The 136,353-nt window shown below is 45.9% G+C and overlaps 2 protein-coding genes and 1 long non-coding RNA gene across 5 annotated transcripts; 2 read left to right on the forward strand and 1 right to left on the reverse strand.

The window, feature by feature from the left end:
• Window positions 1-12,981: 12,981 nt before the first annotated feature.
• Window positions 12,982-64,286, reverse strand: LOC146209292 (WD repeat and coiled-coil-containing protein-like). 3 transcript variants are annotated; one of them, XM_084599097.1, is made up of 13 exons: window positions 64,121-64,286; window positions 63,149-63,284; window positions 52,473-52,654; window positions 51,203-51,326; window positions 49,811-49,883; window positions 41,756-41,820; window positions 39,005-39,161; window positions 38,083-38,205; window positions 36,114-36,209; window positions 32,125-32,384; window positions 28,263-28,304; window positions 21,488-21,707; window positions 12,982-15,270 (listed from the first exon to the last, which is right to left on the reverse strand). In XM_084599097.1, exons 1-13 carry the CDS (start codon window positions 64,173-64,175, stop codon window positions 14,734-14,736), a joined length of 2,070 nt encoding a protein of 689 aa, XP_084455223.1. In that variant the 5' UTR covers window positions 64,176-64,286; the 3' UTR covers window positions 12,982-14,733. The 3 variants fall into 3 exon arrangements, with proteins under 3 accessions (XP_084455223.1, XP_084455215.1, XP_084455234.1); XM_084599089.1 differs by having other exon boundaries at window positions 21,476-21,707; XM_084599108.1 differs by lacking the exon at window positions 28,263-28,304 and having other exon boundaries at window positions 21,476-21,707.
• Window positions 42,272-45,593, forward strand: LOC146209293 (uncharacterized). Its single transcript, XR_014706188.1, has 2 exons — window positions 42,272-42,665; window positions 42,749-45,593. It is a non-coding gene; the product is annotated as an uncharacterized LOC146209293 (long non-coding RNA).
• A 224-nt stretch (window positions 64,287-64,510) lies between the features above and the next one.
• On the forward strand, window positions 64,511-96,399 carry LOC146209294 (glutathione S-transferase 3, mitochondrial-like). The gene is made up of 6 exons (XM_084599145.1): window positions 64,511-64,667; window positions 91,054-91,203; window positions 91,497-91,561; window positions 92,272-92,329; window positions 94,781-94,853; window positions 95,986-96,399. The coding sequence occupies exons 2-6, from the start codon at window positions 91,075-91,077 to the stop codon at window positions 96,084-96,086; spliced, it is 426 nt and encodes a 141-aa protein (XP_084455271.1). The 5' UTR covers window positions 64,511-64,667; window positions 91,054-91,074; the 3' UTR covers window positions 96,087-96,399.
• Window positions 96,400-136,353: the final 39,954 nt, after the last annotated feature.

Raw genomic sequence — 136,353 nt, forward strand, 5'->3', positions numbered from 1 at the left:
AGGCAGCGACCAACTTCTTCGTCCTCGAGCGCGCCAGCACGCGATGCATGGCAGTGGCTATGAAGACAAAGATTACCACACTACATGTTCCCCCCGTGTAGAAAGGAGCCACCCTGGCGACTTATGGAGCCGACAGAGCAGACGGATCGTAGTATGACTTGATTCGGTTAGCCGACAGAGCAGACGGATCGTAGTATGACTTGATTCGGTTCACATGAACTGTTTCGCGTCCACGGCGACGCAAGTCCGCAGAGGGCGTAACAGGCTCAATTACGTAGTTGACAGGAGATGTTTGTTGGAGGACTCGGTATGGACCATGATATCGAGCAAGAAGCTTCGTTGAAAGGCCGGTGGTTGTGGCAGGGACCCAGAGCCATACCAGGCAGTTAGGTGCATATGTAGAAGGCTCGCCGATGTCACGGTGGTGCTTTTGTTGCCACTGGTTTTCCGTTGTAAGCGAACGGGCGAGCTGACGGCATTCTTCTGCATACTGGGCGGCGCCCGAGAGTGGCGTCGATTCAGAGACATCAGGACGGCAGGGAAAGAGCGCGTCCATTGTACAGGTTGGCTTCGGAAACTCTGCAAACTGCACGAAGTTTGGTGGGGTCGGGAAGAATGCCGTCCTTAGAAACTACGTGGCCTGAAATTGTGAGTTTTCAAGCGGCAAAGTGGCACTTCTTCAAATTCAACTGAAGTTACTGAAATTCAAGTTACTGTCATTGTAGTAGAAATCAAGAAGAAGAAATGGGCATGGGCAGGACATGTAGTGCGAAGAGAGGATAACCGATGGTCGCTTAGGGTAACAAATTAGATTCCAAGGGAAAGAAAGCGCAGCAGGGGGTGGCAGAAAGTTAGGTGGGTGGATGAGGTTAAGAAGTTTGCAGGGGTCAAATGGATGCAGCTATCACAGGACCGGGTTAATTGGAATATAATGGGAGAGACTTTCGCCTTGCGGTGGGCCTGGTCCGGCTCATGATGAACATAATCTTTATTGGTATTCTTTGATACGATGCAAACTTTTGTTAGAGCCGCTACATATTGGCAGTTCAGAAAGCATGTCACCGAAACAACAAGCCCGGTACAAGTGGAATATGTTCCCGATATCACTCCGTGTGTCACTCTGTCAATGGCAGAGAGTCAAGCCGCTACATAATATCCTGAAACGGTCAAGAACCATAACCACGACCATGAAAATGAAGAGTTGCACATTGGGCAACTCCTCGTACCCTCTGCGGTGAATTAAAAAAGAATGTGGGAGCCTGGATGTTTTATCTTAATAGCAACCACAGGGTAATAATAGTTTATAAGAATGCTGGGAGTGTGTAGATCGTGTTCTAACACTCAGACACATTCAAAATTCTCTTTAGTGCACCTTTATAAGATTTTATGTTCAAAAATTGCATGTTAGTGTGCTTATGGACGATTCTATATTCAAGAAACAATAAATGTGCACTGAGAACACATTCATTGTATTCTCTCTGTACTTTTGACAAGGTTCAATGGGACAAATTTTCAACTGCAAAAAAATTACTCGATCTTTTGGTATTAGTATATATGGATTCACTTTTATATTGTAGCATAAGTATTTAGGCCATGCAAACTGCCAATATCTCCACTGTACATGATATTCATATATATCTAGTTCATGTTTAACTGAAACACCTACTGCAATAGGGACTGGGTCTCAATCTGGATATATTGTGCACATGGGTTAATCCATGGTAGAAAAGGTTAATATTGATATATATGCTGTGTCACATGTTCAGTGTGTATGTTTCATGGATGTTCACGCAAAATGTTTGATGGTCTTCGGTTATAACATTGAGTACAAAACAGAGAACAACTGCCCGTGATAAATTTTCTAGGGGTGTGCGAATAGTACTTGAATAACCAAATATGAATCGAATAAGAAGTTCTCAAATTATTCGAATCACTACTCTAATAATACCTACATAGCTCGTATTTGTACGACTGAATATTCAGTATATATTTTGAGACAGCTAGGCTTGGGGGGAGGGGGTTGCTGATGCAGGGAAGGCGAGATACAGTAAAATCTAATTAATTCAACCCGCGTTAATTCAGAATTTTGGTTAATTCAAAGGACAGATGCTCATGTAAGTCTGTGGCATTGGACACTTGTTTATTCAGACCACAAAGCCACCAGTCGTCCAAATAGACCTCCCTGAACACGAGTTGCTTGGAACAGTGGTGCCTGCGCAACTTATAGAAGTATGGGCACTCTGTAGCAAGTGCAACAATGATCAGAAATCACCAATAGCCGAAAAAATGCTGGGGGTCAAGCATGTGGCTTAAATCTATATGAGCGAAAGCTCTGTTTAGCATAGTTTAGGAGAGCTTGACATGCATGGTTTGATTATAAAACTTTATTTTGCTTTTTGAAGACTCGTCTATCTGTAGCCCTTCGGCGGTGTTGCCATTTTCACGGTACCAGAAACCGGGAGTTGAGTGGATGCATGTGCAAATTTGGGAGAGGTGCCAGAGACTGTGTTGTAAAGCGTCTTGGGTGTCAGACATAGGAACGACGGCTACCTGCATTTAACCTTGTCGAGCCCTTCAAGGTCACTTTGTTCGAGCAAGGCAAAATCCCAAGTTGCAGCCTGGATTGTAGAGCTTTGCATAGTTTGTTTCGCTTCTCTCAAATCCGTGGAGGCCATCCTCCTTGCTGCAGGCACACACATCAGCCAGCCATGCTATTTTGGACACTGCTTGTGGGTCACAGGTTTTTTAGATTTATTATTGGATGGCGCCACGCCTCTACCCATTGTCCCCTCTTGTATCTATAAGTGCTTCTTCCTCCGCACTTCAAGTATGCTGACCCGTCGCGTTTTGAGGATGCTTCACCGCACGTTCGTCACTGCACAGTCCATGCGGTCAGCATGTTCAAGACTCCACAGAGCCATTTTTGAAACGGCACCAGTGCGGCACCACTGCTACTACGTTGTACCAGGAAAAAGGTCATGAAAACACTGACGAATCTTGTCAATATTCCAAATTTTGTGTACGATAATACATTTTGAGTCCTATTCTGCATTCCCACACTTAGTTTTTTTCTTAATAGCTGTGACAATGAAGGTAGTGAAAAAAAAAAATACATCTGGAGATACCATTATATGTGTAAACAAACATTATTCCTATTCTGCGACTTCATGTATGAACAACTAGAGATTTCTTTTGCTTGAACACCCCCACTTCTTTTTATTTTTTGCCTTAGCAGTGTTGAAATCAAAGTGGGACCAACTGGTGAGCCATCATACCAAAAATAAAAAAATAGAGTGAACACGGAATAAATCGAACAAACAAGTTTTGCTGATAGTGCCGCACTTTGCCAGCGCAAAGACAGTTGACAGCAGAGAATGCATCCTGCTCGTTTTATGAATTTTATTTTCACTATTTGGTTCTCAACGTAAGAGCAACTGTGTCCCACAGCTCTGCTCTGTTACAAACGTACTGAAGGACAGAAGCAGAGCACAAGTGCCGACTCTTTGTCTCGATGAGGCACAAGCCCGAAATCAAACAGCAGATGATACTGCTGACGAATAAAGATCTCCCTGCTAGCACTGAGCGGTGTGGCAGAAAATTTCTGAACAGCCAACGTCGTTCCACATTCTGTATGCTCACAGTCCTCAGAAGCATTCTTGGCACAAAGATAAGAGGGTGACCAAAAGTGCGCGGCAAGGCTAGGCTAGCAAACTTTCTGGAATGTCTGTAAAAGCAATCGGCTTGGCAGGCTCCTACCGCTACAGGCCAAACAGAGGGCCGCGAGAACAGTGTCCCGGTGCACATTCGTCTGATCACAGAGCACATGACCTTTTACACGTGGTTGAAGGCTCCCGCGAGCCGGAATGCAAGCCACGATCTGCAGACACAGAAATGTAATCTGCAGTGTTTAATCGAACAGGTATAATCATCAAGGAACTGAAGCAATCAAGTGCGCATGAAAAAAGAGGAGCTGTAACAGTAAATAAGCTCTTGCTCTCACAGAACAACACGTAAATAAATAAGGTAACCCGTCTGGTGACACACAACATTCTGTAGCAGACGACACAATGCATCCAGTTATTTCTCTTCTCTTCACATAAACGCACCAAATGCAGACGATGAAATTTGCAGCACCACAAACAAAAAAACAAAAACAAGAGAAACAGGCAGACTAAACAGCACTGCATCAATTGGATGCTGCAAAGCACATGGTGAAAACAGAAGCGCTTATTGGCAACATAATCTCCAGGGGCCTCTGCACAGCCTATACAAGCAAAAATAAGGAGCTACTATTTGAAGCTCTTCTTTTCATCATTTTCACAGCATTGAGATTGCGTTAGCTGCTACCTTTACCTAAGTAGAGAAACTTAAAGAAGCCAGCAAGCATGCCTTTTGCAGTATTTGTTCATTCGTGACATTTAAGAATCTTCTCGAGTACGCATTGAACTAACCCCTCAAATGTGTCTCAGCAGGTACTGCTTATTTATTTATTAGCTGCCCTAAGTGCTAGAAGGTCCTGTCAAGTGGATATAAACCTGTATGTCTGTCTGCATTGCCTGTGCTTACCCCCCTCCCTTTATGGTTTACTCTTCTTTTCTTTTTTTTTGACAAGATTAACAATGCAATGGTTAATGAGTCAGTTGAACGCAATGTGACTGCCTTCTGAAACAATGCATTTACACAGTGCATGCCCGTCTCTTTTGTGAAATCCACATGGACCACACATTTCGGTGAAAGCCCTTCACTAAGACAAGTAGTATCAATGACAAAAGTCTATCACCAGCCCTCGGCCGGTACTACTGACTGCACAACAGCACTCTCAACCATCAGAGACTGCATTACCGTTCCGATGCTACAGACACTACACATACAGCACAGAAACTAGACGAGTTAAGTAACAGAGTCATTAGGGTGAACTCGCACAGTAACTGATTGTATGGGGTGCCGCTTCTAGCTCGCGTTAGCAACAATGTATAGATGGTATCGCCAACAGCTCACTCTCAGCAATTGTTGTCAACAGTGTGTTGAAGAGAACAGCGCACCTAAATCATACTGATGAAAGCTCATTTCCGCATTTGTTTTGTCTAGTGCTGTGCTTAATGAGTAGCACTCGTCAAGTGTCGATGCCAGGCAAGCCTTCCTACATAAGCTCGCACAACTTGTCACTCTTGAAGTAGGGGCCGACACAGTCCCTTACAACCTTGAAAGAAGAAAATGTCATGACACGCAAAAAAATTTGGCAGAACACCGTTATGCTGAGTATGTGCAGGAGTAGTAACAGCCTACTAAATAGAACACCTTGTTCAAGAGCATAGATGCACATGTCTCAATCGTTTTCTCATGTCCCGGCCATCTAATCGTGGACAGCATAGCTAACCATTCAGTGGTGGCCTCTTGGCAGCTTACAACAAAAGAAAGCATTGTCTCAGCCGCATAGTGTCATGTTAGAAATGAAAGCTTGTTTCATTGCCTGCAATAAGACTCCTCACTGCCGCTGACACCGTTACCACTGGGTACACCCGCTGTTGCTGCACCATCTTATCTCAGTCAGTTAATTCTTGACTAACGGTTACAAATCAAACGAGTTTGCTGTTCATTTCCACAAGCACCGACTTTAATCACAAGAAAATGGTTGTTATAGTGCGCATCCGGTCACTGGAAAACCAACGTGATGTAGTACAATAGTTGGAAGCCTAAACTTTAGGTGCTCTATGCAGCACAGAACACATGTTGCAAAAGTAACAGAGTGGTGACCTACTTTGAGAAAAACACAGCTGACACGAATGCATACCACCCCACCCAAACAGTGTGCACGATTGGCACGTTTTTCGTTTTGATTTATTCTGTAGCATTGCACAGACACAAAACTTGCAACGCAAGAGGAAGAGCGTGTGTAATGGAAGCATTGTTTTTCTACAAGGAAAGTTTTGACCAAGCCACAGTCGGGAAGCAAAACACTGTCCCATCCTTCACCAGACAACTGGACCCGCATTCCTTTGAGCACCTGTGTGCGGCACCCATTTGAGCCGCGCAGGAGGCCGCGGTGCATGCGGCACATCCCACTTTTACGACGAATGCTGCCGCAAATTCACTTTTAGAGAAATATGACTGGCCGAGGCAAGGCACAGAGCATCGCTGCCTGCTCCTCCAGAGGAAACTAGTAGTTCCCCACGATCATGTAAACAAGCAAATGGAATCATTTTGAAGAAAACGAATTAAAAATAAAATTTATGCTCCACATGGACACACAGACTTGCTTGCTGGCTCAAAGGGCCTTTAACAACTTGCCAAGATCAATACTTGTAGCAATTCGTAAGCATTACGACATAAATAACCCTTTCTAGCTGTGTGTTTCGTGTGGTTAAATCTTTTGCTTGCAAAATCACTCAGCTGCAGTGGAAACTTCAACTCATTATAAGATGTGGTGCAGAAAAAAAATTTAAAAAAAAAAGAAAAACACCATGGAATGTAAGAAGCAACGCATATCCTCTTAGTGTACATAAAACGCAGAGGCCGGGTGCCTCTCGCTGTTTCGCACATTAGCCTCTTGGTTTCTCACCTCCTTTTGATATTTAATGAAGCTATTTTTTTTTTTCAAACTAATTTTTAGTCTGACGGCATAAGCTGCACATGGAATAGGCAACCATTCAGAATCCTAACAGTTTCAGTCAGTTTCCAATACGATATAACTGTGTTGTAGCCTGTTCCAAATGGCATCTTTTCAGATGAGAGACAGAAAAATTGAAAGCAAAGTAGGACCAAAAAAAAAAATGGCAACAATTATGTTGAGTTCGATAATCTTGTGCAACCATGACTGCAAGCATGCAAACATAAAAATGGCCAGTTTTGCATGAAGAAAATCAATCTAGCACCTTGCCTTCATTGGATATCATAAAAGATCTTAGGTGGATAGGCATAATAAAAAAATTGCTGTTACAAATGCGGTAACATCAGTGACTACTGAGTCCATCCATACTGGCATGAGGCCAACTTGTTGGCGTACAGGCTCACATCATCTTTTCTGTATGACAGTGGAGGTGACCTTCACAAATAGAGCCTCATATGAGCAAACAAAAAGTTGGTAAGCAGCTATTGCTAGTCGCTTACTACTCCTTGTTTTTCTTAACTGGTTGTTATCACTTTGGTACAGGTGTTATAAAAAGTCTGTACACGTCTATGCTTCTTTGGTTACTACTGTCTAGCTACATGTTGCAAAGATAATAAGACTGCGCAACTGTAAATGGTGCAAGTTAGCAGCACCCCAAGCATGAAAAAAAAGGGTCGCAAGAGCCACAAACTGCACAGCTGCAGAAGACCAAACGGTGGTATAGACTTGCACACGGTTAATGGACGCATGAAGAAAGAAAAGAACGGCACTGCAATGATCAAACAAAAACAATTACCACTGTGTATACCGGTAACTTTCATCTTCTTTTCTTTCTCTCCTAACAACTTATTTTTCTTTCGTGTGTATGGTGTTCTGTGCAAACGCAGAACAGAATGCACAGCGTGCCTGTATGCATGAACTGTGGCATAATAAAGGGACACTGAAGTCAACAATGCACTGACTTTTTGCTGCCGGTAATATCTGATAGCTGGGCCTTTCATAATTCTATTGATGCCTGTTTGAGAGAGAAAAAAATGCCTTCACTGGGAAAGAAGCTGGAGTTTAAAGTTTTAATAATTCTTGAAGTGGAAGATGACTGGTGTGCTTTATTGAGTTTTCTACTTCTGCCTTATAAAAGAAATAAAAGCAAACTAGTGATAGCCATTACTCCAATGTCTCAGTGTGTTTGCTTTCAGATAATACAAAAAAGAAATCTGAAAGTCGTCACTGCGTATTTTGAAAACTGCTACTAGTGTTGGCATCCTTCTTTTACTTTTTGCCCTTTCTAGCTTATAAGTCCACTGTTTTCTGTAAAAGTAGCCTCTTTATTTTGTCATTAGCAAGTGGCTATCACTTACAGCCAAGTTGAATCTGTCATCAGTGCCCTTAAAAAATGAGTGACTACCTTCTACACTCATGAGAAAGCTCTTCAGTAGCTGGAGCTTCTTCATCTACAGCCATGCAATGAACACTCATCACCAGTACCAGAAGCAGCAATGGTATTGAATTCGACTACCGAAAGTATGAATGTGTTTGGACTAACTCTTAAAGTACAGTCCTGTTCCGTTTGGCTGCAAGCCACCCTGTGGTCTGCCTGAGAAGATGCAGCTCTGTCTCACACATCAGGGGCAGTGTATATATTGTCACCCACTTTCAACTCTGATGCAGCGAGAGTCCCCGACTGCAGCTCACTTTGGATTCATCAAGAAAGGGCAGCGAACACAACTGTTGTGGCAACAACAAGGTAAACAGTGTTAGACTATAAGATTGCACCACCAACCAGCACACCGAAAGGACTAGCGTTGATAATCACAAACTTTCATCAAGCTCTGCTTAATAATCTGTGTTGTAAGAAAAGTGGGGCTTTTTTTTTTATTGTTCTCCCGCACAGTATGTACAAAGGTCACCATTAATTATTAGCAATGATAACAATAAAGTTCTTGCCTCGACTCTTCGCAGAAACCTGTTCATAAAAGGGAAGGCAAAATTATAGACAAAATTTCCTCTTTTCTTTGGTAAGCAGATAGTCCTTATATGTTCATATGATTTGTGTTCTGAAGGAGGTGGAATAGCTTTTAAAATGCAGCCTGTTCGTATGTCGACATGAAAAGTAAGCTCACACCAAAAAAGCATAGGCAAGAAAGCTTACACAAGAGAATAACAGTCAGAAGGTAGGGAACCTGCCTTGTCTCTGAAAAGGTTTGTTTGGCTGGCTTTAGATAAACTCGGTTTAAAACAACAGGCGACCATGGTAAGTGAGAATGAAGCATGAGGCTTTAAGCTTGAGCTTCCAGCTTCCCGAGCCCGTTTTCATTTATTGTCGACAGACCGGACGAACCTATGAATTCAGAATAGCCTTTCTCTCCAAAGACTTGCTCACTCCTACACAAATCAATGGTATAATAATAAGTAAACTATTAATATCTGGTGTTTCCTTTCATCATCAAACTGTCTCCACGTTTTTCTCCCTTCTCTTAGGTAGTACCAATACCAATGCTATAGCTTAAGAAGACCCTGCTTCGCAGAACTAGAATTTCTATTTACTTACTTATACTGCAGGCCATGAACTGGCCTGCAGGAAATCCCTTAATCGATCAAGAAAGCCCACAAGGAACTGACAGCCAAGCCAAGCTTCAGATACAATGCAAGAGTGAACGTGAATAATGACCACAGTGTGCTAGCAGGCCCAGAGTGTGTGTCTCAGCTTTACCCTGCCTTTCCTGTAAAACAGCTTCGCATTTTAAGAGGGAACGAAGCAGAGCTTTACCGAGCTGTGGAGCCTTCATGACTTCAGAAACGGTACAAGGAACAAAAGCGGCAATACTGAGAAACACTGCAGCATCACAGCTTGCAAGCAATACTGCAGCACAGCCAAGTGCACTGCGAAATACAGAAATGAACAATGCAAGCATGGCTGATCAGCTCTGGCCTTCTCAAAAAGAAATGCAAAGACTAGAACACCGCAAGAGACTTCGGAGACTGACCCCTGCAGTGCTTATGTCTCTTCTGCTTCAGTGTTGCAAAAGCTTGCAGCTGCAGCTATGAGTGCACTTCAAATTGTCAAGCCAATGCTTGGTAACCACTGATGTATCCAATGGTGAATGAAACTCGTTTGGATGTTTCGCGGACTTTTAGGATGTCAGCAGGATGTCTGAGAAAGTTTCAGTGACCATTAGGAGGGCTTTCCTGTATTGCTCTAGATCAAGGATGCATGCGTCCCAGAATAAATTTAGCACAGAATGAGCAGCATACCTCTTTGTGGCCGTACCATCTCAGTGCATTTCAGGACAATAGAAAAAAAAAAAAATAAAACTACAGATTAAAATGTCACTCTGCTTCTGTACGGCAATTAGCACAAGTCAGCACACTTACTCATAATTAGCGAGGATCGAGTGAGTGGAATTTGCTGCAAGGCTTCTTCCCAGAAAAGTGGCAAACACGTTTCCTTTCACAAGTGCTCTCTCGTAAATTTTCCCACAAATTCAAAACAGTGTATTTGCGCCCAACGAAGTGTGAATAGCCCCAAGATAACACAGTGCATGTGGGCTTGATGTCACCTGCTTCAAACTGGGGTGCAAGATTACGTGAACAGGACAGCTGTCTCATATAAAGTGAGTCGCCAACTTATCTAGAGCAGCAATGGTGTTAGAGATGGCATGCATCTTCAGCATCTTACAGGCTGCAGGCATTTGCAACACTTGGCAACGTCGATTTGTTTGTGCCTGCAGCACGCCAAGGCTAAGCCTGGAAAGCCAACAATGGCAGCCTAAAAATAAAGAAAGGCATTGCTCGTAGTCTCGAGTGATAGTGCCACGAAGTCGAGCTTATTCATGGGCATCTCCGTGGCGCCAACCCAGAGGGCAGCACCGGCTATGCACAGATACCGGTACCCATGCTTGTGCCATTGGGACAAACTGGGGCAGGAATGACCAGCATTCATCAGACGGGAGGGAGCAGAAGATGCGAGTGGCGCATTGCTTGCAGACAAGTTCATTAACCTCAATGCTATAATAAATCAGGGCCGCAGCTTCAGCATCCACAGGTAATTTGTTGCTGCTCTTGTTGTAGGGCTGACTACACAAACACGACCTCACAAAGCTACACAGAAAGATTCAACCGCGCGATCACTATGCTACACAACCAATGTATAAAAAGTGTTGAGCAATCATGGCTATTTTTTTTTTCCACTTTCTCCCCCACAGCAACACATCAATCGCAATGCAGTGGCGCACGTCCTTAACTGCGCTATATGTGTATATATATAAGTGTGTGTATATTTATATATATTTATATATATGTATAAAGCTGCCGCATCCTGCTTATTGTGGAACATGCCCCCAAAACCCTCGCAGCTTGCTCTAAGCCCAGGTAGTGCAAAACGGAGCACCAAGAATAAACAAAATCGTGACAGAAAAAAAAAAAAAAAGTGCTCACGGGTGAGATTTCCTCAACTTACTAGATATAAGCAAGAGATGAGAATGCATCGCAGAGACTTTACCAGCTGGCTAGAGCCGGGTACTAGTACGTTTTCACTGCAGCGGCGACAACGCAGAGCAACCAGCGGCTTAGGTCCAGAACTTAACGGCACGTGAAACTTGCACGCGAGATACAACGCGCAAGCGAAGGACAGGCAACTACTGACTCAATTACAAAGAGAACTCAAGCACTACGCTATGCCTGGCATGCCAAGAAGACGAGTAATCTTTTCAGAGTGGCTCAACTGGACATACACAAGACTAGTAGCTGCCGCTCACAATTCAGAATTTTCTGCATGCTGCTATCTCGAGACCTAGCAGTACCTCCATGCCAGCTTCCCACACTGAATGCTGAGAATCCGAGATAAACTGTCAGTATGTGTTGAAGATGAGCAATTTTACAGATAAATGCAGAAACAGCTGAGAAAGCAAAAAAATAAATAAAAAGCAGCAGGCAGCAGTGCTGATCTTTCTTTTCTTAATTCTGTTTTCGTGCTGCTTCTGAACTCCAGTACGTGTAAGATAACTTGCCTGACTACACACCTGTATCCTAGTAAGACGATCAGGACAAACAACCAGAGGTCGACAGTAATAAAATGAAGAGGCTTCAAACAAATGCGCAGATCTGTTGGCCAATATGCTGAAATGAAACAGCACAACATGGAAAGCACACAGACAAAGAAATCATGCAAGATAATACAAGCGCTAGACTGAATTTGTTGCCTGTGTCATCTGGTATACCACATCCTTGCCCAAGTCCGTCCTGTGCTTTTTCATTAACCGAGCTTTCCAGACTCTAATTAAGTTACTAGAGCACTAAATTTAACACAAAACTTCGTTGTGAATTTGTGTGTTGTTGCAAATTTAAAACAAAGCAAAACAGAACTGTTGTCTAGCAGAGCGATACGAAGCAGAGATATAGGGGCTTCTGGCTCACAAATAGCTATTCATGTTTCTTGCTCACGAATATCTTGCATGTTTCTTGCCTTTGTGCATTTGTACTTAGTTATGTGCGTAAATAGACTGAGCAGCAAAACGAATAAACAGCTTAAAGTTTGCACTTGTTACCTGTATTGTGTCCCTGTCCTTTGGTGTCAGTTTTGTGTTAGAAGTCAGCGCTCTAGTAAATTAATATGGAAAACAAACTAGCCACCTTTGCAGCATTACTTCCCAGACATAGCACAATGTTTGCCTGCAGGAAAATTAGAGGAAAAGATTATGCCAGCATCAAATCCTGCGAGCATGCCCAAGAGTCGGTAAGTGGACACGGCATCTTCTGTCAGTTGCGGATAATTTCTTCACTGCTCCCAAAGAATGGAAGTGTGACAAGGCAGCACTTGCAATTGGCAAGCTTATGCTGAATCACTGGCACAGCCCTCCTCACTGGTCTAATAATTATAGTAATAAATAAAGAAAAAAACAGGTAAAAAAGCTTTTGATCCTCCTGTCAGCACAAAGTCTGCACTCCTGGTTGCCTGCCACTGGAACAGAGGTCTGTGTGCTTGCGCAGGGACAAACAAGGAAGGAGTTGCAGCAAACAACAAATGCCTGCCTGTCACAAGCATCCAGCGGCAACACCAACTGGAGCTGCCTCCGCGCCGCACGTAATACTGTCCACATATGCGTGCTGAGAAGTCTGCACTGAGGCCTGCTCAGATGTCACTGGGCAACCCTCAATCAGAGGTGCAAACAACTGGCAGAGCTAGCGTGCAGATTAACAGCTGCCAACTTGTGCTCGAATGATCCTAGAAAGCAGAGAAGCCACTTCTCTTCGCTGGCTCACGGTCTTCCTATAATGTAAACATACACGCGCATTTACGAATGCATTTATAAATCCTATAAAAAAGCCGAAAGGAAATGAGTCCCCTCTTTCCCCCCCCCCCCCCCCCCCCCCCCTCGTGTTGTAACAACAGCAAGTCCGGCAGTTATCATCTGTGTCTGGCAGGAACTGCTGAGCAGTTTGCATGCCGAGACTTGCTGTCAGTGTCTGTGTGGCGAGCGTGTCTAACCACCCTGCTCCCCATTTTTGGTATTTTTTTAAAGCCATTTTTCACATCTTTTCTCCTTCTATGTATATTATGTACAAAGATCGTGCGTCACATAGTAGATAAAGCGACATCACATGCACTCTTACAGCATACAAGTTGGTGGCGACCATGCTTCTGTGAGCGGCCTTCAGCAGAAGTGCCTCGACTGCAAGTGCCCAGGGGTGATCGCGAGCAATGACTGCTTGGATCACCTTGCACTTCTGCCCTGTGTGTTTCCCTGCCCACCCCTGCCCCAGGTTCTGTGCTTTGAAGTCAATCTGACGCGACTCGGTTTAGGAGAGGAGAAGGCAAGGCAACCCTGGGGCCCCATACTCCGAGGTATACAGCCCAAACATTAAAGGGCTGCGACACAGACCCGTTCCGTTGGAGGTTTCTCTGTCCCTCTGAGCACACTCTGCAAGCACGCACACACACACATACACACAGGCACGTGAGAGAACGTCCTTTGCAAGCAGAGAAGTGGATGTGCTTTCAGGCTATGACTTTCCCCCAGCGCCATTCTCCAAAGTCATGCAGTCTGTTCACAGAAGGACGCTTTTGTGTAAGCGAGACTGCCTAAATGTAAATCTGTGTATGCATGTCTGTATATGTACCTATCCCAACACTGAATGGTAGATAAAAGCATGCAACATTTCCCCTTCTGCTTGCATTTACCCACATCCGCAAAAGCGATGGCATCTCCTTTCAGAGGGTTCGTTGCATTGCTGTGGTCTCAGGTTCTGCAGCAAAGCTTTGAAAGCCCATCTGCACAGACGCGCCATGCCCTAATACCGACTTTTCATGGATGTCACCAATGCTGTGAGAACTTGTGACAAATAAGCACGAATGAAAAACAAAAAAAGAGGCAGCTGTAAAAGCCACTGTTCCGTGCCACACCACACCCGAGTGAAAGAAGTGATGAGCAAAAAATGTGTTGATACATCGCTGCACTGGAATTCTTGGTGACCTAGCTGGTGACCTCGGGACAGCACGGTTGCGGTCTGTGCACCAAGAGGATGCACATTCCGATCTTCCTCCTGATTTTGTGCCCCACATACACTTTCCCCTTCCATTCGTGAAAATATTACACCCCCGTCCACAATAGTATTGCGTAGGCCTGTACAAAATAACAGCATCACGCTACTGCAAGCTGTATACAGCAGGTACACACGCTGCCCATGAAGCACATCACAATATTATCCACGTCAATTCAGGTGCAAAGTCACACAAGCGCATTATAAAAAACTATCCATGGCACAGGCTGGGAAGAAGAGCACGCAGCTGCCCCACAAAACTGACGGTGACATGCTCCGTGGCTGTGCGTAGTGAACGGACCAGACCAAACATTCCTCATTCAGGTCTGAGCATAGAGGATGCACAGTCCGCATTCAGCCTGCAACCACAAAATGATGGGCTGGCCGTGCGGGTTGTTGGCTGCTGGATGGCGTACCACACATGGTGAGCACCCACTTTAGACCCAGCAGCGCTCTTCTGTGTATCCATGCCTGGCTACGAAATGCGGACAGAGATGAACCTTCGCGTGTGTCGCGGTCATCGCTCTTTCTCTCTCCGCTCGAGTCTTTCCCTTCGTGGCTGGTGGCGGCCTAACTATGGCGGCACCAGCTCACGTGTACTTGGCGACAGCGTCGCTCCTCGCTTCCTCTGGCAGCACATGGAAGAGGACCGAGATGAGCAGGCGGCGAATGGCCGACAGCTCGCCTTTGATCTCTTGCAGCTCGCGGCTCTGACTGCGGCCCAGCGCAGCCAGGCAGCCTTCGAGGCCGGCCAGCCGCGAGGCCACTGAGCCCAGCGTGCTGGTCGCGGCTGCCGGTGCCGCATGCTCTGCAGCGCGCGGCAGCGTGTGTGAGCCTCCCGGTGCCGTCATGGGAGTGCGAGGAGTGCCACCGCTGCCAACGTCTTGACGCCCGTCTCCCGAGGACTTCTTGAAGAACTCCTCGTGGAAACCCCCACCGAGGCGGCCCAGGTCCCCGTCTAGCTCCTCGAAGTTACGGCCCACGAGCAGCTCAGACGAGGAGAGCCCGCCGCCCGACAGGAGGCTTGACAAGTCCAGGAGGTCGTTGGCCGGCGGCGGGTCTTGGCTGCGGCCAGCCTCATGGAAGTGCAGCAGGCTGGTCAGGTCCTCAACGAGGGGAGTTGGGTCCTGCATACAGGGCAGCTGGTTAAGAGTGCTGGGATGAGCAGGAACAGGAGCGCTTTAGAGCAGGCCGAAGCGAGAATACCAGAGAATTAACCATTTCAGGATGAAACAACACTGCTCTAATTATGCACAGCCTAATATAAGCATTAAGCAGTTCACCATATGAAGTAAACTGGCATGGTTGAGATAACAAGCAGGCATAAAATAATTTTACAAAATGGAAAAAATGTTTGCACTGCAAGACATGTATTCAAGTTATAAATACTAAGTGTAAGTGAAGAGACTAGTATTGCCAATAGGCTTTAAAGTGAGTAAAGGAGAGAATAGAATGACAAAACCAGTTTATGAACTATTAAAACCAACCTAGGCCAGACACGAAACTGAAGATTCTGAAGACAGAGAGCTAAGAGATGAGACAACAGACAACATGTCTGCACACTGTGATCGAGTGTGTATAAGTGTATGTGCTCTAAATGTACTCCCTTAATGCCCAGATTATAAAGAAATCAAACAAGGCCTGAACTATCGCTAAAATTTTAGCTATCGGTGTATTGTGATTTCAGAAGAATGGGTATTTGGTCTATCCTGTGCATGTAGCCAGAGATATGACAAAGTTTCCCCCGAAGGCCTTAACCAACCCAAAGGCCCAGGGACAGAAGGCAATTTTTTGTTCAACAAACATTGACCTTGCAACAAATGCCTTTCTGCTCTTTCCACACAAAGCTGTCATCAAACGTTCTAGAAGCAAATAGTTGTTGAATGCTGGCTTATAGTAGCTAGATAAATAGGTGTGCTAACCGGTGCTGCACAAAGTGTGGTTCCGTGTGCCTCCACTTCATGATGACAAAAATGGCATTGCTGCTCTCCGCCTCATACACTGGTGCGGGTCGTCTGCTATTCATTGCGCCTGTGTCAGCGTTTCCACTCACCTTAAATTTAGCTTATAACATTACTTATTGTGTTGACTATCATAGATAAAACTCTTAAAGAAGATATTTACTATTTGGCAATGAAACGCTAAACATACACTGCAACAGCTACTTTATTTTTGTGACTCCCTATTAGCTACAGAACAGCATAGTTTGCTATAGACTGAGTGTTCTGTAGTAAAAATGAAGGAAACCCTCTCTATAATTGGCACAAAATTGGCGAGTAAGAGTAAGAGGCGGATGTGCAAACCCAACATAAGACGGTTGTGATTACTGATCTCGAGCCGGGCATCCTGAAGAGTGAAGTTGAATAGGCCTTAGCCAGCCTTTCTAAGAACAAAGCTAGCGGAATTGATGGCATTCCAGCTGAGTTTCTTCAAAACCTCAACCATGACGACGCTGTTAGCGTTCTGTATACATTATGCCAGCAAATTTGGACAACCCTGCAGTGGCCACAGGATTGAAGGAGGTCAGTTTACATTCCCATTTCAAAGAAAGGCAGCGCCAAAGATTGTTCCAACTACCGCACGGTCGCGCTTATTTCGCATGCTAGCAAGGTGATGTTGAAAATCCTCCAAGGTAGGCTGCAGCAGTATGTGGATCGGGAGCTTCCGGACGTGCAAGCTCGGTTTCGCAAGGGCAGAGGAACTAGAGACCAAATTGCCGACCTTCGCTGGATCATGGAAAAAGCAAGATAGTTCCAGAAACCCATCTACTTCTGTTTTATTGATTATGCGAAAGCGTTTGACTGGGTAGATCACAGCAGATTGTGGCAAGCTCTCCAAGAGATGGGAGTTCCAATTCACCTCATCTGTCTCCTTAGGAACCTGTATGAAGGGAAAGAGGCCACAGTCAGAACTGGGCATGGTCTTACTGATTGGTTTCCGATTGAGAAAGGAGTGAGGCAAGGCTGCATACTGTCGCCCTGCCTATTTAACCTATATGCAGAGTGCATCATGAGGAAGGTCGGCTTGGACCAGTCTTCAGCTGGAGTGAAGATTGCTGGAAAATGTATCAACAACCTTAGATATGTGGGTGATACCACTTTAATGGCAGATAGTGAAGTGGAACTCAAGAGACTTCTGATGCGCGTACAAGAAGAGAGTGAGAAGTTTGGGCTTAAACTGAACATTAAAAAGACAAAGATCATGGCGTCTTGCCTTATCAAGTCCTGAAGCATCAAGGGACAAGAAGTGGAAGCTACAACAGATTTTATCTTCTTGGGCTCCAAGATTACCCCGGAAAGAGACTGCAGCCATGAAATTAGGAGACGCCTGCTTCTGGGAAAGAGAGCCATGGTTAGCCTTGACCACCTAGTAAAGCGCAGAGACATTAGTCTGCCAACCAAGATCCGTATAACCCGTGCTATGGTCTTTCCAGTTGTGATGTATGAATGCGAGAGTTGGACTTCACTGTGAAGAAGGCTGATCACCGAAGAATTGATGCATTTGAATTGTGGTGCTGGCGGAGACTCTTGAGAGTTCTTTGAACTGCCAGAAGATCAAATCAGTCAATATTGTAGACCATAAACCCTGACTGCTCATTGGAGGGTCAAATTCTAAAGTTAAAGCTCAGCTACTTTGGTCATCTGATGAAAAGAGAGGAGTCGCTGGAGAAAAATTTGATGTTGGGAAAGGTTGAGGGTCACTGAAAAAGGGGTAGGCAGCGAACGCAATGGTTAGATGGCATCCTCGAGGTGCTGCAGATGAAGTTATGTGATGTTAGGAAGATAATGAGAGACCGGAAAGCGTGGCGTGACATGGTCCATAGGGTCACGAAGAGTCAGACATGACTGAATGACTGAACTGAACTGAAGAGGCCTAATTACTTGCGGTGCGCAAATTTTGAATCGAATGAACCGAATATGTTTGCTATTCGATTAGTATTCCAAAACTGATATTCAGAATTTTCCGAATAAGCCTAGCCCGGTTATAGCGAAACCACTTACTGCGAAATAGCAGTTATAACGAAGGAAGTTCAATTTTCCATTCCCATTTTTGCATTTTCGAATACAATTTGAGTCCAGTTCTAATGAAGTAAATAAGCGCACGTCAGCGGATATAACGGAGTGATTTTGTACCAAATGAAAAATAATGTATCAATCAGGAGATTTTTACGCCTTCAGGCAATTTTTTGTGTGGAAGTAAGAACAAAATTTGGCTGACGGTTGCATTCGGAGTGTCGTCTGCACTCCTGCGAAGCGAAGGGTTGCTTCACTGCACCGCTTGGCTTGTCATCATCGTGATGCGGCGTCCTGTCTTGCTGTTGAGCCAGTTGAGCGGGCGGGGGACGGTGACGTCATGGAGCGAATCGTGGTTCTTGAATTTCTGTACACTCGGTCCTGGGTCCGGGAGAGAGAGAGTCTGGGAAAAATTGTCGCAGGAGTGAGAGAGGGCAACAGAAACCAATGTTTCCTCCGCTTTCGTGGATCTTTTTATCTGCCTTGTTCCGCTTCTTACCTCTGATATCTCATGACCCCTGACTTCGTGTGGACAATTTCTAGACAATGGACCTACTCAACTATCCCCTTTCTCAGATCCGACCCTTCTATTTCTGGGCAGTGTTGAGTCTCGCGAGCCCCAGCACCTCAACGGGCAAGAGAAAAGTGTTGTCATTGAAGAAAAAGTGCACCATTCTAGACGAAGTATGTCGAAACGTGAAGAAGAGTGATATCACACAGAAGTGTGAAATCGCACAGTCCAAGAACAGCAGCAAGATAGACGCCATTCTCGACGATGACGTTGGCAGCGGAGACCGAAAGAGGATCCATTGTGCCATATACTCCGACTATTTTACAGGTGGTTCTTGGATGCCCAATCAAAGAATCTCCAGGTCTGTTCCACCTGAACTTCATTTCAGCTCACGATGAGCTTGTTGCCATAGAGAGTTGCCGGGAACGCCATGGAAGGGACGAATAGCGCCTCGAGAATGACTGCAACGATGCTGGTTGTGCCCCTAAGCCAGAGATCTTTGCAGCGGCCATCGCAGCTGTTGACACACTACAGATGTACAGCTAGAAGCAATATGAAAGGAAACATGGGAGCGCGTGGCCTTCGCATTTCACAAAGCGCTGTCACCAGTAGAAGACAAGAATGGGCAGCACTAGGAGCATGCTCGGAAAGCGCACTCGACTAAGCTTACTTTGCATGCGTATTTACTGCTTATTCTTCTCACTTGTTGGTGACAGCGTTTTGCAAAGCGTGGAGGCCATGCGCTTCCGTGTTCCCTTTCATATTTCTTCTAGCTGTACCTTGGGAGTTCCGAGCAGAACTTTGGTTCGCAGTTGGATGGTATGGAGGCCACAATCCTGAAGACCGTACTTGAAAAACATGTTCAGGGAACGCTGGACCAATTCGTCCAGCGACGATAAAACAATCTACTAAAGCTTGTCTCTTTTTTTTCATAGTCCAGATGCAACAAAATAGCGAATATAGCGAAGCGGTTTCCAATTCCTGCCGACTTTGTTATAACCGGGCTAGACATTGAAAATTACCTAATTCACTGCATTCTTCACCGCAATGCTCGGCCGTGTGAACTGTGCAGTGAAACACCTTCAAAACATGACAGGGCAGTTTTGTGAAGAGGGACCTTTTTGTGAGTAGGCCCATCCCAGTAGTGAGTGCAAAGCTAAGAACTTGGTGAAACCAGGATAAAATGTCATTAGTATATTACTTCAGTTTCATCTCATACGCAGACAACCATCGTGCAAGTGTTCATCACAAAAACTCACTGTGGTGCAAACGGTTGTCTGCTGTTTGTTTCAGGCCCATTGGATAATTAGAGATTTTTGTTAATTAGGAAATTTTTTCTGGTCATTGAAGGCCAAATTAACAAGGGTTTACAGTGGTCAGCAGCAATATAACAGCTCCAACTGGTTTCATGAGGGTCCTTAGTGCAAAGAAAAACAGTGCACGGAATTCAGTTTAAAATTTATACTGGATTTTTCAGCACTGTATACACTCCTGCGAAACTACAGTTTAATTTCATTTGCAAAAACCATGTGAATTCTGAAATGAACAAGATGTGTTTGTAATATTTTAGTTTTCCACTTTATTTCACTTATCACATATTTAAAAGGTCCACGAAAAGCTATTTACTAAAATTATAAAGCGTGCACGAGCAATAGGTATCCCATCAATCCTCTCTGCAGTGCAAAAGTTTTTAAGCTAGCTTTATTAGCCCCGAACATAAGGGTGATGTGCCCGTGTTTCCCTATGAGTGCTGGAACCCACATTCCTATGTATGTGATTTACTTTGCTTTCTTCATCTGCTTATTTTCTTCTCTTAGAGTATCCTGCTTTGAATATAAGTTCATAATCTATCAATCGACCTTTTCCGATAACAAGATCTCTCTTCATTGTGTAGATGCTTTATCATGAATTGAATTAAATTAAATGGCATACTCTTAAGTGATGGTGGAGACATTTCCTGAAGAAGACTAGAACCAACTGCAATTGACGTAGTACTCAAGGTAGAGACACTTTATTTGGGCAAAGGATACTGCAGTTATCATGGCTGAGCTAAAGGAGACAAATACTATTCCAAACTCAGCACCCTGCCGCCACAGTACATATATATGTCTTGCTCTTATTTTTTTCTTGCCGTGTCTGTCATTTACACTCGCAATGATATCATCATCATCAGCCTGATTATACCCACTGCAAGGCGAAGGCCTCTCCCATATTTCTCCACTTAACCCGGTTCTGTGCTAGCTGCATCCACTTGACCCCTGCGAACTTCTTAATCTCATCCGCCCACCTAACTTTCTGCCGCCTCCTGCTATGCTTTCCTTCCCTTGGAATCCAGTTTGTTACCCTCAGCGACCATCGGACCAGCGACCATGGCAATGATGTCAAGAGAACTTTAAAATAATTCACATGCAGGCACTGCCAAGGCCAGACGAAGCAAGCGCAAATCGGAATTTAACTAGCGGCATTTGCATCCCCATTATCAACACACACCTTACTCACAGTCATGTTGAACATTATGGTTGGAAAGTGCCGGCTAGTGAGAACAATTTTACGTCAAATTTTGCACACAAGTTCTATGCAGTGATGGGTACATGGTGGGCAAGCCATATGTGGCATTGAACAACACTGGGCATTAAAGTGCTATAAAGCGCTGTCTCATGAAGCCCACCTATAAGGCCCTATGATCAAGAAAAGCTAGTTGGAGAAGGTTCACACTACAATGGCAGAAACTGCGCAAACAGGACTTGGCATGAAGGAGAGAGACAGACCCCCGGTGCCACTAGCACACGAGCCATGGGGAGCGCGCACCGAGCGTCTTGCCTGTGCCCGGTGGGCCAGGTGGCTCTCGCTGGTTGCCGATGAGGACGGTCGTGGTGGGGGCGCGGCTGAGGATGCCTGCAGGTGGCTCTTGAGGTCGCCCAGCAGGCCCCGGGGCCAGGTCATGGTGGCTGCCGGGTCGCACCGGTTCAGCTCACCGGCCCCGGCCAGCAGGTGGCTCGAGCTGGCCGTCGACGCTGGACCCTGCGGGGTCTTGCTGTACCTGCATCCAGCAACAAGGGCGCTCTCTTCTTGCCAAGTCCGCACCCTCAGTACACCAAGGAGTAACAGGGAAAGCTCACTGCAGCCCATCTGACCAAGAACATTTGAGAAGTACAAGAAAAATTCTGCTCGCAATAAAACTGCTTCTAAACTGCATTTTCTTCACTAAAGATCCCAATACCATCTGCTAGTATGAGCAAGCCCATACAAAAACACATTGTCAATCTTTCTTCCTTAGACTATCCCGCAACATGTGAACTGGCCACTGTAGTCAACCGTGACAACTTCAGAGGCATCACTGAAGGCCAACTGCAATTTCGTTATGAGCTGATTGCTAACCCTGGCCCCCCCTTAATGCTCCTCGCAGACCTCTAAGCACATATAAACAAATAGAACAAATGAAACAAATGCATGAACATGATTGTATTCTGAGCTTGGATTGGTCCGTTTAGAAAAATAGCTCACGCAAGCAGCAGTTGGCTCAATGAAAACTGACCATTAAAAAACACAATAGGCAGGGCCTCCCATTGGTGAAATGTGTCAAAACCATAATGCTGTACCTCAGGCCAGCTGTACGCAGCCACATTTCTTTTCCCAATTATCTACTGAGGACATGAGCAATTGTTTTCAGCAACAAACACAAAGCCGTATTTGCAGACAAAATGGTGGCAAAGCAGAAATTGTAACATAATATTTTTTGTGAATATCAAGACCCTATCAAAAAGATTTTCGCACGACAAAACTTTCTGAAAGAGGAAGTGCAACAATGACAGACATTGGTAGCAGTTCTGCTTGAACCCAGGCTGATCTCAAGTGTCCGCAGGGCATTTCACAAACTTTGACCTTCAAATCAGACATTGACCTTCCAGGCCATCCACAGCGGCGTGAGGCAACCTTGCCGTGTCATTTGTCGCGTGTTGCGCCTATGCAAAAACCGCTATCATCTGTTATCAGTTTGTTGTCCATATGGTTGATATGTCTGTGTGTAGCCCCTGCGACAGTGACAGGATCACAGAGTACATAATTTATGCATGCCCCTTGATTCTCAATGAAAACACATGGCCACCTATGTAAATGCCTAATGACAAATGACTGGCTCCTTGGTTAGGGATGGGTTCCAATACTCCTCATGTTTAAACCGTTATGCTCAACCTTATTCTCTTCTCTCTTTCCGTTTAAATTCCTCTGTTATTTTTTCTCAGAGCAGTTAGCCAACAAGGATCCTCCTTTTCTCTGGCTCTTTCCTTTCTCTTGTTCTCTCTGTCTCTGCTCCTATCATATTGGCTGAATTTTGTTACCGAAACAAAGCAAAAAATGATGAACGTCTCACTGCATGGACTCCTTACCTCTGTTCTTGAAAAGCGGAACCAAACCAAAATCTGAAGTTGATGCCATAGAGGCCAAAAAGTTAATAAGTGGAATGACACATCTGCAACTGCCCTACCCTCATAGCTTCTTCCTTCACTGCCCAGGAAAGTTGTCACCAAGTATAGCATACTTGTTCGTGTTTTCAGGTACCTAGCGATTTAATTCTGCGACACACTACGCTACCATGATGTATCTGACAGATCATGGGCTCTAGTATTTTGGCAAAAATGTGCTGTCTGAACTGTTGTAACTCGCATTTGACTTGACCATGGTGCGATACGTGGTCAAGCCTGTACACAGGCACTTGTGTAGTGGTTGTGCAGCAATATTGACCTCATTGCAAAATGTCATTTAGTAGCACCAGGGGCCGTATTACGCACCGCTCTCAAACGGATCGCTCTCAAAATCGCTCTCAAAGGCCTATGTCCTATTGGTCAGTTCTGACCGGTCAGTTCTGCGTCACCGGTGGACGTCATCAGACGTCATGAACACGAAAGAAATGATGACGTTGAGCACCTAAATATGGCCGCCAATTGAGAGCGTTTTTTTGAGAGCGACAGAAGCAGTCTCAAACGTTTTGAGAGTGAAAATGGCGGCCGCGTAAATTGCGATGCGCCGCTTTGAGGCATTATCGGCGATGCACAACGAAGAATGAAGCACGAGGACGCGTCTGACTTGCCGGACAAGTTGCTCCGGCTCTGTTCAACTCGGGAACAAGCAGAAAGTGTAGTGACTGCGCGACGATTGCCGACGAACATCGATGAACGGCGGCTTGCGGGCGAGTGCGTCGTCACCGCGGCGGCAAGCGCACCGCATTTTTTTGCTACCGGAGGCTTCCAACCACGATTATACCGTGCTTCCAACGTACGTAGGGAATGTAAGATCGTTTGCATCACGCAGTGCGTCGGTAGCGGAAGCCATCGGGCGGAACGATGATTGCCGTCAAGGATACGGAAACAAGTCGCTAGGCAAGGGGTTCTACGCACGTTGTGGACATCACAATAGTGAGTAGATTTTGTTATTGACTGCGTGTGTTTGCCGAAGAGTTCTGAAGATCATAGTAAACTTGTATTGTGCCTGCTTTATCTCAGATCTGCGAAGCGAACACGCGCATTTCGTGACCCTGGCTGCCCCGCCGGACCAACGCCTCCTCCACGGCGCGTTCGTCTAGTGTTTGTGAATGCGCCGTAAAAACGCCTGCTTCTTTTCATTTCATCCTTCTGTCAATTATATATGCGCGGATCAAAAGCGTCCAAAATAAAGTTGTAAGTTCAGTGCAGTTGTGTGTGTCCTTGTCTGCCAGCGCTGCTGCACCATAATGTTTGATAGCGGTACTCCTGTGCACCGAAAGGTGATCGAAGGTCTGCTGAACACCCGCGTCTTTTTCCTGATTAAGCTCTAAAAACCCGTATTGGTCATCGAACGATCTTGATTATATGCATTGATGTGTGCAATACCACTTGTTGTAAGTCGGCTTCTCTGCAAGGCTTTTTTTCCAACCAAAAGGTCTCGTTCCTACTCGTGCATTGTTTTTTAACAGTTGTCTTCAAAATGACCTAGCGAGAGCTGTCAAAAGGGTTCTGTATACCTGCCCTTTATATGTAAAGCACAGGATGAAGGGACTATTGATTGTCCAGCGCGCCTTGCTCCTCGATGACTGGTTGCGGGCCATTTGTCACGCTCCCTGCCTGCGACACATTCGCGGCTTGAAAGTGAATGCGCCGTAAAAACGCCTGCTTCTTTTCATTTCTGCAAAGACCGGGAGTCTTTTCTGAGGACAAGACTTTTTTTCTTTTTTGAAAACAAGCCTTGCAGGGAGAGACTGACTTAGATTTCGGCTTTGGCAAGAGATACATTTCCTGAATATGCTGAGACGGGCTATATGCCAAAGAATGCATGTTGCAGTGAAATTTTGTTCATGGCAAAAGCAATAGGAGACAAATATCTTCTGTTATGCAGGTAATCATCACTACCAAGTTACAAGGCTGCCCTTACAATGATGCTCGCCTAAACAGCATTGGCACACGTTGTAAGCATTCCTGCGAATGTTTACGATTCTGGCTGTGGGCTACTTAGTATGGATCTTCAATTGAGTGCTAAAGCATGGTCAAAAGCTGTTGAGATTAGCAAAAGATGGGCCTAAGTGGATGTCATATTTTGGTTACCCATGAGACGGCAACTATCCACTGAAGTCATGGCTGATTACACCAGCGCCAAGCCATCCCAGTCCCAGCTCGCTGTCTCTTCCCTGCTACCGTCTTGCAGCCTGGTACAGTTGGCTGTGGTCACTGTGGTGTAAACATGCTTAAACTGAAAAGTGCAGTATTACAGCAAGGCAGTAAATGTTCATGATGCTGATTGTAATCAGAAAATACTACCAACAAAGAGCTTTTTTTCTTTTACTGCCACTTATATTCACTAGAAACACTTATTTCTTGGCAGCAGCATTTCACTCGAATGTTTTTACTGCAAAAGAGGCAGCATATAGAGAAGCACATGCACCTTGATATACATTGACCATACAACATTGACATGTACATTCGAGAATAAATTACTAGGCCCAAAGAAGCCATTCCATTGCATATTGAAGCTACCTATACAAATAGGTACTGTATGCATGGTGCAGTATACAAAATGCTTCTATATCAGATATAACAAAGCTGTAGCTGCTGCTCTGCTGTAGCAGCTGCTAGGAGAATAGTGCATTTTACTTGGCTTCAGTGCCCAGAATGACTGCTGAATGACAGAAATCTTAGTGACAATAAAATAACTGAAATCATAACAAATGCATTGCTGGGGCTATGTGTGAATAAAGGTTATTTTACACTAATAAAACGTGCAACACTGTCAAGAAGAATGCTAAACAGCTTGAAGACAGTAGAGGAAGCTAAACTATAAGCATCCAATAAATGACCACGCCATAAATGTGTGATATACACATTTTGCACAGCTACTTTTGTCATTGGCATTTATTTTCTGTCTTTTCAACAAATAACCAAAACAATTAATCTTCTGTTCAAACTGATATTTTAATAGAAAAGGCTTGTACATAATTCACACAATATTGAAAGAGAATGCGTAATGCGTGTAAAATGAACATATTTTGAAACACTAAAGACTCTTTGATGGATATAAAGGCACTTGAAAGCTAGTTGTCATAGTGCGATCGCAGAAATTGAGACGATTTCGAGCTCGCTCGCGGCATCACATGCATGATACGCTTGCTTTTCCTGCCGACAGAGTGGACACCGTCTAGCACGAACAGAAACTATGACACCGTCAGAGAGGCCTTGCAACAATGTGCGACCAACACCATCACTCTTACCGCTGCGCGAAATGCAACATACTAGACATCCCTGCTCAGGCCTACCTTTATCGCCTCTAAACTGAGGTCTGGTAGAACAAACTCGTTCTCGCCTCGGTGACAATTAAAAACAAACAAACAAAAGAGTGCTTTCTTTCTCTTGCACAAACCAAAACGGAGCGTAAACGTCGGTTTCTGTACCTCACACAGAACATCAGCTACTGAACATGAACGGAATGGAGCAGCAGTAGCATCAATCGCAATATGAAGAACCGAGCCCAATGTGCCTGAAGTCAACTGGTTGCGAAGCACAGCAGCGAGTCACTGTGGCTTGCACGACAAGTCAGTGGTGAAGGGTCGTGCGTGGGATGTCGTTTCCCGCACTGCAGTCGCGAGCTCTTGCATAGCGGCTGACACCTACTTTACTGATACTGTCAGCTTCCATCTATCGGCAGAAGTAATAGTGCAGCCTTCATTTTCCTCTTGTATTTTCCAAAGAAAGAACACTAGATCACATGGCTACCGCTCGTCGCTCTTGTCATCGCTGGTAAGCACTGAGGGAAAACACTCTTCAGCAAGCTATTTTCGTGACAAACACTTTCACCAAGCTGTTCACTGCAGGTTCGTAGCCTTTACTGCTTTCAGTCAGATTTTTCCGGCAACTAACAACATCCGCAGAGGACCTCGATTTTAAACTACGCGTAAAAAGCAGCAACTAGACGGGAAAATCAGCTGTTTCTTTGCAGGCCGCCATGTTCACGCCTCGCTGTCGTCAGCTGACCCTCGCGGCGAAAATCGTTACCTAGGCGCACATTTAATTGCAATACTGAAAATGCTTCTATTTTTAGTTGCCGTATTATAGCTTCGAACAATGTTTCTTAGGTAAATAGAACATTTATACTTTTATTCGCTGCGTTTTCAGGAAAAATGTTTGCACACGGCCCTTTTATCGCGCAAATGAAAGTTTCCGGGGTGGGGCTTTGCTATTAAGCGCCCTAGCCTGCTTGTAATTGGCTAAAGCCGTGATGTCGTCACACTTCACATGTCTGAGCCTCGTCATTTTGACGTCACGCTCTCAAACTTGAGAGCGATTTTGAGAGCGGTGCGTAATACGGCCCCAGCATAGTTTACTTTCTTAAGGTGAAAAGAATGACCACAGATATCAATACTCCCAGCAAAAGGGCCGGAAAAAGTCCTGAGCCTGAGTCTTGAATATTACACTCAATGCATACAAAATCGGCGCACCTCTCTGCATTGAGACGCAACTTTTGGGAAAAGCAAGCTGGAGTATTTACATATTTTTGTACATGAATCATGTCGGCACAGATCCACAAATTTTTCTGGCCGACTTCAAAACACATTTTTGTCTCGCGCACAAATAAAATATGTGCGTTGCTTGGATGGTTCGACACAACACTGCAGGACTGGGCCCTGGACGTGTGCATTTGAGTTTGAAATGAACGACTGCCAATGCCCTCTTTCAAAACGGAAGGAATGCAACCAAACGAATTTCATTCAAAGCCAGACACCAAAGAACACCGGTCTGTGCATGCAAAACAGAAACCAAACCTGAAGGTTACAACAAAACAAGCAAAACCGGGTGCAAACAAGTCAATGCACACAAACGAGATGCCATCATGCGTTAACGTAATCATGCAAACTAGAAAAAACCAACTCAAACAGCTTCTTCCATGACTACTCTAAAGACCAAAGAATAACAACGAACAAAACAGACAGTTTTCACAAATACTGAAAAATGGAAGCCCACTGAGGAGCCGCTTCCTCATCAGATGTGAATGTGCAGAAAGTGGAAAAACCAAAGAAACCAGAAGGGAAGTGCAAAAACTGCTGCAACACAGGTGTGAGGTGTGAATGCCTCGGTACCTTTCGGCCGCCAGATTGTCCCGTCTGTAGGAATCCCTCCGTCTGCAATGAAACAAGGTGGTGGTGCGCCCATCTCACTCAAGTCTTGGTAGTCACTGACCATGTTGGTCTGTTGTGACAGATCTGCTTCTTCTCTGCGTGCAGATGCTACAAAATGAAACCCGATACAGGCCTTTTCTAGCAATGCGCTTTTGCATATAGTACTATGGATGTACTGTGCCATATGTTTTCAGTCTGCCCGCATTTTCACTATGCACTGTCCTGTGGTCATCACCAACAGCGAACTGTCAGTTCTCAGTGACATAAAATGTTCTTGCCAGTCAAGAAGCTGCGGGTGGGAAACTATCAGAACTATCTAATTAGGCTTTCTTCCTCCTCAGCTTTCATTTCAGAAATTATGACACGAACAGAAACCAAACAGCCTTAGTGAGGCACACTTCTACTTGGTTTCAGCATCCTTACTGGGAAAAGTACTTAACATACCAAAATCTACCTGTTCAAGTAAAATTCAGCAGACAAAGTTAAGGTCACCTACTCCCACGAAGGCGAAAGCTCGCTAACGCAATGTGCCACCACCCGACTACCGGCAGCTGCATTTCACTGGAGGCGAAACAAAGTGGTGTCCCTGTGCTGTGCGATGTCAGTGCACGTTAAAGACGGTCAAAATTACTCCGCAGCTTTCCACTACGGCACCCCTTTCTGCTTTCACTCCCACCTTCCTCCCTGCCCTTAGGCGCGGTTCAGGTGTCTGCAGAACATTTGTGACTGATTCTGCGCCTTTCCTTTCCTGTGAACCAATTATTATTATTAATAATGACCAGTAGCGTAATGCACTCTGCACTCTTTTTGCTTCTCAGACGGCATCCTCCCCACTCCTGCTCTTTCGACAATACCAGCTGCATTAGGTCATGTGTATGCTGTCGTCCAATTCGGCGTTTCGGTGGCTCAACAATGACTGGCACTACAGTTACTATGGAAACCAGCAAAGCATGATGGAGTTTTGTTTCTGCTCATTGCGGACACTCCTGTCCACACTGCTTATGAGCTAAGCAAGGCTTTCCCCTTAAAATGGGGGCTAAGAGGGCAGCATGGTGACTGCATTTTTTCTGACTTGTAGCTCTTTATTCTTTTCACACTGTGGTCAACCTGAGGAGTGGTGCACTTGAAAAGATCCTGTGCATGATACTTTTCTGATGGCACTGAGGATAGAAATGATGTAACAACACAGTGTTAGCACAAAATTCAATACGATTTGCATAAAAATAGATGTCAAAGATGTGAAACTTTCTTTTGAAGCAAAGAAATAAAGCCTGTCAGAAATGGAAGGCCAGTAAGATGCTTGACGGCTTACGCAAAGCAAGAGATACTTCAAACGAAAATGTAAAGAACTACGTACTACTCGTGATCGCTGCAACTCGCATATCAGTTGAAAATCCATGTCACAAATGGAGTGGAGTTGTTATCGTGGAAGTATTTGCCTTTGAAAAAATGAGTGACATAAAGAATGCCTAATTTGCAGAAAATGCCATTCAATATAGTGACCTTTTAACACCCAACATGATCTCACTTGCTTTTTGAATGTAGGGGACAGGATAAGAAATATGTTTGCAGCAATCGTCAAGTAACCTAGCGATTATAAAAGTAATCAAGAGAACAAAGGGGTGGGACATGATGATAGTTTGTGCTGGTGTTGTGGATGGAGCCTCTTTAGTAGTCATGGCCATGGCACTGAGGTGACAGCTGATGCGACATCCAGCATGTAGTCTCGGGGCCATACCCAGCCCTTCCACCAAAATATGCTACCCGGAAGTAGCACATGCACTCTCAGCATACTGTTGTCTTTGAACGCACGGATAGTCAATTCATCACGGACTGATAACAGTATGTGCAGCAAGAAAATTAATACAATCGCTCTTCAAAGGTGCATTCGTTAAAAACTGCAAGTCCAAGCTGACTGTACTCAAAGTCTGTCACCAGATTCTGAATTTCTGCTGAAAGTCCCAACAAACTTTTTGTTGCATTCTTCACAATGCAGGAGTTTTCAAATAAATCCTGTGAGAAATGTCCAAAGTGCTTTAAAGTGTCAAGCTCACAAAACAAAACTGCACCTATTGAAGAGCAATGTCTCCACAGTAGGCATCTGCACACTAAGCTGAAGTCATAAAGTTTACAAAAGTCACATTTTTTTTTTGTAACTTAGTGCTGGAAGCAAAGAAGGATGCTGAAGACACAAAGCTGCATGTATGGTAAGTATGCAGGGCATATTGATAGAAGTTCAGAACACCACATCAAAATTTTTCCAGCGTCGGATCGCAGTATGACTTCTCCTGCCGCGCTTCGCAGGTGGTGATCCCTGTCACTTTGTCAACGATCCTTGTCACCTTATCCAGAAAACTAACCAGCTCAACCAATGTAGATGACTCCTCTGGACATCCGTTATTCGCTACCACTGCATTGTCTTCTTCACTCCTCTATGACAATATATGTACTGTGAAAAAAATAAAGATAGTAGAGGTTAAATGATCCCTGAATCAACATTCACAAGTGTTAACCATAGGCCGCAGCTGTAGTCGCTGCTGCTGCTTCGACCTTGGATCGCTTCCACGCTTGGTAATTCTCAGCAATGGGCTAGTCTTGCCTCTATTTGTTCGACGGCCTCGGCAGCCTGCCTGGCATGGCTGCGGTCTCTTGTTCGTGAGATGGCGTATGTATTTGGCACATTTACTTAGTTAAACGAAATAACGGCGCAGATGGAACTTCATAAAGATGATGATATTCAATGCACAGCGCGAGGGTGTTTTGCTGAAAATGACAATGTTTACTTACACTGCGAGAGTGTGTTGCAATTTACGCCAAGCAGCGCACAAGTACGTGGCGCCATCTGTGGAACACACGAGGTACTAGGTCCAGGAATAACACGAAACTTACTAAAGAATGCAGTCACCGTCATGATTGTCTTTTAAAACAGCAGCATCTCAATCATGTCACTTGCATGCTGCTATGTGACATGCAACTTAGCTCTCGAACTGTTTTGATGTGCAGTTGTGATGAGGTATGAATAAATAAGGAAAAAGCCCACTCATTCCATACAAACCTTCTCACTTACATGACAAACACACTCACAGACCTGCACACTTACTGTCTGCTGGCCTCAAGATTTCCAATGCTGGGTCTCTCAAATCTCTGTAACTAAGGTCTATAAATGTGCAAGGGCAAAGGAAATGCCCTTCAAAAGTCTTTGAAAGCAAATCTTGTTTACTTTTAATGATCCAGCACTAACCATTTCACTTGCCCATATCTTCTCCAGTTTGCAACTGTCATTACTATCACTTCTTTTACACTTAGTAAGGCACTAATAATCAATAAGAACTTGTGAACTCCACAACAAACCAACACAGCTGGTGACAGATAGAAGCCATTAAAGTATTTTTATCCTGAAGCTGGACTGTGCTCAGGTGTCCACGCAAGTTTTCAGAACACAAGACCCTAAAAAAAGAGTTACTAATTCCTTTGCCGCTTGAGGCCATGTCGTGTGCCATGCTGGTTGCACAGGAAAGTGCAGACCAGGCAAAAACTACTCACAATTTATAATTTTGGTGCTCAGATTAAAGCTTTAACTTCCACCTGCACCCTGCGATTATTTGTGAGTTGATTTTTTTTCATCACTAATACTGAAGCCCCTACGTTCACTTGGCTTCTTTCGGTTTCTTCACTCTTTCAAAAGTTTGACAAATTCTTCTGTTGACAGTTGATACCTGCAGCCCCCATTGACATAATACTCCAACCCTGAAACCTGCAAGGTGTGCAATATAATCAGAAGTGAAAGAAAAGAAGTCAGCAGCCACTCAGCTGAATGACGCACCTGCCGATGGGGTCCGAGACGGCGCTGTCGAGCGAGGCGGACGACTTGGCCGCGGCCTGTCCCAGCAGGCTTTGCAGCGTGCATGCGCCCTGGGGCTGGGCCGACAGCGGGATGCTCTGCAGCACCACCTCGTACTCGACAAACTCAGAGCGCGGCAGCGACAGCACCTGCCGCTCTTCCTCGGGCAGCTTAGCCATCATCAGCAGCGCCTCCTGGTTGTGGATTGTCACCCCCTTGGGACGCTCCTCCTTGGGAAGGTTCTGCAGCACGGTGCGCACACAGTCAGCCAGACTCAGCAGGTGTCCCAAACCCACAGGTTCAGTTCAACCTGTAGTTCCTCATTCAGCGGACAGAATGGATATACACTTCCACAGGTGAGCACGTGAGTGCAAACATGCGAGAAAATGGTGAGAAAAACGTGCAACAGACAGAGAGAAGCATAGGATGGGCACCAGCTTTCAACTTAAGTTCAACGCATTCTGCATTTTTTACATTACATGTGTTTGTTATAATTGTATTTAATATAGATTATTATGACTGTAACCAGCACACGTCTCAAACATACTTAGAGAGTGCTGCGACCTGTAAGAGAGCGGACGTGTTTTCTGTCAGCTCCATACAATCCTGTTACTCAAAATTGCCCTTGAACTGCTCGAAACTACAAGGACAGTCTCTGTGAAGTCAGCAGGAACCCGTAGACCCCGTTTTTAAAATATTAATTAGTTCACAAGAAGGTAAAGGTGCAATATCGGTCACTCTGTTTCTCTTCGTTTCGCCTCCATCAAAACGCAGCCGTGCGTGACGACCACCGGCACATCACCTTTCAGAGCCACTTTTTTCAGTCGATGCGATATCTGATGAAAATATGGGATGGCAACTGGTCTCTTGAGTGGCGTTTCTTCTGGGTGACATCACATCGTTGACGTCACCCTAATTGAGTGACTTAACTAGCCTTTGGTACTTTCAAATTGCGCACCAATCGCAGTATCTGTCACGCACCAGCAGATAATGCATGCAGGTACAAGAGTCAAAACTTCTCAAAAAACAAACAAACAAGAGAGGCCCAGGAGAAAAAGCTAAGAAAAATGTAATTCAATTCACACCAGAAGTGAAACACTGCTGTAATAGCCGGACACGCACCAACAAGCCTGACTGGCCGCCCTTATGGACTATATGAAGTGGATAAATTTAATCACATATGATATATATTACAAGGTAGGGTTTTGTGAACAGAGATTCTTTGCAACATACTGATATGGTTTTCACCTTACACCCCAGGAAAAATGCATTATAGTAAAAAAAGAATAAATATTGCAATCAAGAGAGTCCCATAAAAGCTGAATAAAAGAACCCACGTCGTCTTAGCAATTCAGTGTAGGGTAACTACTTGCCATTACTAATAGGCACAGCATGCCTAAAACATACCCGTATGTTTTTCAAAAAAAAAAAAAAAGACCATGAAGTCACTGTAGTTGTAAGTACCTTGGAGATCTATTTCTTCTGAGCACAAAAACAACAGATTGGGTGGATATCTTTTTAAGCTGCTTTATACACAAATTTGTACACTGCAGACTCCTGCTTTAAACATTAAGCTTGGTAGCACACCTTCTTTCATATTCTTGCCAACAAAATTTTCTGCCAATACTGGTGTCTTCTTTTTTCTGGACCTCTTAGGTGTCTTTCTTTCTTTCCCTTTCTTTTGTGGTATCTATGAAACAAAAAATAATTCCATGATCTCTTGGATACTGACTTCATAAACCCTGTTGTTTTAGTAGTAATGCTTCGAGGTAAATACCTTTATCATAATTTGTGAAGTTGCCTTCTCACACTGCGTGCTGCTCCACACATTGGACAACAAGGAAACAATAAAAAAGTGCTAATATTGCATGTTACTGTTCCACTGATGCATGCATACTGTTAGGAGGATTACATAAACATATTATGCTGCATAAGTAAAGTCAATTATAGCTACAATATAAAATTATAAATGCTGTATGCCTGAACATAATAATTATGTGTTTACGACCACTGAACGAAAATTTCGATTCCCGATTTTTCAGACATACTCGACTGTTCGAACTCTTTCGTGGTGACCATGACATGTTCCATAGAACTAAGGTATATTGAGCACCGAAAATTTCTTATATGCATTGTGACTAATTGCTCGATTTTTCAGACATTATTTGCCCTGCCGCTGTTTGAGGATGCTTCAACGCAGCGATTGTGAGGACGTTGTGGTGAAGCGTTCACAGAATGCAGCGGTTCAGCGAACGTGCAGCAGTAGGTTCACTTTCGTGTCTGCACATAGTCAAAGCTCGCTCGTTTGCCTGCGAAGCAGTGATGCCATTAAATGCTTTGTGCTTGGCTTTTGGCAAACGAAAATGTTTGTGCCTTTATTTGATTTTCTGCATTTTTTTTTTTTCTTTCCAATTGTCATATCAAGAGTTTGTCAGAAATGTTACAGCAGCTATACTTCTTGTTTCTGAAATTTTTTCCTGCGTTCTCAAATGAGATTTTAGTTGATACTGAAAATGGTTTAAAGCGGTGTTATCAATCATTACTTCAGTAATTGTATATTTTATTCTGAGAAGGCAAAATTTGCTTCAAACAAAGGGCTGAAATTACCCCTTTTCAGCTAGTATAAAAAAAAAAAAAAAAGAAGAGTCAACTTCAAAACACCAATTGAGTTAAAATTTTCAAATCTTGTTGACAAGTTTCAAGAAAGATTTTCTAGAATCTATTTTCCTAATTTTGTTCGGTAATTATTACCCTGTAAATCTGAATTTTGTATTCTCATTTAACTTATGTTGTGCTTCGATTTTTTTTTTTTTCAATTTGTACAGAGTATTTGTGTTAAAAGGTATGTTTTTTAAATGTGCATTCTATTTCCATTACTGCTATGCATGTTACCTATTTTTATCTGTTTTACATTTTGCAGCAAAGAAGTTTGTCAGAGACCTATGAAAAACAGCTATTTTTTCCCTGGTAACACGAGTTACTGGCACTGGGAGTGAATACAGTCAAAACTCAATTTAACGAAGCCCAATTTAACGAAAATCCCAATTTAATGAAGATAATGCTACTGGGGAACGTGTGGATGACGAAGTGGTGTGGTCGCAGACGACGACCACCAAGGAGAGCGTGAAAGATAAAAGGCTGTTTCAGAAGATGACGACGTAGACAGTGTGAATGCTCAAGGGCTCTTGAAGTATATGCACCGAGTTCTTTGGAAGAGACCCTTTACTGCCCTTCGACACTTTGCTTCCCACAACTGAACCCGTCACTACTCATGCCCGCGATACCATCGCCCAAGCCGATGCCGCTCAGCAGATTGCTGGTCACAAGCTCTCTGCTTCCCAAGAAGCACAAAAACTCCGCTACGACGCTCACCACCGTGATGTTCATTATCTTCCCGAATCTCTGGTATTGCTCTGGCTCCCGACCCGCCGTGTAGGGTTGTGCAAAACTCTTCTGCCCCACTACACAGGTCCGTAACGTACATTACACCCAGTGACTGACGTAACATATGAGATTACGTCGCTCCGCCCAAAGTTACCGTCCGTCCGCTACACCCACTTCCGAAATAGTGCATGTGGCCCGCCTCAAGCCATATTATTCCCCCTCTACACCGCACGCCTAACATTCACCAGGACGGTGCCTTTTGCCGAGGGGGATAACGTTACCGGGGAACACGTGGTCGACGAATGGTGTGGTCGCAGACGACCACCACCACCGAGGAGAGCGTGAAAGATGAAATTTGTCTCAGCACTTGGCATTACTAATTAAATAGCTTCAGGCTTCACGTTTACATAGGATGCGCTCTCTACACAGCAGAAACTGATTTCAGTAGAACGAAGTTGCACTTTCTGAGAGCTGCTGACAATGAGCAAGCAGAGAGCTTGTTTCGCACGACCCACGTGTCAAACCACTGTCATCAGGCATTGGCCTGTCAAAATAAGGTTGCGAAGAGAGAATGCCCAGCCACTCACAATATCGTGGAGCTTCTCGAGTTGCTCGTCAACGATGCCATACACGTACAGGGTGTGGCAACTGTTGCTCCCGACCACAATGAGGTTCGACGAGGGCTGCAGAGAGGGCGGTGCTGATTTTATTCAAGTAGCAAAAAAAGACGCATGACATAGAAGACCAAAACGAAGGACATGGGCAAGGCCCTGGCATTCAAGAATGTAACACCACTTTTACATATTAATGTACTCCTCATTTGGGCCCTCTTTCCCCTGGCATGATAGCCGGTTCAGATGTTCATGGCCAGAAAGCTGTGGAAGAAAGTGAGAATCGGTTACAGCAATGCTGTGGCCTTCTCTAAGGAGAATTTGATTATAGGTGGAGCATTTTTTAGAAAAACTTTTGGCAACAAATGTATTCTTAATGCGGCTGCCATTCCTACTCTGCATAAGCACTGACGACCAACCTTATCATATATAATTGCGCATAACAGACCACACAACAAAGTGCCAACCACAGTAGTAGTCCAGCCCTGCCCCCAGCATTTCTCAACAAACCACATATAGAAACCAAGACACCAGCACTGGCACGATGAGAATCTCTAGGGAGTTTGAGGTCCGAGAATGCGGATGTCCATCTCTGTAGCATTTGTGAGTGCTGTGGGCGTGACATCTGACATAAATCCTTTCCTACCATTGCTTGCTCCCTTTCTCAGTGGATTTCCGTTCTCCTCTACCCTGTTTGGAGCAGCCGGTCGAAGGAATGTTCCTCAAGCTGACCTCTCCATCCTTGTCAACATTGAAACCCCTTCCCCTTGAGGCGCAACATGGTTTTCCCGCACTTATTGAACAATGCGGGTCTGTAATGAATCATTCTGTGCCCGTCTTGGGTAAAATTAAACAATTAATGTTTGCTTAAAATAGCACCCCAGCATTTGTGCTCGGGGCAACTGTTGTGCACCAGCAAAAAAAAAAAACTGGCTGTTGCCAAATCCTGCCCTCATGGAATATTCCAGTGGCTGGCAGAGTAAAATGTCCTCCGGCACTAGAACTCAGACTCGGTATTATGGCATATTGGTGCTACCCTTCTAAATAGAGCTTGTGCACTGGCATTCATTCCTTTTTGACCCAACTGTCAGACTTTCTGATCTTTGACCTCTAGTTAAAGGTCATCACTTGGAACATTCAAAGTGCAAATGCTAAGCCCCTGTGACAATAAGATTTTATTTTCTATGTGAAGTTAAACTTTATTTCCTGCAGACGAATCTCTCCAAGCATTATCTGTTAATAGACCTAGCCAGTAGTTTCAAATAGTAGAAAGGTAGTAGGCTTCATGCATAATTAATATACTCTCTAATGTACCTACAATCATGAAATAGCTGATGCATTTGTAAAAAAAAAATAACTGGGAAACGTTTAACACATGCAGGCAACGATAGGCAGGTTTTCTCTTTTAATGTATCCCCTGAAGCACCAATGTGAACATTCAGCAACTAAGCTACGTTCACTCCAATGAAAATAACCAGAGCCTTTTTCCACGAAGCAAGCAGACCAAGACAATGCTTATGAAACCTCAAGAAACCTTATCAATACTATGCATCTAGTGCAGACGGCTAAACAAGCATGGGCACTGCAGGAATACCGACTTATAAGGTGTCTTTCCAGTGTATCTGGCAACCGTATTTGGCTGCTTGATCGTTTCAAAGATAAAAATTCAGAAAAAGAAGTTAAAAGGAGTGCCACATCAAAAGAAATGAAACTGATGAATCAACAGTGCAATGCTTCAGCAGATATCAGAATGATGGATATCAAGATCATCAGAAAAAGTGTGAGAGACCTGTGGTACTTCACCACAGGTGTATACGACACATGCTTCAAATTCGCCTGCTAAATATTTCTTCCTGCTGCCACAACACCTGTCTCTACAGTTCATGTAGTTACTTACTATTCTTTGGGTCTTCGCAAAAAACAAGCTAGGTAAAGGCAAAGGTACCTCGACAGCTAGGAGGTCAGGCGAGAGGATGCCATAGAGCTCGTCCCAGCTCCGTACTTCTGGCTTGTCTGTGTCCGGATTCCACTGGAGCAGGAACAGTTGTGAGCTGCCTTCCAGCGGACCCTGCACAGAAAATTGGCAGAATGGCCGCACCAGAGAAGGCTAGCACAGAGACGTGCCTTGTATCCCTCACCCCTACGTTACCCTTTCTGTTAATGCAACCGACCGAAGCACCTCAGATGGCACTAAAATAAAATGATTCCAGAGGGAATGTTAAGCCTAACCTCCAGCCCCCACTACATTGATCACTTTGCAGGCTTTCTTTTGGCGATGTGCTGTGGCTCACAGGTAACTTGACCTGATTGGTATTTAAAAGTGCTCACAAAAGTACCCCATTAAAACAACACCATTAGAGACAGCAATCTGCCGTGCTTATGCAATGGTTCCCTAAATTTGTGTGACGTATCTGATCCCAGAGGTGAGCACATATGGCTGCATGATATAGTTACATAGTCACAGTGTAGAATTTGACAGCAATGTATTTCAATAGTCGCATACTAACTATGACAAATTATTATGCCTATATGCATGGGAGCCACTACCCAAAGCTGTTAAACTCATTTACATTAAACAACACTGGATGCCTATAACGGCAACATCATTTCTGATCACTTAATGTTTTAAATGAAGCTGTGTTGCTAAAAGGGACACAAAGGTTTGCTCCATCCTATTTGTGTTTTTATCAAAAACCGATTCCATGGATTCCATGGAGTCAGTTTTTGATAAAACTGATCTTTTCTCAGCAAGAAGGAAACACATTTATCGCTCAGACAATCACATTTGAAAATCTTTCTGCAACTCGATTCAAACTCATATGCACAGAAGCGTGATGAGGAGGTCATTTCTTCCAGATTTAACCCACCTCGGTGGCGGCGTGTATGTTGAGCAGGGTCTCGAGGGGCCCCCGGGACTGGTCCATGAGGTAGCGCTCCGAGCGGCTCCGAACCACCATGCTGTCGAGTGGGAGCTCCACCGTGCACACAAAGCGGTCCCCTTCCAGCCCCTCAATACAGCACACCCTGCATTCATCCATCCATTCATTCAGGACACACATGGGACAAGACGTGCAGAGAGGAGGAAAAGAAGACTAAATTCCTAGAAGCGAACATGTGCACAGACAACAGCCAGCTAAAGCTGTCCTCAAATAAAGTTTATCAAAATTTACATGCTCTGCATGTGTATCAAGGTTAAATGAGAGCTGAGTTGGAACTGGAATGCCACAGGCACAGCACAAAATACATGGACGACCAAAGAAGGTGACATGTATGCAAACACGTTATGCACATTATTTTATTTTGTTGGTCAACTGTGCAGTATATATAGGTACATTATATATTCAATTTTAAGCAAGAACTGCACTCTTAGGGGTCTTTAAGCATTACTAACATATTTTGGTTTGAAAGGTATGATTTCAAGCCAGACTAACTGAGTTTTCATTGAGGTGGAACATATGCGCGCAGTTCAATGTCAGTGCATGTAAATGACTTCCGGTGGTTGATATTATTCCAGAGCCCTTCCGACATGGTGCCCCCTTTCCTTCACTGCCTTACACATCCCTTCCATCATGGTACAGTGGGTAATGAAACATCTACTTCGCCTTTCCTTTCTTCAAAAACAATTTATTTGTGTGCCTACAAACTTAAGCAGACTTAACCTTCAAAGAACTGAAAGCAGTGCAAAAACAGTACTGACTATCATCACCTCCTCCCGCCTACTGGAGCCTGCTACAGGCTTAAGCCTATTCAGATTAGTTATTTTTTGTGCTTCAAAAGCTGACTACATTTTCCTTGACTATTCTAAAGCATTCGACATGGTATGTTATCACTTTTTTTTTCAGCTAACCTAACTGATTACTGACTATAACATTCTGAAATGGATTGAATACTTCTTAACAAATTGCAGTTCATTTCTGCTAACAATTATAATTCACCTTTGAGTGAAGTTTACTTGGTTCCAACACAAAGGTCCATATTTAGACCCCTTTTGTTTCTTATTTATTATCTCCCACTGTATTGCCTAGCATTCATCTGTTGCTGACAAATACATTGGTTGTTGTGAAATAAAGTTACTAAATAATGTTAACTTCCTTCAACATGATGTCTGTAACATTTCTCTCCGGATGGACAGTTTGTGAAACTAAATACTAACAGCTGTAAAATTGTGCGAGTGTCCAGATATGTCAAAACTCCACTAAGGTAGTACACAACTTATTTTCCCTTAGAAGCAGTCTTTACATATAACACCTGGGTGTACACATCTCTGCCGGCCTCTCTTGAATGTACAGTCTTTGTCACAAATATACGGCCCAAGGGTTTCGCCTCTAAGCCTCGTAACGAAGCTAGTTATGCTTCTGCAGTGCTCAAAATCTCGTAGACGAGAAATCTAGTCCTCACTCTTTTCTATGATTAACTCCATATACCAGTATTGCTTCTAGGAGACTAGTCAGATTGCTTAGAAGCAAGCCCCTTGGGCTGTATATTTTTGACAAAGACTGTACCCTATAGAGTGCAAAGTTAACAGTGCTAACCGCATGTTAGGTTATGCATGCCGGAACTTCTATAAATCCCTTCTTTCTTGAAACTGTTACTTGATAAAACACTAATATGTTCTAAACTGTAATATGACACCAACATATGGAGTCCCAGTAACAAAAACCTAATCATCAGACTTGAGTTGGCCCAAAATAATGCTGCTCACTTCATCGTGTAACTTTAATCATACTATAGTTGCTTGTGTAACAACTGTAAAAGCTATCATTTATCTACCACTCTTAGCCACCTACCGAAATTATTTCATCTAAGACTTTTCCATAAACTATACCATTACCACACACTACATGATGCACTCATTACTTCTCCCATGCAAGTGTCACACCACTTTTGTTACCACCACAAAGTTGGAACTGAGACATGTAACACGCTATCTATATTTCAGTCCTCCTTTCCTCGTGCATCACATGAACAAGATCCCTCTCTCGCAGAAATTGTGGTCATGAGCGATAACCAGCAATTTCGAACCATGCTAGCAAACACTGTGTAACAGGAGGATGAATATGAAAGAGCAATGAACAAGGGTTAAGGCGGAGCCTCAGTTCGCAAGTCGAGCCAACGTTGCCTCAGCTTGTGAACTGAAATGGACCTGTGAAATGGGCCTTAGCCCTTGTTCAGTGCTATTTCATATTGTGTAGCCATCTTCTTTCCCTCATTCTAACCAGGAGGATGAAAAATATTTTGTAATTCTCACTGCAATTGCTAGTATTTTTATCATTCATAACAGCTCCCCCCTGTAATGGCTTCGACCCTTATGTGTTCAAAAAATAAACTTTCCTTTATGAAGAAAGCCAGTAAGTGAATTACTGATTAAATTCAGGCCTGAGTATAGGCATATTATTCTGTGTTCGTTTTATTTCTCTGGGAAGGAACTACAGGAAAAGAGAGCAGAATCTCTATTGGTGAGTCAGGTAAGGACCAGCAACCGCAAACGATTAGAAAATAAAAAGAAAACCCTTCTTGTTTGGCAGACAACGCAGTAATGAAACTGCTGTATGAGTTCCATGACACCGTAGACAACAGTGGCAGTTCTGAAATTAGTAGCCAGAAGACTTTACACTTGCCTTTCCAATCCGAGGATGACTTCCATTTCAGTTTGCTCGATGTCGGAACATGGTATGCTGTAAAACTGGACGAAGAAAGAGAAAAACAATTACAGCCAATTTAGCCACAATTTTCAATGTACAGTGAAAGCTCGTTAATTCACAACTCGTTAATTCAAAATTTTGGATAATTCGAAATAGTCATCGTGGTCCGGTCCGCAGTGCATGGAAGTCTATGCGCGTAACAGCTCGTTAATTCACTCAAAAATTGGCGCCGCCACCCATAATTCGAAATGCGCGCCGCCAAGCGGCGCTGTTAAAAACCATCGTTGGAAGCTTTCGCGGCAGAACGATAGATGGCACAACCATCGGGGCGCCGCTAGGGTGCTGGAACAAGTACTAAACAGTCTTTCCTGCCGCGACTCCTTCGAGGAACGACGTTTTAGTGTTCGAAGTGTCTAAAGGTACGTCCGACGTATCCATTCGATTCTCGTAAAGATACGGCGGACGTCGTTATACAGGCTCATGGCTATATGCACGTCGAACGCGGCCACATTCCGTTTGATACGCGTAAATGAATCTTATCCTCTATGATATCAGCTAGCCGCGACTCTCGATTAGGTGCTACGAAGAGTGCATCCGTTCTACCATAGATCGCGGTCTTCACTTAGGGTTGTGTACGGCAAGCATCGCTGTCACGCATATATAGCTGCAGGCGATACGTACTGCACCAGCTCCACCAGCTGGCATCGAGATACGCACATTCACGAGCAGCTTTCGCTTCGCACTAAACTATCACCTCGATCTGCCCGTAATGCGAGCGAGCTATTCCTAGCATTTACGCTGTCTTAGGTCCTGCATCGACCTCCGAAGATCTAGCGCCGGCACAACACACACACACCTCGCCGTGCAGAACATTCGGCAGTCCAAAGTATGCATTATGCTCGTTCCTCACATGCAGACCGAGGAAACAGGATGTTTCTAGCTAAATTCTTCGTTTAAATTCTACCTCAGAGCCGTGGCAGAAGACATGCCGAATCTACTAGAGGCCTGCGCTGCTACTGCGGCGAGCTGCACATCGACTCGTCGAGGCGAAGACCTACTGCACCGCACCGCAAGAGTGCACAACCGGAAAGCCGGAAGCGCGAGTGATCCGAATTCCTTGTGAACAGCAACGTTCTTTGGTATTTAGGGGAAGACTAGACTAAAGTGCTTAGCCTGTATCTTTTTCTTGTCGTTGAATTTTGCGTACATGTAGTTTAAACCCCCGCATGCTCGAGGTTAGCGTGACCCGACTGAACGGCGCGCGCAGCTTTGAAACGATCGGGTTCGATATGCATGCATCGCCGGACTCAGATACGCGGTAGAAAATGTGCGCTGCACATTTCGTTGCAGAAGCTGACTCTTGGAATTTTGCAGAGTGTGCCATGCAAGTGATCGTTGCTACAACCACACATCCATGTTCCAACGGCTGGCCTACCCCGAGGCGCATAAATGTTCAACCGTGGACGTATCAATGATCGAAGAGAGGACAGATTTTCACAATATTGGGCGCGAAATCGATAGCTACCAGTGCTCAGTGTTATTCTGCCTTGATCATGCGCAATTCAGTGTTTCAGGTGTGGTCAGTAGCTATAAGTTTGAACAGTTCGCCTGTCAAGTCAGCGGCGCCAGCGATGGACTGGCGGAGCGATTTTCCACGCTACACCGCTGTCTTGCTAGAAAGCCTACCTAGGCGGCGTTTGACATTCAGCTGCTTTTTGTGGGCCTCGTAATTAAAAGCAACGCCTTCAGATACGCGTTAAATGTTCAAAAATGTATTCTCTTCAACAGTTTCACTCCAGGCTGTCAAAGCAGGTGGACGTTGATAAAACATTTGAGCACTCCAGTCGTTAGAAATCGCCTTCAGTTTGTAAAATTATTGGAATAGGTCACTTTCCGATCGCTGGGACATAGACCCTCATGACAGCGCTGTCACGTGAATAAGGACCACACCAGATCGAAAGCTTGTCTCATATAACATAGCTAACCAAGGTATACCTTACAGCATTGTGTTGATTTTTATGGTGCATAAGCGACTAATGCTGCCATGCACCAAGAACAAGGTTTAATGTATTTATTTTGTGTGTAATGACTAAAATGTTCTTTAGGATTTAGCTTGTTTACGAACATTTTAGGAAACCAAAAATGCAGGAAATTTGCACGTCTCCTAGGATCATGCTGGGATGGAAAGGGATCTGTTGCAAAATTGTACAAAATGTTTCCTCTTATTTTCTCGACTCTGGCGCACGTGTAAGATATGGTTTATTGTTAGTTCATCTCCACACTCCTTGCTTATTGGTTTGTCCTCTTTCATAAGTATGAAGCTGTGTGTGAGGTGTGGGTATGTGTTTTGTGAAGATGACCTAAAATGGCCTCCATGTTGTGTTCTTGATTACTGCATGATTTCCATTCCTTAATGACAGGTTTGACAAGTATAGTTTGTAGTTTATTTCAATGTTTCAAAAATCCTGCCATTTCACTCTCACTTTTCTTTGTACGAGCTTCTTGGTATCTTCATGCAGCATATTCACCCTCTGTAGTTTAGCATTGTGTCAAGGTAACCTGGTTATTTCTTTTCATCACCTTTCTAGACAACTGTCCCGATTTCATAAAGTGTAGGGTTTCTGACGACAGGAACACCTTGGAAGTCGTAGAAATAAATGAGATCCACAATCATGAGCTATCTAGGGTATGCATATACATGTCCATCGCTGAGTGGAATGGTGTCAGTACGCTGTTGGAACAGGTCTTGTGGTAACAACAACCATTGTCTGAGGTGGTCCTTTAATGGGCTATGTAACTACAGGTACTGATAGAACTCTTGATCATGTTATGTGATGATGCGATCCTTGCATGCATATAGGTATACATTTCAGAATCTGCAGTGCACCACTTGACCATTTGCCACCAGTTTGTGTGAAAATGTATTTTTCATGCATGTTAGCCAGTATTTAACAGATGACCCCTGTGCACAAGCCAAAAGTGCCACGAGCCAAATGTCACGAGGCCACGCGACATGGCAGGAGCTGTTAAGTCAAGCTTAGAAAGTTATATTTGAAATATGTTCTGGGACGTTCCAGCTCCAATTAGGAAGGTTGAGGCTTACAGAGGTCTTTGCCAGGTTGTCTATCACCTAACAGGGCAGCCTACGACTGTATGCTAATGAGTATATCTGAGATAACAGAGACATGAATTAAGGAATTAGTAATTATGTTTGTAGCAAAGGGTATGTAAATTAACGGGAATCCACAGTGGGATCTGCAGACAAGAACCATTAACACTGGCACACCATACCCTTACAGGTGGAGATTAGGAGTCTCCCTAATTTTTTTCTGCTCAAAGCTTGTCATTTTCTTCGTTCTTCCAGATGAGGAAGATGTGAAAATGATAGCATCGAAAATTCCAGAGACCATCGTTAACAAGGATGCTGATCCCAACAGTGTAAAAAGGAATTTCAGAAAAGATGGGTGACTAGTAATGCTGGCAACAGTTGAAGCTAAGTGGAAAGGCATGAAATTGAAATGAAACATATGCAGAGATATGATGCGAGACGACCAGTCTGTGGTGTGTGACACCTGTCTTCGTTAGTTTCATCAAGTGATTGGCCAAAGCAGATCGGGCTTGTGGTTTTGTGATAAGTGCAGTGTAGTAGCATAGATGTAACCTTGCCCATTAATAATTGGAGTGGAGTAAGTGCATTGTTTTGTTTTTGTAAGATGTTCATGGTTTCCATGCAAACATTATGAGAAATTTTTTCCTAGAGAATGTTTGCTGAAATGTGAATATAATGTGCAATAAAACTAGTGTTTTCTTGCTATTTACTTTTCCTTGTATACATTAGTTCTGTGAAGAAAACTACCGGCTAGAAGGAAATGTAATGGCATGCATTTTGATACTTGGCCCCGTTGTGCTGGCTCTTGGCTGCTGAACCGAGTGTGCTTGGCTGCTGAACCGAAAGATGCAGATTTGGTTCCAGCCACAGCAGGGGCATTTCAATAGAGGCGAAACAATAGGCCGTCATGCACCGTGTGGTGTCAGTGCATGTAAAAGAACCCCAGGTGGTCAAAATTATACCGGAGCCCTCAACTATTGTGTTCCTCATAGCCGTAGTTATTTTGGGATGCTAAACCAGATATATATCACATCATACTCTGAGTAAGACGCTATTCATGGTCAGTTAATCATACACTAAATGATCAATTTTTTTCTGCATGGTACAGTAGCTCTTGTACAATTTTACTTTAGCCTTCATGAAGAATATCACATTGGCTCCACATGGCCTTCTGTTGACCCTTGATATGCGTCACAGTCACACACCCGAGTATGTATTTGTCTAAGGGCACCTATGTATGCAAGGAGGGGACCGTTACTTTCCATTTGTCAGAACCGAAATGCACGATCCACATCATTTCTGTAATTCAACTGCCTGCTATTTGAACTGTCCAGCATTGATGCAAGTTTCAAAGAACTGCAATTAGCAAATTAATCCAAGCAGGAAACCATGCCAAGAACTGCTTCGGTTTCATTTTTTACAACTGTTTGAGAACTAAAATTAGCCAAATGTTGCAAAACATAGATCAGAGGTTACAAAATCTAAAAAACAATGCAGCCTACCTGTGGCATGTAGGATTTCACATCCTAAAGTGACATATGTAGCTATGAAAAATACCGTAGTGAAGAGCTCCAGACTAATTTGACTGCCCGGGCTTTGTACTTTGCGTTGGCATCTTGCAGGAAACAGAAGCATTTGCATTTCACCTGCACCAAAGTGCGACTGCCATCACTGGAATTAAACATCACGACCTTGGGGCAAGTAGCTGAACGTGCCACTAAGATGTCGCAGCGTCTACGTACATGCTATACACGTCAACCTTTCTAGCATTAAAGCTGTCACATGCATGGCAGATATTCATGTTCAGCTTTGGACTGACAAGTTTAAAAGTGTACTATTTGTGTTTGTCTAGCATGAAAAACAAAGGAAACTAAGGAAAAACGAAAAAAAAAAAAATGAACATTTTGAAAAAGCACGTCATTAACACATAAAGCATATTCGTTCCTTTATTAATGATGAAGTGGCCTTCAACAATAGTACAAAACCTGAACATTTAGGAAGGTGCTGTGCCAGGCAGCTATTTTACAGAAACCTGAACCATTTCACCTGTAGTAATGCGCATCCCGGCGGTGTGGGCTGGGCACTTATTTTTCGGTCCACTCCAACATGCGAAAACTGCATCATGTGCATTCCCATTTTCCGAGTTTTGAGCTCTGTAGTGCAGGCTAACAAATTGTCGATGACTTATTTTCGTCTGCTTGTTGCACAGCGCGTATAAATAAATTACCACTGCACCTAATAAACACTGACATGCACGTGCAACATCGCCGATCATAAACGGACACACTGATATGCCCGTCCGGACATCGGCGCACTCATCACAGCACTCTTCGTAGTCTCACACAGCACTCTAGTAGGACGTAATCCGTACATCACAGCATCTCACGGTAAGCACAAACCACACCTCCAACAAACACGAATGACGCGATGCTTGGGCTAGAGACACGCCGGCGGCACCCAGCTTTTTCAGCGCCGCTTGTATATGTGTACTACGAAGAACTTGCAGCACCAAACCTCAATGCGAGCAGAAAGCGATGCGTTACGTGACGCATCTCATCACAGATGGAAGTGACGAAACTTTGAAGAATCAAAACTACATAACGACCGTCGTAGACGTTAATCCACATGATAACGAGGACCAAATGAGCAGGCGTGCGGGCCGCGGGCTGGCCATCAACACCGTGATTACTTGCGCTCTGGTTGTGCTTGCCACCCTGCCGCGGTCCAACTCACGTAAACCTATCATCATGCCGATGTCATCACGTAGTATATCACCCATTCTAGGCACTATCCTTGCCACTGTACTATTCTTTGTAATTTCACATTTCACGCATGCAGTATGTAGTACATACTTCTTGTACCTCGCACGTACACCTTATACCAACTTCGATTTGGCTACATACGGCTACCATGTTGTTGCTACAACCACATCTGGGGATCTCGGATCCGTCCGGCTTTCCTGACGGATCCCAAGGCCCATATCGGAGAAAAATGCGTTGGGTCCGTCGGAAGAACCCTACCGATCGGGTCCGTCCGCCGTACCTCTGAAAAATATTTCCCGGATCCGTCCGTCGTATCCCGAAGAAAAACGCACCGGGTCCGTCGGACGTACCTTTAAGACCATCGATCGGATCCGTCCGACGTACCTTTAGCCACAGCCTTTAGTGTTATCGACCACGGTTTCGTGTTGCATTTCGTGAGCCCTCGTTTTGCACGCCGCTTGTTGTGATGTCCGCGAGATGTGTTCGCGTGGGAAATACTGTGCCAAGACGGTGAAGGAGAAAGTGGCTATTTTACGCGAGGTGGATGAACGGAAGGCCAGCAAAGTGGAAATCGCGAAAAAGCACGGGATTCCACCAAGCACGTTGTCGACGTACGTCCGAAATAGGAAGGCCATCGAGGATGCCTATGAAGCCGAAGATTTCGCCAGCAACAGAAAAAGGCTTCGGTTAGCCAAGCATCCGGAAATTGAGACCGCTGTGATCACGTGGGTGAAAGAAATGAGAAGCGCTGACATTCCACTGAGCGGCCCAATTATCATGGCGAAGGCGGCCGATTTCGCCCTGCGCTTGAATGTGGAAGATTTTGTCGCCTCCGAAGGATGGTTTCACCGCTTTAGAGACAGACATAATCTTGTCTTCCGGGTGTTGTCTGGAGAAGCCAAAGAAGTGGATGCAGAAACTTGTGCCACGTGGCGAAGCGGTGCTCTGCAGCAGTACTTAGAAAGCTACTCGGCACATGATATATTCAATGCTGATGAGACGGCTTTTTTTTATAAGCTCCAGCCCGACAGAACAGTAACATTTAAAGGGGACAGCTGCGCTGGCGGCAAGCGAAGCAAAGAGCGGATTACTGTTCTGGTCGCCGCTAATACGACCGGGACGGAGAAGGTCCCTTTTTTTGTTGTCGGCAAGGCACATAAGCCTAGATGTTTCAAGAACATTAGGACGCTGCCGACGGAATACTCCGCCAACAGCAAGGCGTGGATGACGGGCGAATTGTTTAAAAAATGGCTCTTGAAATTCGATCGGAGGATGGAGCTAGGGAAGCGTCAAGTTCTCCTCATTGTGGATAACTGCTCGGCACACAAAATCGACGCCGAGCTGAAAGCCACAAGGCTCGTCTTTTTGCCCGCCAACACGACTGCGGCCTTGCAGCCGATGGATCAGGGGGTGATCAGAAACATCAAATGTTTCTATAGGCGCCACATGATCGAGCGCATGACTTTTTGCACTGGAAACCAGAAGACCAGCACCATCACATTGCTCACAGCAATGCACATGTTGGTGCGTGCATGGGAGCAGGTCACGCCGTCTACAATTGCAAACTGCTTCCACCACTGTGGCTTTGCTGCCGGAAGTATGAAAGAAAGTGGCGACGATGGGAGTCCGGAGCCTCTGCCTGCGGCTGTGCGTGCTGTGCCGCAGGACGTCAGTTTTGATGATTACGTTGGAGTAGACAGCGATGCAGCAGTGTGCGGTGCCCTAAGTGATGAGGACATTGTCGCTGAAATTGTTGGGGAGCAGTCTGTCCCAGAAGAGGCAGAAGACGAGGACGACGACGAGGAGCAAGAGCCCGTGCGTCCATCCGCGGCAGAAGTTATGGGAGCGCTGAATGTCGCGCGCCTTTTCTTCAGCTTTGAAGAGGGGGAAGAAGACTCCCTGCGTCGCATTCGCATGCTAGAAGACCGAGTGAGTACGGTAGCCCTCAGAGAGAAGAAGCAGAAGATGATAACAGACTTTTTTGCTAAATAAATGTTTTTCGTGCCCTCCGGGCATCAAACGCCTTCATTTTTGCTCACTTTCATTAGTTCGAATTTTGGTTAATTCGAACTGGCCTGGCGGCCCCGTGGAATTTGAATTAACGAGCTTTTACTGTATACTGCATGACAAACAGGGTGGGTGAGGAGCACTGTGGCTTACCATGAGAGTCGACTCCGTCGCCAAGATGAGCCTCTTGCCATTTTTGCTCCAGGTTCCACATACAAACCGAGACCTGCAATACATGATAAAGAGGGTATTGCCACTTCAACCACAGGGACTGCAGCTATCAAAACTTCAGCCCTTGTTATCTACATACAGAAAAGTGCGAGCACAGACATGAATGGGATGCTAAACAACCCTGAGATAATGCTCAAAGACAGGGTGGTGTTGCAATAGTAAAACTGACCTGTAAAATCACGAATGCAAGATTTACTAAATCAACAAATAAAAACTGCTAGAAAATTCAGCAAGCTTATGATGTGCCTAAAGCTGAGATTTCTAGGCATATCGATCAGCTAACACAAAGAACAATAACACATTAAAAATTTAGGAAACCTGCCCTCTGTTACTTTCATTATCCTTCGCCACATTTCACTGGCTTTTATTTACCCTTTCAACCTTTATTTCACTAATTATTTTAGGGCAGCAGTGACTATAGTACTATATTGTATTCACTTCCGCCTTTGTCAGCACTGTAACATTTAAGAGCTTTGGCATAAAATTACAATCATGTCTTATTAAATACAACCCACACTAATAAATGCCCCAATTATGTGACCTTCATTAATATTGTGAAAGAAGGCCAGGTCGAGACGCCAAAGTCGTGACGGCAAGGCAAGGTACACCGTGTCAGCGTTTTAATCTGATGGAGAACCCAGGCGCGTGCTGGAGCTGGCGCCGCAGGACGATGACGATGGTATGTACAAAAGAAAGAAGATTATGGTATGTACAAATGAAAGAAGATCCATGGAAGGCTCACAATATGAATGACTCGAATTACGGACATTTTTTCTGGGTACCAGTCTTTTCTCACCTATTTTAGGCGTGTTTTTGCGTGCACCCAGGGCAAAACTGCAGAGAGCCTTATGGGTTCATGTAAAGTTGTCATGTTAATATGGACAGCGAAGTGAACAAAATCTCTACTTCACAAAACTAGATATTTCTTGCCTTGCATTTTGTGTGCTGCAGAGCAACAGAAAGCAGTCTGGAAGTGCAACGATGGAATGGTGTTTCGTTTTGTGTTTTCATGCTTATAAGGGCTGCTATCAGGTCGACACACCTTATCATCTGTCACACTGCATAAATGGCTGCTAAGAATGCTCTCTCTGTATCCTGTAATACATAAAAATCGCTCGATTAACAATGAAATCTCATTCAAATTCATGTGAAGTCCCTCTGATGAACAACTTCGTCCCGTCAATATCAAGTGTATTAAAAAGTCTGCCCTTACTTTAAACTCTGCACAAGTTGAACCGATTGCCAGTTACACTAAAAGTGATTTCTAGGAGACACTCCACGTTATACTGATGTCAAACTGCAAGTGATACTGACCCAGCAAATGGTGTGATGGTCTTGACTTCCTGCAGCTCAGAGCTGTCCTCGTTGACCACGTAGATGCGCGCTGAGTCCTTGAACACCAGGCAGAAAACATCTCGCTCAGGGTGCCAAAGACACCCTGGACGACAAAAAGAAAAAAAAGCTAAGGATCAAATGCACGCAAAGTGATGTATTAACATGCACCTAATGCCAACACAGACATTGCTAAGGGTAATAAAATAAAGTAAAAGTGCAAAAAAATAGGAATGTTCAGCATATTATGTATAAATGTATGTATGTATTACATTTTCGCTCATAAAAGAAAACATGCAGTGTATGACAAAGTTTTACTGCTAAAAGAAGTTAGCAATGCCTTTTATTTCTGCAAACCTTGCCTTGAAGGTAAAAATGCATATAAGTGACGAGAAGAAAATTTGCAGCTACCAAGATCTGAATCATAGGTAAAAGAAATGACCACTATTTAATTTTAGTTCAGTGTAGTCCTGTCATTTGCTGAAAACGCTTCATACTATTACATTTTTGCTTTAGATGAAACCACACAATATATCAAAAATACTCTCTTTAGCCTCATTTTTCTTACGTTTAAAGAAAATATGTTAAAGAAATGGTGAGAAAGCAACCAAAATTAACCAATAACTAGATACAAATTTCCACAAAGTTTTCTTGGTAAACATCCTCCGCAGAACAGAGCTACATTCTGTGCCCTTCCCTCTATAGACATATACATGGAAAAAAAAAAAAGTTGAAGAATAAACTGGAAGGTTGTTTACATCTTGAAATAATTCAGTTAAAGGAGAAAGAAGGTATGCGTGCTTAATTGGGAGTGAGAGCTGTGTGCAGTCAGCCAGGCTCAATGGCGGCAACACGGGGCAAGACGCAGCAAGCGCAAACAATGGCCACTCAAGACGGAGTGCTTGTCAAACACAGACCCCACTCAGCTGTGACACGCACCCCCCGCGTCTTGCATCAGCGAGCAGGACAAAGAGCTCGTGCTCAGGCCACACACAGACAGCAGACACAAAATATATACGCGCCGTAGCACCAGTGCGCCTCTGCTACGTATGGTATCACACACCTCTAAGAAATGTTATCTCTGTCCACGTCTCCTGTTGCTTGCAGCAGCAGGTGACGTGTATTGTTTCTTGTTTCATGCACAGCTCTGTTCAACAGCTCATAGATATGTCCCCGAGAGTGCTGAAGAGATACAATAATGCCTGCTCGCTGGTTCAAAGCAAAACAGTTAGCTTAGTGAGGGAAGAAGCACCTTGGAGCACGGGCAGCTGGGGCAAGGACAGGAGAGCCCACTTGGAGAAGGAGACGCACTGGACGGCCGTGTTCATGCGCCAGATGGAGAGTTCCAGGGAGCCGTCGTCCACCCGCTCGGCCACCACGCTGATGAGTGGAGGCCATTTCTTGGGGCTACTGTAGCACAGGCCATGCACCGTCCTGCAGTCAGCGCACACAAAATGATGCTGTTTATACAAGTGCACAGCAAAGCCTGCAACTGCTTCCTGGCACATTTCAAATTCTTTGTTGGTCAAAAGACCCCGTTTTTGCTCGTTGTAGTCAAATTCAATTTAGAGACCAATCCATGTTAGGCAATAGGGCTGCTATCCTATGTTTAAGGTCTCATTGAGGTGCACGTTTTTGTTTTCTTGAGTCAGATAAGCACAAAAGATGAGTTATGTGCGAAAGGAATGGCAAGACAATGATTGTATCCTGGTGCAATGAAACCTCAATTCATATACTCCTCATAAGAAAAAAAAAAAAGGGAATTCTGAACGGCCTGAGTAAATAGAATCTTGCAGGGCGAATTAAATTTTTCCATGTAAGTGCATCACTATCACAAATCGACTTCCATTTCATGTGATCATATCCGCCCGCATAGTATCCTTTTTACACATCAGAGAGTGATTAAACTGCAATGAACATTGTTAATCAAAAACTATTTTGACCACCTTTGACTTGCTCAAAGAAGCAGCTAGAAATAAATCAGAGGATAAAACATTAAGAATCTTCACCTTCTTAGGCAAAGAAGCGACTGCAACAGCATAAATTGGCCAAATAGAAGGGAAAGCTACATTTGTGTACAGTACAATCCCTTGATAATGCTTGCTTCACCTTGATAATGCTTGTTAGTATTCTGCCTTGAGCTTCCACACACGAGCCACCCTACGCCTTCCATGTTGTCTACATTCTGTTCCAAGTCGAAAAATAAACATTTATTGCAATGATGTAGACCACAAGTGCAAGCTTACAACTATTTACTACTCTTTGATGACACATATTAATACAAAATAGACGATCTTGAGCAGAAGCAACGTCACGCATGCGAATGAGCCGTTTCATCATGCCTATTTCCCAGCTGCACACTAGTGTAATCGTTTCTACCTTGCTTTTCGTCAGTGCTATGAATAGATTGCTGTTGCAATCAAATACGCTTTCACAATTTTTCTTCTGACTCTCTTTCACTGTCTACTATTTGTCTGTTTTTTTTCTTTTTCAAGCAGTGATGCACATTTTCCTTCTGTAGCAGTTATAATGTGATACTAGATTTCCAGTGTGAAGAGATTATGGTGTTGTACCCTTTTGCTGACACATCTACCAGACTGTTCAATATACTGTCTGCAGCACAATACTGGATCATATATGATAGTATATTAGTCATCCTTTCTTTTTTTTTTTTTTGCAGTCAATGAACCTTGTTCCATACGCCATTTTGCATTCTTTGTGTTCTTGATGCTTTACTCTTATGTCGACCTATTTGTACAGTCCTATCAACTTTCTTGGAGCCTTGAAGATAGCATTGATCATTCTCGCTTGCTGTTTTCCAGCCCATGTGCTACTTCATGAATATATGGTATCACAACAGGCTATTCTTCTTTCAAGGGTTCCCTCCAATTCCTTTGTGAAAGCATTTCTGCCAGTGACACTATTGCACTCTCAGGAAAGCCACTATGAAGTGACTTCCCAATATGCACATTTATACTATCAGTCATTTTGCCTTTGTAGTACTTCACTATGCTCTGCGACATGCAAGAATGGGCAATGCTTTTAGCATTTTGCACAGTACGAAAAATGAAAGCCAGGGAAGAAACACACACAGACAAACCAAGCACTGACTATACACTAAATTCAGTTGATAGTCAGAGCTTGGTTTGTCTGCGTGTGTGTTTCTTCTCCGGTCTTTGTTTTTCGCGCTGACCTTTCCTGTGTTCCCAGCATAGGTCGACAAACCACTCATGAGTCGACCCACTCGGGCTCATTCAGATTCAATCACACTCAGATCACGATCTCAGTCATAAGACAGCCTGGACTCGCATTCAGACCATGATCTGAGTTGCGAGTCCATACATGAATTCAGATCACCAATTCAAGTAGTGAGTCCGGACTCAAGCTCAAATCATGACCACTGTTTAGTGTCGATGGCGTGTGCCTTTTTTTCATCCTTTACTGACAGCGGAGGGGAGGAAAGATTTATTGCTGTGACAAAGGATGCTTGAGGGCGCCATGGCTTGACAAGGTTTCTTGTTGACCGGAAGAGAGAAATCTGTCGAATGTCATCCTGGTGTATTGGGTGCGAGGACGTACCGTGGCACCACCTCTCGGCAGCCCCGCGTGACACACTAAGTGGGATAACGCACATTGAACTATTGCTGCACGATCATTTCCTAGGCAGTTTAGTTGCAAGATAATGCTACATTCACATAATTATTTATTTACATTTCAGTTTCGGTCTGCTTAAGCTTGATTTCAGGTATTAAGCCCTCTCATTCAGCAAGACAGCACTTCATCGAGTCAGCAAGCTACCAAAGTGTGGGTCCGGCCGGGCCCGATAAGTTTACTTGAATGAAGACGCAAGCTGGCCAGCGTTGTTGTTGCCATTATGAAAGGAACTGAAGCTTCCACACAACCAGTCAGTAGTAGGCTGCCAGTGAATCTCTTATAAGAATCCTGCTAGAGGAAGCAGAGCTGCCAGATGCTTGACAGTTGCTGAGCACCTTCGAAAGCACTGGAGGAAGCAGCCTAGCTAACCTGCTGTCTTGGACGTGTTAGAGCAGACAGGTTGGGCAGTCGGGAAGACGCGGATTAATTTTTATAGCAAGTGTGAATAAGTGTGTTCCACGTAGCGAATTCTTGTGCACTGACTACTGTCACTGGCACTCTTGGTTCGGGTGTGCATATTTGTTTTCCTCGTGAAAAGTAGTTTTGTTGACACCTACCTCAGCACATCACAACATGTAATGGCTCTTTCCCATTTATTCACGTACTCTGTCATTTGAAATTACTACAGCACTGCAGACGCTGCTTGAGAAGTCATCATGCATACCGCTGCTCTTCACTGCGGAATGTTTAGTTCACCTCAGCAAAACTTCCATGTAAACGGCTTCATTCAGAAGAATGAGACCGTTTGGCTTTCGCACGATCCTTCGTTACTAGCAACAGATTTTTGTTAGCTTCACAAGTGATAAGCGCAAATGAGAATGCGCACGCCCCGTTCCTCCTGCCACTACTCGGCGAACTGATTAGTGTAAACTCTATGGAAGAAATTTTGCTCGCTAAAATGTCTGCTGCACACATGAGAATGACCACTCGCTTCTTTGCCCATTAAAAGCTTCAATAATGAAGATTCCATGAGCTTATTTTTTGGGTACCAATGAAAGCTTGCGCCGGGTTCCGTCACATACGCCCGGATACAGAGCAATAACAGACCATGGCAACAGGTTAAAAGAACCTCAAAAACTTCAGCAACAATGCAAGACCAAAATGTGCATTGCTGGCACTCGTTATCAAGCAAAACAAAATAAAATAAAATGCGACTATTTGCTTTTAAAACGCACAAATACAATCGAGTGTCTGCTCCAGCAGTAGTAAGAGAAGTCACGGGATTCCACTTGTTCCCCTAGGTCGACCCTAAGCGCCAATCATTCCTTCGTTCCAGTGGCGGCACTTGCACCCAATTTTGTGCAATTTGCACATGATAAATATTGGCACTGATATACACCTTATGATGAATAGATGCCTAGTCTAGCCTTTCAGACGTTTTGTTTATAGCTGCTGAAGAACCTATAATATTAGATTTTGATTATGTTCCACTTGATAACAAAATAAAAATCACATGGTACTTCACTCACATGAAAAGTGATGAACCACACCAATCCATAAAAAACAAAGCCTCCAACCTAAAGATAATTTCCTTGGTCTGCAGGGCCACTAGGCCAAACGAAATCGCATAGTAGCTCAATGAGTGAGCCCGAATGAGCACGTCCAGATGAGTGAGTGAGCCTAAATGTGTCGTGCGCCAAAATAAGCGAGTCCACATGAGTTGTGAGTCAAAATGAGTGAGCATAGATGAGTTGTGAGTCAAAGTGAGTCGTGAGCCATAACAAGTGATAGACTCAAGATGATTTGCGAGTCGGTGTGAGCCTTAGTGAGTTTTGAGTCTGAATGAGTGAGATCATGAACTCGGTAAGCCCGAGCAAGTGTGAGAATGCATTTAAGTGAGCCTGCAGGTTAACCAAAATTTTGTGAGCGAGCCTGAGTGAGCACTTGTAATTTTGCGAGGTATGAATCTCCAGTCTAAGAATCGTATCTCCAAAGGTCCTGATAACTTCTATGTGATATTAGGGCAGTGAGAACGCATCTAAAAAGAATCCCATATGCATTATTGTGCCAGCCTTTTCTGCAACAAAGAAAAGCAAACAGTCATCCGTGTACCGCAAGCATGCCAAATTTTCATGCCATTTAGCTCCAATGTAAATTTCCTGTCATTGTGTGAACACTTTTCGTTCATACAGCACAGATAAAGGCCTCAAGTACATCCAAATCCTTTCAAGGAATCCTCCGAGGCTCGTCCTACATTCATCTTGAAACCTTGTTGTCCGATACTTTCTTATACTGTAGAAATCCTTGTCTCTTAGGGAACTGCATAATTACAGCCCTTTATAACAGATGCTTCAAAATTCTTGCTGATGGCTTCTATGATATCTTTCCAAGTCTTTCCATTTGACCCCTATGAACCAGTAAGTTTTAAAGTTTTACCTGTAACTAGGTTGTATCCATCAAAAAACCAATGGGTACCTCACGGCGCTAGGGCTCAAACCACACAATGTTTGTGTACTGCAAGATCACCACGAAGTTGCATAGAATTATGTGTCTATCTATGGATAAATGCACTTTACATAAAACAATGAATAGTTTGGGTGACTGCATTTTTTTTTTACAAAATGGTTTAATGCCTGCTTTTGGGTGGTGTAATACTAGCTGGCACATTTTATGCAAAAAAAGCAAATGAACATGACTTTCACAACGAAAGATAGCTCTTACAGTTTTGCCTGCCTATGTAATCCAGTAACACAGTCATCTGCCCTTGAGCACAAGTACTTTGGTGTTTACTTTGCTCATTAACTGCCTGAACATATTAAATGAAAAGCTTTCTGTGTTGTCAATTTCTTGAACATCATCATCAGCATGACTGCACTTACTCAAAAGGTAAAGGCCCCTCCGATACCCCTCCTATCAGCAGAGTAAACAAGCGTTAATAATTTGAGGCTAAATGCAAAAAAACTCTTGCGGAAAACCAATATTTGGCTGACGCTTGAAATTGCTTGCCTGAAACGTGGCATGAAAAACTTCAACGTCACTTAAGCTTCGGAGAGTGAAATGCAATGGTGCCTTTTCCTTCTTTTCGTCTTTTGTTGCATGTCACTGCAGTACTCATACACATTATACAACTTCACATACACACACACACCACAACGCAGTCTCAACACCCTCGTCTAACACTCTGAAACATATGAGCCTTTGTGGGCTATGTGTAGTGTGCTCATTTGGCACGTAGAGGGTCTGAGTTCTATCCCCAACACCACTATAACATGCACAGCTATTTTACAGAATCATGCACACTGTTACAAAGAATCTCCTCGTCAAGTTTAACTCCATTGACCCTACCCTAATTTGCTGACCTTTCAGAATCCCAAATCATTTCTACAGACAGACGCCAGGCACCACTGGGTTTTCAGTGGGTTTTAAGTTTACAATCAAGCTTCTTAACACATTAACACACTGACGAGAATCCAGCACTTGGCTGCATGAGTTCTAATGTTAATATTTTAAAAAATTTCATTCTTGTAGTGGCAAGGATTATCTATGACTGCAGTAACCTCAGAAGCACAAAAAGATACTTTGCCTAGGACGTTTGTACTCTATGCTTCACTGCCATAGGGGTGACAATCATGAACTCTACGCACATACAACAATGTGCCATTATTACCAGGCCAGTAAAATAAAAATAAAAAAGAAACTTAGTCGAACATTCAGTTGCCAGGTTGCCAAAAGTATGCTGCTACAAGCCATCTCCAATTCGCTTAGGCATGAATTTTGTTACCCAGGTCATTTCCTTTGCTGTAACAGTTATATGCTGTCTTCGGTTATGTGTTAACGCTTTTTGTTTCAAAGTGCTAAAATATAAAAGATTATAAAATATATTTTAACATTATCTGCAACCACACAGGTGATGGAGGTTCAAGAATTAAACTGGGGAAGTGACAAATGCAAGAGAAGCCCACCATTAACTGTGACGAAACAGAAATGCTATTTCTTTCTCATCTAAGCTGAGTAGCCCGCAGCTTCAACAAGAATGTGTCACGACGAAATTGATATAATCCTGGTCTTTAGATGGTTTCTTCATATTGAACACAACATGCACATCCAATATAAATGAAGCAAGTTGCAAGCATGTTCATTTTTTCTCAGTGTAAGTACTAGTTTTGCTCTGTTAAGAGGAAGTTAAAGCACTAAAAATAGAGCTTTCTTCCTCAGAATTTAGGAAAACGGAGGGTGCTTGTTTAACACCACGCAAATGTGGATCTTCTGACAAAAAGTTAGTTCTAGTCACTTATGGAATTCTCATTTAGCTGCCTCGCTAAGAGAAGAAACTCAGACAGAACAAAACAGTCACAGAGAAAAAAGAAAAATTCAGAAAAAAAAACCTCAATGCAGTTGCAGCTAGAAGCATTAATCTTGGGTATCAGGTGCACTGTAGCCAAGATTACTGGGGATGAAATAGCAGTGAACTAGAACTTCCACATCATTTCCACACTGGAAATGAAGCGGAAGCTATGGGGTCGAAATACGCCTCCCCTTGAAATTTGTCAAAATATGGAGTGTGTCAATATTTGTTATTTAAGGCATATTTCTAACACAAGCTGCCAAATTTTACTGTTGAATGTCATGGAAAGAAACAGCATCCTTGGTTACAACAAATTTGCTAGAATTGTCCCGCTACAAACAAAGGAATGAAGTTGTCAAAGGAACAGCAATGCGAATGACATAGTTACCGACACTTCAACCCTGCAGCTTTCATAACACTGACAAAGAAAAATGGTCATCAAGTATAGCTTCATAAGTGCAGTCAAGCGAAGGAAAACTAACCGCTGATTTGCAGAATTGGAAGAATCTACGAAATGAACCTCATTCACTACTTCTGACAGCCTCAACCCAGGATTCAAAGTGCAATTAAAGGACCAGTGATGCCACTCCTTAATGCATGACTCTTCTTATGATCTCACGGCAACAGGCTTTCACAAATTACAGAATGAGCACTGTGGCACTGAGTTGGGCAGAGCAAATGTCAAATCTTTCTGCAGTTTATTGCTGTTTTATCAAGTTTCATTTTAAGTTATAAATGTAAATTCAACATTTTAGATGCATCAGAGGTTTACAGTGTTAATGGCGATGGCTCCTATTTTCCAGCTGCCCATGCAGATCCTTGTTCACTTACATGCACTTTCTTTTAAAATAGGGAAAGCACTTAAGTCCTGCTATCGCATCTACAAGGAGAAGCTTAAATGACCTTCTAATTCTTTAAGATGACATTACATGTTTACACACTGAAGAAAATGTAAGTTTAAATATTTCACAGGAAAAAAGATTTTAAATGGGACTTGTGCTAAGCAAGTGAACAGAAGTATTTACGTTTCTATAAGGTTTTCGAGCTTTTAGCTAGGAGAGTTTCTAGTAGGATCTTCAACGTTCATTTGCCCGAGAATCTGCGTCTCCACTCTCATCAGTGACAAATTGCTGTGACGGTTGTCAGCTATGAACAGTCATAATCTCTAACTGATAATTTATTGCTTTTGTCGCAGCTTTTGCAGCTCAGATTAATGAAACACACTAGTGACCTCAACTGCAGTAATGACAGAGGTCAGTTGGTTTGCTAGATGGTATGAGTTGACTGCAAAATGAAAGCCAGATAGAACCTAGTGATTCCACTTTACTGCCAACTGGGACCTGTTGACTTGTAGGCAATTAGTCAACTAGTAGGCACCTGGGACCATTTCATACCCGCTGAGTAGCAGTTGGGACTATATGAAACCAGTAGAACCATCTAAAACAATTTTGAAATTTTTTCCATCTGTTTAAGCGAGTAGAAAGTTTCATACTTTGACTGGCCAAATATGAGGCTGGCTTTGCGTACAATGTGACAAACAACTTTTGAAACATTTGAAATTGCAGCACATAAGCTCTACGTTTAATCGTGGGAAATCAGGAAGACGGTTTGACTATTTTTTTGGACCGCCCAAGTAGTCAAAATTCTGGAGCCCTCCACTACAGAGTCTTTCATTACATGAGTTGCTTTGGAACATTAAACCCCCTAAGCCATAACAAACAATTTTTTCCAGCTCTCGGGGGCCTCTAAAAATGGAGGGCCCGGTTCCTTGGAACCTTGAATAATCTGGCCATGCGGATATTTCTTGCTATAAGGGTTTACTGCCAACTGGGACTTGTTGACTTGTAGGCAATTAGTCAACTAGTAGGCACCTGGGACCATTTCATGCCCGCTGAGTAGCAGTTGGGACTATATGAAACCAGTAGAACCATCTAAAACAATTTTGAAATTTTTTCCATCTGTTTAAGCGAGTAGAAAGTTTCATACTTTGACTGGCCAAATATGAGGCTGGCCAGGGAGCCTGCTCACGTCTCTACTGTGCCGTAAATCTATAAATACCTTAATATGTCAATCTGGAAATTCTGCAGTACATGAAATTTCTTGGATGTGGACACTAACTTTAGTGTTGGAGATATTTAGACACTTGGGAGACGAGACTAAAATTGGTGTCTGCCAGAGGTGTGAGACATTCAGTGTAACTATCTCATGGATGTCCATGTAATGTTTTTAGGCTTGCGTTACACACGATTATATGAATTAATTTCTGCTTTGATACATTACCTTGATTTTGTGTTATTGGGGCATGACAACAGAAAAGAAGAAAATCAAGAATGAACGGATTTGTAAAATCTTAGCGTCAAGGCAAGGTTGTTGGCTATGGAAGCAGAGGATTTTGAGTTGAAATATATGAAATTTTTCATCTGAATTCTCAATGCATAAATAATGAGAGTGTAACAAATGGACATTATCTTGTGACATATAGCTTTAAGTTTGTTGATCATAGACAATCTAATATTTTAAACTTTTCATTAACCAACAGTGCCGACACTTGCGTGCAGTCACACATTCAGAGCCTAATTTAAAAGCAATGTTGGTGTATGCCATCATATTACATCACATTTCAGTGAGGTTATACATGTAATTAAGGTATCAAACAATATACTTATATGTCTATATATACATACTCCACAAAGAAGAAACAATTAAACACACATCATTAATAAACACAAGCAGTAAGCATGATCCATGTGATCAGTGTGATATATTAATGCCATTTAATCTGAATTACATTATTCTTTAGCTGCAGAGTAATAGATGCAGCATTACGTGTGCACGTCATATGTGCCTCGTAAAATTTTGATGGCAATAGTAGGAGCTCTGAGCGATGTCCTTACACCTGCTGACAAATGAAAATGTATTTATTTTTTCACGATGAGAAATTATCTTTAGGCATTATTTGTGGCATTTTCAGTAACCTGAGGGCGTATACAATCAGATATGTGTGCGAAAGGTACAGTGATGCACATTTTCCACCTCTCGAACGTAAAATGCCAGTTCAAACGCCACTATATACGGCACCCGGAGAGAAATAATGAAATATACAGAAATACTGAAGACACAGCAGTGCCACCATTTACGTTTAATCAGTACAATTCCGTGTAACCTGCGCACTGTAAGGATTTTCTTACGCAGGACATCATTAAAGGAAAGTTTAGGCTTAGCGAGTACAGAGCTTAGATGCCAGACAGAATTGTATTTAGACGCGCAGGTTCATCACCAGGTTTATTCCTCGACTGTTCAGCTTAACACCTTCGAAAGTGCGCGCAGAACATTGAACGACCAAAGAAAAGCAACGAACAGTGCACTGAAAAGACACTTCCCCGCGCTACACATTGTACTGCGGGGAAGCACGCTTTCTGCAAAGCCGCTGCCTCTGTTTTCACGGTCGTGGGAGGAATGATGCTCGCTCCGATTCGCACTGGATCATATTTAGAGAAACTGGCATCCGGTATCGTCATTGCGACACTGCCCTTCATCTCACAGCCTCCGCCGGCCCGCACCCTTTTTGAGAACAAAATTCACCGCGATAACACGTCCGCGGGCTCACGCACGAACGGTCATCGATATGCGATTTCAGATATCGATCCGCGTACAACGCTGGAAATAAAGACGAAGGACATAAAATAGCTGAAAGCATCTCTGAGGTTCTTTTATAGCGCACTGAGGGTAAAAACTGGCCCATAAATAATTCAGTACGTGCACGCGTGCCGATGTGTGCGCAGCGAAACGCGAACGGAAGTGCCGCAGCTAGCTGCTCGCCGATCGCACGCATTACACAGCAGCGGAATGAAGGAGCGCATCGTGCTCGGTTCTGTCAGAACCACAGAAAACGGCCATACGGGCTTTTGAATGTACTCGGGCCTGCAGGCGCGAGCGCTGTGCGTGCACCCATTCACGTGCGACCAGGGAAAAGAAATTGGGTCACTCGCCTGAACAAGCCGAGCACCTGGTGACGACAGAAGTGAACTTGGTGGTGACTGGTCGAAGAATTCTTGGGTGGCTGCAGTGGAGTTATGAAAACGCAGTCGCCGTCCGCCCAGATGAGACCCACGGTACAGTAGAAACCTGACGGTTTGTGGGCGACGGGAAAACGAAAAGAAGGGAAAAGAAATCGATGAAACAACCCGATAAAAGTTCCGCGCGTGTACGCGCTACCGCCGTTGGAGCCAGCGCATATATATATATATATGGAAAGGTCGACGTAACACTCTCTTCTCGCGCGTGCTCGGACGGCGGCGGAAGAAGCAAAAGATGCGGTCTTGAGAAAGCAGCGGCCGCCAGCGAGATGGCAGAGCGGTTTCGCAACTACAGGCTTGCAAAGCTCGCGCGGTCCGCTGTGATCTCCCAGCTCCGGCGGCGGCCGAGATATCGCACTACAAAGGTGTGGGCCGCTCCGCCCTCTCCAAGTAGCTGCTCGCGCGCGCAGCGCCTGCCGAACCCGCACGCGCTAGTCTGCGTTGCGTTCAGTATTAGCGGTTAGAGAAAGCAAATCCGGCCGCGCGAGATGTTCGTCAGACGCAACTGCATCAATGGAGCCTAGCGGCCAGCCCGTTCCATCCGCGCGGAGATGAGCTCCGGGCGCCGCTTCTACTACGCTCGCCGCTCCAGCTTCTCTGCATTTTTTTCCTCTCCGCTTCCTCCCCAAGCCGCGCAGATGCCCTAAGCCCGGGCCCAGACCACTGATCTAGCCCTGAGCGCGTGCACGGTAAAGGTGGGAGCATTCCAGCGGACCGTGCACACTGTATCGGAGCGGCATGCAAGCGCGGCGGCGGCGCGCTTTTGACAGCCGCGGGCGGATGGGAGGCCAGCCGAACGAAAACCGATTAGAAAGACATACGCAATGCGACCGCGCGCGCGCTCGAGGCCGCGGGTGTGCGGAACGGCAAATGAAAAGTACTAACAGCTTCTCAGGGCATTGCATCCGGTGCGCCTGATCCTACAGCGCGACAGCTCCATCCTTCCTTGGGCCGGGGTCACATTCCTCGTCCACACATCGCACGATCGAAGCGATTAAAAAACTCCAAAATCCGGAAGGACCGCAGTCCGCAGTCCCACTGGGATGCTTGTTGCCGTTTCTCGCGCTGGCCGCCAGATGTCGCGTCAAACAAGCTGCTTTTTTTTTTTTGTGTGTGTGTGAGTCCACGTCTTTTGGCGTCAAATATTGTTGGATACATAAAATTTAACTTTACTGCTCTTAAAAAGTTTTTTTACACTTTTTGTGCTCAAATAAAATGACCATTACCAGTATGCTCAACTTTTTTTAACGGTAGCGCCACTAGCGGACAACTCAAACAGCCTTAGGCACTATAGCCTTATCATCAGCGTCGCCATCATTTATTTCTCGCATCAATTCACAAACGTACGGCAAGGCTAGCAAGGCGTGCGGTGGCTAGGAACAAACGCGTTTCACAGTTGTGACCGCCATCCGACTTCTCCAAATCGCTGTAGGTGAGTGTGCCCCATCGTCGTCATTTTTGAGCGGCGCGCTTTACTAAGCACCTGATGACCTAGTGATATCCTGAATGCATTGGTCGGGCCGAGGAGGCGTGGCTACGGGCGTCGTGTTTGGGAACGCGTGCGTGTTTTTGAAAACGGTTTGGATATCCACGATGGTAAAGTGAGCTTTTAACGATGGTAGGGGGACAGTGGTGGTGTGTTTTTGAGAGCGTCTCGCCAAACGCATTTTATCGTAACTTTAAAGCAGCAATGAAACAAAGGCACGTCGCGCGATCCAGCACGATGCTATTTTTGATAGCGTGTAACAGTAGCTGCGTAGTAGCGATAGCTATTCAGAAAATGCAGCCGAATAGCTCGAGTCGTCGCTCTACTGATTTCTGCTGCATTACGTTGAAACCACTTTTTTTTTTGCCTTGAATGGCAGAGATCCTTCTTCAACAGTTCATTCTCTGTAAGCAATGGGGAGCTGAGAACTATGACGTAATTTGTCTCGAACAATATAGTCAGCGTGTAAGGCTGTTTTTGGTATCACCTGCTTTCATTTTTTTTTTTTTCTAGGAAGCCTTATCTTTGCTTCGAACCTACAATTGTTCCATCGTGTTGATCCCTCAAAGGAAGAACTGCGTTTTGCAAACGGCGGCGTTTTTTTGGTCAGCTAAACTGGTTACGGGTGAAACCAGGGCTTAAAGTCGAAGGGGGGGGGGGGGGGTCTCAGACCTCTCCGCCTCGAATACTGAATTAGGACTGAATGAGTACGAAACAGGCTCTTATCTTTATTTTTTCTTGTGTGTTTGTCAAGGCTCACAACAATCCTTCTGTTTTTCCGACAATTTATACGTAAGTTTTAATAACAAGCCACCAACATATTTTCTGGAATTCGTCAAGGAGAAAAGCGATTTCTCCCCTAAAATTTGTATAAAACGATGCGGCAGACAGGCTTTCAAGCTGCTTCCCTCTCATTCTTTCCGTGCTCGATGGAGCCAGACTATGGTGGCCAGACTTAAAGCACTGAGTGAAACTATCATGGAATAACTAGTCTGCCCTCAGTTTCGTTCTTTTTATAGGCGCACTGCACTTCGTGCAATAACTATTTTTATTTCTGTTTTAATGCTTGAACGTACTGTAGTCTTTCGTTCTTTTTTATTTTTATTTTTTTGCAGCAAGCTGCTTTGAATGCATCAGTATGCATCAGTGAAGTATGTAGTGGTGCATTACATGCACTGTCGAGTGCTGTCGAGCTCTTGTAGAGATCTCGTCGCGTTCTGTGTTTTTAGGGCACGTTTATAGATTTTACGTGTTGCGTGACGAGTGAGCACGTGCGGTTGTTTCTGGTTTGGGGCCTAATTACGCAACGAACGTATAGCAAAACTGTGACAAAACCTGTCATTTAGACCCAGCTCCTATTGGTTGACATGACCACCGGTCAGAAGCGACCAATAGGAGCAGGGCTAGTCGATCGTTTTTTTTTTTTTTTTATATGTTCTGTTGTTGCGTAATTCATGGTCATTTCCGACAATCTTCTTTGAGCCAGGTGTGTGCAACTTGCAGTCATTATGTTGCAATCGGCTTATGCAAGTTGTAAATGACATGTGCTCACCTAACGTCGCGGCATACACTGAGGCAAAATTTCGCAATATAACACAATTACCAAATTTCGAAGGCGTCGTAACATCTGTAATGCTATTAATATCGTTCTTCATTTTTTTATTTGTTCTGATTGAAGCATTCTCTTATGAAACATTTTCTTATAGCATTCATGGCTGGCATATAATAGCTAGCTGGAACTTTTCTCATGTGGTGTCAGAGCCATTTAATGGAAATAAATTTTCACCGCGCAATATTTTTATCTTTCGATCTTTAACCTAGTTCACTTGTTCGCAGCGCGTGGCATTGTAACTTTGCTAGCCACCCCTTGTGAAAGTGAAATCCCCGGCAAAGAAACAACGCCGTCTTACCTCTCGCCCCTTTCAGTGCGAGGCGCTGATATATCGTGTTTGTGGCTTTATTTCGTCAGCAAGAATGACCATGTGGCCGCGTGCTCTTTGCCTTTCGGAGGCACCTACGTTGGTCACGCATTTCAAACCCCTTTGGAGAGGCCGGAAAATGGGGGGGGGGGGGGGGGGGGTGCAGTCCCAGTGGCATGACTCGCATCTTGAGAAAATTTCGCGATAAAGAAGAAAAAAAAGGTTGATGCAATTTTTCTCCAGAACCCTCCTCCGCGCATTAATAAATCTGCCCCTGTTACCGTTACTGCCTTTACCTTTTAACACCAGCCGCTACAACCGCTCATGTGCCATTGCTCCCCGGCTTCCGTCGCCGTTGGTAGGGCCCTGCACGATATTATGGGACACCCGTTAGCGGGAGGGGCCTGAGGTAACCATCAAAACGTTGCTATTTCCGTCGCGTATCCCTGTGCCTGCGCGTTATCAACCAGGAAAACGGCTGGAATAGCAGGCGACACGTGTGCACCCGTCCGCGATTCCGCCAAAATGGGCATCGTTAGCCCAAGGACGGAGACGCGAATCGTGATGACATTCTCGGTCCAGCAATCGGCGTTGAGGGGGAGGGAGAAAGCGTGATGTGTCCTTGGCCCGTTGCGGGACCGGCCGCCTCCTCCACGTGTTCGCTCCATTGTAACCCGCCCTTCAAGAGCGGAAAAGGAAGGGTACGTTCACTACTGTATAAAGTGGCATTGGCCGTTGAGCGGCAGTGGACTTTCCTTATGAGTGGACTTCGGATCCCCGACTTCGCTCGGCCGATCTAGTTGTGCCAGCTGCATTCACTGAGTGCTGCTCCGTGAAACGACTAACTGCGAGCTATCGCGGGTACGTCTCCGATTCGCGTTTACCCCTCGGAGTCATCGGCAGTGAAGATGTTATGCCTTCGTCCAGCTTAGGCTGTATAGATACACTAACCTCATGCGGTTTTTATAGCAAAATGTCAATGTCTTGTATTTTTTAGTCAGTACTTTGTCAACTATCTCTCACAGTGAATCCTTTATATTTCCGGCACTTTTGTTTGCTGATTGTCATAATGTTTATGGTACCTTTAAATTCTAATTGTGACATTTATGATTGCGATCATAATAATTTATAACATTTGTATGACGAAACTTGAATGAGGTAATTGCATTACATATATTTTTCGATGGGCATATGCCGTTGCAAACCTACACCGAGAGCGCCGCTAGAAGCTGTGTGGTCCAGGACTGGCTAAGGCCTCGGCGAAACCGATTTGGCTGGGCTGTAGGGCGTGTTTGGGTGAGATAATAGATTTAGCATACCGTGATCCGCGATCCGCCACCGTGGCCCTCCACCGCTCGTGGGCGCACAAGCTGATTGGTCCCAATGCGGCAGGTCTATGTGCCGATATCAAGTATGTGGCGCCATCTATCGGCATCAAGGGGATCTGGGCATGCGCAGTGGAACGCACGGTGGCGGATCACGGTAGCGGATCACGGTGTGCTAAATCTCTCTAATCCTCAGCTTTCCGTGTGCAGTCCTGTATCCAGTATGACGTCGCCTACGACCCCTTTTGTGAAAGCGTCGTAACTCACTCTCGGTTCTCGAAGCGGCCCTGTAATCGATGGCAGAAAACCGGGTGTTCGTTCTGCTTTCTGTACAGTCCATCGGGAGTCTGGTTGCTGTAATCAAGCAGAAGCGCAGCGTCATGGCGGCCTAATCATCACGACTGTTCACTCTGTACGCACGTCCAATCGAGACAAAGGAATTGCCAGTAGTCGGGGCAAAAACAAGTCATGCTAACGGCATCATTGTCGTCCCTGGGCTGGGGCGTTGATATGATTTCCAGTGCCAACGAAATGTGGGCGGAAATAGCATTTAGCTCCGTATTATACAGGAACGCGGCGAGAGGTGCGATCATAAAAGACGGCTGGAGAATGTTATGCGCCGTTGGCGACTAATGGAGGACAGGTCATTCGTGTGGGCCGCGCTATATCTCAGGTCGAGTAATGGTTCAGGCGGAGACACGTTGGAGAATAGTTCCCGGCGTTTTGGCGGACCGTCGTTCACTATCGTCCCAATGGCTTTCGCTTTGCCGCCGCGGCTTTACCACGGCGCTGAGATTGCTCGCCGCGAGACAAGTTTACGGTTTCTGCCCTGGAAGTGAAATTCTGGGCGAGCGTGCTGACGTTTCTCCTTCACCCCAATCCCCCCCCTGGCCTTTCGAAGCTACAGCCGGCTTTGCACTCGTCACCTCCGCAGTTCCATGCAGCATGGGTTGAGGCTGCAGCTAAAATTATTCCAAACCCGGAGAGAGATGACGCTTGCTGTTGGCATTCATCAACGATATCTGTCTGCACCTTCCCCGTTAATTTATTCCATGGCTGGAATTTATTATTGGCACGGGCAGCGCGGTTATTTTTAGCTCTGGTTACCGCACTTAACTGCGGTCATCGCGAATTGTGGTTAGGCGTTGTCACACAGCCAGGCTGCCACCGTTCTGTTACGGCAATTGGCGGCCCATTCTTTGCAGTTAATTGACGCGATTAAAGCATCCTAATGCGCGGCAAATAGGATACGCGCAGGCGCCAGCAGTGCCTCTGCTGTTAAACCTCCCGCAGACCATCCGCGCCAGCACCTGTCGTGGATTTCGAGCGCTGGCGTGATAGCGTTTTTTCTTAGCGTAAATAATGACACCTAGAATAAAATAACGTCAAAAACGAATTCTCTTGAGGATTGCTGACACCTACCGAGCCGGTGCAGGGCAGAAGGGATAACTGCGATAGGTCGTGGCTGCCATACAAGCAGTTTTGTCCACAGCCTCATAACAGCTGCCGCCCGTGCGGCGCAACTCAACCGGTCAGCTTGTTCTACAGATGTCTGGTGCCGCGGCGTCGCTAAACTCATTCGTATCTTATTTTATTTTGCATTAATAGTGTTGATAATATGACGGTACCATGCGTAGACTGTCTGCTACTGCGCTGCCGTCACCGGAATCGCACACGGGCGGCGCCGCTGCGGTAGGCTCGCGGCCACCCTACTCGCGGCATTCGGCGCTGCGAGCTTTGAGAACATGTCTGCTTTGGTGATATGGCTGAGGCCGGACCTTTATGTATACTTTCACGTAATTAGCAATCGCCGCACAAGCGATGCTGAAAAGATATGACGGGGCCTATGCGCTGTTTGAGCGCTCTCGATCGGTATTCGAAGGTTCTGTAAAAGTGGCATCAGATGTCACTGTAAACACCGCCTATTATTGTTTTTGAATCGGGAAAGAGAAGTGCACAATTGAGTAGCCCAGCTCGTGCGCGTTTCGCACTCGTGCTCCGACGCACGCATTCTGTCCACAGACGTCGCCATCCCTTCGGTTACCTATAACACTTAACCGTGGTCGTCTACCGCGGTAACCGCGGTTACCGCTAACTGCAGTGCAGTTACCATAACCAAGTTTAAGTGTGCTCGTGTGACAAGGCACGTTGCGTAGTCCCAACGAGGATTCGCCTTGGGATCGCTTTCTTTACTGAAGGTCGTCTTCGGAATGGGTTCGGCTGAAGTCCATGATGCCTGCTATGTCGCACATTCCCTCCACACTATTATCAGAAAAGGGACGTATAGCGCAGATGTGAAACATCGTGTTTCAGACACCGCTACGGACGCTAGGAGCTACCGCGTCTAATCCAGCGTGTGTCTGCATGCCGCAGATCCAACGTGAAAGCCCTGCTTACTAAGTTTTGTAGAAAGGTGACCGCCCCGACTTCTCCCAACTTCACTCGCCTCGGTGGCTTTCGCCTTCGGCTGCTGATCCCACGGTAGCTTGATCGATCCGGATCGCAGTGGCCATATTTGAACGGAAGTGAAAAAGAAGATACATTTATGTGTTGTACGACATATGTCTACGCGCATCCCGAGCAGTCGACTGCGGTGAATCTTATGCCGATGTGCTCGTGTGTGGCTCCGGGTCTTGAAGCCCCATAGTTTACAAATTTCCTCCTAACTTCTCGGCGTGCCCTGCCCACGGCGCCTGGGACGCTTCTCGACAGCACCTGGGGATTAAAGGACAATGCCGTTTTTTTTTTTTAGCAGTTTCGAGTTAATTGCTGTTTAACGTGTCCCGGAACTTCCCGGAACGTGTGCAATACGAGATTTAAAAAATAAAAACAGCCACCAAAAATGGAGGACGCTTAGGCTTCGCCTTTAAGAGTAAAACGCTATAGCGTTATCGGGCCCCGTTCGCATCGCCTTCTCATGCTCTTCAGTATCACAACGACACACGTCTCGTGACACGTCACTCCTTTTTTGTATTTAGTGCGGGGTGACATTTCACTACTGCCTTGATTTTAACCACCAATCAGATAACCTCCGCTTGATTTCTTCCTGCTTAAAGTGTGTATCTGCTGTCCTTTAACTAAAGCACATTACTTTGTGCCCAGACACTTGCCCACCACATATACAATTGCACTGAAAAAGAAAAAAAAAAGACAATGGTCATGGGACCTCGATTACCTTTCTTATCTGAACGCACCCTCATACAATTGTCGGATGGAAAGTGAAAGTGGTGCTGCCGCTTACTGTTTCGTACGGCGAGTGTCGGCTGACTCGAATAGAGATTTAACCTGATGGAGATCACGTGGTATTGTTGACGTATATACCGGTTAACTGACCCATAGCCTCCTTTGAGGCTATGACCGACCACTCCAACGCAGTCACAGTGGCCGCGGTTACGCCCACACCTGTCGGTGCGCATGCGTAGGAGGGGTCCTGAAAACCGGTATACGTCTACAAAAGCACTTCTCCGGCAAGCTAAATCGCTCTTGGACCAATTGCTGTATCCCTCTACTTGATATATTTGTCGGCTTTATAAACGAAAAATTATTGCATGCCTCTGGCAGGTGTTGGTAGTTGGCAGGTGGCGTGGACGGGCACTGGTTTATCGGCGGATTTTTCCGACGTTAAGAGACCGCATGATTACGACCGATTTGACAGGAACTGGCAACTCGGGATAGCTTATTTGAGATGGGAAGGTGAGGTGCGAGAACATCCTTGCAAGCTATTTGGTGCATGAATTTGCGGGAAGGTTAGCGCACGAAGACAAGGACGAGACACACTGAAGACAGGACGCAATGCTATTAACTGAGTTTACATTGCAGGAAACACCCGCTTAAATAGACCGGCTGTTGCCAAAAACAAAGAGAATGTAACGTGAATTCTTATCATCTGGTTGCCTTCTCTGCCTAAGGGTGGAACTGCCCTTTCCCGTGCTATATGGCCGCGAAACCTTCAAAACTGTATTTGTTGTTTTTAACAGCCGCCGGCATGCGGGCTGATCACTGTGATTCTGGCACGCGTATCAATTCTGTATCCCGTGTTTGTTCATGCTCGTTGTCGCGATACGACACGTTATCATTTTCTTTGTCGCGAACGATGCGCCGAGATCTGTCTCGAAGATTCCGATAACTTTCGTATGTTTCTACAATGTTCCAGGTTGTGCTAGTAGCAGTTTGCGACTTTATCTAGATGATTCTGAGCAGCCTTTAAACTGAGCGTTGACGAGTGTGACGGGCATTTTTTGTTCGACGATCGACGAGCACGTTTGTTGCTATCGCCGCCGCCGAGTTGCTTAGTTCTTTTGCGGGCGCAAGTCAGCCCAATAGTTTCTTCAGTGCAGTCACCGACTCTTCATTTGTGTCATCGACCTTGTCACCACCACGTGACAACATAAGCGAACGGGTACCTTGCAAACGGGGCCATTGTTCTGCCGCGTTGTCTTTAAATGTGTTGTTTAAGAGTACCTGTGATTCGTTGCCAGTTTGTGCCACACAGCACAGCATGTTACGGGCGCATCTGTGGGTTTGTAGTAAAGGAAATGTGCGAGTCGAAGAGAAGCGCTGTGGAAGGTTTTCCACAGTTGTATTGCTGCTTCGCGGCGATACGCTGCAGCTGGCCAGTCCCGTTAATCACCAGCTGCTATTGGGAATGCGGCTTTATGGAGCTTTGACGTTTACCTTTTACGCATTCCGGACCTCCCTTCCAGTGATTGCTTTGCTTTCGTAACCTGAAGAAATTTTCCCGTGACAGCGATTTCCTCGTGCTGATGCAGTCAGGGACTTTAACAAGGTTCTTGCAGCAGCCAAGGAATTCTTTTCTTCTAAGGAATTCTTCCCTTCTAAAAGTACCCGAGGCGCACAAGTTTACGTTAAAACAACTCCAAATAAGCTGAATTATTCCGTAGCTAACCCTTCACAAATTTGGCTTTTGCGGCCTCCTTGCTGCTTTAGGGCGGTAAAGCGCACAAGAAGTGTCTCGCTTTTTTGTTTTGTGTCTTGTTCACCTTTTATCTTTTTTTTCGCGTTGTCGTATGCGCAACTCCCGAACATCTCAAACCTTATGAGAGTCGTAGCTCGATTCCGACTGCCTTTTATTTCTCATGTCGTAACGGTTCTCCTGTTTGTGAGCTTTCGCCTTAAACCGGTGATCACAGCCCGTGATAGAAAGCACGGACTCATTGTGCTGCGGCATGATGCTGGTTAATTTTGTGACCTCACCGTGCCTTCTGCATCCATCGCTTTGCCTATCCTCCCTTGCAGTCGCTCTGTTGGTGTAGCAGCGATTCACTTGACCCAAGACCCGATAGATCTTCTGTGTGCAGTGAGTGATAAAGCGGTGTTTAGCAGCGGAGGCTTCAACTCAGGGTGTGAGGTTGAAGCAACGAAATGGCTTTTCTTCCTCTATGGCTGGGACGGAGAAGTCTCACAGACGCCTCCTGCTTTTTTACCGATTGGGCCGTCGCTCAACCCCTCTATCGCTCGGCAGCCACCGTCCGCGGTTAAATTGCTTTGGCGCCCAAAGAAAAAAAAAAAAAATCTCTCGCTTAAGCTATGCCGCAACGAGGCGGCATCGAGGAAGTTGACAACGGTCATCGCACTTTCCGCCGCCGTCTCCGCGTCCGCCGCGAACGTCGGCGCTTTTCACGTGCCCTTGATGCATGGGAAGGCGGCTGTAGCACAGGCAGTCAACTGGTGGAGGGCGCGCTTCTGAGCGGCCGTTGATTGCCTGCCACGTGACGTCTCTGGAGGGATCTGCCACATTTGCTGCCGCGATCGTCCGCGGTACACATGGGCGAGACACCCGGAACCGTACGTTAGCTTTTAGCGCGCGTAAATTCCCACGAAAAGCCGACGCTGGGGAGAGGGGCGGGATGTGCGTGGAGGACACTGACCGCGTTTGCAGAGTCGCTAGGAAAGACTGCGCGCCACAGGATGCCGCGCGCCTGTACTCAGCTGTGACGTGCTGGCTGTTCTCTGACTAGTGCGCTCAGTTTTTTTCCCTTTGGTTTTCAAGAGCTTGACGTGATTGAGTAGGTCACGTTTTGCTAGCTTGCGTGACGGTTAGCAGCGACTGAGAGGATGTGCTTCGCGCACCGAGGGGGACGTACTCGAAACGGGTTCTGAATTCCAGAGCCTCGTCGAGTGGCGCAGCTAGTGCATGTCCGTTGCGTTTGCGTTGAGAAGCTGCAGTATAGCTTATGTGTACATAGTAGGTAACAAGCGAACTCGAAACGAATGTGAATCCATGCAGGAACCAGACAAATGTTGGCTCTAATTTACTGCTATTTGCGCATCCTTTAGATGGAATGACCACCAGGGGAACTGGTTGGGAAGACCCGTTTTGAGAAACTAAATGATATAATTTCACCGGAGCCCTCCGCTACATGCTTCCCTCGTAATGTGCGTTGTGCTCGTTGTGCTATAAGCGCGTTGGTCAGTCTCGACCTAATCACCGGAGCGCGATGGCTGACTTAACACGTGTCTACACACTGACGGCAACCAAGCAAGAGCAAAGCCCCGAAACAGCGATTGCTGTCATATGTGCACGACTGCGAGATTAAAGGGTGGGTTTCTGTCGCTAGCTAGTGAGGTCGGTCATATCATCCCTTTATATTGACGCCCGCGCTATACTTCGTGTTGGCGCCGCCGATCGCAAGCGTTGGTCTAAGTCCAAGGCGCTCATGTTCACTTCTTACACAACAGCGCCACTGGCTTTTGCACTCGGCTTCGCCGGCCTTTGAGCTTGGGCAGCAAAAAAACACTATGGCTGGGAGCGTGGCCCACTCATAATTTATGCTGCTCAGAGTCTGAACGGCATCGGCTCGGGATGCAAAATGCGGCTCTGCACTTTCCGGCAGTTTTCCCGCTTCGGCCAGCGGCGAGCAGGTGTGTTTTGCTGTCTCGTCGTCGTCTTTCGAGGCTTTATTTCCGTTTCGTGCATGCATGCGCCGTGCCCAGCCATGGGTGAGGCGCGGCGGCGTGCGGGGCTCGTGAAATAAGGGCGGATTCCCCGCCGTGCTCTTGTCAGAGTGGGCGCGCCTTCGTAATTGTCGAGCCGCATAAAATGAGACTTCGAAAACTTTGCTGGAAATCATAGCTTTGGCGTGGGCATGCAGAGTCATCTCCACCGCAGACTTGTTCTGAAAACCAGCCAGTATGTATACTTTTTCTAGTGAAGAGCTAGGTCTCTGTCGCACTGATTTCAAGATATCGAGACTTTCTGGCTTGTTTAAGTCCTAAATTTCCTGGAAAGTACATTTGGAGGCCTTCGCTTTGTTATAATGCATGAAGTCGGGCGTTAATATGTCGAAAAAAGAAACGCGGAAATAGTACGTGCTGTTATCGAGTTGCTTACTAACAACCCCGACCAATGATCCCTGAAGCGCGAACCCCGATTTAAATAGACTTGCGGGTCTCTGCAGGATGTCTGTCTGGTCGTGCAATAGCCACGGAATTCGTAGTAATGACTCGTAAATTTGCCCTGATACCGATCTCTCTCCATCCTCTGTGTCCCGCGCTTGCATAGATCATAACGTGATTGCAAGTGATTATGATGGCTGCCTGAAACACTACGTTGATGTAGATGAGGTTGACTTCGAGAAGATTGGTGTTAGTCGACTGAAAACGTTTGCTGCTGGTCCCGAGCAAGACGAGATCGACATGCTGTTCCTGCATTAGTTGCAGCATTTTCTCGAGATCTGTTGAAACTTTGGCATAACCATGGTAGATAAAGTGCAGGCAGATGGAGAGAGAGAGAGAGAAACTTTATTGAAGCAAGTGAATAATTGAACACAAAGCGAAATGAATGAGGGCTGAGAAGAAGCTCTTTTTAGCAGACGACGCCGTGCGAGTCTTGTTTATCTTTGCAAACAGATGATACGAGGGTGCCAAGTCAGTGCAAAGGCGGATAATTACAGGCTTAATGAAGATACAGCCAAACCCGATAGCAAAAGATGGTCGGAAGCAGGCTATTCGGGCATACGTTAAGTGCAGTAACGGAAACGCTTCCGAAGGCGCACTATTTTGAAAACTCGGGTATTTTTAAGACGAAAGAATTTATTGCCTCATCGTTGTCGAAGCAGAGGGTGTCACGCTTTCGAGAGCGAGAGTTAAAAATAAATTAATAAACCTTGTCTGCACCGGCGATCGAACCTCCATCCCTTGGATCCCCAGTCTAGCGCTGTACCAACTGCGCCACGCCCCGGACTTTTTTTTTTTCTTTATTGCCTGGCTTTGGCACACGACAGCGCCGCGCCCCGGATCGGGAAACGCTCTTCATAATTCCCTTGTCTACAGTGAGAATGATAGCGAGATTCCTCGAGTGCCAGATACTGCGCCTTTCCTTTCTTGGAAACGAATTATAGAACGCCGGCGAACTTTGATGCGTTAAATTGAATGCTGGCTGTGTTCGACAAGGGGGCGCACGAGGTACCGTCACGACAGGTCATGACTTCCGCCTCATCGCACTTCAGTGGTCCAAAGTGTCCTCTAGAATTTTTTTTTTTTTTTTGAATGAGCGGTAATGCGACCGCAGTTTTCGCTAAGTGTTCACTGCAGTTACGTAATTCATTGTTACGTTGCCTTCGCTCATCAGCTACTGCATCTAATTCGATGTATTAGGAATTGAGAATTCATTGGGAATATTTATTTTAATATATGTGTCACCGCTGCCACAATGCGTGTGTTGAATTACATCTCGGGATCAAAAGTCTAGAGGCGGTAGCTGTTGAACACTTTGCGAGGAGCGATGGCAGTTACTACCACGAAATGCGCGTCTTCTTACGGCTCCAATAGCAATTGGTTGAGTATGTTCATTTGACTTCTCATCGCTTATGGAATGTCGTTTTATATATGTAACCTTCTATCTTTTACCGGATACCTGCTGGTTTCTGTGGTGGGTCATGTCTCGCCCACTCTTGTCTTTCAAAACTTTAGACCGCGACATTTGACCGTGACGTATTCTTAATTTTCTTTTTTTTTTTTTTTTTAATGCGAAGGCAGTTGAACTATGTTGGCGCCTGAAGTGTCCCCAAAATATGTCGCCGGAAGTTGGTCCCCTCGTGGCGTCATCTGTCAGTGACCGGATGAGAGTTGTAAGTCATAGTATAAAAAAGTGTTGTATCAATCAGCGACTCATGAGTCGTAACGTGACATGAAGAAAGTGTCCAGCCATGGGTCATGTGAGGCATGGGTCGGGTGATGAAACAAAGTGCTTAGTCATGTCATGCGGGTAAGCAGATGTGCAAAAGCGTTGACTAGGGAGTAACCAACGTCGCGCCAACGGTAGTGATTTCCCAATTCAGTTTCTGCAGTAACCTTCTAGGGTTTTTTTTTTTTCTTTTCTTGCGAAAGCAATAAAACTCTAGGTTTCGAGCCTTCAGCTTAGCGCGGCGGTAGCCACGTCTTACCCACGTGACGCTGTGACGTCACACCCCACGTGACACTAGGGTGAGAGCTAGGCTACCAACTCAAGCGGTCGGCGTAGCGCGGCGGTAGCCACGTCTTACCCACGCGACACTGTGGCGTCACACCCCCACTTGACACTAAAGTGAGAGCTGGGCTACCAACTCAAGCGGTCGGCGTAGCGCGGCGGTAGCCACGTCTTATCCACGTGACGCTGTGACGGCACACCCCACTTGACACAAAAGCGAGAGATGGGCTCCCAACTTAAGTGGTCGACATGGCGCGGTCAGAGCCGCGGCTCAGTTGGCTGGAGCTGCCAACTTGGGTCTCTCGTTTCACATGAGACGGTTATGTCAGAATCAGCCTGCTAGGACCCTGGCATTCACGTTACTCCTAGAACCCAATAAGACACGTTCATACGGCTTGGTTAAAGAGGGGCTTTATATGTGGGCTGGCAGGAGCTGCCAACTTGGGTCTCTCGTTTCACATGAGACGGTTATGTCGGAATCAGCCTGCTAGGACCCTGGCATTCACTTTACCCTATAGGCCACTAAGGCACGTTCATATCGGTTGGTTAAAGCGGGACTTTATATGTGGGCTGAGGAAGAAGAAAAAGAGAAGAACGCTCGGTCACCCGCAGCTAATGCTTTCGCTCAATGTTTGGTTCAGCAGCGTTGAACCCTTGTAATTTTATTTTTAGCCTCCTGAGCACGCCTTTGTTCTTTCACAGAAGTGGTTATACGCTTCTTACTTCACTGGTTTTCATAGAGATATGATAGTAGCGCAGGCAGACACGAACAGAGACACTACTCGTACAGTGCGGTCCACTGATAAAGGAAACGTGCGATCGCATGGCCTGCACACTTCGCACTGCGCTGCCGTCGACAACCGGCAAGAATGGGCGGCACTATGCGCATGCGCTGGAACAGAAGCCAGCAGTGCTTACTGCGCATGCACCCATCGCTTTTCCCCGGCTCCCGCTGTAGCGCTTTCCAAAGCGCGGAGCAACCTTATTACAGAGAAACATTACAGCCATGCAGCATGGATACGATAGTGTCCAGGTCAATTATACGCTGTTGGAAATAGTACCCAAGAAACATGGAGATAAAAACCTGTTCATCCTAAATATCTATAGCTCGCCACGGTACAAAGACATCAGCCTATCTGCTCTTTTAAAGAAAGCAATTACGCTAGCCAGAGGGGCGCAACTCCTTGTGGTAGGGGACTTCAACGCTCCCCACGCGGAATGGGGATACATAAAATCTATCAGCAAAGGAATTAAGCTATGGGAAGCCGCGAGAGACTTGGGACTCTCTCTTCTGAACGACCCAAGCATATACGCGCATAGGAAACAGCGTAAGCAGAGATACAATGCCGGACCTAGCCGTCACAAAAAAAAAAATAAATAAATAAATAAACATAATAACAGCGAAATGGCTGAACACAGGTTACCCAGCAGGCAGCGATCATTCCATCATACAAATCACCTTCCACTCCACATCACACAAATCAACACCAGCCAAATCCAGAATTACGGACTGGGACAGCTTTCGAAAACTAAGAGAGGACACAGCCCCTAATAATATAGAAGATCTAGAAGCATAGGTTACACAACTCAAAGAAGACGCCACTATTGCCATCCAGGATATAGAAACACCGGAGTAACAGTCCCTCGCTGATTCTAAACTCTTGCATCTCTGGGAGGCACACAAAAGCATGTAAACAGATGGAGGAAGCAAAGGTGTAACAAAAAATTAAGGTCCAAGCTAGCATCAGTTGAACGACAGATTGAATCCCATGCACAGGAACTAGGCAAACAACAATGGGAGCAGATATGCGATGGGCTAAGCGGCCAACTTGGGACCAAAAGAGCCTGGCTTCTGCTTAGACACCTCTTAGATCCCACGCTCACTAAAACAGCAAGTAGATCTCGCATGAATCAAACCGTACACGAATACCCAGATACAGATGCAGATCTGCTAAGCGAACTCCGAAGCATATATCTCAATACCAGTGACAACCCCAATGCCACCTACGAGTACAAAGGGGTTCCTAATGAACACTTAGAGAGATCGCGGAAGCGGAAATTTGGGCCGCGATTGGCCATTGACGTACTACCTCGGCGCCAGGGCCAGATGGCGTAACCAAAATAATGCTAAGAAGCTTAGACCTAAAGTCACTCTCAGCAAAAAAGGTCTTAATGAATGAATATTGGAACGAAGGTGAACTTCCGCAGATGTGGAAACACGCGAAGGTTGTCTTTATTCCTAAACCCAAAAAGAAATTAAGCACAGAGAACTTAACGCCCATCTCTCTTACTTCGTGCTTAGGTAAACTTATGGAACATGCTATTCTAAATAGGCTTCAGAATTACGCAGAAGAGAATGACCTTCTGCCCAGCTCAATGGTTGGCTTCAGAAGTCAACTCTCTACTGAGGACGTAATGCTTTAGTTGCATGCAGAAGTAAGAAATCTCCCTAACAAAACCGGAACCAAAGCGATTCTTGCCTTGGATCTAGAAAAAGCCTTCGACAATGTCTCTCACGAAGCCATTCTCCAAACCCTCTCCAACAAAACCTTTCATTACATTCGTTCCTTTCTCTCGGGAAGGACTGCGGAGCTAAGTATCGCAGGACTTGGATGGGACAAAATAGCAATAGGAGACAGAGGGAACCCCGCAAGGATCAGTCTCTCTCCCTTCCTATTTAACCTAGCACTGATAGGTCTGCCTCCCAAACTTGGCAGAAATCCAAGGTCTTCAACACTCCCTATATGCTGACAATGTCACTTTGTCGCTGACAAAAGGTTCAGACGCACATAGAGGAAACACTTCAAGAAGTGAATGTAGTCCAGTCATACGCCAACCAGACTGGGCTGAAATGCTCACAACCTAAGTCGAAGGAAAACGCAAGACAAAGGAGACATAAAAGTCTGCCTCCACAGACTACCCATACCTACAGTCGGTACTATTAGAGTACTCGGGCTCTACATCCAGAGCAATAGGAAGAGCAATGTTACTATCAACAGGCAGGAATTGACTGCAACAAATCACTAGACTGATACAGAGTAACGGTAAGAAGGAGAGAAATGAAAGAGGCTCACATTTGTTGTCTTATCCATGCCTTTGTGCTAAGTCGATTCACATACTTTGTCCGTTATCTCCGCCTCATTCAATCTGACAAGGAGAAATTAGACACTCATTAGAAGCACCTACAAGACTGGGCTAGGTCTACCCAGAAACACTTCAACCGAAAAACTTTTCTCACTTGGGATACGAAACACTATAGAGGAGCTGATCACAGCACATAAGGCAGCACAGCTAGAAAGACAAACGAACTCTAAAGCAGGCAGACAAATTCTCAACCACATGGGAATTAATGCCGAACCACTAGCTAACCATCCAGGCCCACTACCAAGAGGAGTGAGCGACAAAATTATATCCAAACCTTTGTCCAAAAACATGCATCCCTTCTTCCATGAAGGCAGGAGGAAAGCTAGAGCTAGGGCCCTAAACAGAAAATACCGAGATCACGATGGGGTGGTGTATACCGACGCCTCGGACTACAATATGGCTGAAGGTGCCTTTGCCATCTGTGTAATTAAGCAGTCCAGTAACATCAGTAAATGCGTATCAGCCGCAATCGCTTTAGCCATCGCTACAACAGCTGCGGACATAATTGCCAGTAATTCAAAAAGTACCATACGTAGCTTTCGCGTGGCAGAATATCAAATACTGCCGGAAACATCCTCGCGGATATCACTCGACAGAACTCGTATGGACACCCGCCCACTCAGGGAACCGAGGCAAGGAGGCTGCTCATTAACACGCTCGAGGTTTTGTCGGCCGAGCGGTGAGACCTAATTTGCCGAGGAACTTGAAATGGAAGGATTGCTCACATACAGCGACCTTACACAACACTTCAAACTCTCTAGGAGAGTATACCCACCACCACACAAATTACTAACAAGACGACAAGAAATTGTTTGGAGGAAACTACAAACGAACTCCTTCCCCAACCCTGTGGTTTTCTCACACATATTCCCGGACAGCATAAGCTCATCATGCAATAAGTGCGGAGAGAAAACCGACCTTAATCATATCCTGTGGGATTGCTCAGAGGACCCGCCTCCCAAGGCTCTGGTACAAGCTCCCTCACTTGAATCCTGAGAGGAAGTGCTGCGTAACGCGAGCCCCGATATACAATTGGGCGCCGTAAACCGCGCTGAAGTCGCTGCAAGCCACCAGCTAACGGCCACTTGGCTCATCCACCAAGACCCAGCAAGACTACTCCCGACAATAGTCTTCTCTCTCTCTCTCTCTCTTTCCAAAGCGCGGTAGCCACGTGGTCTCATGTTCCTTTTAACAGTTGACCGTACTGTACATATATCAGTGGATCGCAAACTAGCCCCCCAATAAAAGACTATTCTATGCGTTTCATAGTTTCGCGAGAAATCGTCCTCTCTCTAAATTGATGCTGTTATGTTAACGTGCATGGCTCCCCTTCGTGAAATGACGCGTTGCCGAACGTCACTTAACTCGAGTTATATAACCGACCCCGTGGCGAGGCCGACAGCAGCCCCTCCGCGCGTAATAAGGGCGCTTCCGAGCGCGCGCTTGAGAGCTTCGTTGGCGCTCGGTCGAGGAGAGTGGGAGGATAACAACGAGGCTTGGAATTCCGGCGCCTAGACCATGGCCCGAATGCCGGCCGCTTGAAGCCCTGTATCGACGCGACGAGATGAAGGGCTCGCGCGGCCTCCTCTGTTTTGTAACGTATTCCCCGCTTTTTTTCTGCTTCGGGAGCCTCTTTCCGTTTCCATCGTCTCGCGAGGCTCAGCTCAAACGGCGCGTCGGCTGCCCGAGAGTAGAATGTCTTACAGAGCTGCCTCCTCCTCTCCGTCCTGCACTGCGCCCGGCGTTCCTTGGTCGGTCCTGCCGTGTATCGGGTTTGTGCCGGACCGGTCGCGCCGCGGCGGATATATAATATAATAGGCGTGCCACCGGGCGTAGTACGTGTACACACGGCGCATTCCTCCCGAGGCACGGAGATATATGACGTCTCACCTAATGCGCCTTCGGTGTCGGGCGCGTACCTCCTTGTTCTCGGATGTGTCGCGCACTAAAGTGCGCGTGCCGAGGGTACGCGATGCCTGCGCGAAGTGATCTGCGTGCTTGTTCTCCGAGCCAGGGGTGGTACAACTGCCCCAATTAGACGCGAATGCTGCGCCAGAAACAATTAATTGGCAGAAATTGCGCCAAGGCACGACAAGTACGTGGGCCGGTACGGTTCGTTTTTATTTTTATTTTATTCGTTTATTTATTTATTTATTTTTTTTGCTGAGTACAGTTCTAATTTCTGACGTTCGTTGGAGCCCCACAATTCAGTAACCGAGGTTTTGATTTCTCACGACAGTTTAATAAAGCATTTGAACCTTCGACATACAACTTGACCGGGGTTGTAAGCTATGCCACACCAGAAACGGCATGACAGGGGCAACGCGACAAGACTGGGCGGTTGTCTAGTTATTCTGGAACAACAGGATTTTCGATTATCTGATCTCGCGGCTGGCTAGCGCGGATTCTATACAGCTGTGGCTCTAGTTGCATCTTGGACTTGTCAGATCAGTTAACCTCCTCACCCCCTGTGAAATCGATAGTCAGCACGCGTGATAATGCGAGGCCTGCGCCTCGGCCCGAGCCTCGAGCCGAGGTGCAAGCAAACGAAGTAGACGCCGTCACGCGGCACGTCACTGCACCAGGCCGACGTGTGCGCGAACAGCAGTTTTTTTCGAAACCACATCGAATACAGATAGTGTAGCTCCGCTGTCGAATCGAATACGAATAGTGCAGCTAGCAAATCGAGCCCGAATCGAATGAGCCTATATTTGCACTGATGCATTCGCATAAAGCGATCGGCGGTGCGAAACACTGATCGGCACCATAGTCGGCACTGTTGTCATCTTTTACAGGTCGAAGAACCAACACTGATCTGCACTGCGCAATAAGAATTTGCTATGGCGACTGTCTATGAGCGTCAAGATATAGGTACAGCAAAAATGCCTCTCCCCGATTCTCAGTGAGCAGACGGGGTGGTGCAGTGGTAAGACGCCCGACTACTGTCCGGAGTTCCCGGGTTCGAACCCGACCACGGCGGCTGCGTTTCGATGGAGGCGAAACGAAGTGGCGTCCGTGTACTGTGCGATGTCAGCGCACGTTAAAGATCCCCAGGTGGTCGAAATTACTCCGTAGCCCTCCACTACGGCTCCTCCTTCTCTCTTTCCACTTTCCCTTCAACCTTCCTCCCTTCCCTTACGGCGCGGTTCAGGTGTCCACAGAGCAAGTGTGACAGATACTGCGCCTTTGCCTTCCTGTGAACCAACCAACCAACCAGACGGCAGTGATGTGTACCTTGCACCGCTTATGAGAGGAATGGCAAATGCATACTTTCATACTGCGGCATATATATAAGAATTATATACGCACCTTTGCGAGGGACAAACAGGAAAAATAATTCGCTTCGACAAAACTGCGTGTATAAAGATTCAAACCTAAACCGATCAATAAATTCACGCAAATTCTTGCTATATATCTGCTGTGGCACTTTACAAAACATGGCGTTTGCCGTCTGCACACCGGCCAGTGTCAAGGGAGGAGAAGCATGATATATGATAATGCGCATCCAGAAAACACCGAGAGAAAAACTGCTCCTGTCAAAGTGTTTATTCCATAAGATATAGAATGTTCGCTACAGTGGACATCATGCACCCGAGGTCCGGGTGCGTAAGATCAAAGTAGTGTGTTTTTATTCAGCAGTCAAGGTTCGCTGCTGCACACATGGAGGCGTGAATGCAATAGGCTAGATACGGTGTTACTCTGCGTTATAAAACAGAAACAGATACTTTATAAAACAGATGCGTAGTCTTGCTCTTCCTGTCGCACATCTCACATCATTGAGAGGTATATGCCAGTTGACAGCGAAAATGACAGACAACATGCACATCATTGCAAACAGTGCTTGATTTCACAGGTGTCCTTGGTTTCACCGCGGCAGAAACTGCTTGTAGGTCCACCGAAAAATCACCATCAGCTGTGGCGATTGATTCGTCTTTTATCGAATCTGTCCCTATCTATAGCTTGAAATAAAGTTTGATGGTGCACTCTGCTCTGAGACGATGGTAAAAGAGCCATGCGTTGATAACCACCAAGTCTAAAAAAATAACTTCACATTTCGTCGACTTTGGTATCGGATAACGATTTTTTCTTTGCAGCCCGCTGCAGTCTATTGAGAACCGAGTATTAGTGCATAACACAAAATTTAAAAAAAGGTAAAAAAAAAAACATCGGAAACCATGAATGTGATGCTATAAGTGACAGAGCACGGAAGCCTGCTTACATGGCCCCGTATTCAGAGTTCCCGTCGTTATCGAAAGTATAGCTATCTTCCCTACCTCGCGTCATCTGATTGGTTGAAACGTCGGAGCAGGATGTTAACACTACTTCCGGGCAAATTCCGGTTATTGTGTTTCAACCAATCGGATGACTCGACATTACTAAAGTAACGACACTTTCGATAACGACGCAAACTCGGAATACGGGCCATGTTCTGTACGGGTGTTTTATCCCGTCATGCATGGTATTCACTGTAGTGGGCATTTTACAAAAGTTATGAAAAATGATCTCCACGTTACTCAGCCAAAGTATTTATAGCACTTGCCTCTGAGTGCCTCTTGTGTCGCTTTTATATAGTATATGCTTCAAATTATAAGTAAAGGAGAGTTATAAGTAAATTATTGGAGATTGACGTCACTCATTCGTTCTAGCAGGATGCACCCATTGTTAGAACTAAGTTCTCAAAAATCGGCGGTATCGCGGCGCCATCTACACCAGCAGAAACACTGCTTTTTTATCCACTGTTGTTACCAGTATGCACATGGGTATCTATTGCGCTGAACTTTCTCTAAAAATCGTAGAAATTTGTCCACTGTAGTGGATAGCATGCAACAAAGGGTTAAGCAAACAGCAAGGTGCGCTTACCCGAACAAGGATATGCAGGGGTAGCGAAAGAGCAGCCCTTGTTGCGTAATACTTCTAAAGGCAGAACTTATTAAGTGTCCCCTAAATATTTAATTATAGCACTCAAGAAACGAGATGAAAACTTAACGAGGCATATGCCTAACTTTGTCTCCTCGTAGTCACCGTCTTACCGCCATTTTTATTTTTCGAAACTTGTGTTCATAGTTTAGTGAATTAGACATATTCTACTTCACTATAGTAAAATGACAGCATCATACGTGGGGACTTGGCTATAAAGTGGCTTCTAACAAAAGAGGGAAGGGGTTTTGTAGCTGCATGTCCAATAGATCCTTGAGTATGACAGTCTTATTCGTTGCCAGCTGTAGACTACGGGTGCCTTTGTTTGTGTCTTGACTGAGGGGTGCTTTGCGTTTTATTACTCGTTGCTCCATCATACATCGAGCGGTTGGAAGGTATAGTCGGCGTTGTGTGTAATAATAGCAGAAAGAAAAGAACTACGAGCAGCAGGACGTTCATTGGTGATGTGCGCACCCTGCCCTTTTAGGAGAGATGCCAGTTGGAAGTATTTGTATGCTCCAAATAAAGTTCATCGGCTTTCATCGGCAATCGTCCGTGCATGGAGGCTTCGAAATCGCGCGCGGTTTACCGCACAGAGCGTAATGGCGTTTTCTAAATTATAAGAACTGATGTGTGGCTATTACTAACTGCCAGTTACGGCTCTCTGAACAGACGCCTAATTGCAGTAGTTGCGTACCCTGGGAAATTATGGTTCTTTCTCAAGAAGCGGCATGGAAGGGTCGCGGGCGCACGTTTCTTTATTCCGCACGGCGTTAATTGCTCACTTCGTCATTCTCACGAGTTGTTTGATGGCGGTTATCACTAATGGACTAGAACGCACTCTTGCCCTCACTCGTGAACAGCGACGGAAGCGGATCAAGCCTGCTCAACGAGTGAACTTAATATAGTCTAATCGCGTGCAGTTTGAAGACCGAATTGCCCTTCGGTTTTGTGGCTCTGAACCTTCTGTTCTCGTTTTCGCGCATGGTTGCCTCGTTTATGGTTAGCAAAATATACAGGCGCGCTGCAGTGCGTACGCAAATCTGACGGGTCGTACGCAGTCTAGTCCTACGAGTCGTACGCAGTCCCTGGCCTTTAAGGCCAAGACTTTGCTACGGAAAGCCGCCACATTAAAAGCTTTTTATTGAAAAGTACAAACTTTCCGGCAACTGTCCTGCCAGAATTTCTGTTTGGCTACGTTTTCTGTTTTTAACTGTCGTGTTATTTCAGTTCTTTTTTTTTTTTTTTTTCGTTTTACAGCTGACAGAAAATTTCTTTCAGTAGATTGAAATTGTTCTGCCAGAGTTTTTCTGTTCGGCTACGTTTTCTGTTTTTAATTGTTGTGTGCTTTGTTTTTTTTTGTTTTTTTTTTATTTTCGTTTTACAGCTGACAGAAAAATTTTTGCAGTGGATTGAAATGTGTTAAACTACGTTTTCTGCATTTTTTTTTTTTACTTTTTCTATCATTTCGCAAGTTGTACTGCCCCACCGGGGTGGCGCAGTGGTTACGGCGCTCGACTACTGTTCCCAAGGACGCGGGATCGGATCCCGGCCGCGGCGGCTGCGTTTCGATGGGGGCGAAACGGAGTGGCGCCCGTGTGCTGTGCGATGTCAGGGCGCGTTAAAGAACCCCAGCTGGTCGAAATTTCCGGAGTCCTCCACTACGGCGTCTCTCATATAGCTTGAGTCGCTTTGGGACGTTAAACCCCACAAACCAACCAACCAGCAAGGTGTTTCTGTTGCAGCTACAAAATATATGTATATGTGTATTTTTCTTTTGAAATGAAATTATATCTTTTATTTGCCATCAAATAGAGATTGGGGGGGGGGGGGGGGGGGGGAGGGGGGGAGATTGTAGAAAAAATGCTGTCCATGGACAGCTTGACAGGTCCACAATCCCTTATTTCGGCAGCTTGGCAGCATCACATATGTACACTTAGTCTTCATTAAAACAGGCATACACATACATATTTGAAATTATGTAAACATAGCACTCATTAGTGAACATTTAAACAAAAACAACATAGAAACTTATTGTTACAAATGGAAAAGAAAACACCAGCATGCTAGAGCATACTACATAGAAATTAAATACACCTCCCGGAGGTCTTTGTAGGCTGCCATGAAAAGATCAAAACGGAAAGAATTATAATAATTTAAAAGTGTTGGTATTGTGTACTTAAGACACTGTTTCCCGTAATTTGAACGCGACGTCGGTACTGACCAATCTTCGAAATGTTTCGTGATGTAACTGGGTTCTGTAATTGGCATGGGTTACGTAGATTGTTCACATTTCTGTGGGTTTCCTGTTTATACACATGACTTAAGCGGTATCTATAAACATTGTAAGCTGGAATTACACCAGAGTTCTTAAAGAAAGTTGACGTCGAAGCAGTATAAGAAGCATTATATGTGTGTCGGAGATACTTTTTCTGTAACAGGTGGATGTGTTCTATATTAATGGATGTTGTGTTTCCGCATACTAAGTGACAATAGTTCAAGTGGGATTGAAAGAGTGAATTATAAAGCAAAAGTTTGATGCGTATGGGAAGGATAATTTTAAACGACCTATTATACCAGGTATTTGACTTATTTTGCTGAGAACATGCTTGACATGATTATCCCAGGACAGGTTAGCGGGAAAGATGACACCAAGGCATTTGAAATTCTCGACTAAATCGATGCATCGTGAGTTTATTATAATATTGTAACTATAATAATAAGGCGAAACCCCGCATGTTGATGCGGCGGTACGGGCACGCCCGGTAAAGGTGACTGGCTTCACCGCAATGATAGCACAGGGGCCGACGATCCCGGGGCTGCCATACTTGACTTTTACGGGGTGGCTGGTAGATTGGCGGAGGGGAGTAGCGAGGCTGCATGCGGCTCCATGCGAGGTGCTCCATGCGGGGACCCTGCGGCTCCATTGCTGGAGCTGCGGCGTTGATACTGTGGTCTGGCGGGGGAGCCTTACTCAGGACGGACGCGTAGGTGGGCCTCGCGTCAAACGTCTGGTGAGGAACGCGCTGTTGGGGAACAACGTCAGCAACTTGCTGAGCTGCCATACGCACCTCGTCCCGGACGACTTCAGCCAATGAAGGAAAAGATGCTGTGTTGCAAGGCATCCGGAGCGCTTGCAATTCCTCCCGCACGACAGAACGGATGAGATTGCGTAGTGAGTCCATATCACTGCCGACATGTACAGGGGGTGCGTCGCGGACCTAATGATGTTCACGTCACGGTTGTACAGACGGGCTCGGTGTTGCAGCGTGGCGTTGTCTCCATGGTCGCTGCCTCGCTGAGAAACTCCGCCACAGTGCGTGGTGGACTGCGCACCAGTCCCGCGAAAAGTTCTTGTTTAACGCCCCGCATCAGGTGACGCAGCTTTTTATCTTCTGGCATTTGTGGGTCTGCACGGTTGAAAAGGCGTGTCATGTCCTCAAAGAACATACGCACGCTCTCGTTCTGGCGCTGAATGCGCGAGTGTAGCGCAGCTTCTGCTCGCTCCCGGCGGTCGGCGCTAGGAAACGTGGCTTTGAAATCACGAAAGAAGGCTGCCCAGGATGGAAAGGAAGCCTCATGGTTTTCAAACCATGTCCGTGCAGACTCTTCAAGAGCGAAGTACACGTTCTGGAGCTTGCGCTCATCAGTCCACCCGTTGTAACGAGCAACTCGCTTGTAGTTCTCAAGCCAGTCCTCGGCGTCCTCGAACACGTCGCCATGAAAAGAGGGGGGTGTTCGCGGCTGATGACACAGGATGTGGGTGGGAAGCCTGCTCTCAGATGTCATTGCAGCAGGTTCTACGGCCGTCTGAGGGTGCGTCGTCCTGGTAGCGGCCGGAAGGGGTCCGAATTCAGGGGGCTCTCCACGTAGGCGGCGGCCGAGGCGTTGATGTACGGGGGTAAGCTCCGTATTGACAGGTTGATTATGCAGGACTGGATCGATACCTGGCTATTCCTCCACCAGATTTGTAACGTAACGTTACAGAGAAGGCGCTCTGGCACTCTGGCACCGAAGAACACCAACAGCAGTCAAGGCAGCACAAAAGCGCAGCACCGTATTGCTTCGTCGTCTTTTCCGAATCGCCCGTTCAAATCTTCGTCGTCTATGAATGGCATGTGTCAATATCTTGATGCAGAGGTGTGAGCTTGTTTTTCGGCCTGAATATAATCGCTTTTGTTTTGCTTTCGTTTATCTTCATTGCATTCACTCTCGACCATTCCTCTAAGGATTTTATGCACTGTTACATTGTTCAACAAGGAGATTAATATTATTTTCATTCTGTTTCGCATGTTGTGCTGCTTGTAAAAACAAACATGCAAACAAACATAAATTACGTAAAAGTTCACATTTCGTCATTAAAGAGCTTCCTTAAGGCCAAAACCGCACTGTATATCCTCTTCACACGAGTCCATCTCTGTCGGCGCCGGCAGCCCCAATAAAGCTTTCCTAGCAAGAGCCGTTGTCTAGCTACCGAAACGATGAGTGGAACGACGGCATGCATAACAGGTACCACTGCAGCAGGGAGTCGCTCCTGCCTTCTCGTTTGGCCCACTATACGCTCATAGGCATCACTAACGCACCTGGACGTGCCACTAGTTATCTTCTTTCGAGTCATAATTTGGTACGCAGAAGTTCTTCGGAGATCACCTTCGTGGTTGTCATACCGTTTTGCTAATTTTACACTCAGATTATATTCAAGTAAGAGCCATTATTCAAATAACAATAAGAATCTGTGCGTAATTTGATACGCGTTTCTTACAGTGCAGTGTATCACTAATTCTGCACTCTTTTGTAGAGTGCTGGCTGTTATTGCGGCTAAATATATTGCATCACGTCCTCTACCCTGTCCTTCCTCAGAAATTACTGCCGCCTCACCTTTACGGTGCGCCTAAATGCAACCTGTCATTTCGAAATTACCGAGGAACGCTGGCCAGGCAGAAAATCAGCGGTTTGATCATTTGAAACGGTCGATTCGTGTGTCTAAGATTGTCGACATGTTGATAATCTGCCAGATATTTGTGAGCTTGTGAGCACTCTATAGTGTCAGTAGACATCGCCGACGGCAATGCTGTCACGCAAGTGCTTTGCGCTCCACATTCAGTTTCGTTTGCTTGATGCGTGTTGCTGGACCCTGTTTGTCGTGGTTGTGGGTGAGATGGGGCAGAACGAGCAGGAAAGGGTTGCACGCAGCGACGAACGGTGCAGGAGCGTGCGCAGTAATCGGAGAACACGTGCTGTCGCCGCCATGGAGGAAGAGGAAAGGAGGGGGGAGCGCGCGCTGCCCCGGCTGCGGAGCTGGTTACGAATCGGTTACGAGGGGCAACGCCGACGGCGACGCGAAACGCAGGAACGGGCACTAAAGAGCTGCGCTCTAAAAGTTGCTCTCATGTTGGAAACAGCCACCACCCCGTTTCACAGGGGAAGCTCCATCCATTCCAGCCACACTCTGTGTATACACTGTGGCCTCTTTGCGTGCGGTCAGCAATCATTTTTCAGTTTGCCGAAACAGAATTCTCATTGTTCCGCTCCCTTGCCGTCCTCGGTTGTGCAGCCTGACAATCTTTGCGTTTTTTTTTTTTTTTTTTTACCCGTTGCAGGTTGCCCCTTTGCCTTTCATCATGAGTACGTTCAGCCTTGTGATTCCCAAGGAGTACGGCTACGTGGTTCTGGTCGGCGTGGGCTCCTCGCTGGTCAACATGTGGCTCGCCTTCCGCGTCGGCAGGGCCCGCAAGCAGTATGGCGTAAAGGTACGCGGGCGTCTATTCTGTCCTTTCCTGCAGTGCGGAGGTATGCTCACCTGTGACGTAGCTTGGCCATCATCCATTGAGCTATTCATTCAGCGCCTACCATTGGCTGTTTTGCGCAAATGACGATGAGAAAGCTTCACACATGAAACTTGAATAGAGTAACGTTTCAGTGGTAGTGTTATCCTTGGGGGCTGCTTTAAACCAAACGTCTTTTATAGGAAGCTTTGACTCGATGGACTCATTTTTCACTCATCTAAGCTCATTTTTTTTCCTCCTTTTGTGGTTCGTCGCAGTACCCAGCCATGTACTCGGACAACAACATCGTCTTCAACTGCATCCAGAGGTCGCACCAGAATTTGTGAGTGCACGTGCACTGCTTCGCTCTTGGCTTGTTTTCCGCTTCCGCTGGTGACGTGTGGTGACGTGTTCTCGTATTCGACGTTAACACAAAGTTGTTTGCTTGGTAGCGTCGGCGAAACAGTAAACTTGCATGGAACAAGAAAGCGAGCACTGCCATTTTTAAACACTACTCGTTTTGACTGTCATGACGTGACTTTCAGGCTTAATTTTACTGTGGTGTGCATACTCATTTTCATAAAGCATCTACGTATGGACATTTTGGGTATTGAGGCAGCTTAAAATGCATCACTTAGTGGTAGTGTTGGAAGTCCGCGGTGAAGCTCCGCGAGGCATGATGACCGGCGCACAGAATTCCTGCTGCGATAAGAAATTATTGCCTGATTTCAAGGCTTTCCTGCTACCTAAACTAGAAGCTGATCATAAGACTATATTGCGCGCTCACTCCATAATTAAGATGCATGTGGCTTGTTTTATGTTTTAAAGCAGCCGATTAAATTCACTTATTGTTTGGATTTGTCTGTAGAGTAATACCGGAGGCCGCGGACCATACCTCACTTTTGGCTACGGCGGTGTTTGCGTTGTGTACTGCTCTGCGAAATACCGCTTCAAATTGGATATTTTAATGCTTCTCAGACATGGCTGTGCCGTATGATTTGAGTCTTCGTTCAGTTTTGCGCGTTGCGTTAACCCTCGCCGTGCTTTGTGCAGCCTGGAGTCCTACCCGCAGTTCTTGATGACCCTGTTCCTGGGCGGATTCGAGTTCCCAGTGAGTGCCACGCCGGTGTTCACTTGAACCGGTTTTTCGAAGCGGGCGCACAGTATTCATGCGACGCTGTCCAGACCGACTGTGCGCGGACCCTAGCTGTGATGCGTGTTTGGCCAGTAATCACTTTCCGGCCTCGGAGCCACAGTTACACGGGCTGGGAATTTTGAGATTCCGATCACTCCTGCGCTCGTGCGACATTTTGGAAACCATGGAAACCGGCCTTCAAGCTTCAGACTTTCGGGGAGTCCGGTACACACATACTCACTAATAGTATAAATCTGTCTAATCATGATAGAACAAGTGGGGAACCTGGTTGTCTCCCTGTCCCAAAAAACGCCGGAGTCTGTACCGAGCGGGATCTCTGTCAGCCTCCGAGTTGCGACAGCGAATTCGATTGCTGCAAAAAGCCTACCCCGAGCTCTCTCTCATGCGCGCACGCATGCTCTCATTTTCATCCCAAACTTATGTTCAGAATTAAAAAAAAAAAAAAAAGACTAAGCCGTGACCTGAGTTGTTTGCTCGGTCATGCTGTCATGCTGCGCTGCGGACGTTTACTGTTTTTCAACCCAAAGAGTGAGGGCGTACCAGCTGGCGAGTTACGCGCGAGCGGGAACGAGAAGGCGGCGCGTGGGAAGGGGGAAAACGTAGGTCGGGCTCGGGTAGTAGTAATAGAAAAAAAGAAAGCAACTCCATTTACACTGTGACCGCGCCATTCCCCTCGCCCTCGCAGTCACTAAGCACCGGTTCCCAGAAGACGCCGGGGCCTCAATCTCGGTCCTCAGAGCGGCGCGTCCTCTTTCAGTCCTCAGTCCTCTTTCAACCGGGCCGCCAGCGTTGACCGCGAGTCGCTCTCATATAACACTGCCCGGAAAGGGAGCATAACAATGCGCAGAATTTTTTAATCGGCTCATGCTGATCGGTGCGCTAAGCCGATAAGCTTAATTCTACATATTTTTTTTTTTTTTTAAATTCAGCACTCGTTACGAACGTCAATTTGGGCGCAGTACACAATGGCTTCGAAGCCGAGGAACGCCACGAAAAACGTTGCGCCCATTGTGTTGAAAGGAGCTTGCAAGCGAAGAGTCAATTTCCGTCCGTTTGGATGCTCACATATAAGCGGGCTTTCTGGCATGCCAGATGAACCGTCGCAAAGAACTGATAGCGGCAGCTCTTCGCTGCGGTTAAGATAGCATCTTCACTTCGCTCGCTGCAACCGAAGGCGTACCTAGGGGATTTAGCGCGGAATGAGCACTTCGGACGTGCCTCGTAGCTGTTTAGGTGCCGCTTCCGGTTGGGTGTGTTAGCAGACACTCAAAGAAATTAAGAGAACTAATTTATTGAGGTCGCATTAGGAAATTAGGTGGAATGGCAGTCCACAAGAAGAACGCGCCTGTGCGAACTCCGCTATTGCGATGCGTGTCCGTTCTATCGCTCGGTCCAGCTTCCACCGACTCTCTCGGTATTCACATTTCACACCTTCACATCCGTTCTTCCCAAGGACCAATCCCTGGTATTGACGCGTACACCAGTCACACATACTCACACAGCTGTACACGTCAGAGACGGCTCGCTCTCTCTCCTCACGTGATCTTGCTCTGCGGTTTCGTGTGTTGCGGCCGTGAGAAAGTTCGTTTTAGCCTTGGCTGGGCGCGGTGTCGGATAGCGGCGTCAGCGTTCGATGGTCAAGGTAGACAATGCTTAAACGGGCGCTTTGGTCGGCGTATTCGGCGTGGCGCTGACAGGTGTAAGATGCGGCTCACCTGGGGCTCGTAGGGGCAGCGCCGTAATGTAAATATCGCCTAAAGACACGGCATTTTGTATAGCTTAGAAAAGGCCAGACGTCAGGTCAGAGTCGTGAGGTCATTTTTTTTTTTTTTGAAACTGTGATTCCAAAAGTGTAGGCTAAACAACGAATGATTTTCCCAATATCGATCACAGTCCGCACTCGCTTCGACGTCGATGGGTACATTGCCTGTGTCTTTTAGTAAATAAATTTCTCGGCACTAGGTTCTCTTCAGCTACTGAACAAACCGGCATTCGGAACTGCAAAGAGTGAAACGACCCAAATTTACTGGAAAATAAAATTGGGCTGAATTGTTCACACCGTCCCATTAAAGTCCGTTTTTATTGAGGACTTACTGTTCGTTTCTCAATTAAACTTTCGAGCCTGTTTTCGGGGGTCTACCCGGCTGTGTGTGCATGGTAGCCCCGCTTATTATCGCGACCGCCGCTTGGCGTGTGTTCGTCGTTAGTGTTCAGGCCTAACATTACGCTTGGTGTTATTGCACGTTAGTATGTGTGCTATGGTTGTGCCACTGAGATTGTTACTTCGCATAGGAAGGGATTCTTGTTCACGCTGGATAAAATCCGTGCCCCTTTGTTGAGCGGTGCAACTGCGATTTATCGGTTACCCGAATCCAAATGCGTCACTGTGATACTCTCCTGATGCAGAAAGTGGCTGCCATTGCTGGCGTGGTGTTCTTGGCCGGCAGAGTAGTCTACGCTCTCGGCTACTCCACGGGAGGTACGTACTCTCCGCTTGCATTGCTAGCATTCTGTAGTACAGTTATAGTCCGCTTCATTCTTTTCGAACTTGTCTGCGTTGGTGCTAACGATTTCGTGGCGGACTATATTCGATTACGCCTACTAAGTCTTGTGCTATACGTTCTATTATTGTGCATGGATCGGTTTGAATAATTTTAGTAATATACGGGCTGTGCTTTCGACATTATGTATACCTTATTTTGAATGCTGCCTGCGATTAGATGAACTCGCGGCGTTGATGGTAACTACTCTATATTTTTTTATTTTTATTTTTTTTGAAAGCGGCTGTTCTGGACAAGTTTCATAATGTGTTCTTTTTGTGAAGCATCTAATATGAGCTTCATTTAGACAGAACGGAAGAGGCTATCCTTCGTAAGTGCTTGCGAGTCTTGCGCCTTGTTTTGCAGGCTGGGGAAAAATGGGTGGTCTTTCGTGCGTTTAAACACAGCCCAATGTTTTCTCCATAAAAAGTGTTAACCTCCGTTTGGTAGCTTTCATGATAAGATGACGTAAAGACGTGGACAGAAGCAAACGTGAGCTGCGGCCGTCTATATCAGCATACACATTGCTTGTTTGTTGGAAATTGGGAGATACGCAATACGTCCGCGGCTAGCTCCCATAGGCTTTCGTTTTTGGAACCCATTGTTTGCGTATTCAGACCTCAGAAGACGGTGGTGCACTTCAGCTATTGACGCATTGCTGTCTGCATGCGCCCTGAAAAATTTCCTGGACAAGGTGGCGTTGAAATGCGTCATTTCGGCGAAGTGCCGTGAAATCCCGTTTCTCAGAGTTATAGCATGAAAAACAAACTTAAAATTATTGCGCAGACGTCGAGTTAAGTGCCTGTGACGATAAATGCATAAGCTCGGGGGTTATTTCCGCCATCGATGCAGCTTCTGCAGTTTGTGCTTGGCGACGACATCAAGCAGGATGCGGTTTGGTTGCAGCATCGTTTATATACGCACTGTTTTAATTTGCTGCATTGCTGTCCCCGCAACCACGGCTTGTGCGCACAGGCTATTAGTTTATTTGTGCGTGTTATTCGGGAGGACAGTCCTGTCGGCGCTGTATGCAATGACTGCAGTGTTTTCACCCGTTTGTTTGTGCTCCAGACCCGGCCAAGCGGATGCGCGGCGGCTTCCAGTACTTCGGCGTGCTCACCCTCATGGGTCTGAGCGTGCGGCTCGGCTTGCGCATGCTGGGAGTCGTCTAGGGAGCGGCAGTTCCCCACACGGAGGCCGGACACGAAGGCCCGGCGCCCTCCCTACGAGGAGACTTACTTCGCACCTAGGACACCTACCACGAGGCAGCCTGGACGCGCCTCTTGTTACAGTGCACTGCACCAAGCAGCGAACAGTGTACCGCCATTTATATATCCCCAGAAGCGGGCAGAACAACCCGTTGTAAAAAATTGCGTAGAGCGCTGTTCGTATTCCGGCAGTGCCGTACCTTAGTGAACTGCCGTTGGAATGAGCGGGGTGGGGGTCTATTTGCTTGAAGCAATAAAATTTTTACGCTGGGTTTGATTTTCATTTTTCATTGTGCTTGTGCAAAAACTCCTGCTTTGGAGCAAGAACACATGGTGGCAATTTACTGCCATCTGCAGTTACAATGCCACGTCGAAAGGTGAGATGTAGCGGTTCTTGTGAAAACTAACCCACTGGTATTGATTTGGTGTCCTGGCGTTCACGCCGTCTCGCCTGCCGCGGAACTTTTTTTCTCAGTGATCATTTGGGTCCAGTGTAGGGAACTCGTGTTGCCCATTTCTGGTCTTGCACACCGCGTATCAAGGTTCCCAAGCTCGCCGCCCTATCAGAATAATAAACAGTGCCGCCGGTTCATCCCGCCACTTCAATTCAGCTGCCCATATACATATAGATTCTTAGACTGCCGAAGGCCCTTGCGACTACGGCACTTTCGTAACTATTCTCGCGAAGCAGGTAGTCTGTGTTGTGTGAACAGCAACGTTCAGATGAATCGCCCTGATAAATGCGGAGCATAATTTTGCGTTGTTTGCGTAGCCTATATTCAAAATAGCTGGTAATCGTTGGAGGTTTTCTACCAATTACTTATCAGTGCAGTCTGTCCAGATGTCGAACGCACCACTGCGACAGCGGCCCTACCGTGTATCTGCAACAGAGCGCCAGGCTATCAAAGAACAAGTATACTAGATGCTCCAGGACGACATCATTCAGCCCTCAAACAGCGTTTGGGATTCGCCTGTTGTGCTCGTTAAAAATAAAAATGGTTCCATCTGCTTCTTATCGCCGCCTAAACAAGATTACAAAGAAAAACGTCTATCCTCTTCCGCGCATAGGCGACGCAATGGACTACTTGCAAGGGGCTAAATTCTTTTCCTCCCTAGATTTACGCTCCGGATAGTGGCAGGTCAAGATGGAAGCAGCCGACCGCTTTTGTTACTCCAGACGACCTGTACGACTTTACTTTTATGCCTTTCGGCCTTTGCAATTCTCCTGCAACATTTGAGAGAATGATGGACACCATTTTAGGTGGACTGAAATGGAAGACCTGCCTCTGCTATCTCGAAGACGTCGTCGTCTTTTCTCCTGATTTCAATACTCATCTCTACTGCTGGAAGCACATCTTGACCTGCCTTTCTGATGTCAGCTTGCAGCTCAACTTAAAGAAGTGTTGTTTTGCCAGCCGTCAACTGACCATTTTAGGGCACGTTGTCTCCAAGGAAGGGATCACTCCAGATCCGACCAAACTTCATGAAGTCGCTGCCTTTCCCAAGCCGAGATCCATAAAAGACCTTCGTAGCTACCTAGGTTTGTGCTCCTACTTTCGTCGGTTCATTCGAAACTTCGCCTCTATTGCTGCCCCTTTGACGCAGCTTCTGTCGGGCAGTTCCGACTTTTCGCTCTGGTCACCGTCATGCGATGATGCCTTCAATAGGTTGCGCCGGATTCTCATGACACAGCCCGTCTTATGTCATATCGACCCTATATACGACCCCTACTGAAGTACACACCGACGCCAGTGGTGTTGGTCTCGGCGCTGTACTCGCTCAGCGGAAATATGGATTTGCTGAATATGTTGTCGCCTACGCAAGTCGAACGCTCGCTATGGCGGAGTCAAATTACACAGTCACCGAAAAAGAGTGTTAGGCAATAGTTCGGACTCTGACCAAATTCCGCGCTTACCTTGTGGCCGCCCCTTTGAAGTTGTGACGGACCACCATGCTCTGTGCTGGCTTTGCTCCTCGAAAGACTCATGCGACCGTCTTGCCAGGTGGGCTGTTCGTCTACAGGAATTTGATGTAAACGTAGTCTACCGCTCTGGCCGCAAGCATCAAGACGCCGATGCCCTTTCTCGCTGCCCCCTTCCAGCTGACGTCGCCAGCTTCTCCATCGCTAGCGTTTCGCCGCCAAGCATCACACTTCGCCATTCACGACAACCTTTATCACCGCAACTACAGTGCTGATGGCCGCAAACGGTTGGTAGTCATTCCCCGCCACCTGTACGCTCGCGACTGCTTTCACGCTAACTCTCAATGCGGGCATGCGGGAGTGTTCAAGACATACCATCGCCTACGCTTAGGATACTACTGGAGGGGTGTGTACAACTTTGTCCTCAAATACGTTTGCTCATGCCTCGCCTGTCATCGTCGCAAGTCCCCCACTCATCTTTCTGCTGGCGAGTCGCAGCCGTTACCTTGTCCATCACGTCCCTTTCAACGCGTCGGTATTGATTTATACGGCCCGCTTCCGTACACTGCTGCTGGAAACCGTTGGGCCATCGTCGCGGTTGACCACCTGACGAGATATGCAGAAACCGCTACCCTTCCATCTTCTACAGCAAACGTAGCCTCATTCATTTTGCAGCGATTCGTCTTTCATCACGGCGCACCTCGTGAACTACTCAGTGACAGAGGACGCGTATTTTTATCTGACGTTGCTAAAGCTTTACTGAACTAGTGCCCCAAACTTCATCGAACCTCTACCGCCTATCATCCGCAGACTAACGGACTCACCGAACGCTTCAACCTTACTTTTGGTGACATGCTTTCTAAGTACGTCTCCTGCGACCACTATGACTGGGATCTCCTCCTTCCATATGTGACACAATACTGCTACACCGTCAACTATTTTTTTTTTTTGTACGCAAACTTGCCATAAGACAACTGAAACCCCGTCTCACCAGAAACCCCGCCACGACAACCATCAGACGACACCGCAATTCTTTTCTGGCAGTCTTGTGTGGCTGTGGATTCCATCATGTACTCCCTGACTATCTTCAAAATTTATTTGCAAGTATCACGGCCCCTATCGTGCCCTGGAGCGCATCTCCTGTTAATTACATTGTGGAACTCCTGACGCCGTCACCTGATCTCCGTCGACGAGGCTGCGAAACTGTTCACGTCCAGCGCTTTAAACAATATTATGGCGCTACCATTTTGGCTACGCCGTAAGTCGCTAGGGTGGCAGCTCTTCTCCCCGGGGCCCTTGTAAAGATGAAGGCGTAGTACATGCGAAGATGAAGAAGAAGCTTCCGTGCGCTATCGCCAGTGACATCGCTATCGGTGTGTGCTCTGGGCATGCTCGTACGCAGACTGTTCCTGACGTGCTTCTAGATCGCGTCCCAGTACCTATAATAAGATAAACCCCATCCTACAGTATTTTTAACGTTGTAGGAACGTTTTCATAACGTTATAAGTTAGTGCTCCATAAACATTACTCAAACATACGAACAATGATGAAGAATTTTGTCTTCACTTCCATTATAGCATGGTTGCTGTTTTTACATTGAGCATTATTTTTTGTATAAGCACAAGCTTCATGTCTTATGTATATCCATGTTACAGCCGTGCTTGTCTTTAGTGCTTATTTTCAGTTTTATATAGGACATTGCATATATGTTTTTAACATAAACACATTATTTGCTACGTTTAAATGTGTCATGTAAATGTTTTATTGCTAACATTAGTATTTTTTGAATCTTAAATGTTGTGCAAACGTTTGGAAATTAACGAATAAATGCTACAGTTTAACCTTAGATTAAAATTATTACATAGCAAATAATGTTATTTCAGCATTCATAACAAATGAATAACGTAATATATTATAACGTTTTGTGCTACCTATCCGGGCCGTTGTGTCACAGCATGGATATTGGAAAGGCCTGGTCACGATGGAAGGAGTGTATTGATCACGCCCGGAAAGATTCGAGTGGTGCGCGAAAAAGGAACTAGCAAGCGCTGCTTCGCGCAAAGCCGCTAAAACGATGTAGGAAACAAGGGAATCCCGCATTAAGGAATCCTGCGCTCCGTTTTCAGGCGCTTATGGCCTCAGCGGAAATTAGGCTCCCTCAGTTTGATGCTGTCAGTGAAATAAACACCGGCTTTTTCAAAAACATTGGCGCCATTGTTCTCTTCGGAACTCCCTCAGGGTCACTGCCGCCATCTATCGAACTTGGACCTCATTCCTTTCTTTGAAGCATAGCCTCCGAAACTGCCAACAGGCGGAAACCGCACTTTTTGCTCATTAAAAACGTCAAACTGCTTACATAGGTGGCGGTAACTTTCCCAGTTTGAAGGGAAGATAGCGCAGTTATAGTGCTTTAGAAGATGGCTATAGCGCATGTATGCATGTTAATCATGCATGTATGCATGCATGATTAATACTCGTATTCCGTCTGCGCATTAAAGAATACAATTTGCAGATGCGACTCAACGCAATGGAAATATTTTATCGGGCACTTCAACAATAACAGACATTTCTGCGTCTCAGCGTTAAGGGGCGAGTGGGAGAGAACAAATGCCGTTGTGTAGGGATCTGGAATTTCAAATCCTGTGGTGTACAGGTGCCAATGATATGTGTACGCGAAGTTTGAAAAGAGAATGCGAGGGACTGCGAGCTACACCATTACACCCGACTGAGCTGTGTCTGACGCATCGGTGTAAAGTCTGCACATATAAACAAAGAAAGAGAGAGAGGAAAGAATTTAGAGAGTGACAACGCCGACGGAGCGATGGCTCAATGATTTTCTGTTAGCTGACAGTACGATCAATATGAAGTATAGCGAAGGTACAGAAGTGCTGTGTCGCCCTACATTACTGTCCATGTCTTAAGGGTGCGCTGCTTTTTCCACAGATATATAGCGTCAGTAAATGGGGAAGTTAAGATGGTTTCTCTTATAGAGCTTTTTAGCGTCACCCTGGTCGATAATCCCAATAGCTGTATTCAGTTTATATGATCTTGAATTACCGTTGTAAAACAAGGTAGACCGAGAGGAAGAGGATGGCTACACGGTATGAAAGAGCACTGAACAAGGGTAGTGGGGAGAAACCTCAGTTTGCAGGTCGAGCCAACGTTTCGACAAGGCCTCTTGTCGAAACGTTGGCTCGACCTACAAACTGAGGCTTCCCCCCTCTACCATTGTAAAACAAGGAAGATAAAAGAGACGCGCTAACGTTTGCGATCGACTGTTTATGCCGTGCCCGAATAGTTTTAATAGATAGGCGTAAAGAACATTACATAACTAACTCAAACGATATTTAGAAGTTTAAACCACGAAGAAAGTGGCGTAATGAAATTCGAATGATAACGAAAGAGTGATGGTGTGCTTCGTCTGCACTGAATTTACAGAACTCGAAACTAGTTCTGCCTTAGCTATTTCTCGCCGTTTCTTATTTTCACTTTATTTCCAAATGGGATATACTTCCATAACAACATGTATGCTTTTAACGCGACTAAATTAGAGGCCCCAGTTGCACATCTCCGCTGTGGTTCCGAACTGTCGGCGCGGGGAAATAACGTATAGAGAGCGTTGTAAAAGGAAAGCACGCGAACATTGTATGAGCCAACAAATGGTGCATCACATTCGGTGAATGTCCCCACCCCCTTTTCGATCACCTACATTCCTTTGTGTGCCCTAAGAAGACAAAGAAAGCAATGCCCACAATTCACGTCGAACTGCCCTGGGGCGAAACCGATACTGCCCTCTGGGTAGATATTTCTCGCCGTTGCCAATCACTCACGTATCACGTATCACTGAGGTCACACCATCATACAGCTTGTATTTGGATGCTGGTTGTCCGCCGCCATCATCGCCGTTGCACACGGCACACTACGTTCTGCTGACGCCGCCAACACGGCCTGCTTAAGTTACCGTTGCCGCATTCACAGCAAGAGAACTACGCGCTTCTTTCCGTGCCTCTGCCACTCCATGTCCTGAATCGAGTCTTGGCAACTCAAGGTTTACACGCGGTAGAGACTTCTGCATTTTTCTGCCCTTCGCGTCGACTCTACCTTGACTCCACACGGATTTTGGCGAATGTGTACGAACGACTATTGAAAAACCCTATTGAAAAAAACATATGTTATTTTTATAGGCACTGTATTAAATAACAATAGAGTCTTTAGGAGCCGACGTGGCGCATAAAGGACCCGTAAATAAGCATGCAGGACTAGTAGGAGGACTCAAAGGATATGCATATAGGTCATGTTTCTCCTTTACTGACTCATTTAGCTCCTGTATCGCATTTGGGATATATATTAGGAGTTATCGGAGTTATGAACATGTCCTGTGTACCAAGAGTTGGATGTGCTCCTACATCAGGATTTGTTTATGCAAGATTGCAATGGCAGTTTGATATACGCATGTGGCATTTCAGCTAAATTGGATCAAGATTAAAAGCCAACAAAGCGGTTTTCAAATTTGAATGAAGTGAACATTTTTGAACGTTTATTTTACATTATCGATCTCTCCCGTGCTCCCGTGAGCGTAGGCGGTAATGACATTCAACAATCGCTGCACGTCTTCCGACTTTATGTCGCACGTTCATACCTGCAAATGATGACGCGTCTGCAGTGTGAAATTGTGAAGAGAATAAATTCGCCTTTCCAAAGGAACATAGCAAGTTTGCTCGTGCATAACTCAAAACACGTCGCCGTCCGCCTAACTATTAATCGATAACTACATATCAACAGCGATGCTTATTTAAGAGTTCGCATATGCAAAATGCGTAATGGAAGTGAAATACTGCGGCCGCTTCTCCGGTGGCAGCATGTGAAGCTAAAAATGAACTAGGACATGCGGCGCCGTACGAGATATATCTGTAGTAGAAAGAATAATGCGCTTCAACACGGCGAAAAAATTAAAGAGCACTACAGAGTCTGCATTAGAGTAATGAGAAAGCATGAATGCTACTGTTGTTGCTTGTGGTTGCTTCTAGTTGCTTAATTCACTTCTTGTTTGCCCATTTTAGTCTTTGGTACTTTCAAATTGCGCGCCAATTTCTTCCTATGCCCTTTTTCGGCTCTAATTCTTTCCGGCCGCGTGACATCACATTCTCTACGTCACATTAATTAACTTTTTGTTTACCCATTTCGGTCTTTGGTACTTTGAAATTGCGCGCCAATCCCTTCCTATGCCCTTTTTTGGCTCGACTTCAGGTTGCGTGGCGTCACATCCTTGACGTCACCTTATTTGACTGATTTAATTAACTATTTAGTATTTGATACATCTTGACGTCGTCCTAATTGACTGACGTAATTAACTATTTTAGTGTTTGATACATTCAAACGTGGCGCCAGGCCATTGGCTAATGAAACCATTTTCGCCTTTACTTTTAGATTTCTCGCCTCTAAATATTTACCTGAATAATATATTGGCCTAATTATTTTTTCAGGCACAACATTACTTCACACTCTATTGATTGACACCACTCATCCTCTACCACTTCTCAATTACTCACAAATGCTGCGGTCAACTTTTAAAAATTTTGCGTGTAATTATTTACGTAATTAACTCATTCACCTAATTATTTTTTTCGGACATAACATTACGTCACCTTCTACCGATTGACCCCACGCATTAACCTCTAGCACTTCTCAGTTACTCACACCTGCTGCGGACACAATTTTGCGGACAGAAATCTGTGAAAATTGCCAGCTCATAACACATATTCGGATATTCTGTGATGTACGGGCAAAAAACATACATTTGAATGATGGGTGATATTGGCTATCCCTGGTGATAGAAAAAAAAATGTTCGTGTTTACAGGGCAATAGTCGAGGGACGACCGCACTCGAGGAAAAGATATAAAGTGCGGAACAACAAAGCAGCGTTAGAAAAGGAACGAAGTTTGTCGTAGTATAATGCAGTTTTCCATGCATCTTATGATGCGGGTTAAGCGCTAGAAAAAGAACGAAGTTCATCGTAGTATAGTGTAGTTTTCCATGCATCTAGAAGAAACACTTGGCAGCGATCACAAAATCCTTAGCCTATCCCTAATGGCAACCCGTATGAAAAGGAACATTGGCTCTACTAAAATAACAGACTGGGATAACAGACTGGACAAATTAGACGGCCACACGACGGCATCACAACAATTGAAGATTGGGTTCAAAGCCTGAAGGATGCTCATGCAAAAACGACCAAGACTATCAACACAACGACAAAAACCCCAGAAGTAGACAGACATCTCCTACATTTATGGGAAGCCCGAAAAAGTCTATTAAAACGGTGGAAAATGCAAAAATTAAATAGAAAACTTAAAATGAAGATAGCACAGGTTACGGCTGAAGCACAAGAGTATGCTATAAAGCTCGCCAAGCAAAACTGGGCAGATTTCTGCAATTCGCTGAAAGGTACCCTAAGCACGGCTAAAGCATGGTCAATATTAACAAGCATGATAGACACATCAAAGACCAAAACGGCCACAAGAAGAACCCTCCACACCATAGCCCATAAATACCCGGGCACAGATGCAGAGTTGATCACCGCCATGCACAAGAAATACATAGGAGACCCTACTCCGGCTTGCCAAACTTCATATGCGGGTCAACCAAACCCCTCCCTTGACTCCCCCATAACACTGGCGGAGGTCTACTCAGCCGCCCGTACATTTACAAGCAACACTGCCCCTGGAGGAGACAAAGTCACCTACGCTATGATTAGGAACTTAAGCACCGAACATCTGCAAGACCTAACGAAGTACATCAACGAAGAACTGTGGGAGAAGGGACAGGTCCCATCAGCTTGGAGACACGCGGATATCATCACCATACCAAAGGCTGGAAAGCCACCGGCTGTGGAGAGTCTCCGTCCTATCTCCCTCACTTCTTGCCTGGGAAAACTCTATAAAAAAGTAGTCCACCTAAGGCTCCAAAATTACATCGACGAAAACAACATCTTTCCTTTCTGCATGCTGGGCTTCCGCAAGGGACTCTGCACGCAAGATGCTTTCCTCCGGATTAGGGAAGAAGTCATCAACACCATACCCTGAAAAGGCGAAAATTTCATTCTGGCACTAGATCTCAAATGAGCATTCGACAACATTGGCCACCAAACCATATTGCAAGAATTAAACAATATCAACTGCGGAGAGAAAATTTTCAAATACGTGAAGGCTTTCCTCTCAGATCGCACAGCCACCATAGGAATTGGAGAGATCCGATCACCAAAAGTACCCATGCCGAACAAAGGTACACCGCAGGGTTCTATAATCTCTCCAATGCTATTTAACATAGCAATGATAAATTTAGCAAAAAAACTGTTGACCCGCACTGATATTGGCTTCACTTTATACGCGGACGACATCACCATCTGGGCTACTCAGGGATCCTTGGCGCAAAAAGAAGAAGCTCTGCAAGCCGCTATAGACCTAGTCGAGGAATTTGCCGGGGAGAGGGGTCTTCAATGCTCCCCAGAAAAATCCGAACTTATCAGGCTACACAGAAGAAATTACAAGTCCCCAGGAGAAATTCAGCTCTCTCTAGGAGACCAGATAATTCAAGAGAAGGACAAGATCAGAGTTTTGGGGCTGTGGTTGCAAAGCAATTTGAGAGTGGATTATACAATCAAAACACTCAAAACCACAGTCAACCAAATTTCCAGAATGATTAGAAGGGTGACCTGGCAACGGAAAGGGATGAGGGAGGAGGACACCCTACGCCTTGTACAGGCCCTAGTCGTTAGCAGGATTACCTACGGGCTCCCATATCACGAAATTAGATTCACTGATAAAAGGGCCATTGACACTATCATAAGAGGAGCCTATAAAACGGCCCTAAACCTCCCTCCAACAACATCAACGGAACGTCTTTGGGCACTCGGAGTGCACAACAACTTCGAGGAGCTCAAGGAGGCGGTTCTAGAGAGTCAGAAACAACGCCTAACAACAACGCAGGCGGGTAGGGAAATCCTGTCAAAACTAGGGCTATGGCAGGCACTAAGAACTTCTGAGCTCAAATCACAAATTCCGACATCCACAAGAAACAACATCTATGTGAACCCTATACCCAAGCACATGCACCATGAGTTACAAAAGGGTCGAAGGAAAGCCAGAGTCAAATCATTGGAAAAACAATTGTCTAAAGACGCGGAAGTTGTCTACGTGGACATAGGGGCTTACGGCGAACCTGGCAAGTTCACAATAGCTGCAGTTGACCACAAGAAGAGGCCAATTATTCAGGCTTCGATCTATGCCAAGGATCCTGCGGAAGCGGAATCACTGGCAATAGCCATCACCATAAAAACACAAGACAACCAAAATAAGTCATCACACGTAGTGACGGACTCCCAACCAGCCTGCAGGGACTACCTGGCCGGAAAACCTCACAAAAGAGCGTGTGGAATATTACGTTACATCTCCCAGACGCACACAATTACAGGGACACCTGGACACGAAGGCCTAGAAGGAAATGAGGTAGCTACCTCATTCGCTACCTCATTTCCTTCTAGGCCTTCGTGTCCAGGTGTCCCTGTAATTGTGTGCGTCTGGGAGATGTAACGTAATATTGCACACGCTCTTTTGTGAGGTTTTCCGGCCAGGTAGTCCCTGCAGGCTGGTTGGGAGTCCGTCACTACGTGTGATGACTTATTTTGGTTGTCTTGTGTTTTTATGGTGATGGCTATTGCCAGTGATTCCGCTTCCGCAGGATCCTTGGCAGCCCCACACTCTTTCACATCTCTTGGGAATGCCAGGACAAACCTGACCCAACGTTAATAGTGCCATGCCCGACACACGAGCAGTGGGAGGCGGCCCTGACCAGCGACAACCTGGACCAGCAAGCCTGGATTATCCAGCTAGTCCGCAAGTCAGCTGCTGCCAGCGGAGCCCTGGACTAGGGGCACCGACCACCCAGCTCCTGCGAATATTTACTGATTATATGCTCATTAAAAGTTTTCTCTCTCTCTCTCTCTCTCTCTCTCCATGCATCTCATGGTGCGGGTTTTCTGCCCGAGCTCTCACAAACCGGGCGGATCCCCATCCCTACCTCACCCCTCTCCTAGGACCCTACGGCGACAGGCTGGAACACCTACGGTTAGAAAGAAGAATTTTCTCACCACCACACAAACACCTTCCTTCCTCGGACGCTATAGACTGGAGAAAAATACAAACAAACACATTCCCTTATCTTCAAATTTTAAATAAGATAAGCCCAACAAAATACACGAGTTACTGTCCTTGGTGCGGTGCAAGCCCCACACTCTTTCACATCTCTTGGGAATGCCAGGACAAACCTGACCCAACGTTAATAGTGCCATGCCCGACACACGAGCAGTGGGAGGCGGCCCTGACCAGCGACAACCTGGACCAGCAAGCCTGGATTATCCAGCTAGTCCGCAAGTCAGCTGCTGCCAGCGGAGCCCTGGACTAGGGGCACCGACCACCCAGCTCCTGCGAATATTTACTGATTATATGCTCATTAAAAGTTTTCTCTCTCTCTCTCTCTCTCTCTCCATGCATCTCATGGTGCGGGTTTTCTGCCTCCCACTTTCTATTCCGGGCACACAATATTAATTCCCAAAAGCAAAGGTACAAATCGGTTGAAAACTGCTGAAGAATATCGTTCAATTTTCTCTGTAATGTTGATTACAAACTTTTTGCCAAGGTTCTTGGTTGACATCTGCAGCTGATAATTATGGACCTAATAGGTTCGCATCAGGTTTGTGGTATCGGAGGCCGCAGTATTCGATCACGTATCTATATTGCACGTTCAATATTCGAGACAGTATCAGGTGAGACGGACCAAGTAGCTCTGATTCAAATTGACCTGGCGAAGGCGTTTGATAAAGTTCAGCATCATTTCGTGTTTGTGGTCTTGCAGTATGAAAATATTGAAGTTTTGCTCAAAGGCATACGGCTATGCTATAAGAACTCCTGTACAAGGTTAATTGTTAATCAGGAGCTAACGACACCAATACCACTGGAATCATCTGATTGTCAAGAATGTCCACTGTCTCCATTGTTGTTTGCCCTATATCTGGAAGCCCTCTGTATCAGTATAATTAACAGCGCAGATATCCGTGGTTTTTCTCTGGCTGAATGTGAAGTTAAGATTTTAGCCTACGCCTGATGATGCCGCCCTTTTTTGTTCTGATAAAAGGAGTACTTAGGGCTTTACACTTGACTAGACAGTTCTGTGTTGTATCCAGTGCGGCTCGTAATTCAGATAAATCCAGGCGCTTTTGGTTGGGTCATTTGGGCAAGAGGCTAAGCAAGTTTGGTGGCATATACTGGAACTGTAGCCCTCTTCAGTACAACTTCGCAACAGCCTAGCCTACTAGGATTCACAAATCGTACCTATGCAGCGACAAGCACCGGCTTGGATGGGTAGGGAGCTCTCAGTATTTGCTAGGGCACAGGTCTGCAACATACCCTTTTTTTTTAATTGCAAAGCTTGCTTATGTTCTTCAAGTTCGGCATTGTACGAGGAAAAAGGTACAATTATTACACAGAATATTTGCAACATACGTATGGCGCTCTGAATGGGGTCCATGCGGCGTGATAACCTGTTCTTTCCTGTAAGTCTGGTGGAGTGGGCCTTATTCACCTGTTCGCGCATCAACTTGTTTTCCGTGTTTTTTTGTTTTTTTTTTTTCAAATCGGTAAATCACCCGTTGTTTTGTAGCTGTGCTCATTAGATGTCTCAGTCCCCCTTATTTGCCTTATTCGCACCGACTGAGAAAGCTCGTGAGGGGGCTAAATGGGAATTCCTTAAGGAGGTTGCTGATACTTTCAATATCCTCACCGTGCGCTTCTCTTTAGATTAACTTGTACATAGCCTCTCGAGAAAGCCGATGACGCAGATTCCCTCTGAGTCTTTGTTCCCTACACCGTTGTATCGGCAGCCTTATATCTGGGTTTTTGGCCACTAGTATTTTAAAGCGTACGTGCTGGGCGAATGTGCATTCATGCAGCCGCAAAAACGTTTTTCTTTTTTAAACTATTCACACAGCGACGCTGCCTGTCAAGACATTTCTTCATAATAAGTAGATGTTTGTGCTTTGAATGGTGAATTGCCGTCTGTGTAACGTGCCTGAGACAATTGATCATTGCTTTATTCTGTGCAGGGATGCTATGTCCGAAGCCTCACAAAAGGAACGCATATGAGCACCTGGTCACCAAAAGGTAAAAAAAATGATCGCGCACACAGCAAAACCCGAGCATTCCTATTTCGAGGTCCCTCATCACTACCCCTACAAGCCACTTCTTTTTCCTTACTGCATACCTCTAGATACTCTCAAACGCCAACTTATTCAATCTTTGCAGGCCCAGGTTGGACAGACCCTCAGCTCACCTCACCCCAACAACACTGGAGTGCCGCAGGGGTCTGTTTTCAGCCCCTTCCTGTTCAACCTGGTCCTGGCTGGCCTCCTAAGTGCCATCAAACACGGTCGCCATCACAGAGTGCTGACCTCTGTTATGCCACGACGTGGCGCTCTGGGTCCGGATCCCAAGAAGACAGATGGTCTCAGCCAGGCTAGCCCTGCAGCGAGTCCTCGACTCCGTGCAGCAGTACCTACTCGTCAAGGGGCTCAAGCTCTCCGCCTCAAAGTCGGAGGCCCAAATGATCCATCCATTGGCAGCGCGAGCCTCAGCCCATGCTGCCACCCTCGTGATTGACGGCACTAGCCTGCCCTGGAAGCGCCAGTTCAAGTACCTGGGGCTCGTGATCGACCACCGCCTCACGTGGATCTCTGCAGACAAGGCCTACCTTGATCATCTGAACCGGGTTGGCCGAGTAGCCCAATGCTTCCTTGCAGGGGGCAATGGCTGCACGACATCATGAGCGATCCGGCTGTTCGAGGCGGCTGCCACCTCATTCATTCTCTATGTCTTCCCCTTTGTCTCCCACAGGCCCCCCAGAGGGAACAACCTGAACGGAGCCCGCCGGAGATGGATCCAACGCCTTCTGGGAGCAATGCAGTGCTCTAGGATTGCGGCAACACTGGCGGAAGCCGGTGCCTACCCCCTGACAGTGCTGCTCCTCCAGAGAGGCCTCACGCATGTGGACCGCCTCCATCACGCCCCTGACGGAGCTTCCCTCCTGGCACAGCTGCGCAGTGCCCCCCACTCACGGATGGGACAACTGACAGCTGCGTACACGGACCTTATCGGACCAACCCCAGGGTATTCCATTCTGCCTCCGCCGCCAACACGTCCCCCTTTACAGGTCAGCCTCGACTTGGATGGGGTCAACAAGCGCCGCTCCCCTGCTGCTGCCCTGGGCCAGGCTGTAGCTGCCCTCTTAGGAGAATGCAAAGGGAGTATCCTCCTCTTCACCGACGGCTCGGTTCTGCCTTCCACGGGCCAGACTGCACAGGCTATGAAGGCCCCACCCATGGGGGTGTCCAGCTCCTGCAGGCTCTCCTTCCCAAGCAGCTCTACTGCAACCGAGCTGATGGGACTCCACCTTGCGGCGGACTGTCTCGAGACAGGCCAGACCCCAGGCCCCTATGCCATGCTGTGCTACTCGAGGCCGGCATTGCAGCTCCTGATCAAGCCATCCTGGCCCCGGCTATTGGCTTGCCACTTACGAGCGCGCCTCCAGGACCTGGAGGATGCCAGCTTCGTTCTGTCGCTGCGCTGGATCCCGGGTCATGCTGGCATCAAGGGCAACGATGAGGCCGACGCACTCGCCAAAGCGGCTCACTCCAGTTCGGTAAGTATATCTAACGATATGTCTCTATCTTCACTTTTTCCAGGCTCCCCCTCAAGAAGGCGGTAAAGACCCTGCACCCTGATCTGCGCATCGCTTAGGGAAGGACCGTTCACCACCTCTCGGACAAGCTTTTCCGCAGGAATCGAGCACTACTCCTACGCCTCCTCACCGTAGTCTCCTTGACACCCACGGAGCGGTATGCCCGTGGCCGGGCCCCCTCCCTTGTATGCCCCTCCTGTGGCGACGCGGGAACGCTGGGGCACCTCCGGTGTGCCACAGCGGGCACACAGCGGCACACAGGGCACACAGCACACAGGAGACAGCCCAGGCCAATGGTATCCTGGACAGAGGAAACCACCCACGCTATTCCGTTAAACAATTAAAGTTTACTGTGTCTCTCCTCCTGTGTGTGCGCGCAACGCACGCCCACCACCGTCGACGGATGGAGGCAGGCTACCGGGCTCTTTGTGTCCCTGCTGCCACGGAGGACCAGGTACTCTTCCCGGCCAGGAGCCCCCTGGCAGCCCACCGGCTCTTGCTGGCCTTTCTGGAGGAGACCGGCCTGGCTGCTCATCTCTAGCTTCCACTGGACCTGTGGATCATGGCGCTGGCGAAGAAGCAGACGACGGCAAGAGCGGCACTATGATGAGTATCTCCCTTCCTCCTTCCCCCTCTCAACATCCCATCTCCCCTACCCCCTGGACGCCAAGAGTGCCGCCACGACTTAGGCCGGCATAACCCGCGTCCAGTATACCCCCCCATAACACCCCAAAGTTCCCAGTAGAAGTAGCAGCCAAATATTTCTCCTACACTTTAAGGACAGACTAAATCTCAGTAGTATCACCTGGGGCTTCTAATTGCAATGCTCTACAACAACGCAGCTAGACTGTGTGAAATAAATTCACATTATTTTGCAGCTGAATGCGCGCTTTGTGGCAAGGAGGGAGACCTCTACCATACATTTATGGGCTAACTAGAAAATCGAGCTACCATCATCATCAGCCTGACTATACCCACTGCAGGGCGAAGGCCTGCTAACTGCATCCACTTGACCACCGCGAACTTCTTAACCTCATCCGCTCACCTAACTTTCTGTCGCGCCCTGTTACGCTTTCCTTCTCTTGGAATCCAGTTTGTTACCCTAAGCGACCATCGGGTATCCTCTCTTCGCATTACATGTCCTGCCCATGCCCATTTCTTATTCTTAATTTCCACCAGAATGTCGGTAACTTGTTATTTCTCTGACCCCCTCTGCACGCTTCCTATCTCTTAATGTTACCCCTACCATTTTTCGTTCCATAGCCCTCTGGGTTGTCCTCAACTTAAGTAGAACTCTCTTGGTTAGCCTCCACGTTTCAGCCTCATAGGTGAGTACAGGTAAGATGCAACTGTTGTATACTTTCCTCTTGAGCGATACCGGTAAGCTGCTAGTCATAATCTGCGAGTGCTTGCCAAATGCGATCCATCCCAATCTTATTCTTCTTATTATTTCCTTTTCATGGTCCCGATCTGCGGTTACTGCCTGTCCTAAGTAGACATAATCGCCTACTACTTCCAGTACTTCGCTACCTAATGTAAACTGCTGTTCCTTCCCGAGGCTGTTGAACATTACCTTACTCTTTTGCTATACCCCACACAATCAAGCTATACCCCACACAAAAGACACCGCGTGGGCGGATTGGGAAATGCCCCTGTACAGGTCCGACCTAGGGACAGAAAGGTGCTTGATTGGGAGAGCTCGGACGGCGGCTTCAGCCCACGGAGTCCCGGGCATAATTCATTTTTTAACAAAGCCTGTACATGCGAAGGGTTTGGTTAAAACAGCTTCTATATTTCTGTCGGGTGGTCTTTCGCACAAAGTGAGGTTAGAATTGTGTGCTATGGATTATTAGCGCGATTACACAGGCACAAATTAAAGAAATGGGGATTAAGCGGTATGAAAGCGCACTACCCTTTGCAATTAGTTCTGTGGCGTCAATACATTCCCTAAAGACAGCTTGTATTAAAAACAAATTTTGCGCTGCTATGTTCCTCAGAACTAATTCGCTGTCTGCAGTCTCTGTTCACCACCTATATGTACGCAAAGTTAATGATTTCAATATTATTGCTCGACGATACGAAGAAGTTTCGCAAGCATGCGCTGCTCTCTTCCATCCTCGCGCCTCGCGCAGAACGAATTCCGACCGTGCTACGAGCTGGTCGCAGCCTGCGCTTCGGTCTCCTGTCTTCCGAACGCTGCCCTCCGCTACTGTCCTCAAGACCAGGACGTCCCCACCTTTCTGCAAGCAGCGTCGGTCACCGCCTACGCCACCGATGTCGTTGGTGCCCGAGGAAGAATGCCCGCCTGCGGCGTCTTCCAATGGCGCTGAGTCCGATGCTGACGTGGCAACTCCAACTTTGCCCGTCGTGGTCTCCGCCGAGCGGCCTTCAACGCCGGATGAGGAGGGTATGTTGGTGTCTACTGCCATCCCAACATGTGCTAAATTGGAGCAACTTTCCATTTTCGGGCTGCTTTCATTCAGCCGCAGTTATTACAGACATACTGATTCATGTGGAGCGTATACGCGCCTTTGACATAAGAGATCCTCTACGCCAGAGGTCGTTGATAGATTACCACATATAGGTGCTTCGCAGGACATAGTACTAACTCCGGCAGGCCCATGCTGTCGCTGAAGGCTATAGTGATTAAAAAGACTGCAAAGTAATGAAATCACATAAATGTGCCCCTAATGAGAAGGTCATTAACTAATATTGCGCTTATAGGTCTATTTAGGGCAGCCTTTGCGAAGGTCGGAAAATTTCAGGTTCCTCGCATATGCCCATAATTTTTTTTTGCTTTCTTAAGGGTAATGAGTGCTTGCTTTTTATTTAGAGACAGCCTCGGTTAAAAATAAAGCAGTGGCCAATATTACTGCTTTTCTAATGAATGTTAACTATGCTCAGCCGTGTCACACATCTGTGATCAGGTTTGGCCAAAACCGGGAGGTCATCCGGTGAGCGATTATAATAGCCACTGTTTTTTTTCCACTGCTTCCTACCGCGGAGGGCAAGAAAAAAAAAAGGTAAAACTGTTTTTTTTCCACTGCTTCCTACCGCGGAGGGCAAGAAAAAAAAAGGTAAAAATCGAGCCTGATCGGCTCGTGACACAATCGTAAGCAAAGTGCGGTACTAGTCCATAATCTTTCTTTTTAATCGTCTGCATCTCCGGTACTACATAAGATGTACTTTTTTTTTACGAGAGGAAGACAGGTGACTGAGTATGAACCTTTTTCTTTGCCTTTATTGATCTTTGGTGGAAACCCTTTATATACCCCTTAATACGCTGATAACGCAACGTAGCGTAACATGTTTGTTTCCTCGCTGAATTATGTTTCCACTATTTCTCCTGGTTATCCTTAAAGACGAAAACGCAGCCATTGCCGACACGTCAGACGAAGAAGCAGACGTTCCTGAAGAGCCCGCGACGGTTCGGCCAGTGCATATAATGTGCTACTTCGGTGGGATCCCGCACCGACTCGGCAGTGGGAGGGTCGTTGTGGGTGAAAGGCAACGGGTCGAAACAGATCCGCCAGAGGAGCGGACCCCGATCCGGGGCCCGGGGTTTTCCAACATGCCGCCGGTCTCTCTCATGACACATCTCATCGAGGACAACCAGGCAAGTATTGGGAGCGAGGAGATACCGTGGCGCCTCCTCTCCGAAGCGCCCGCGTGACGAACTAAGTGGGATAACGCGCGTTGAGCGGCAGAGGTGGGATGCTCTCCTAGGCAGTTTAATTGCACGTTAGCATTACATTGATTTATTTATTTAAGATACACCTCGGTCTGGGCCTGTAAGCTTATTTTTAGGTATTAGACCCACTCACTCGGCACGAAAGCACTTCACTTGATCAGATTTATTGAAGTTGGCGAGCTTTACATACAACTACGTGCACTGGCTGGAGCATTGCTGCTGTTATAAAAACAAATACAACTGAAGCTTCCGCACAGCCATTCAGAATTAAACGGCCACTGAACAGGTATATGATTCCTCTGCAACTGTCAGGAGCCTGACAGAGGCCGAGCGCCTTCGCATAACGCAGGCGGAAGCGGCACCGTTCGCCTGATCTCTTAAACCTGACAAATTCGACTGTGGGGATGGCATGGATTAATTTTGTAACAAATGTGAAGATGTGCATTCCACGCAACGAACTCTTGCGCAGTGAATACCGTCATTGACACTCTTGGTTAGAGTGAATATTTGTTTCCCCACGCAGTAGCTTTTTTTTACGCACACCTTGACTCGATCAGCACATCACACATGCATGCACTGCTCTATCTTTCATTTATTCACATACTCTGTCATTTGAGACTACTATAGCGCTGGAGACGCTGCCTGAGACCACTCACCATTCATACCGCTGCCCGAGGCAGCAGAATCTTCTAGTTCACCTCAGTGAAGCTTCCGTGTCAACGCGTTCATTTAGAATAATTTGAGAACTTCTGGCTTTCGTATGATCCTTCCTTTCTTTGGGATCGTGCTACTGCATGAAGAAGCTACCATCCTTCTCATCCTTCCAACGATATCGTTAGCTTCATGAGTGACAAGCGAAAATTAAAACGCGCGCAGGGTTTCTTCTGCCGCTCACCGAACTGTTTAGCGCCAACTACATGGACGGAGGTTTGCCTCGCTGAAATGTCCGCTGCGCACATCATGAGAATGATCACTCACTTCTTTGCCCATTCAAATCTTGATTAAGGGAGATTCTGTGAGCTTATGTTTCAGGTAGCAATGGGAGCTTGCGCCGGGTTTCCTTGCTTACCTCCGCGTTCAGAGCAGTAACGGACCGTAGCAACAGCTTAAATAAACCTCAGTAACGGTGAAAGATCAAAAAATGTTAAGCTGGCACTCTTTGTCAATCAAAACCACATAAATAAACGCGATTATTAGCTTTTAAAACGCTTAAATTCAATCGAGCGTCTGCTTCAGCAGCAGTAAGAGGAGCCACGTGATACCACTTACTCCCCTAGGTCGACACTAGCGCCATTCGCTCCAGTGGTGGCGCTCGCGCCCAATACACAGCCTTATCGCACGCCGCGAAAGCTCTGCAAGCATGGAAGAAAAAGAACTTCATTCGAGACATAAGGCTTTCTGTAAGACCTGTTGGTCCTCACCTATAGTTCGAGTGAAGGCAAGGAGCGAGGGGCAGGTAAGACGAATAAGAGGAGCCAATACAGCGGTACGGAAGTATATAGAATGCGTTCTGTGTCTGTCGTGATCTCTGGATAGTTATGAGCTAGTTCTCAAGGGATAGAAGTGGTCTTGCATTTCGCGGTCGATGTGCGCCGGTTCGCTGAGTGGCAGATGTCACACATGGATTTTGTAAGTGATTTTATTTTTCTACCGTGGTTTCTGTGTCATATCATGGTTAGTTCCTATTAAGGGAAACCGCATAGGTGAAGCGCACATCAGTTCCGGATAACATCTTGAATTCACGTATATGGTTAGAAAAAAAAAAAAAAGCTCTAACAGAAGCATCGCAGTCGGAGGAAATAACGTCCTGCTATGGGAATAAAACCGATTACTACTTCCTTTTGGGGCAGCTGCTCCACCAACGAAATTGGTTCAAATGTCCAGCAGTTGATAAGGTTATAAATATTAAGCAATCGTAGTTTATGTGCTTTATTAATTAAACGCCACTCAAAAATGTCGAAGCTAGAATGATGTAAAAGCAATGTATTACCGCGAAAGCAGCAGGGTGGAGTAGATATTAATTATTCGGAAAAATCATCCATAAGTTACAATTAGTGTGCCGTAATACTGTGTCAATAAGCGAAAATTTTTATGGGTTGGGGCGGGGGGGGGGGGGGAACCGAAGTTAGACTAACCACGCTGACAAATTTCTATTTTTTGTGGACCAACATAGTATGGGAGGGTAGAAGGAAATGTCTTAATTGTAGATAATAAGAGTAAAGTGTACAAAGTGTCTTGAAGCCCATCAAAAAAGATAACACGAGTGATCCAGAATGTACAGTCGTAAGCAAAAGTGGTATACAACACTCGGCTGGTGACAGAGCTCAGGAAAACTGCGTCGAAATGCCATCTAGTGAGAGCGTAAGGTACAGCGACATCGGCACACGCATGTGAACAAAATGAGGCACTGCCACTATTGTCTCGAGCATGGATAGCTGTTGCTATATAAAAATGACGTGCAGTTTTCTCGAGCTCCGCTACCGGCTGAGTGTTGTATACCACTTTTGCTCACGACTGCACGTCATAGGACGCAGTTCATAACGTAAACGCTTACCTTATTTTTTTTTTCTCTCTCACGTCAAATTCTTCTTGCCGCGGTATTATTATATCGCCGCAGCTAATAGCTGTTATTGGTAGGGGCAACTGAGCGCTGATGAAATACATACGGTTCCAGAGTATTGCAGGGGTAATAGTGGGGAACGACTAGTGTTCAACCGGAACAAAGGCTCAGTTCTATAGCCGATTTGAGGGACGTGCGCGAGCAGAACAGAAAAAAATACTTGTGTTTCCAGGGCAGTGAAAAAGTAAAAAAGGGCAGTGATTTTACCCCGGTGAAATCACAACACACGTAAATTTAGTGGATATAATTCGACTGGTGTGCACAGGAATGCGGGATCGAGTCCCGATTGCTGCCGCCGGTTTACGATAGAGGCGAAGAGGAAGGCGGCCAAGTGCTGCGGGATATCGGTGCACGTTAAAGATTTCCATATGCTCGAAAAATTTGGAGTCTTACATTACGCGATATCTCACAACCTGAGTCGTCTTATGACGTTAAAGCTTATAAACCAAACTACGCCTAGTAACCGAGAAGCACACCTCATTTGAGCAGTTAGCCTGGCTACCCACCGGGCACAGTTCCGGTGCCGAAGCGAATGCGGGGCTAGATTTGTTCGTGTGGTGAAGGGGTGGCACCATGGCACGGGAAACAGATGCGGAAGTCAATCTGTACTATAGCGAACCTGTTTTCTTTTGCAGTGACCTCGTCTTTCGCAATATTGCACCTATTGCACTAAGTCCGAACTTAGCAAGTTCGTGCTGTGATGGCCTGCTCCAGATTTTGCCGGGGTTTAGCAGCGCTACACACATGACAGCCTCACTCGTGTATTCCGTATTATGATCAACATAACAGATGAAAATTATGCAGCAGCGACTGTCACGCGTGATACTGCCTCTAATAACATTTTATGTCTGGGACAGCTTTTATTTCTAAATAGCCGCTCATGGTATACATGATGTGATTAGGCGCCTTTTGCAGTTCAGCAACTGGGGTGGCCATAAAGCAACACATTCGATTACTTAAATAAGTTATTGTTCACTGTCTGAGTTCCCCCATAGCCTGAATTACTTTGGAAAGTTAAAACCTCTTTGTGCTGCTAGAACATTTTAGTTTCGTAGCCAGCACTACGATCCGTATAACAAATTCCAGCTACCTTTGTCGTTTTGTCAATGGTCGATAGCTTCCAGCCTTATGATTTTGATCTGAGGTGCTACACTGTCCACTGTCCCGAGACAATATGCGCCACCTCGTTTTCTTCCAGGGCTGGTGTCGCCGTGAACAAGACCAGGACCGACTACTGGCCTCCGCCAAACGCGAGCAAGGCGGAAAGGGACGATCCGACTAAGGCTAGGTAAGCGCCTGTGCTGCACCTCTCCAGTACCAGTCAAAGGTGGAATACGAAGGGCCGTTTGCTCCGACGTGGCCAGCCGTTTATGGCTCTTGGCACCAAGCGCGTATGACACTAGTAGCTTTGTGATTTGTTATGCAGCGTATAGTTACGTTTATTTTTTGTTTGCTCTGCCCTGATATCGTTCACTATGGCTTTTGTCAGCGGTATGCCTCAATCAGTGCCAGAGCCTCAGTCCCGTCGAGTTTGTTCTGGTCATACCACAGGTACGCAAAACGAAATTACTAGGGGTAAAGTTAATGCTTAGGAAGTGAGCAAGGCTGCACAGGGAGCGAATACATGTAGCTGGTTGCGGCTGCCAGGTGGGTATGTGAGGTTAGGGAGGTATGCAGACATAGGAGGCTAGTCAGCGGGAAAAGTGCAATTAAGTCGGACACAGTGAACACAGTAACACCCAAAAGTTGCCACTTTTTCTTGATATTCAAGCCACGGGTTATTTCAAACGAATATTTATATCAGTAAATGCACAATGAGAGTCTACATACCTTGTTTGATATACATATTGGTTTTCTCGATTTATTTTAGTGCAGTCTAGCCAACAACTCAGTTAAACTTAAAACTTTTCGTGGACACGCATACCGAATTTAAGTGTTAAAATCGGCACTGGGCAGCCCGACATTATTTTTTCTTCAAAACTATTTTTCTTAAGTTCACACAAGAGAACAAGTTCCAAAGGAAGAAAGTGAAAGAAATTCGCACTAACAAAAACTTTAGTTAACGTTTTGCGATCTGAGGAAAATGGCTTTCACCACAATTTCCTTATAAGATGCGGCTGCGTGCCACAAAATCAAACATGCTGATCACGTGCACTGGTGCAGGGCAGTTATGTTGCCTTTGCACACATCGCTTTATATAAATGTAAATTAATAGAAGTGGGGAGAGCGTTAGATACCCGCGCGAGGGGACAAATGAGTAAGCCGCGAGTGGGAGGCCTGCAATCACCCACTAGCTTCCAATACGCGAGCGCCATCCTCTTCGGTGTGGACGACGCGCGCGAAATTCTGCCGCGACAGCAAAGCTGCAGGAAGAAAAGGGGCTGTTATTATTTGTTTTTAGTCGTACCTCGTGCTACTGAAAAGTGGTTGATAAATACGCAACAAGGAGTCGAAATAGCCAGGGAGCCAAACTGAAAATTTATTTTCCGAACAGATTTGCAAGATAGCCGATGTGGCTCAAACTAGCCGCCAACGGCAGCCCTGGTTGGAGCAGAAAAACAAATATTGAAGAAATGGCTTGAAGGATGCGTTGACGTGTGGTCTGAATAGAGCAAAAAAATAAAAGTGCCTGATTTATGTTATTTTATTGGTGGACAAAGTGGGATTAGAGGCAGATATATAAAGAGCGGGTTGCGTTCCAATAAATGGTACATTGATAGATTGAGATCGATCATGCTGCATTATGGTGAAGTATAATTTAAGGACGGAGTCTGGTAGTTTGCGACATTTTAAAGACTGAAAACTTAAGCGGATTAAGTTCGGTGCTGTGTATTAAGGGCAAATTCCCGGAGGTTTGAGTGAATTACATTTGATTACTTTTCTGTAAGTAGGACTATATGAATGAAGGACGCATTACTTTGTATTAAGTCGCTTTAGGTTGGCTTACAGTTCATTACATTCAAATATGTTGCAGTAGAGGGGACTACGTACGAGGGTCTAAGGTGCATTGCGCTGTAACGGATTGTCGACTAAGAGTGGATTACGTTGAACTAGACCTCATTTAGTTTGTTACGTTATTAAAGTTTACTAATAGAACATTCTGGTAGATTGCGTCGACATAAACCTGATGTAGGTTAGATCTGCCTAGAGTTTAGTATTTGTAACGTTAATTACGGTGGACAAAGTTGAATTGCCCGTTTAGTATATTGATTAAGTTTGATTAAGGTGGATGCCAATGAATTTGAGTGGATTAAAGATATTCAGTGCGTTTCTGAAAACTTAAGCAGCCATAATGTTAACTAAATACTATTTCTATATGTTGCACTGGCAATTTGAACTCGCCACCCTTTGGTCCCCAGCCAGGGACGTCGGCTACCAACTTCGCCAAGATGGAGCTCTTGTACAGCTCTGATGTTATTGTTTATGCATATGTTGTGGGAATTTTCATGTGAAGTGGATACTTTACTGGTGTATGCCAACGAGTATATGCTTAAATAGAGAAGTTGTAATGGCGAAGTATTAAATAACAAGTAGCAGTATGCTTTTTGGAATTGCTGCACTGCCTCCCATGGCATGGTGACGATGGCATGTAGCGGCGACTGGCACTCCTCCAGAAGCTCATTCGTAGCTGACAGAGCAGTGGCTCATGGGTAAAATGAATCTTTGTGGCATCAGTGTTCTATATATGAAGGCTACTTTTGCGATTTAAACTGCGCGTATGTGTCGATTTCATTGTTCAGAACCATCGCCAGAGAACCAAAGGCCGCTATCGTGTCGTATAATGAAAGTAATCTTAATTGTTCCCCTATTTTTAACGTTTTAGTTTTTTTTTTTCGCGGACTTAAGTGTACATCTATGTTTTCGCTCGCCGACGATTCTCAACCACCTGCGGAAATAGCATAGAGCATATGTGAGATTTGCCTCTTTTGCAAACCTCGTGATTCGATCAACTGCGTTTTTCTGCTCGTCCAAACAGCGTTTTTGATAGCTCGTTCCTGTTCATATTGTGGTAATTCGCTCAGCTGTATTTATGATTTTTATTTTCTCATCATATAGACTGGGTTTGATGCTGCCTGAAGTGCGAAGGATCAGGATGACTTTCACCGAATGACACGCCGAACAAGGCCTGGAGGATGCTTTCTAGCCTTAAAAATTGTGCGGGTTGGAGCTTAAGTTTATACAGTGCAGCGTTGGTACAGGATAATATTATTGCACTAACAGTGATACTAAAATATCCATCTAACAGCGCGTCGACTTCATACTAGGACAAAACACCTTGATTGGTTTTCGCGGAGTGCCTGGCCGTTGTGCACCAAGGTGTCTGCCGCCCTAATGGTGTGCGCTCTCATCCCCCCCTCTTATGACGCTGTCTGTGCAAAGTCACCGCATCATTCATTATTCTACTTTCTGCTCCTTTTTCATTTTCCATAGTACACGTGTGCCGCTGCAGGAACAGGAACCATCCATTGGACTACCAGCGGGTCCTCGTCAGTTTGTGCGGTGGCTCCTCCGGTCAACTGGCCTGCAGCGCTTCGACCGTGTCCTCTTTCGTAAACAACACACAAAGGGATCTTCGGCAAGCTGCGGCGACAACTGTCTCTCCCAATAAAGGGTTGTTTGTTTGCAAAATATGTGTAGCTCAAGTAGATTTTTCTTTTGGGATGGCTCTGGGGCTGTGACATCCTGCTTCGGAGCACTTATGCACATGTGATATTTCTTTTTTTAATGCGAACATTGATCCTTATATATACCTTTATCGGTATGCCGTTGAAGAATTTGGCGCAGGAGAAAAGTGACACGAACAGACTTTGCCGAAATTCGCGCAGTCCTATTGGTAATCACGGGCTTCTCAATGGAGCTACGCTCCGCTGTACCTTGGGCTACGCATGTCCAGTGCTTGTGGCATATGAGCGAAGCGCGAGCACTGGCTGTGTTAAGTAATGTGCGAACTTGTGCTTTACATTATTCTCGTGGGGAGGAATGACGCTGTCCGTCGGTACGGCGTGAAAAACATTGCACTGTGTGGGCGGCGGAGGCTAGTGCTACTGAAATGTGCACCCTGCCACCCCAGTGACTCGGGGGGTGGATGACTGTTAATGTGAGAGAGCTTGCAACGAGGTGCAGTGTGTAGAATGTGTTGCGCGGGCCCCGAAAGTAATTTTGTAGTTGACGTCTACTGTCGAACATTATTGGATCAACGGTTGGTTTTGAGAGTTCGGCCTTTGAAACCATACACCTAACTCTGTAATGCGACAGTATAGCAAGCACCGCTGAAGCTTCATTTTACGATGTTCGCAATTGTTGCGCAATTCGCGAGGGATAACAAATCATGAGCGCACAGGCGATATGCAAAATGCGGAGCGTCACCTCTTATCGCTCTGAGAAACCATGTTTTCTCGGTAAAGAAAACGAAAGCGCAGCTCTGCGCTGGATAAACAAAGCTAAGTTTTGCTTAATAAACGAGGCATGCGTCCGAAGTTGCGCTGCGTTATGTGACAGGGCTACGAATTATGCGGGGAAGAGGTCTACCTGTGTCACCATAGGGTATATTTTATTACTGAGTACGAACGTTCACCAAACTCTTTGCGAGTTATTACGCGGACACAAGCCGCCCAATACATGGGGGAAGTCCAATACACAGCGTTTGCTTCCTGCCCTGATTTTTGCAAAAACGTTTGCAGGCCTTTCGAGTAATATTGCGACACAGAATATTCTCTTTGTTATTGCAACAGAGTAGCCAGCTTGCATATTTATAACCCTCAGGCAGATTATATTTGGCAGGTCGGATGTCGCACACTAAAACGTTTTTGCCAGTACTGCTCTGGATGCTAATTCAGCCTCAAAGAAGGTTTCATTAATGTTCTGGCAAATCGGGTTCATATGTTCGCAGTGCGCTCCAGCCACAAACATAGGTAATTCTGTGAAAGTGCACTCAACCACGTGCCGATTCATGCTTAGTTCCCTACGTTTTCAGCGTAAAGAAACTGATGTGCGGCGTTTCATTTTTTTTCAGGGTTTGAGCAATCGCTATTTACTCGGTTTGAGTTTTTATATTTATTTATTTATTGATACTGCCATCCAGGTGTGGGGAGTTTAGCAGGATGGGGATACAAACTAAGCAGGTATTTCGAACCCGAAAAGGAGTTAAAGTTAGCTGGTCTCGTTTTTGCGTTGCATATGCGGACAAAAACAAACAAACGAACAAATAAGGGAGTTCCGTTCTGTAGTGTCGTTTAATTAATTGGTTCAGAAATTTCAGTCGTCCACAACGATTTCGCTCAGTTATTGTCGGAAGGCCGCCTTGAAATAAAAGATGTGTTACTGATGTACGTTGGTAATTGTTATATATGTATCGTTGCACTCTTTTTAACCTTCTTTAATTTATTCATGTTTGTGTTAATGGGTCCCAAATGCTAGCAGCATAATCTAAAGTAGGCAGAACAATATATTTGTAAGCAAGCACGCGTACAGATGTGGTAGACAACCGCAATGCCCGTCTCAAGGAAAAGAATTTCCAAAAATCGTTGCACGTTATGAAGTCAATATGTTTATTCCAACTAAGATTGTTAGTGGCACAGAGCCCCAGATATTTATATTCTCTTACTTCTGTAAGTGTCATTCCGTTAATACAGTAATTTTTTGAGTGAATCTCTTCAGTAGAGTTTTTTAAAGTTAATGGACATTTGCCATGCTGCTGCACACCATGCGAAAACGGTTTGCAACGTACTGTTAAGTTGTACTCGATCGGAGACATGACTTCTGTAAAATAACACAATCATTAGCGTAAAGTCTAATTTAACAGGAATGTTAACAAAAACATCATGAGTATATATTAAAAACAACAGAAGCACAAGAACAGAGCGCTGATGGACGCCAGGGTGAAATGTAAGTCTGTCAGAAGAATAGCCTGTTGCAAGAAACTACGTAGCTTCCCTTGTGTTAGCTTTTTGACGTTCTGTTGCCGGCATGTATGTACGGGATACGATGTCGACGTCAAAATTTTGCTCACTGCCCACATAATGCTTTATGAATGCTATTGATTTGTAGAATAGTATGCTGCGGCCAGGAGACTGTTCTGATGATGTCTTTGAAAACCGGCATGTTCTTGGAAACCGCAACTTGATAGAACTGCAATTGCTGTTTATTACATTGAATTAAGTTCGAGTAGGATGGACTTTGAAGAATTTAAGTTGAATAAAGGCATCCAGTGCTCCCGCCTTTACAGAACGTAAATAACTTTGTGTCCTCCGTAATTTTACTTAAAGTAACATTTCCATGTTTCACCAGCGGTTTGAACTCAGCCGCCATCCAAGAATGTATGCTACCAACTAGGCCAGTATGAAACGCTTATGCTGCTCTGATACTAGTTTATACATATTGTAACGTAGATACACGGATGTATTTACAGATATCTACAAAGGGGTAGCTGACCAGACGAACAATTTCATGCCAGCGGCGCCCAGCAAGAATCACACACATTTTATCGTTCTCCACCTTCCACATGAGAGCACAGCCATTTGTCGCCGTCGTCCCTTTACATAACTCCCAGCGGCGAAAGCACCGTCCCGGTACCAAGTAGAAGATGGATCAGGTGCATGGTACGGCCTGAGGCGAACTATACGTGATCAACGTCGGTGGCAGGGCGGGTGGATGATGTCGGAGAATCAAGAGGGGCAACCTCGTATGTCACGTCGGTCACATGACGGAGCACACGATAAGGGCCGTTGTACTGGTGAAGGAGCTTCTCAGAAAGGCCGACACGTCGAGAAGGAAACCAAAGGAGAACGAGTGATCATGGGGCATAGTCTACTGGTCGATTCCGGCGGTCGTAAACAGACTTGTGGTAGGTTTGGGAGGTGGCGAGATGGTCGCGGGCGATTTCGCGGGCCATAGTTGCTTTGGCGATGGCGTCACGTGCGCACTCCGTGGTCGACTCCAAAGATGGCAGCAGCAGTGTATCCAATGGCAATGCAGGTTGTCGACCAAATAGAAGATAGAATGGCGAATAGCCAGTGGTGTCATGCCGCGACGAACTGCAAGAAAATGTTAAATAGGGCAAGGCAGTATCCCAATAACGATGGTCGGGTGCGACATACATAGAGAGCATGTCAGGGAGGGTCCTGTTCAGCCGCTCGGTAAGCCCGTTCTCTTGAGGATGGTACGCTGTAGTGAGCTTATGTTGCGTGGAACATGACCGGAGTATGTCGGGAACTACCCGGGACAAAAAGTAGCATCCGCAGTCCGTCATCAATTGTCGTGGAGCACCGTGGTGAAGGATGACATTTTGAAGCAGGAAATCGGCGACATCGGTGGCGCAACTGGATGGCAATGCGCGCGTGATAGCGTATCGGGTGGCGTAGTCGGTCGGAAAAGCAGTCCAGTGGTTGCCGGAACTGGACGTCGGAAAAGGCCCGAGGAGGTCTAGTCCGACACAATCGAAGGTTCTAGGGGTACGTTTATAGGCTGCGGAAGTGCAGAAGAGCGACAGGCAATGTGCATGGGCGCTTTCTGCGTTGACAGAGGTCGCAGCTGGCAACGTAACGGCGACCACTACGATATAGACCGGGCCAAAAGAAGCGGCATCGGACCCGATCGTAAGTTTGTGAGACACCGAGCTGACCCGCGGTGGGCAGGTCATCTAGTTCCCTGAGTACAGAGAAGCGGAGACGCTGGAGGCGCAGGGGCGGACGTCCATCATGTCGAAGGTTGCGGCGGTACAGGATATCATCGCGAAGAACGAAGAGTTGAAGTGTAGGGTCTGAGGTGGCACCGCTGAGGCGATCGATTAGTGGACGCAAGCAGGAGTCTTGCCGCTGCTCGTCCGCGATGTTAAGCAGATCAGAGATAGCGAACAAGCAAGAGCCGAGGTGACTGCAAGATCTGGCGGTTCCACAGGGTGATGAGAGAAGCAGTCAGCGTTTTGATGTAGACGCCTTGACTTGTAGACACAGGTGCAAGAATACTCTTGAAGGCGCAATGCCTAACGACCAAGCCGGCATGTAGGTTCCTTCAGTGAAGAAAGCCAACAGAGAGCATGGTGATCAGTCACAACCGAGAAAGGACGGCCAAGCAGGAAGATTTGAATTTAGACACGGCCCAAACAAGGGTTAGACACTCGTGCTCTGAAATGGAATGATTGCGTTCGGCAGTGGAAAGAAGGCGGCTGGCATATGCAATTACACGGCCTTGACCTTGGTGACGTTGGGCGAGCACGGAGGCGATACCATATCCGCTGGCATCTGTGCGAACCTCTGTTGCAGCCGACGGGTCGAAATGGGCCAATACAGGTTGTGAGGTGAGCAAGTGAACCAATGAAGAAAATGAGTTTTTTTGAGCAGGGCCCCAGGTAAAAAGAGTGTCTTTCTTAAGGATGTCGGCGAGGAGACGGGCGATGGGAGCAAAAGGTTTGATGAAACGTCGGAAATAGGAGCACAAGCCGACAGAGCTTCGCGAATCTGTAGAAGATCGAGGCAGATGGAAGTCCTTGACAGCTTGAAGTTTGGCAAAACTTGGGCGGACACCAGAAGCACCGAGAAGATGCCCAAGGATTGTGAGTTGGCGGCGCCCGAATTGGCATTTCGACGAGTTGAGCTGCAACCCGGGTCTACGGAAGACAGAAAGAATGCTCGTTAGTCTTTCGAGGTACGCGGAAAATGTGGAGGAAAGAAACCACAACCTCGTCGAGGTAAAACAGGCATATAGTCCATTTAAAGCCTTGAAGCAAGGAGTCCATAATTCGCTCGAAGGTAGCTGGAGCATTGAAGAGACAGAACGACATGACTTTAGACTGGTTTAATCCGTCCGGTGTGAAGAATGCGGCCTTTTCACGGTCTTTGTCCTAGCGGTCCTACGAAGATATATTCGACTACCACTTCCAATGCTTTACTACCTATTGTAGTGTTCCTTTCTGATGATGTTTAACATTACCTTAGTCTGGTGCATATTTATTTTTAGGCCTGCCTTTGTGCTTTGCCTATCTAAGTCACTATACCAGTCTTTGCAAATCCTCCCCTGAGTTACTTAGCGAGTCGCAGATTAGTGAAATATTTTCTATCGAACCTTATCCCCCACTGCTCCCATTCTAAGTCTGAAGGTTTCCTCCAAGCAAGGTGTGAATAGTACTGGAGAGATCATGACTCCTTGCCAAATGCCTTTCTTTAAGGAAATTGTATTACTTTCGTTTTTGGGAGAATTATGGTTGCTGTGCAGCCACAATAGATATATTTAGGTACTTTCTCACATGGCTCATCTATACCCAGGCTACGCAAATTCTCGATGACCACCGAGGTTTCGACTACGTCAAACGCTATTTCATCGTCAGTGAATGCTATATATAAGGTTATTTCTGATACTTTTTCTATCATCTGGTTGATACTATGGATATGCTCGATAGTATAGCACCATTTTTGAAAACCTGCTTGATTGAAGCCTAAGGTTGTCCTGAATCTATTCGCGACTACTTTAGTGAATATATTGTACGTAACGGATAGTGAGCTGTTTGGAAATATTTTTCAAGCCCTCAGTGTCCCTTCCTTATGGATCAATGTAGCTTTATTCCGGTACCGTCGATGCCCTCAGGCATTGCGTATACATGTTGGGCGGTTTCTTCTAGCGCAACATCCCAACCATCCTTCAACGAATCTACTTGACTTCAACAATAGCTACTAACGCTTTCTTAGCCTCGCCCTTCGTTACTGGCGTAACTTATGATCACTCTTCACTAATGTCAACCTCATTATGGTGCTACGTTAGGCTACTGTATCGGTCAGTATAGAACTCCTCGGCTACTTTGGCTATCTTGTCCATATTTGTGATGACATTGCCGCTTTGTCCCTAGCGCATATATTTGGTTTTGCGAATGCCTCATTTCCTCTTCATCGCTTTGAGGCTGCCGCCGTTCTTAAGGGCCTGCTCGATTTTCTCCATATTATGCTTATGTTCTTATGTCAGACACTATACGCCTTTTGATTAGCTTGCATAGTTCTGCCAGTTCTATTCCTGTTGCGTTGGGAGGCTTTCATACATTGCCATTTATTAATCGAATCTTTCGTCCGCTGCGATAATTTCCTGGTATCACCTCTGACTATTCTTCCTCCTACTCCTACCGCACTCAGTAATTTTATTTTTAAAGTTGTCGTACATTGTGTCTACACTAATATCCTCTTCCTCAGTTAAAGCTGAATATCTGTATTGTAGCGAGATCCAGAATTCATTTGCCTTCCCTCTCGCTGCAAATCAAAGATGGACGCCTACCTTACAAATCTGGTTCGTTCACCGTTAAAATCCTCTTCAAAAGGCCTTCGACTACATTAGTCATAATATACTTTTGGAAAACCTGTTCGACTAGGGCTTCAGGGGACGTGCTCATGCGCTCCTTTCGTCATATCCTGCACACTATTTTCAGCTTGTGAGCATTAATAGCTGTCTAAGCGCAGCAAGAAAACGTAACTTCTTGCGTACTTCAGGGAAGTATTCTTAGGCCCCCACGTTTTAATTATATATTAATGATGTCGTTAATCAATGCCCAAATGCGAAGTGTTTTGTATACAGGTATATTAATGATATCGTTAAGCAATGTTCCCATGCGAAGTGTGTTATGTATGCAGGTGACGTCTCACTGTTCTCATCAAACGCATGGGATATAAAAAATGCCAATTACTTGTGTGACACGGCACACCTTTCACTAAATGTACAATTTTACTCTAGCAGACACAGCGAACTGTGGCATATTCCAACATGTCGCACAATGTATGGTTCATATAGCTTAGCAGACACGTCGCTCCGTCTTTTGAACAAGTTTCATGCTGCAAAATTTCATATACCTGGAGCATGCCGCCAAGGTTTACAGGATGTACCCTATGTGCTGTATTTTAGATTTCACCATGCTTTCTTTGCTTCTGTATCTTTTTCGTATCATAAAGTGATGACCTGTTTTAAATAGCCAAAAACCTGCTTTTCTATAAATTGTATTTTTGTTATTTTTTGTGTGCGCCTCATTTCCTTCCTTTTTTCTCTATCTTTTTAATTTTGCTCCAGCCGTTTCTTTACCAATCATGCTTGCATTTCACGATGTTCCCTGTGTAAGTAGTTTGAAATTTGCCTGCTGCCCTGCTATGTAGGGGCCTAGGGCATGTCAAGCCACGATTTCTGGCGTTTGTCCTTCGAACCTCACTATGGACGCAAGGAAATAAATATATTGAAATTGAGATCTAGGCAAATTCGAAACCCTATCGTTATATTGCCACTGCATCGCACCTTTCGTATGAATTCTACTTCCTGCACAATGCAAGGGTATGAACTAAAGTAATAAGTAAATTTCACTTTTAGTCTGCCCGTTAAGGCTTTTCTATGTTCTAGGATAGACTTTCTAGAGATTTAGACATTCGTTCTGTGATTATATTAGCGATTACGTTTTAGGTAACGGACAGTAAGCTGACCGGTCTGTAGTTCTTAAAAACCTTGTCGTTCACTTTCTTAGAATTCAGGTAATGTTAGCCAATATTCCGGCGTCGGGAATTGTCATGAGGCATTTCATATACATAACTACAGGACGGTCAGTTTGTCTAGCATAAGCATAATTACATATTACTTTATGACCGACCACCCTCTCATTACTGCCGCAGAACTGACCTATGTTACCAGCTATGTGTTTATTGACAAGGAGCCTCGCACCTATTTCTCGTGTTTCCATTAAACCTTGTTAGCAGCCCATACCCACCCTTACTTCAGTATACGCTTCATTTATACTTACAACCTCATTAAGCCACTTGAGATACCGTTTGATGCTTGTTAGTTCCTAGAACAGGGCTGCTGAACTAGACTCTAGAGACGGGTTCTACAGTAAACGTTACCAGGCTGAGTATTCAATGGGGCCGGCCTAGGGTCCGATTTTCTTGGCCCCCTCCGCTGCGTCTCAGGTGTGACTGCCACTGTGGTAAGTTGCTGCTAGGTTCTGATGGACAGAGACTTATTGCTGTAATCATATTGAACCAGGATGGCCAAATCTTATTCTGGCGGGGGAGTAATCTTTCGGCAGTGGCGTCCGTGATCAATTACAGCGACATGCGAATTTTGTTTTGCTCAGAGAAATAATTGCGCAGCATCGCGATCGCACCATGGTCCTTGTGCGTCCAAGGAGATGGTCTACCTGCACTCTATTGCTGCTTATTGCGGCAGCAAAGAACTGATACATATCAAAATCTAAGATACACCAAATCACAAAGCAGACACGGTCCGCATGTATGTGTGCATTAGCAACAAGGGGCCAACGCGACAGCTGTCAGTGAGCACCGAATGACATGTGAACAATTCAGCAGAATGATCTCGCGCATTATGACCAATGAAAGCTATATGACAAGAACGACATTCTTTAATTCAACCCTTTATGGTAGGCGCCGTATAGCCTAGATAACTCCAGAGGCTATGTGGCTTGTGGAGTTACCGCTCACTGGGTGTACCAACCGGCTCTTTCAACTTCACGTCCTCAACACCATGTACAAATTCATATAGGCGGACTTGTTACTAAAAAGGTCCGCATCTCTGGCACCCCCGCTGTACGGCCCGCTGGAAATTAACCTGAGCAACAGCACGCGAGGAAGACAAGACAATCAGGTGAACAGAGAGGGTAGGCAAATTCCACACTATGCAGCTACCTAGAATCACATTTGTGTGATGAGCGAGCCAGGACGACAGCCAAAATTACTCCAAGAACAAAATAGCTTTCTTTGTTTATAATACTTGTTCCTGCGAGCGCAACGCAACAGTAGTGTCACTGGACTAGACCGTATGTAGCTAGGCTCACGGGAATTAAGTCAGACATCGCACAGTACGAAGGAGGCAGTGATCGCATTAGCCCCACCACGCACCGAATCCACGTACATCGTTAGCGACTCCCAAACCACCTGCAGAAACTACATTCGGGACAAGGTATCTTCATTGGCGTGCCAAATGTTAAGCAAGATAGAAGCGAGGCCTCACAAAAGGAACGCATATGGGTACCTGGTCATCAAGAGGTAGAGGAAAATGAGCGCGCACACGGCAGAGCCCGAGCATTCGCCTCCCGAGGTCACTCATCACTACCCCTACACGCCACTACCTCTTCCTTACTACATACCTCGAGATAATCTAAAACACCCACTTACTGAGCCCAACATTTCTCCTACACGCTAAGGACAAAATAAATCTGAGGAGTGTCACCTGGGGCTTCTACATTTACTGCTCTACAACAAGTCAGCTAGACTGTACGAATTTAACCCACATTATTTTGCGGCCGAACGCAAGTTTTTTGGCCAGAATGCAGACTTCTACCATACATCTGTGGGTTGCCTAGAACATCAAACCACACCCCGCACAGAAGACGCCGCGTGGGCGGATAAGGAAGCGGCCCAGTTTAAGTCCGACCTCTCGGCACAAAGGTGTTTGATTGCGAGGGCACGGCCGGCAGCTTCGGCCAACGAAGTCCCGGACAGAGGGCCCGCCCAACGCCGCTCCTCATGTGGCGTAGTCGGTCGCAACAGTAATCCAGCGGTTGCCGGAACTGGACGTCGGAAAAGGTCCGTGGACGTCTTGTCCGACACAATGGAAGGGTTCTAGGGGTACGTTTATAGGCTGCAGAAGACCGACAGGCAATGTGGATGGGCGCTTTCTGCGTTCACAGAGGTCATAGCTGGCAACGTAACGGCGAACATACACTCCATTTCTGCTTATTGCTGCAGCAAAGAACTGATACATATCAAAATCTACGATACACCAAATCACAAAGCAGACACGGTTCGCATGGATCTGTGTATTACCAACAAGGGGCCAATGCGACAGCTATCAGTGAGCACCGAATGACATGTGAACAAGTCAAAAGAATGATCTTGCGCATTACGACCAAAGAAAGCTGTATGACGACAAATGGCATTCTCTAATTCAACCATTTATGATAAGCAGTATAGCCTACGTAACTCCAGAGGATAAGCGGCTCGCTACAGAAGATGGACTTTAAGCTTCTCTATACCCTAAGCATGGCCTACAACAACAAGCGGCTTGTGGGGTTACCGTTCACTGGGTTTATCGACCGGCTTTTCAACTTCACGTCTTCAACACCGTCGACAATTCACAGGGGCGGACTTTGTTACTAGAACCTTCCGCCTCTCTGGTACCACCGCTCTACGGCATGCTGGATATTAACCTGAGGTAGACAAGGTAGGCAGGCAAGGTAGACAAGACAAACGGGTGATCGGAGAGGGTAGGCACTATGCAGCTACCTTGAAACACATTTGTATGTGGAGCGAGCCAGGACGACAGCCAAAACTACTCTAAGGACAAAAGACCTTTCTTTTTTTTTGATAATACTTGTCCCTGCGAGCGCAACACAACAGTAGTGTCACTGGACTGGATCGACTTAGCTAACGGGCAATAAGTCAGACATCGCGCATATGAAGGAGGCAGCGATCGCATTAGCCCCAACACGCATTGAATCCACGTACATCGTTAGCGACTCCCAAAGCGCCTGCAGAAGCTTCCTTAGAGATAAGGTATCTTCATTGGCCTGCCAAATTTCAATCAAGATAGAGGCGACGCCTTACAAAAGGAACGCTTATGGGTACCTGGTCATCAAGACGTAGAGGAAAATCAGCGCGTACACGGCAAAGCCCGAGCATTCCTCTCCCGAGGTCCCTCATCACTACCCCTACACGCCACTACCTCTTCCTTAATACATACCACGAGATAATCTAAAACGCCCACTTATTGAGCCCAACATTTCTCCTACACGCTAAGGACAAAATAAATCTGAGGAGTGTCACCTGGGGCTTCTACATTTACTGCTCTACAACAAGTCAGCTAGACTGTACGAATTTAACCCACATTATTTTGCGGCCGAACGCAAGTTTTTTGGCCAGAATGCAGACTTCTACCATACATCTGTGGGTTGCCTAGAACATCAAACCACACCCCGCACAGAAGACGCCGCGTGGGCGGATAAGGAAGCGGCCCAGTTTAAGTCCGACCTCTCGGCACAAAGGTGTTTGATTGCGAGGGCACGGCCGGCAGCTTCGGCCAACGAAGTCCCGGACAGAGGGCCCGCCCAACGCCCCTCCTCATCCCTAAACCATTTTCTTTGAGGAAATACTTTGTACTAATACCATTTTGACAATGCCTGTATATGAGTATGGTTTGGTTAAAGAAGCTCTTATATTTGTGACGGGCGGTCCTTCAAATAATGTGGTAGGTTAGGATTGTGTGCTATGGAGTATTTACGTGATAACACGGGCACAAATTAAGGAAGTGGAGATTAAGCGTTTTCAAAGTGCACTCCCCTTTGCCAATAAATCTGTGGCGTCTATACATTCCCTAAAAACAGAGCTCGTGTTTCAGAAAATTTTACGCTATTTTCCACAGAACTAATTCGCTCTCTGCAGTCTCTATACACTTCCAGCTGTATTTACGACAATTTAATGGTTTCAATATTATCGCATGACGATATGAAGAAGTTTCGCAAGCATGAGCTGCTCTCTTCCACCCTCGCGCCTCGCGCAGAACGAATTCCGACCGTGCTACGAGCTGGTCGCAGCCTGCGCTTCGGTCTCCTGTCTTCCGAACGCTGCCCTCCGCTACGGTCCTCAAGACCAGGACGTCTCCACCTTTCTGCAAGCAGCGTCGGTCACCGCCTACGCCACCGATGTCGTTGGTGCCCGAGGAAGAATGCCCGCCTGCGGCGTCTTCCAATGGCGCCGAGTCCGATGCTGACGTGGCAACTCCAACTTTGCCCGTCGTGGTCTCCGCCGAGCGGCCTTCAACGCCGGATGAGGAGGGTATGTTGGTGTCTACTGCCTTCCCAAATTGGAGCAACTTCCCATTTTCGGGCTGCTTTCATCCAACCGCAGTTATTACAGAAATTCTGATTCATGTGGGGCGTACGCGCCTTTGACATAAGAGGTCCTCTACGCCAGAGTTAGTTGATAGGTTACCACATTTACACGCTTCGCAGGACGTAGTACTAACTCCGGCAGGCCCATGCTGTCGAGGAAGGATATAGCAATTAAAAGGACGACAAGGTGGTGAAACAATTACGTAAATTTGCCCCTAATGAGAAGGTCATTAACCAATATAGTGTTTATAGGTCCATTTAGGGCAGCCTTTTCGAAGGTGGAAAAATTTCAGGTTCCTCGCACATGCCCATAAATCATATTTTTTCTTCGCGAGGTTCTAGTTAATGTTTTTATTTAAAGGCAGCCTCTGTTTAAAATAAAGCACTGGCCAATGTTGCTGCTTTTCTAATGAATATTAATTGTGCTCAGCAGTGTCACAGATCTGTGATCAGGTTTGGCCAAAACCGGGAGATCATTCGGTGAGCAATTATGAAAGGCACTGTTTTTTTTTTTCCACTGCTTCCTACCGCAGAGGGGAAGGAAAAAAAAGTACAAATCGAGCCTGACCGCACAATCGTGAGCAAAGTGCGGTACTAGTCCATAATATTTCTTTTTAATCGTCTGCATCTTCGGTACTACACAAGATTCACTATTTTTTTACGAGAGGAAGACAGGTGACTGAGTATGAACCGTTTTCTTTGCCTTTATTCATCTTTGGTGGAAACCCTTTCTGTGCCCCTTAATAAGCTGATAAATTAACACAGCGTAACATGTTTGTTTCCTCGCTGAATTATTTCTCGACTATTTCTCCTTAAAGACGAAAACGCAGCCATTGCCGACTCATCAGAAGAAGAAGCAGACATTTCTGATGAGTCTGCGACGGTTCGACCTGTGCATATGATGTGCTACTTCGGTGGGATCCCGCACCGACTCGGCAGTGGGAGCGACGTTGTTGGTGGAAGGCAATGGGTCAAAACAGTTCCGCCACAGGAGCGGACCCCGAGGCGGGGTCCGGGGTTTTCCAACATGCCGCCGGTCTCTCTCATGACACGTCTCATCGAGGAGCACCAGGCAAGTATACACAGCCGAGTCACACGCTGCGAAAACTCTGCACAGATGAAAAAGGCAGAACTTCATTCGAGACTTCAGTATATAGGGGTCCTGTAAGACCTGTTGGTCTTGCACCTAGTTCGAGTGAAGGCAAGGAGTGAGGGGCAAGTAAGACGAATATGAGGAGCCAATGCAGCGGTACAGGAGTACGTAGAATGCGTTCTGTGTCTCCGTGATCTCTGGAGAGTTATGAGCGAGCTCTCAACTGTTCATACCTTTCGCGGTCGACGTGCGCCGGTTCGTTGAGTGGCAGATGTGGCATATGGATTTTGTAAGTGATTTTGTTTTCTTGCCGAGGTTTCTGCGCCGTATCATGATTAGTTCATGCTGAGGGAAACCTCATAGATGAAGCGGAAACCAGTTCCGGATAACATCTTGATCTCCTTTATATGGTCAGAAAAGAAAAACAAAACCTCTAAAGAAGCCTCGCAGTCGGAGGAAATAACGCCCTGCTACGGACATGAAACCGATTACCACTTTCTATCGGGGCAGGTGCTCCACCATCAAAATTTATTAGAATGCCGAGCAGATAAGGCTATAAAGGGTAAGTATGGGTAGTTTCTTTGCCTTATTCAATAAACGCCTACAGCTATAGGCTATAAACTAATTATTCCTAGAGAGTCTGCCTTTGTGCTGCTACAACATTTGATCTTCGTGGCTAGCACTATGACCCAAATTTCCAGCCACCTTTGTTCTTTTCTTTTCACTGTCGATCGGTTCCAGCATTGCGCTTTTGATCTGTTAGGTGCTTCACTGTCCACTCTTCCTTCCAGGACAGTTCTCGCTGCGCAGAAAACCGGGACCGACTGTTGGCCTCCGCCAAACGCGAGCAAGGCGGAAAGGGACGATCCGACTAAGGCTAGGTAAGCGCCTGTGCTGCCCCTCTCCAGCGCCAGTCAAAGGTGGAATACGAAAGGCCGTTTGCTCAGATGTGGCCAGCAGTTTATGGCTCTTGGCACCAAGCGCGCATGACACTAGCAACTTTGTGATTTGATATGCAACGTATAGTTTTATTTCCTCTGTCCCTGATGTCGTTCGCTATGGCCTTTGTCAGAAGTATGCCTCAATCGGTGCCAGAGCACTGAACGAAAGTAAAGTGAGATAATTCGTGACAATAAAGGCCTCTGATGTTTAGTTTGACACCTTCTACACGGTGCTCTATACCCTTGGACGGCCTCAGTCTCGTCGAGGTTATTCTGGGCTTGCCACAAGTACGCAAAACAAAAAAGTAGGGGTAAAAGTAATG

Source organism: Amblyomma maculatum, chromosome 1 (assembly GCF_055883805.1).
Source record: "Amblyomma maculatum isolate TAMU_Amacu chromosome 1, ASM5588380v1, whole genome shotgun sequence".
In the NCBI taxonomy this organism is placed as follows: domain Eukaryota; kingdom Metazoa; phylum Arthropoda; class Arachnida; order Ixodida; family Ixodidae; genus Amblyomma; species Amblyomma maculatum.

Coding starts and splice junctions, on each gene's coding strand:
- LOC146209292 (XM_084599089.1), bottom strand. CDS start 64,175: ATGGAGCTGTCGCGCTGTAGGATCAGGCGCACCGGATGCAATGCCCTG. Junction 52,655..63,148: donor CAGGTGCTCGGCTTGTTCAG/GCGAGTGACCCA, acceptor CGCTGACTGCAG/GACGGTGCATGGCCTGTGCT. Junction 28,305..32,124: donor GTCTCGGACCCCATCGGCAG/GTGCGTCATTCA, acceptor GTTTCATTGCAG/ACGGAGGGATTCCTACAGAC.
- LOC146209294 (XM_084599145.1), top strand. CDS start 91,075: ATGAGTACGTTCAGCCTTGTGATTCCCAAGGAGTACGGCTACGTGGTT. Junction 91,204..91,496: donor GCAAGCAGTATGGCGTAAAG/GTACGCGGGCGT, acceptor GGTTCGTCGCAG/TACCCAGCCATGTACTCGGA. Junction 94,854..95,985: donor TCTCGGCTACTCCACGGGAG/GTACGTACTCTC, acceptor TTTGTGCTCCAG/ACCCGGCCAAGCGGATGCGC.